Source organism: Diadema setosum, chromosome 5 (genome assembly GCF_964275005.1).
Source record: "Diadema setosum chromosome 5, eeDiaSeto1, whole genome shotgun sequence".
NCBI classification, from domain to species: domain Eukaryota; kingdom Metazoa; phylum Echinodermata; class Echinoidea; order Diadematoida; family Diadematidae; genus Diadema; species Diadema setosum.
Window position 1 is genome coordinate 44,143,855 of NC_092689.1, and position 138,096 is coordinate 44,281,950.

Below are 138,096 nucleotides of genomic sequence, written 5' to 3' on the forward strand. Positions count from 1 at the left end.
GACCATAGATTCTACGCATATTAGTTGAGCATTCATGGGCAAATTCCAAATTCCAAATGATGTTGCAAAGACACGGCCACGCCGCACGGTCCACACGAGAACGCCCCAACTCTGCATGCGGCATCAGGACATTCCCACTCAAACCACACCACTCGACAGCCGCCCGCACCGTTGGGGCGTGGCTATTCAACGTAAAAAGAAAGGGGGATAAAAGCAGGTGAAAGAAAGAAATAAAACAGAAAGAAGAAAGAAAGGAATCCACACGACCTCAGTCATTGCAATCGGTTCACCCTGAGACAGTGGTTACAAGCGTGAATTGGTCCACACGCCCTACGAATCAGGATCAGCCCCACATGATCAAAGGCCACTTTGCAAAATTAATTCGGTGAACAGACGCGATCACAAGCAGTCCCAGTAGGTGGTGCAGCTCTACAAAGTGAAGACCAATTTCAGATCTTCGTTCCATATCATACCTCGCAATGTCTCGTGTACTGAATGACAACCCTGGCGGCGAAAGGGGAGGCCGTGTGATTCTCTGGATGATACCCAGATCGATCTCGACGGCGTTCTCGAAATGCATGTCGGGGATTCCAGGCTGCGAGGTGTGGATGGAACCGTTCGCCTTCTGCCAGTTTGCCTTGACGGAACTAGAGAAGATTGGGATTAAAGACAAACCAATGAGCTATGCTGGCCACGAGGAGTTGTTCAAGACAGCTGCCGAGGCTATGGAGAAATATTTTCCACAGGCAAACGTCTTTCCAGACAGACTTCCGTAAGTTTACTATAGAGTCTTTAGACTCTTCGTCCGCAGGAAAACGAGGACTTTTGAATTACGATAAATTGTTGACTTTGGGCCTAAAAATCAGTTCATTTGCATCACGTCAAATACATCTTTATAGTTGTTACAATTAACACTTTAATATGTACAAGTTGTATCTACATAAACTGGTATGATAGAAACAATAATATTGATGGTGCGCTTCTTTTGTTTTTGGGTAATTTCTAATTGTGGTAGGTTAAACAGTAATCACAGTAACAATTGTAGTGATGGTAAATATTATTATAGTGTAATGATAATAGTTGTAAAAATAATAACAACAGTAATAACAAAACGATAATGACAATGGTTTTATTCACAAAGAGTATAGCCTCTCTGATGTCTTCAAGAAGACCCTGCAAATGTTATCATTACTTTAGCATTTCCAGGCAGGTGCGAATTTTTACACCTGTGATGGTGGACCGGGGATTTGGTTTTGAGAGGGACATCATGGGTACAAACATCTCGTCCAAGGACGTCGGTACGCGGCACTACTCGAACACGACGTCAAGAATATCTTCAAACCACAGTGAACCTGAAAATCGACAATATTTTCTATACTAAAGGGAATATGAATAATGCACAATTTTTTAGAAAAGACAGTAATGATTTTGGGTAAAATCATGATTTATAATTGTTTTATTTGTGTCCTCCTATATAATGAAGGTTTGCCACAATCAAGAAGGAGTTGGAGGAATCAATCAGTAAATATGTTTTCGTTAAAGATGAAAGCATAGCTATGCCAACCGATCAAAAACGACAATTCATCCCAAAAGGATACAAACACGCCTTCCTTACCCGGCATCCTCTGCTCGTGTACAAGTCTATGAGAAAGGGGTGGTTCGCACAGCTCCAAAAAGCCGGTGGGCTGAAGTTCAACGAAACGGATGAAAGTTCCTTCGACTTCCGCCTCTATGCCAAGGAGCTGGCGCTCGATGCCGTCTTCCAGCAGCATCACAATCTCTGGACCTACATACGAGATCATGTCAACCCCTCACCCTTGGTCATCGATTCGTCTGCTCTTCTCACCAACCCCGCACCGGTAATTCAAGCGTTCTGTGAAGCCGTGGGTTTCCCCTACTCAGAGTCGCTCCTACAATGGTCCGGGTCGCCTGAGGTAGCCAAGTCATGGAAATGGGCAGGTGATAACATTTATAAGAATGTAGCCTTCTTGGGCGTGTCCATAAACAGCACCCATTTCACTCCACCAGCAGCGGCCCCGCCCTGGGAGGAGGTAACAGACGATGTGCGGGAGCTCGCCAAGAAAGCGATGCCGTACTACGAGGACATGCTTCAGCAACGGCCTATCGAGTAGTCGTAAATTGTATTTACCATGATTCTTCATTAAGCAAACATATCCCTTTGCCATAGCTGGTATTGAAGTAATATCAAATTAATATGGTGAGTGCATCATTTGAGAAAGTAAGAAACAAATGCACTTCTGGTATAGTATTTCAATCGTAGGCCAGAATTTCGTGTACAGTATATAAATCTAACATGATGGAGATTATCAGATGACATGATACTAAAAACATATTACTAATAAATCAAGAACCATATGAGGTGTAACTACGAGTGCAGCTTTGAGTGTGTAGAACGGCTCCTACATTCATCTTTTTATTTTCTTAAATCTGGAACAAGTCATGTCATCTATGACTTTCTGTAGTACTGAGATGAATCATCAATACTAATAGATTACTGATTCTGTACAGGGGCCATATTTGTGTTATTTCATCGCAGTTCAACCATTGTAGGTCACTGGCACATTTTGGCAGTTTGTCAAATGTCTCACCTCTGAGGACATTGCGCTATTACGATTATCTAATTGTTCAGAGTCTCAAATATACTAATATACTTGGTACCTACAATATATATACGTTGTCCTTTATGGAAGCTAGTTTGGAGTAATAGAATGTGTCTGTTTACCTGAATATAAACTAATCTGAACAATGCTGAAATACAATAACAATTATGTATCCTTACACATGTACTTTGATCTGTCAGCTCTCCCTCCTATAATGCCTGCTTTCCATGCAACGAGGGATGACGTGTCACAGTGCATACACTTGCAATCCAATTGACATTATAATACAAGAACGACGACAGTCACATATATTATGTTTCTTGTTTGTAAACAGACTCAGGGCTACGTTTGGAGTCTATGGAGTGTAGTGCCTTCAGAGATTGTTTGTATACACTGCTTGAAACCCTGTCCTAGTGTGTCCATGCAATTTGTTTGATCACAGGTTGATCTACAGAAATGACAGAACATAAAATTGATATACGGCTATAATACTGGTCAACGATAATGTTGTTCCTGCTATATGCAATGACAAAATAGTTGACACTTTCAAATGTGGTAAAACGTCAAAGGGCAGATCACCACTACCATAATACTCTTGTTTCCACCAAACCGTCTGATCTCAACTTCAAGATGTCATTACTTTAATAATTGTACATATCGGTAGCCTTGATGATTACACGCGGTTTTTTTTTTTTTTTAAGTTTACAGTAATGTGCGTGAAATATGTGTTCGTCCTTTATGCACCTTATCCCGTTACAGAACTTTATGTGTCGGCATTGCCGTGTTTAATACTGTCTTTTAAATACGTTTAAAATCGAATGTTTAACTTGAACAGATAAATTTTATTGGACGAATAAAGAAGAAAAGAATAAAACGATCCACTTTCCAATCCGGACCATGTTTTTTTTTTTTTTTTTTTTTTAATGCAGCAAGCACTATAACATCTGATTGCAGTACAGGGATGCTCCGTCTCTTTTGTGTCTTTGATGTATTCAAACTCTTTAAAACCTAGCCTCAAAAATTATTTTAAGAATTACATTCCTCCATAAAATCTCTGTACTTTTTATAACATAAGGATAAACTTGAGACATGACCTATAAACCCTGCATGGCTTGTTAGTTTCTCAATAATATACAATACCACCATGATACCTAGAACCAGCCTAAGAATTATAATGCAGCCATTATGTGATGGTGCACTCCTGCAATTTGATGATTTGTTCAACAATGATCAGTTGAGTTCAGCTTATTCTATTCATACGCGAATCCTCTTCCAGTCACACGCTGTTCTACACCTTGTGAGCAACGGCGTAAATCCATACTGAGGAGTGGGGGGGATGATCGGCGATAGTCACCATCACCACGATTACAAGCCCATAACCGAACCGGCGCAGCCTTGAGGGGGACGGGGGGTGAGAGAAGCTTGGTAACCCCCCCCCCCCCCACACACACACACACACATACACACTTTACAGGGATCGGATGTCTCACTCTTTTGCATGAAATATAAAGTGGGAGGAGAGTGATATATTTCTGACAAACTGTTACAAGCGAGCTTGAAAATTGTGACATTTTACAGTCCCAAAACTGCAGTTTGTGACTGTATTTTGTCCGCTTTGGAAATTAAGGGGGGGCACCGGGTGAAACTGCTGGCAATTACTACTGACAGCAACATCAAGAGAATGGCATAACAATTAAATGCGAGCGAGCGAAGCGAGCGAGCTTGAAAATTTTGACATTTTACAGTAAAAAAAAAACTGCCGTTTTGGGCTGTATTTTTTCGCTTTGGAAATTAAGGGGGCGCACAGGGCGCAACTGCTGGCAGTTCGTACTGGCAGCAACATCAGGAGAATGGCATAACGATTAAATGCGAGCGAGCGAAGCGAGTGAGCTTGAAAATTTTGACATTTTACAGTCCCAAACCTGCCGTTTGTAGCTTTATTTTTAGCTTTGGAAATTAAGGGGGAGCACCGGGCGAAAACTGGTGGCAATTACTGGCAGCAACATCATGAGAATGGCATAATGATTAAATGCGAGTGTGCGAAGCGAGCGAGCTTGAAAATTTTGACATCTTACAGTCCCCAAAACTGCCATTTGTAGTTAAATTTTTCGCTTTGGAAATTAAAGGGGACGCACCGGGCACAACTGCTGTCAATCACCGGCAGCAACATCAGGAGAATGCCATAGCGATTAAATGCGAGCGAGCGGAGCAAGCGAGCCTTAAAATTTTGACATTTTCCAATCCCAGACAATGTCGTTTGTAGCTGCATTTTTTCACTTTGGAAATTAAGGGGAGGCACACCGGGCGAAAACTGCTGGCAATTACTGGCAGCAACATCAGGAGAATGGCATAATGATTGAGCGAGTGAGCGGAGCGAGCGAGCTTCAAAATTTTTGACTTATTACAGTCCCCAAACTGCCGTTTGTAGCTTTATTTTTAGCTTTGGAAATTAAGGGGGGGGGGCACCGGGTGAAACTGCTGTCAATTACTGACAGCAACATCAAGAGAATGGCATAACAATAAAATGCGAGCGAGCGAAGCGAGCGAGTTTGAAAATTTTGGCATTTTACAGTAAAAAAAAAAACCTGCCGTTTTGGGCTGTATTTTTTCGCTTTGGAAATTAAGGGGGCGCACAGGGCGCAACTGCTGGCAGTTCGTACTGGCAGCAACATCAGGAGAATGGCATAACGATTAAATGCGAGCGAGCGAAGCGAGTGAGCTTGAAAATTTTGACTTATTACAGTCCCAAAACTGCCGTTTGTAGCTATATTTTTCGCTTTGGAAATTAAGGGGGGAGCACCGGGCGAAAACTGCTGGCAATTACTGGCAGCAACATCAGGAGAATGGCATAATGATTAAATGCGAGCGAGCGAAGCGAGCGAGCTTCAAAATGTTGACTTATTACAGTCCCAAAACTGCCGTTTGTAGCTATATTTTTCGCTTTGGAAATTAAGGGGAGGCACACCGGGCGAAAACTGCTGGCAATTACTGGCAGCAACATCAGGAGAATGGCATAATAATTAAATCCGAGCGAGCGGAGCGAGCGAGCTTCAAAATTTCGACTTATACAGTCCCAAAACTGCCGTTTGTAGCTTTATTTTTAGCTTTGGAAATTAAGGGGGAGCACCGGGCGAAAACTGGTGGCAATTTATGGCAGCAACATCATGAGAATGGCATAATGATTAAATGCGAGTGTGCTAAGCGAGCGAGCTTGAAAAATTTTGACATGTTACAGTCCCCCAAACTGCCATTTGTAGCTATATTTTTTGCTTTGGAGATTAGGGGGGGGGGGTGCACCGGGCGCAACTGCTGTCAATCACTGGTAGCAACATCAGGGGAATCATAGCGCTTAAATGCGAGCGAGCGGAGCGAGCGAGCTTTAAAATTTTGACATTTTACACCCCAAAAACTGCCGTTTTTAGCTATATTTTTGCGATTTGGTTTGTCCCACTTTTATGGGGAAACCATTCCCCCCCCCCCATCGACGCCTCTGCATATGAGGGAGCTTTTGTTAAGTGAAAGATATGCTGCACACTCTTTGACAAATTAGGGAAATATACGTCAATATCAACAGTGTACTTATCGAAAGGGATCCAGTATAGCGGAGCTTTTGCATGTTTATGATTGCAATTCAACGATTTGGTGAATAGTTCTGGCGGTATTTGGACAATAATTCCATTAAGAAAGTTCGAAATTTGTCCTCATCTCGGAAATTGCTTGGGGGATAAATGATTTGCCTGCCTAAACACTTTCGTAGGGGCGGGGCAAATGCCCTTTGCCCCCCCCCCCCCCGAGATATTTTCGACGCCCCTGATCTTCCCTGGGTATACCCATAGATGTATCTTGACTGAATTATCAGTCACTGTCGTTCCTCATGAATGATTCAGGAAATGGAGGGGGTTCAATTATGGCAATATAGTTTTGTTATTGTTTGTTTGTTTGTTTGTTTTCGTACATATTTTGCAGATGGTCCCAAGTTACTTAGCATGTTTACATGTAGGCCTACACTATTTGACGTTGTCAACGTCTGAGCCATACCTTACAGTGTATGTCCATGTCCGCGAGCGAGCGAAGCGCGCGAGCGAGCGAAGCGAGCGAGCGCTTGAGAAAATTATGCATTCGATTTCCTACAAGATAGAATACTGTTCAGCTCTGTTACCTGTCTGAAGGCCGGCGTACAAACGTCATGCAATATGCCAAAATTGATACAATCACATTTCTGCTTCCTCCATTTTTTTTTCTTCAAAATTCAGGGGGGGATGATTGTACAGGCCATCCCCCCCTCCTCCATTTCAGGGGGGGATATACCCCCCCCCCCCCATCCCCCCGGGATTTACGCCCTTGCTTGTGAGTACAGGCTCTACCGATAAAACAATTAGGGATTACATCAACACGAATACACTTAAAACATGATTATATACATATAACATAAGCATGCTAAAATGAATAAAGCTGAACGTGTTTAATCATATAATGTATAAAATGTATATATGATATATATGTATATATATATATATATATATATATATATATATATATATATACATGTATACATACATACATGCAATGTAAGAACTCGTAAAGATAATATGGTCAAGCATAATCGTATTCATGTTATGACAATAATTGTAAGCATATTAAACGTTCAGTGTGCCTTGTCCGCCCTGGACTACTCAATATTATAACAATGTCGGAATTTCGGAGCTTGGGTATCTGTTCCATGCTCAATGTGTCACTGCCGTCTATCAGGGACAGCCTGCTGGTAGAGTCGTTGCCCGGAAAGCAGTACATAACAGGTTCGAGTCCCACTGGTTCTTTTTTCCGACATGTTTGTTAATTTACAAATCAGCAGTTGCGATCTTAACAAATATAATTTGTAGAGGGAGACAAATTGAAGAAACTTACACCGAAACTTCAGGTAAGCATGTTGTGAATGTTTTGTGTGTGTGTGTGTGTGTGTGTGTGTCAGAGTCCTTCTTATTCTTCGGACCCTGAAACCCTTGACGCAGAAAAGCCCATTATTGATTTTTTTTAAAAATGATCCTGTGTAGATATACGAAACTTGTCTAGCGATCGGACCACTTGAGGAAAGTCCCCTTTGGACTTCTACTTGCTCTTTGTATTACAACAACCGTACACTATCAAGATTATTGTCAAGACATTCGATTGGCAGTGCTATCACGAATATGATATCATAGCACATTAAGTTGAAGGGTTTTTTCTTCTTTTTTTTTTCTTCTTTTTTTTTTTTTTTTTTTTGGATAAAAGGGCGTAGAAATGATTCAGCATTTACCTGGATTCGTCTATACAGAAATGCGTAAGACGTAGAACTACAAGAACAAAATAGTTGTCCAGTGAATGACATCAGTGTTTTCTCGTCTCTTCGTGTGTGTTTGGGTTTGTGGAGTTACCGATATGGTTTGTGTATGCAAGCGACCGTGACGTGGCAAGAAAAGAAAGAAAAAAAAAGGCATGCATGGTCGTCCTCACAAAAAGAAAATCACTGCCTGTACGGCATGTGGATTGAACGTAACATATGTCTGCAGGAGAATAAAATGCGTGAGTACTCATATGGAAAGGATAAAAGTTATTCAGAATTGAAGATGGAAGCCGAAGGTCAAATTAACAATATTTCGACCAATCTCCTCCAGAGTTTATTCAATATTCTATCAGGACTGGCGAAGAATGTGAAATAGTGTAAATACTTCAGGCGACGATTGTATGATTTGAGCCAAAGTCATGATACACGGAAAAAAAAAAAAAAATGTTGCATTTATACCACTACTGAAGGAGTGCACGTCACGAGACCGACACCCCACCCACGAGTCCTAGACCCTGTTTACAGTGAGTGAAAGAGCCCGGCCTTCATTTCACTGTTAGTCCCCAGTCACATAATGCCCTGCGTCCGGCGTTACGTCCAAAAAAGTCATTTTTTTTTTCTGCCGACTCCCGCGGATCCCATGCCGTCACCAGAAAATTTTTACAAAACATTCGGGAAAAAAATGCGGGTGATACGGACAGATACGACCAAATGCGAATACTTGTGTCCACTTGCGAATATTCTTACGAATTGGCACGTAATTTGTTCTTTCAACTTGCGTAAACTTCCGAATAGTTCACTTGCGGACAGTTGCGAATATTTACGGAGAGTTGCGGATATTTTCGGATAGTTACGGATAGTTACAGATTGTTATACATTACTATGGACAATATGGTTTTCTTCTGACGATCCCTGCCAAGTCAGTGTATTATGACAGCAAGTTTATCACATATTGGACTGTCTTATGTTGTACACTGTGGAAAACTGAAATTGAATTACGAATAAGTTGTGAAAAATTTTCGTATTTCTTTAATTTGCTTTACAGTAATAAAAGATGAGATTTTGCACTTGAAGTTTGAATTTTATTTGTGCAACTCAAATATGAAGTAACATCATAAATGTAAAGAATACATAACATAATTATACCACAGATAAAATACAATATAGATCGATAAAGTTAAACATTAGAGTAAGAACATATTACTTACAGCCATGGAATAGACAAACTGTGGTTACGCTGTCATTGTGCAGTGACATTCATGAGTTACTGGATTGTGTTAAGGAGATTGTTATAATAAAGCAATGCTTATCAAATTTCAAAAAAAAAAGAAAGACATTAGGACTTTCGAACACCCCTCCCACACCCAAATACAATTAATACAAATACAATCGAGCGTAAAGTGGGTAAGACTATAGAGAAATATTAGATTTGTTCTCATTTTTTATCGTTTATCGCTTTCCAACACCTTCCCCGACCAGAAAAGTGAATAAAATGCTGTCACCCCATCCCCTACCAAAAAAAATAGCCTTTTTCAAAAAATATACATTCAAAGAGTGCAAGAAAAGAAAGTTCAGCACCATGCAAAAGCATGCCCGATTCTGAAACGATTCTTTCATGCCCTTTTTCACCTTCCGCTCCCCGGCAACTAATGAAGAGAGCCGTTTTGGGACTAACCTGTTTCGATTTCAGTTTTTGGCTAACTCCTGACGGGGGTGTCGCCGTTTATTTTTGCCAATGTTTTGGTATTTCATATATATACTGTATTGTAGAAAAAATTAATGTCTCCGCTGTCAATGCCAATACTATTTCATGGAAATTAAAGTGTATTTGCCAGACGGCCAGATGACTTCAAAAAAATAATAATCATTAGTACGCTTAGCTTAATACGCTTAGAACAGCGGAAATCGCGTTGGTTGATGCATGTTGTTGCCGATCATATGTATGTATATATGTATATATATATGTATATATGTATATACATATACATATATATATGTATATATATATATATATATACAACGTGTATTATGTATATTATATAGTATATTATGTTTACAAAAGTTTCATAATGCTCATGTCATGACAATAGCCTTTTGCCTTTTATCATTATTTTGTTTTCTATATTTTGGTTCTATGTTGCGTCTGTGCTCCTCATCTGTGTGTTTGTTTGTTTTTTTGTTTGTTTGTTTGTTTGTTTTTTACACTCTTCAGAATTGGGACCTACGCATAACAGGCTTGCTTTTAAATAGGTTCCATCATATTTCTTTAGCATTTATACATAATGTCAAACTTACAAAGATTGTCCACCATGCTCTTTTTACAATAATTTATTGTGCATCCTAGCCGTATATTGTGTTTCACTTTAATTTACTGTATGTGATGTATCTTTCTTCATTGAGAAATATGAAAATAAATTGAATTGAATAGCTGTAAAAATGTGTACTTGTGTTTTTCGCGTGTGTTGTGTGTATGTGTGTGTGTGGGTGGGTGTGTGCTGACTAATATGATTTGTGCATGCAAGCCACTGCGATATGGTAAGAAAAAGAAATGAAAGATGGGTTGAAAACAGCTATCCTCTGACTCTGACGTGATGTTAGACGTCCTCAAAAAAAAAAAAAAAAAAAAGTCGCTGCCTGTGGATTGAACCTAACATACTGCATTCGGAAAGCTCAATTAGCATGAAAATAAAATGCAAAATACTACGGAACAACCTATTGATTACATAACTGAGATACAGTTATTTTTATTGAAGATTGGAGCCAAAGATCAAATTCATAAAAGCCTTTCTACCAAACGTTTTGACAGAGCAGTTGGATCAATCGTGAGTCACACGTTTATTGTTGGTATCAAATTTATGCATGATTTGTAGTTAGTCATTATGTATGATTGTAGTTAGTGCATAAACACTAGAGCCGCCATACTGGTTCAGTGGTGCAAACGTGATAATTCAGCTGAAAAAAAAACCTGTCTCACCCTTTGGAAACCATACTATAATCAAGAAATGCAAAGAATCGTTGAGTCTTTTGACATTAATGTGGAAAGTTTTGGCTGTTTCCCGTATATACAAACTGTTACAAACTAGGGAAATATGATATATTTCTTTAGTTTGTTATATGTATAGTTGATATATTTCCTTATATTATAAGCAACGTCAAATCTATGAAACTTATTGAAAGATTCGGGAAGTATGCTAATCTCAAGGAGGAAGGAGAAGCACATCGGGGCACGCACTTTCCATCATGACCACCCAGGGGGTAGTGGGCAGTCGTTAAGACAACATAGCGTGTAGTCTAGTGGTCAGCCTGGTGCTCATTTCTGAACACGTATGACCATGGCCAAAAGTCATGTAACCGGTATTTGACAGGATACCACTGGATGATGGTTTGCACGGATTATCAAGGACTGAAGCATGCAAATGTTCTTTCATTCGTTATTTTGCTGTATGGTGGTGTATTGCAAAATTTTCCACAGCACCATGTGCTGCTCCCTCAGAATACTATGAACAAAATGATTTCTTTCTTTGAAGGCAGACGACACGAGCATTCATTTATTCATTAGATTGTCATCATTGAGCGAAAGATACGCTGTTAATCATCTGGGTATCAAGACAATAAACTACCATCTTTGTACATATTGTACAACAGTGTCTGCCGTGAAACTCTCCAAAATTGTCAGATTGTGTGGTAGTTGAGCGTGAAAGGTACGCCAGTGTGTTAAGAATTCGGCATCGCTGAAAACCACACAGTTGCACCTTATACTAGCAATACTTGACAGGACTGGCAATATTGTTAATACCTCAGCCGACGACTGTGTGATTTGAGCCAAAGCAAAATGATACATGGAAAGAAACGCTTCATGTAGAAATGCCACTATTGAAACATGGAGACAACATGCTCTCATTCAAGGACTTTGTAGAGTCTAACATCTTCATATTCATGTAGGTGCAAGTGATTGAAGTATGCTCTTGTAATAACGTGGAGAAAAGCTTGTCAAAATGTCCTCATGTAAGACCAGTCAAGTCCAGAAACTATCGTAATATAATATTAATTATGATATAATTAATATAATTGTGAAAATGACATCAAAATCTTTGCCAAATTCTTCCTCATCCTTTGAAAATCATTTGAATCGTAAAGCACTGAATCAAATTATCTTTAAACAAAGGGCCCATCACAGTAGGTCTACCTGAACTTTCGACCACTGACACAAAAAGTCCAGGTAGTGAATGACGACATTCATGTTTACGTATTGAAAAAATAATATTCTTTATTGTGGTACCCTCATAATATGTACGGAATTTGATTAAAGTCTTTATCAACCGTTTGCAGATGATCCAAAATCCCAGCCTAGCGCTTCAAAATGGTTCTATAATGTGAGTTTGGGATAGAAACATGCGATGTAAAAATGTTGATCAGTATAATCAATATTAGGTATAGCTGAATAATTGTACAAAATGTGAACAATAGTTTTAATGAAATAGTTTCTAGATTAAACTGTTTGCAGTTATGGTTTCTTGAGAAAACTAGTAACATTAACATCAGCAGCATTATGATAAATTTGATCTGATGAATACGCTATTAAAAGGTTCCGTCATTGCCATTTTGTTCAATGTTCAGATCTGAGCAAGAAAAGGAGGTTTGATAAAACAATACATGGCATGAGTGAGAAACATATGGGCCTAAATGTGTAATGACAGAAGAAAACATAGAAAGGGGTGCAGCTGCAGCTGATCTGCAATAATAAAAAGAAACAACAGAATACGAGAAAACGCAGTAATACTGCTGCATACTTGAATTGCAGATATTATGCTTATGAAATTGCTATCGACTCAGACTACCAAATACAAAAACGAAAGGCAGTTAATGTTTTAGCGGCGTGTGTCTTAGAAGACTGGGAGTTGATACATAAAACATCGAAATTATTGAAGCTGCTTAATTAATTGGATGAAAATTGCACCAGGCGTAGAAATGTACACAGGAAGTATCATGAAAAGAGATTGAAGATTACTTTGCTTAACCATGATTCTGTAGCTAACTGAGGCGAAACATAATTGCTAAACTCGCCTTCGGAACAACACACGGCCACGCCTCAACTGTGCACATCAACACTATGCGGCATCAGGACATCCTCACGCAAAAAAAAACAACAAGCAAACAAACAAACAAACAAACAAAACAAAACAAAACACCACGCGACCGCCCCGCCCCACAAGGGGCGTGGCTATGCAATCTAAAAGAAAGGAGAAAAAGAAAGAAAAAGAAAGAAACAGAACATAAGAAGAAAAGAAATGAATCCAAACGACCTCTGTCATTGCAATCGTTTCACTTTGCGACAGTAGTTACAAGCGTGAATTGGCCGCACAGGCGACAGGCACAGTCTAGCTGTGTTGCATCAGCTGCTATATATAGGAATTACTTCATCAAAACTCAACACTCAAGAGGCTTGAAGAATCAACATCATGCCATCACAATGCATAAGTACGTGCATTATACAATGATTAATAAGTGCGGTACTACGTTGAAAAAAAAAATGGACGTTTACAGGGGGTATTGAAATACATGACCATAGATTCTCTGCACATTAGTTAAGCATTCATGGGCAAATTCCAAATTCCAAATTCCAAATGATGTTGCAAAGACACGCCCACGCCGCACGGTCCACACGATAATGCCCCAACTCTGCATATCAACTATGCGGAGGACATCCCCACGCAAACCACACCACTCGACAGCCGTCCGCACCGTGGGGGCGTGGCTATTCAAGGTAAAAAGAAAGGAGGATAAAAGCAGGTAAAAGAAAGGAATAAAACAGAAAGAAGAAAGAAAGGAATCCACACGACCTCAGTCATTGCAATCGGTTCACCTTGAGACAGTGGTTACAAGCTTGAATTGGTCCACAGGCCCTACGAATCAGGATCAGCCCCACATGATCAAATGATTAACAGACGCGATCACAGGCAGTCCCAGTAGGTGGTGCAGCTCTACAAAGTGAAGACCAATTTCAGATCTTCGTTCCATATCATACCTCGCAATGTCTCATGTACCGAATGACAACCCTGTTGGCAAAAACGGAGGCCGTGTGATTCTCTGGATGATACCCAGATCGATCTCGACGGCGTTCACGAAATGCATGTCGGGGATTCCAGGCTGCGAGGTGTGGATGGAACCGTTCGCCTTCTGCCAGTTTGCCTTGACGGAACTAGAGAAGATTGGGATTAAAGACGAACAATTGAGCTATGATGGCCACGAGAAGGAGTTTCAGACAGCTGCTGAGGCTATGGAGAAATATTTTCCACAGTCAAACATCTTTCCAGACAGACTTCAGTAAGTTTACTAAAGCGTCTTTAAACTCTTCGTCCACGGGAAAACGAGGAATCTTGAATTACGACAAATTGTTGACTTTGGGCCTAATTAAAAATCAGTTCATTTGCATCTCGTCATATACATCTTTATAGTTGTTACAATTCACACTTTATGTACAAATTGTATCTACGTCGAAACTGGTGTGATTGAACAATACTGTAATATTTATGGTGCGCTTCTTTTGTTTTTCGATAATTTCTAATTGCGGTAGGTTATAGATTTTAAGTAACCACAGTAACAGTTGTAGTAATAATAAAAAATGATACACTGTGGTCTTATTCACAAAGAGTATAGCCTCTCTGATGTCCTCAAGAAGACCTTGCAAATGTCATCATTACTTTATCATTTCCAGGTGCCAATTTTTTACACCTTTGATGGTGGGCCGGGGTTTGGGGTTGAGAGGGATATCATGGGTACAAACATCTCGTCCAAGGACGGCAGTACTCGGCAGTACTCGAACACGACGTCAAGAATATCATCAAACCACAGTGAACCTGAAAATCGACAATATTTACTATTCTACAGGGAACATGAATAATCCACAATATCATAAAAAAAGACCTCACAGTAATGATTTTGGATAAATTATTTATAATTGTCTTATTTGTGTCTTCCTATATGATGAAGGTTTGCCACAATCAAGAAGGAGTTGGAGGAATCAACCAGTAAATATGTTTTTGTCAAAGATGAAAGCATAGCTATGCCAACCGATCAGGGAAGACAATTCATCCCAAAAGGATACCAACACGCCTTCCTTATCCGGCATCCTCTACTCGTGTACAAGTCGATGAGAAAGGCGTTTTTCGTCCAGTACCAAGAAAATGGCAAGCTGAAGTCCAACGAAACTGATGAAAGTTCCTTCGACTTCCGCCCCTATGCCAAGGAGGATGGCGTCGATGCTGTCTTCCAGCAGCATCACGATCTCTGGACCTACATACGAAATCATGCCAACTCGTCACCGTTGGTCATCGATTCGTCTGCTCTTCTCACCAACCCCGCACCGGTACTTCGAGAGTTCTGTGAAGCCGTGGGTTTCCCCTACTCAGAGTCGCTCCTACACTGGTCCGGGTCGCCTGAGGTAGCCAAGTCATGGAAATGGGCAGGTGATAACATGTATAAGAATGAAGCCTTCTTGGGCGTGGCCAAGTACAGCACCCATTTCACTCCACCAGCAGCGGTCCCGGCCTGGGAAGAGGTAACAGACGATGTGCGGGAGCTCGCTGAGAAAGCGATGCCGTACTACGAGGACATGCTTCAGCAACGGCCTATTGAGTAGTCAGTAAATTGTATTTATTTACCATTCTTCATTAAGCAAACACACCCCTTTCCCGTAACTGGTATTGAAGTATTGAGTGCGTCAGTTGAGAAAGTATAATAATATACAGATGCACTTCTGGTGGTATGATAGTCACATAGTATTTCAATCGTAGGCCAGAATTTTACGTGCAGTATATAAATCTACCGTGATAGAGAATGTCAGATTACATAATACATGTACTAATTAATCAACAACCTTATGAGGTGTAACTACGAATGCAGTTTTGAGTGTGTAGAACGGCTCCTACATTCATCTCTTTTGTTTTACACCATGTCATGTGATCTATGACTTTCTGTAGTAATTAGATGAATCATCAATATTAATAGATTACTGATTCTGTACAGGGGCCATATTGTGTTATACCATCGCAATTCAACCATTGCAGGTCACTGGCAATGACTGGCACATTTTGGAAGTTTGTCAAATTTCTCACCTCAGAGGACATTGCACTATCCACCACATTACGATTATCTAATTGTTCAGAGTCTCAAATATACTAACATACTTGTTTCCTACAATGACAATATATACGTTGTCCTTTTTGAAAGCTATATTTGGAGTAATAAAATATGTCTGTTTACCTGAATACAAAGTAATCTGAACAATGTCGAAGTACAATAATAATAATAATGTATCCTTACACATGTACTTTGATCTGTCAGCTCTCCCTCCTATAGGGCCTAATGCCTGCATTCCATGCTACAAGGGATGATGTGTCACAATGCATACACTTGCAATCCAATTGACGTTAGAGTACAAGAATGACGACAGTCACATTTAGATTATGTTTCTTGTTTGTAAACAGACTTAAGACTAGGTTTGTTTATATACACTGTTTGTAAACCCGTCCTGGTGTGTTCATACATTCTGTTTGATCACAGGTTGATCTACAGACATGAAAGAAAACAAAATTGATATATGGCTTTACTTATGGTCTACGATAATGATGTTCCTGCTATATGCAATGCCAAAATGGTTGACACTTTCGAGTGTGGCGAAACGTCAAAGGGCGGATCACCACTATCATAATACCCTCGTTTTCACCAAACCGTCTGATCTCAACTTAAATATGTCATTACTTTGATAATTGTACAAATCGTTAGCTTTGATGATTACACGCGTTTTGTTTTCTACACATATTTAGTTTTTAAATTTACAGTAATGTACGTGAAATATGTGTTTTGTCCTTTATGCACCTTATCCCGTTTTAATTGACATAGCTTTAAGTGTCGGCATTGCCATGTTTGCTGTCTTTTAAATACGTTTAAAATCGAATGTATAACTTGAATAGATATATTTTATTGGACGAATAAAGAAGAAAGGAAGAAAACATCCACTTACCAATCACGATCATTTCCTTTTATTGCAACAAGCACTATAACATCTGATTGCAGTACAGGGATGCCCCATCTCTTTTTGTCTTTGATGGACTTAAACTCTTTAAAACCTAGCCTCAGAAAGTATTTTAAGAATTGCTTTTCTCCATTAAATCTCTGTATTTTTATACTCACATAAGGATAAACTTGAGACATAACCTATAAACCCTGCATGGCTTGTATGATAAGTTTCTCAATAATATAAAATACCACCATGATACCTATAGTACCAGCCTAAGCCGGCAGCCATTATGGGATGGTGCACTCCTGCAATTTGATGATTTGTTCAACAATGATCAGTTGAGTTCAGCTTATTCTATTCATGCGCGAATCCTTCTCCAGCCACAAGCTGTTCTTCACCTTGTGAGTAGCCCTGCCGATAAAACAATTAGGGACTACATCATCACGATTACACTTAAAACATAATTATACATATAACATAATCATGCTAAAATGAATAAAGCTGAAAGCGTTTAATTATATAATGCATATAATGTACATATTATATATATGTTTATATACTTACGTATATTATATACATGTCATATAAAAACTCGTAAAGATATGGTCAAGCATAATCTTATTCACCAAAAATGTTAGAAACCTAAAGTTCTGTCTCAACTAAAAGTGTTATATCAATTTAAAACAAACATCCTCTTATGACATGGTCGTCCTCCCAAAAACTACCTGTGGCATATGGATTGAACGTAACATACTGTATGTCTGAGGCTTGTTCGTTTGCAGGAGAATAAAATGCATATGAGTATACTCATATGGAAAGGATAAAAGTAATTCTTCTAGAAGATGGAATTAGCAAAAGGTCAAATTGGCAATATTTCGTCCAATCTCCATCAAAGCTTATGTTATTTTAACAGGACTGGAAAAGAATGTTAAGTATTGTATTCGAATACTTCAAGCGACGACTGTATGATTTGAGCCGAAGTATACGATACACGGAAAGAATTGTTGCATTTAGATATACCATTACTGAAGTACAGAGGCACCAAACTGTAATTCATGATATTCATAGAGTTTGATATCTTCATAATCTTAAAGTGATAGCAGTCGATTCTCTCGTCATACAACATTTAGAAAAAAATCTTCGTAATATTTTGTTAATACAAAGCTGATTTAAGTTTATTTAAATGATGCAAACATTCAGGAACTGAACGTAGACAAAACTTGTGTTAGTTTTTTTTTTTTCTAACCGTACAGGGATAATGGGATTAGTACAGTTGTATAATTTGTCGCAGATTCGAAGGTTAAAGGGATGGTATAGTGTTGGTACAATCTTAACAGTTATTCATATTTTAGAGAGAAACTAATTCTCGGAGGAATTTAACGTTTATTTGATTGAAAATCTCTTTTGAAATGGTTGGGATATCCAGAATCAAAGAGATACTTATTTTATTAGGACCTCTTTGTTTCACTTTGTTTTTCGATATCTCAGCCATTTCAAAATTTCAATTGAATAGTTTTAGAGTAATAATTCTAGGAATTGCATGCTCTTTAAATGTCATTTAGGTGGTTCTAATGACATTATATCTCGTACAAATTAAAACCCGAATCCCCACCTCAACAAAAACTATATCATCCCTTTAACTGAAATTGAACAGGCACCTGAAGGAAAATTCCTATATGGAGATACACCTCCTAAATTCTACCGATTTCAATCGCGAGACTCACGCCCCAAATATACCTCTTTCTTCTCTGTCGCTCTCTCCATCTCTCTCTCTCTCTCTCTCTCTCTCTCTCTTTATCATTTTATTTTGATAGTATAGCCTAAGTCAAAATAAGTCCTGCTCTATCTAGGATGTAGGCCTACATGTAATCTGAACTGAAGACTTATCTTTTCCAGCAACTTTGTGAATGATGTGTTACTCATTTGTGGGAGCCGGGTGCCTTTGAATGTTTCTACAGATAAATGGCGCTATCCAAATGCTGTAACTTTCATCATCATCATAATCATCATCACTATCATCATCACGCATCAGCTTAAAATGCTAAAGCTCTTTAACAGTGGGGAAGGGGGTATATACCCCCGGAGGAATTGCCCCAGACCCTTTTCCTGAAAACTTATCATGCAATAAGTCGTTAATTCAAAAATGTAAAGACAGTGCGTGCTAAGAAACCTTCGGAATAAAGAATCTTATTTTATTTTTCGGATGAACGAACATTCTCAACAACGAACCTTATTTCATTTTCTGATGACCGAACCTTCTGAACAACGAAACCTTTTTTCAATTTTGAATTAACCAACCTTCGGAATGAGAAACCATCTTTAATGTCGGATAAATAAACCTCTGGAATGACGAACCTTAATTGTTTTTCTTTCTGATTAACGAACTTTAGCAATAACGGAACTTTGAAATAACGAACTGTGGCCACCTGTCTAATCACACAGTATACATTAAAAGCGTATGAAACATTTTCAGACCAGAATTATGCTCAGTATAATACAAGAAATCCCACAAAAGTCAGTAATGGGTAAATTCCCTCCTCATTCTTTGGTTTACAATCATAATCTACAATATTATGATTGCAATCCTTAGTTTCTTATGAAAATTTAGTATAATACGCAATCATTTATCAATTTCAGATCATAATATTCATAATCTAATATTTTGTGACAACAAAACAGATTCAAGTGCATTTGAATGAGTCAAACATTCAGGAACTGACCGATGGCATTAATATGGTTGGATAACATTTGTCGCACATTTGAAGGTTAAAGGGATGGTATAGTTTTGGTTGAGATGGTTATTCATATTTCAACTTTGTGCTTGATAATTAAAAGCCACTTAGATAAAACATAAAAGAGCATATAATTCTCGGAGGAATTTACAGTTTATTTGATGAAAATCTCTTTTGAAATGGTTGAGATATCCAAAAACAAAGAGATACTTGTAAAAGGTGGGACCCATCTTTTATTACTACCACTTTGCTTTATGTGTTTTTGGATATCACAGACACTTAAAAACCGATTTTCATCGAATAATTTTTGACTACTCTAAGAATTACATGCTCTTTGGTATGTCATATAGGTGGCTTCTAACGATATTTCGTAAAAAATAAAACCTGAATCCCCCTCTCAACAAAAACTATAACATCCCTTTAACCGAAATTGAACAAGCACCTGAAGCAAAATTCCTATGGAGGCACACCTTAATTCCACCGATTTCAATCGCGAGACTCACGCCCCATACATATCTCTCTCTTCTCTCTCCTTCACTCCCTCTCTATCCCTCTCTCAATCTCTCTCTTTATATACATGTATATATATTTTTTGATAGTAGACTAAGTTAAAAAAAAAGTCATATACTCTATGTAGTATGTATAGACCTACATGTAAATCTGAACTGAAGACTTATCTTTTCCAGCAACTTTTTGAATGATGTGTTATACACATTGTGGGAGCCGGGCGCCTTTGAATTTTTCTACTGACAGATGGCGCTATGCAAATGCTGTTTCATCATCATCATCATCACGTATCAGCTTAAAATGCTAAAGCTCTTTAACAGTGGGGAAAGGGGTAGGACAGTGATACCCCCTGAGGAATTACCCAAGACCCTTTCCCTGGAACTAATAGTAATCCTAGACCTAATCATATTGTATTATAACCCTAACCCTAATTAGTGATATAGCCATATCACTAGCAATTATTCAGCAGGGGATGGGCTGTAACTGTGGAGGGGGGGGGGGGGGGGGTGGGAGTTGTCCTGGTACGTGAGGGTGAAATCCCTTTCCAACAGCCGGTTACAGATCGTTATTCTAAAGATTCCTTATTCCAAAGGTGTGATAGTCCCAAAATGATAAACAAGCTTTAAAAAAATACTGAAATGATCGCTGTGTCTGAAACAGACAAGAACATGGCCAGTCGTTAGCTAAACTTGCCATACATGAAACAATCACATTGTTATGGCGATCTTTAGCACTACGTCATCCAAAAGGGTGTACTAAGCAAACACCATTATTCCCAAAGTGACGTAATCAAGGTGTTCAAAGGCCTCTCTGCAAACAATTCGGTGAAGAGACGCGATCACAAGACAGTCTCACTTGGATGGGGGCAACACTACAAAGTGAAAATCCGTTTCATAACTTCGTTTCCCATATACCTTGCAATGTCTGATGTACCGAATAACAACCCTTGCGGACAAAGTGGAGGTCGGGCGATTCTCTGGATGATACCCAGATCGATCTCGACGGCATTCACGAAATGTATGTCGGGGATTCCAGGCTGCGAGGTGTGGATGGAACCTTTCGGCTTCTGCCACTTTGCCTTGCAGGAACTAGAGAAGCTTGGGATTACAGAGCAACCAATGAGCTATGATGGCCACGAGAAGGAGTTCAAGTTAGCTGCCGAGGCACTCGAGAAATACATGGAAGATATCATCTTCTTTCCAGACAGATTGCCGTAAGTTTGTCAAGCGATATGATTCTCTTATTTCATTAGTTTGGGCAATGAATTATACCTTCTTGGTTTGAGCTATAAAATCAATTCATTTGCGTGTCATATTTCATTATGTAGGCCCAAGTGTTTCCAGGGTGGTCGCTGGTGGTGGAAGAGAGAAATTGTGGTTACCATGGTGACGCTCTCTTCCACCTGGTGTTACAGTCGTTATCAATACTATCGAGTGCCATTAAAGTCTCCCCCTTCCTCTCTCTCTCTCTCTCTTTCTCTCTCTCGACAAAGAGTAATGTGAGAAGATAACGCATGTACACGTATCAGAGTTGAACAAATTTAGATTAATTTGCATTAAGGACAGTTTCGGTATGTACAGCTAAAAGGAAATAAACAATATTATTTCCTATAAACACGATACAGACAATGTTGTATTGCTACTAAGCAATACAAAGGGCATTGACATTGGGCCTATAAGTAACTGAGTTGTTGTTGACATTCATGTAACATTATCATCAGTCTTTTATTTGTATCTTTCTATGTGGTAAAGGTTTGCAACAATCAAGAAAAAATTGGAGGAATCAGCCAGTAAATATGTTTTCGTCAAAGATGAAAGCATTGCCATACCAAACGATCAGAGACGACAATTCATTCCAAAAGGATACCAACACGCCTTCATCATCCGACATCCTCTGCTCGTGTACAAGTCTATGAGGAAGGCGACCTTCGCTCAGTACCAAGAAGTTGGCATGCTGAAGTTCAACGAAACTGATGAAAGTTCCTTCGATTTCCGTCCCTATGCCAAGGAGGATGGCGTCGATGCCGTCTTCCAGCAGCATCACGATCTCTGGACCTACATACGAGATCATGTCAACCCGTCACCGTTGGTCATCGATTCGTCTGCTCTTCTCACCAACCCCGCCCCGGTACTTCGACAGTTCTGTGATGCCGTGGGTTTCCCCTACTCAGAGTCGCTTCTACAATGGTCCGGGTCGCCTGAGGTAGCCAAATCGTGGAAATGGGCAGGTGATAACATCTATAAGAATGGAAATTTCTTGGGTGCGGCCATGTACAGCACCCATTTCACTCCACCAGCAGTGGTCCCGGCATGGGAGGAGGTACCAGACGATGTGCGGGAGCTCGCTGAGAAAGCGATGCCCTACTACGAGGACATGCTTAAACATTCGCTTGATCAATAGCCGACGATAATAATGTCCGTTTAGTGTTGATTTCTGGATATAGGTGATCCACTGTCTCACGTCTCATGTGGCCAGTCGCTTTTTCGTTTGACTCTTTATCCCGTCTGTTGGTGACCCTCTTTCAATCAATGACACTCTCAAAACTCCAGCCTCTTGAGCGATAAAAACATCTCCTTTGTGTACAACGATTTGTAGATGATGAGTCCTCATGTTTTGCTTCGGTGACCTCGTAGTCTCTCGTTGTGGTTTACTAAAACAGGTAACCATGGGTCATGTATAAGACTTCACTATGCTGTAGGCAATTACGCATCGATTAATATTACTTGCATGTGAACATATTTATTGTACTACTAACAGAGAGAGAGAGACGTGTTTCCATGTGAAGGCTGCATGTGTGCATACTTACACTGTAAAACCATTACGTAACTTGATCCTTGTTGACAGTCTTACTTCGTATTTGACTGTACGAATGCACCACCTCTTTCCACCTCCCCGAAGCACCGATTGGACAAGAATAGAATGTTTGAGCAGGGAGGTGGGAAGAGTCCCACTTCCCTGGTTTGAGTCATGTGTAAAGATATATACAATGTAAGTGTTTCTGGAAAGAGAATCTATGCCATTAATTTACTCAACCATATTTTGTTAGAATATTTTTGTATTTTCTTTTATGACACACGCTGGGTATCTAATACGATGTACGTATGTATCAAGAGTGGCGTTCCTCATCAATTATTTTGTATTCCGTTTTTAATCATTATGGTTTAGGCATTGATAGGATTATCATAGATTTCTGTTTGTAATTGTCGTATGTAATAGCATATACTGCATCTTCAATCATTTTATAAACCAAATATCCTGTCTTTTTTACCTAGAATGACTAAGAGACTTAAATAAAATCGAAATATGATATCAAATCAAACTGAACTGAGGTGAAACTGAACAATAAGCTCTAATTTACATAATTTATGCAAATTGGTGCGTAAAATGTTTACAGATATACATTCATATTCATCCCATAGAAATATTTGATTTGGTCTAGTTTTTATATGGAACATCTTAAAAAGAAAAACTAATGCAGTGTTATTTTATATCCATGCAAGTATACATTAAATTTTCATAATAAATTGCATGTAAAAATGGTATTTTTAAAAGGATTTTTATAATTTTTCGAGCGCTGCATTTTGCAGCACAAAGTTTTTACCTATAGGTTGTATGCTGCCAGCTCCCTGGTTTAAAAAAGCAAAACAAAACTGATTTATCTTGAGAGACAAATTGTCTCTATGCAAAAACAAAACAAAAAAAACAAAAAAAAACACATACAACTTGCATTTACATTTATATCATACACACACCTATACATAGATCATCAGGAACACCAAAAAAAAAAAAAAAAACTGACAAAATTGAATGTCTTAATTGTTATATCCAAAAGAGCCAATGTAATCATAAAAACACTTATGATTCTGGCGACAAATAAATTTCTTAAATACAAATCTGTAGCAAGTTTGATTTATAAACAAGTTTGAGGTATAAACAAATTCTCTTTAAAAAAAAAGAAAGAAGAATATAAATATCCTCAGTATCTAGAACATCCATGGCATGGAAATCATGTGTAAGAGCTAATGCACCCAATTACATTGTGATAAGGCAGTATACATATACTAATGCGATGTTAAGCTGTCATTGGACTGGTGTGATATCCATGCGGTTAAAGCTAAAATGCTTTTCCATTTTTTGATATTCAAAACATAGAAAACGTATAAACTCGCAAACGCAGGAGCCAATATATGAATTGTATATGATAAAGAGAAGTTTGCTTAGTTGACTTGTATTATACGCTTTATGTATATATTAACAACGATGTAATCGCATCTACTTCTCATTTTCATATTTATGTACCTTGTCAAATTATGTTCTGCAAGTATTACAAATATCCTGTCCATATGCAATGTATACAATTTCTTTGTTTATTTGATCGAAGTGAAAATAAAGTTGAATTGAATTGAATTGAATTGATCAGAAATGTAAACAATATGTGTATGCCTGTCTTGTGCATGTGTGTGTGTGTGCGCGCGCACGTGTGTGTGTGTGTGTGTGTGTGTACTTGTGTCTGTCTGTCTGTCTGTCTGTCTTCCTGTATATGCGTTCTGGCTTATGACGTTTGCGTAGTAGCTATAATGACTTTGGACGGATCACAAAATTAACCACATGAAAGATTGGTTGGAAGGTTTATCACAACGTAGAGATCTGGAAATAGCTAAGATTACAATGAGTCTAAAAATAAACTGATAGCTGGTTTGAGAAACTTACAAACTGTATACAAGCTATTCTAAGAACGTGGGGACCGATTTTGAATAAACAGTACAATTATCGCTCTCAACCTGACAGCTATCAATTTGATGTCTTATATAGGCCCTATGCTTTTTTTCACTGGTATAAGATCAAAGAGAATCAATATCTACTACAGGCGACTAGGAAGGCTTGCAACGAAAGTGATTTCACTCATCGAAGAGCTTGCTTCCAAAAGACGCTAAATCCATTGAAAAATGATGGATTTTTTGGAAGCAAGCTCTTCCACATTCACAGAAAATGTTGACAGCATATAGGCCCTATTCGTAATCACCATTACTCGATACTCTGTATAGGATATACAGAGGCGAAGCATGCTCTCATATATAAGAATTAGATGTAATCAACCATTAACTTCGTGCGTGAAAAAAATCAGAAGTGGTTGAAACATGTCCGTGTAAGAACTTCAAGAAAAGATTGCCAAATGTGACTGCATGCACAAGTCTAAAAATGAATTGGTAAACCAACATTTAGAATGTTACTTGATACTTGTGACAACTTTAGTCGATTTAAATTAAACACTCATAATCTTAAATCTAACACTCAAAATTTGCCATCTTTCATATATTTAGCTTAAAAGGGAAAGGGTAAATGAAACATTTTGAGTGTTGAATCTAACTCTTACAAAAGATTCGAAGAGTGACAACATCATGATATGTTGGATTTACAATTTCAATTTTTAGAGTTACAGGCCCTTTGACCGTCTAGACACAGATTTGTTGTACAAAATGATCCATTAAGACGAGTTAAATGACTCCACAGTTAGTACAATCGGGATGGCGCTGAGAGTGATATAGATCCGTTCATGCAACCTTTCTCGAGAACGTTAATTTATACTAACACCCGTATATGCATTACAACTGCGACGAAGACATTGGCACTCAATATGAAATAATTTTATAGGATTTAATGAATCAAGAGTCTCTATCAATAAATTGCAGACAACAGCGTGTAAATTACGAAAGGAAGGTGTGTAGTATAAATTCTTTAACCCTAAAGGGGCCGGGCTTTTTTGGCTATGCTCAGACCGGGGGGGGGGGGGGGCGGATTCCGCCCCCCCCCCCCTGAGATCTCGGCCATCGGTGGTGCGATCGCGATGAAATTTTGCATGCGTGAGACCCGCGTCATAATCTACAAGATTGTGTTATAAGATTTTTTGAAACAATCAATTTCTAATTTTAACTAATTAATTATGCAAATTAAGCTCAAGGTGATATTTTAGCTTAATTAAAAGCATTGAGAGTCTAATTTTTGATCTGTAAATCTGTTTTAGCATATTCAACAATTGTACATCACAAAAACTTCCAAAACTCATTTCAATTCTTATGTATTTTATTGTTTTCAGAATTTCTTATGTATTTCTTTGTTTTTCAACTTTTGTTTTTTCTTTGTTTTTTCATTGGAAATTGTCACTGACCACTTTTCTACCATAATTAGCACAAAATTAATCAATGAAAGTGATTAAATGTAAAAATAATCAGGTTTTTATGCCTTTCATGACAGAGCACTGTTTTCCATAGGAAATGTACACAAAATCACAAAATTGTGCCCGTTTTGGAGCGACATTCCGTTACAAAAATGGGCGTGGCTTCGCAAAAGTATGCGCGGACGTTGCAAATTTGGTCTCAAAAGTTCCGCGAGACTTGAACGAAGAAAGTCAAGAAGCCTCGCGATGAGGCCTTCTCGCGTTACAGAATTATAGCGCGAAACGTCGAGGGGGGGGGGGGCGGATTCCGCCCCCCCCCCCCGGCCCTTTTAGGGTTAAAGAAAACAGATAACTCTTAAAGGGGGTGGCTAGTAACTGATCAGTGGGAATCAGTTGGAATGCCAGGGGATGATTGTTCCAATTTTTGTGGGATTCATTTAAGAGTACATAATATTTCTATTGTGTGAAAATTATTTGCTTCAGAATGGTCTCATATTCATGTAATGTGCAGTTTAATGCTTCAGGTTAGCATGCCTGTACAGTGACGGGCCGATCGTTAACGATTAGCTGCACATTACTTGAATGTAAGGCCATTCTGAAGCAAATAATTTTCACACAACAATATAATGTACAGTGTACTCCTAAATGAATTCCACAAGGATTGGAACAATCATCCCCCAGCATTTCCACTGATTTCCATTGATCAGTTACTAGCCAACCCCTTTGATCCTTTCTCTATTACCGCAATCGAGCTCATTCCTTGATTGAACTGGAGCTGTAACACTGTCATTTACGATGGCAACCGACGTCACGAGCGAGGCCGATACCCACGAGTCATACAGCCCATGAGTTCGACACTAAGTGAGCTGTGCTTTACGATGGGCTGTATGACCCATGGGTGTCGGTCTTGTAAGATGACCCCCAGAGAAGAGTATCATTATAATGACAATGATGATGATGATGATTCATAGCATTTGTATCTGAGGCGCCATATGCAAGAGAGTTTATAACTGAATGCCTGGGGAAAAATGTGAGTCTTGAGTGAATGAAGCTATATTAAAGCACATGTACATGTAGTACTGAATATTCGCTCTTTCTCATATCATACAGCTTTGAAATATTCTGCGGACATGAGTCACGGTCAAAGTTTGATGATGATGATGATGATGATGATGATGATGATGATGATGATGATGATGATGAGTTGATAATGATGATGATGATGACGGTGATGATGATGATGATGATGATCGATGACGCAAGATCTAGGGCCTAATCTAAATCGATCTGGTAACGGATAACTGTGGTAAGACAGAGACCGCGAAACCAAGGACGAGAAGCTAGGCTACAGTCCCAGCCGCCTTCATTAACGCTCTTCGTTTAGAAAAGCGAGAGAGGGGGAGAGAAATGCAAAACCTATGACTCTGTTCATTCCAGAGATTCTTCCAAAGCGGGGCTCCAAGGGCAAGCAATTGATTACCCCGGTGACCCAACCACACGCACCTATATCATACCCACCCTTGACTATCCCCAGTGGTATCCCCCCCCCCTTAAAAAATAAAAACAAACAAACAAACAAACAAACAAATAAACAACAAAAACAAATTCAAAAACCTCCACCTCCTGTTAAATAAACGAACACAAAACTGTTGCTCTCATCAGGGACGTGGACCTTCCTGTTCTCATTCATGATCCAGCCAGTCTGTCAGTTTTGTATCCATCGACAAATCAATGAAATGTTATCTAATTATGGAAATTGATTTCACACTACTCATCCTGGCCCAAACCATGCACCATAGTCATGCATACAAAAAGTAACATATCATATGGGTGTTACAAAGCCATTTAGTCATCAGATTTATTTTTATAATCAAATTGTGACACGAAAATTTATAGAATTCCAACAGCGATCTGGAAGTAATCAAAACTTAAAAACTAATAACTTTAAACGTATTCTCAGATCAGGGAGGTGGCTGTCCCTGACTTTTCACTAAAAGATTTTTTTTTTTTTTTTTTTTTTTTTTTTTTTTTTTTTTTTTTTTACCATATTGAATCAGGGAGGTGGGAAATAACCACATGGCCACGTACCTGATTGAATTCTGCATACTGAATTCGTGCATATTCTGACGTCATAATATCATATTTATTCATGCTCGTACTGGGCCAGGGTTGCACGTGTGTTTCATGCATACACGTACACGTACCGTGGACACCGGCGCTAGTTCTCTGATCCGCTGCATGCACGTACTGCATGCTTGCCAGCGCAGGGGATCCCCGTTCGTGTTTGTAGTTGACCTACGATAAAAAGTCATATTCAATTCCACAATGGATACAGGAAAGAAACCCAAAGTCTATGTAACAAGGAGAATTCCTCAAGAAGGACTTGACCTACTGTCCAAAGAGTAAGTAATGATCATACAATATATTTTACAATATGAAGGTCCGAAAGCTCCACCCGTTTCTCCTGTCATCTATCTGCCCGTAACCGCAGCAGCGATCCTGTTTCTGTCGCTGGTGCGGTTATTCTAACTGCACTAGTGACCCCAACATGCTGTTACTTGTTACTAACCCGGTTATTTAGATCTAACATTGTTAGTTACAGAGCCCGCGCCGGGATTAGTGGCCTTCCTGAATACAGTCATGTAATAATACATTGTACTCCAGTATCTGAATCTAGACACTTTATGGGCCTATAACGTGAGAGTGATTGCAGCCCCATTTGAAAATCCATGCACCGGCCTGACATTGATGTAGCTGTGCTGTGCACTGTAAATAACTATTTAACAAATAGTATAACAGCCTATAAATGTTAAACTGCGACCAGTGTGTGACCTGGATTGTAATTCAATGTAAAGAAGCAGCCCGGGCGCCTTGTCAATGTACACAAAGTGTAGCTTTGCATGGCATCTGTTCGTTCTAGGCTAGCCTTCTTCAACAACAGTAGACCATAGGCACTACATTTCATGCACCTTGTTTAAAGGGACTGTACAGTACTGGTTGAGGTGGGGATTCATGTTTTGAACATTCTTAGGTGAGATAGTGAGAAACATCTCATGAAATATGAAAGAGCATGTAATTTTAAAAAGGATTCAACGTTTATTTGATGAAAATTGGTGTTCAAATGGCCGAGATATCCAAAAAAGTGATAATAATAAAAGGCGACATGCCCCACCTTTATTAAGATCTCTTTGTTTCACCTTGTTTTTGGATATCTCAGCCATTTCAAAACCGATTTTCATCAAATAAACTTTTGATACCCCTTAGAATTGCATGATCTTTGACATCTCATAGAGTGCTTTCTGAATATCTCGCAAAACGTTCAAAGCAAAATTCTCACCTCGACCAGAACTGTACATACCCTTTAACACGTGTCAACACTTAAACAGCTGCCTCTCCCATCCCAGTAGTATAGCTTCCTGTGAAAAGCTGCACATGCACAGGGATTACTTCTTCAACTTTAAAGTTTCTCATTCTGGTCAGAAAGTTCAAACTGGCTGGGTGACAAATCACCTACCGTTATACCTCCATAATAACATGCCATTCTAACTCCTGAGGCTAGTGAATGCACACCTAAGATTGGTAGGCACAGCAGTATCGGTATATTCCCACAAACCTTAAAATGTCCATCGTATTTAGTCCCTTTTTTCTCGCTCTAATTTAGCAGGTTTGCAAAAAATTTGGGCCGGGCTATGGGGCAGGGCCTGCTGCCTGAAGTACACATGTTTAGTTGTGAGGAAAATCTGGGTGTATGTCGATGTACTTTATGATATACTTACTTGTGTATGAGCCCTATTGATGTAATACACTCTCTTGAGTTCTGGGATGTAGTACCGGTACAAAAGTATGTACATGTACAAAAAAACATGTATCTAACGTTACCTCTTCTACGTGGTAATGCATGTCCTAAGCTGTTTCTAGACTAGTTTCACAAGCTCCTAATAAAAATACAGCATACCAGCATATTTTATCTGTATACAAGGATAAATACCTTATATGACGGGACATTAATTCTGGATCATCTGTTATACTACACTCGGTACATTATGCATGATTAATAAGCTTGTTCACTTGTTGCAATTTTATCGCAAGTACATTGTAGCTCCAGGCAAAAAGAAAACTAGTTTGCTTGATTAGTGACAATGCAAGCAGTGCTCATGAATGTATTCTCCTAGTCTCAAGAGGTGAATTTATTTTGCAGTAAATACATGTAGATGCATATAACTTGCATTTTTTCCCTTTCTGTTTGACAAGGGCTGGTATAACCACTCTGCAGGATTGCTGTTTTTGTTAATTCTTGTTGTTCCACTTTTCCTTGAGCGGAGTGTCTTAGTTTACTATTCTTGAATAGATTGTCAAACTTTATGTTTGTATTTACATGAGCCAACAGCAAATGAAATACTTTAAGACCAGACACATTCCTGGCATTAAACTTTCATGAATTGGAGCCAACAGCCTTCTTCCGGGCATAAAATTATCCTGAATTGCCACTGGAATTCAAATCAATGTGTATAGACAAAAAAAAAAAACACTTTCCCATGCATTTTTACTTTCATGAATCCTGGCTCGCAGATTTTGAAAAAAATTCATGTTCACCCAAAGAAAAGAAAAAGAAAAATTTTGTTTTTACAGTACTGGTAGTGAATGGTAACTTGTGGCTAAATGCATGGTTGCATGGATGAGTTACACAACTATAATAATCAAACGTCTCATCTTGTATTGTCCATCTTGTAGCTGTGAGGTGTCCATGTGGGACTCGGATGATGCGGTACCCAAGGAAGAGCTTTTGAAGGGGGTCGTCGGGGCCAGCGGGCTCTTTTGCCTCCTCTCCGATCGTATTGATGTGGGCGTGTTGGATGCGGCTGGACCACAGCTGAAAGTGATCAGTACTCTGTCGGTTGGCTTTGACCACATCGATGTCAATGAATGCAAGAAGAGGTGAGATGTAGAACATCACCAGACAAATACATAGCTCATACCATATGGTAATACTGTCATTTTGACCTCTCTCTTTGATTAGTACTAATGGACACTTACTGTTGCTGAGTGGATTGTTGATTGTGGAGTACCTTCTGCCTGTTACACTATGATGTCATGTTTTGGAGAGAAACAAACAAAAATATTGTAACATAATGTTTGTGTAAGTTGCCTGTTTCGATCATAAGAGAGATTTGATGTGCATTATTTCATGTTTTAATCGTGGACTGTCATTCCTGACTTCTATTTCATTTTCTATCAGGAAGTGCATCTTCTTGAAAGATAGATTGCCTTGTTTCATATGGCAACCTGGATGTGCCTTTTTGACTGCATTTATAAGTTTCTGTATTACAATTGTGTTGTTTTATGATGCTTAAGAAATAGCATTTGCACAGGTCATATCTTTGGACATCCAACATTATGACATGGTATTTTTAAAAAAAATGCATTTTAGAAATATTGATGTGCTGATAAATTGACAAACAACATTTTTTTTTTCAATATCCTAAGTGAAAATTGGCACTGCTAATAAGTGACAGAAAGATCATGTTGGTTTACATTCCAAGCACTTCATCCATTGTCTTCATGTGTTTACTCCGTGTTGCAGAGGTATACGCATTGGCTACACTCCAGATGTCTTAACAGATGCTACAGCAGAGCTGACTGTTGGGCTCCTTTTAACTACATCAAGAAGACTTGCAGAAGGGGTGGCTAATGTCAAAAAGTAGGTTGATATTTCTTCTAGGCGCACTGTTTACAACTTATCAATATCTGAACTGTGTGGGAATTATAGAATGCAGAAACTGTTAAAGATTTCATTCGGTATATATTATATACATATTTGTTCATTTGTATCAAGATCAGCAACCAAAGACTATAGTATAATAATTGTACTCTGCAACCATGTTCTCTCATCTATTTGAGTATCGACCCAACCTCACCTCACACATTTCTCAGAATTGGTGTTTCTCAGTGTAAGACAAGTATTACCACTAGTTTGCAACCTTTCCTTGTTCATGGGTGGATCTAGTTGCAGTCGATTCAGTATTTTTTAAACATTTAAAAAAAAACATATGTTCATCATAGATGGAGAATATCCTATAATTCTAAATCACTTGAGCTAATCATTTGTAACAATGCTTATTGGTGTTCTTCTTGTTTTCCTTGAACCCAGTGGAGGTTGGGGTACTTGGAAACCGATGTGGCTGACTGGTCCTGGCTTGCTGAACAGCACTGTTGGCATAGTGGGGCTGGGACGGATCGGAATGGGTGTAGCACAGCGGCTCAAGCCCTTTGGGGTGAAAAGATTTCTCTACAGTGGAAACAGAGAAAAGCCGGAAGCAGCAAGTCTACCAGCAGAGTTTGGTAAAGTACAATCCATTTTCTTTCTTTTGTCTTGATTTATTTCTCTGTATATTTATATATATATATATTTTAAGTAATTAATTTTTCTTTGGGGGGGGGGGGCCTTAGGATAGTATTACTGAAGTTTGAATTTTTAGTTTGTGAATCAAGTCAGTGTTATCACGGATGGAGCAAGATTAGTTTTTGAAGTTTACATTCTTGTTATTAATATCATTATTTACCTTCACTACATATTCAAAAAGCTGCATTACTTGGGTGATCCCTTGTATTTATTCCCAAGTTCATTCTCATCATGATTGAAATTGCAGTAGAATATTTTGCTTTTCTTTTATTAACTACTTAGCATATAGCAGTTTAAACATCGTTCTGACAATTGAATCTTCCATTGTGAAACAAAAATGAAAAAGTGTCAAACATCGTCATATTTTATTCTGCCTGCAACTTTTTTTTTTTCCCCAGAAGGAGGCAATCAATCACAACTATGTTTTGATTTAGTGATCCAGGCTCATTACAGTGTGGTTTGTGTGTACCAGAATTCAGATCAAGTTAGTACAACCTCAGTAGTTTTAGTGTCTACTTGTATTGCTAGCTACGGTTTCTATCTCAGCATGGACCTACGTTGTAGGTCCATGATCTCAGTAAGTCATCACAACATAACCTAGATATGTTTTAGTGTTTGTGTTTCATTTATTCATTATTGTTATCATTTTCACTTTTTGATGCAGTTCCGTTTGAGACCCTTATCAGGGAGTCTGGCTTTGTGGTGGTATGTTGTGCCCTGACACCAAGCACTAAGGGTCTTTTCAACAAGCAGGTGTTTGAAAAGATGAGCTCTAATGCCATCTTCATCAACATAAGCAGGTTAGTACGAGCATGGATTTATTCAGCTGAGAATAACTGACATTTTTGTGAGCAACATTAAGGAATATTCACCTAGTGCTTTGAATACCTAGATACCAACCTTGGTATTTTCTTTTTAACTGTAAGAACAAATAGTTTGTTTTGTATTTCTCTCTCTCTCTTCCAAGGAAGTATTACCAAATTTGCCTGGTTATCATTGATGACTCTAGACTTCTTGCATTAAAATTCAAACCACTTTATAAAGAACATCAAGGTCTGTTTATTCATATAAGTATACTGCTTTGTCTTTTTCAATCCTGCCTCGGCTGGTAGAGGAGCAGTGGTGAATCAAGATGACCTTTACGATGCCTTGACCACAGGTCAAATCCGAGCAGCTGGTCTGGACGTGACGACCCCTGAACCTCTCCCAACAGACAGCCCTCTGCTGAAGCTTAGTAACTGTGGTAAGCATGCCTTATGTGTTACATGCGACTGATAGATGTTGTTGTTGTTTTTGTTGTTGTTGTTGTTGTTGTTATTATTATTATTATTGTTATTATTATTATTGATGTTGTTATTATTATAATCTTTTGGAGGGTTGTAGTCACCTTGACTGCCACAAAAAAAACAAAACAAAACAAAACAAAACTGTTCATTGATTTCCTCGTTCTACCAGGAAAATCCCATGAGACTGGTACTTGTATTGTTTACCAAGATGTGACTCACTGCAGTCAGTGTACACTGTATGTGACCTTATGAAATCATGCTGTCTGTCCAGGTCAAGTTCACTGAATAAATAAAAAGAAAAAATCCTGTATGACACATATTTTCAAAATGTTTTGGGAAGTTGCTTCAGTTTAACCAGATCTTTTCACATACATACATTATATAAAAACTCTGGAGCAAAGAAATACGCCAAACAAAAATAGGCTGTGTCAGTTTAACCAGATGGTTTCAGATACATGGATCATCTACTAAGACAAGACAACATACTTTGGGCCCAGTCACGACTGGTTGAAGTGAACCCTACGTTCTATCAAGCTTGACTTGAGTTGATGACAAGTTGTAATTGGACACATCACATGTTTTTGATGGATTTGATAAATCCCCCCCCCCCCAAACTTCTTGTCTGTTCCTGTGCAGTTGTGTTTCCTCACATTGGGAGTGCAGCGGAAGAGACAAGGATAGCCATGACGGTCCTAGCGTCCAGAAACATGCTGGCCGGACTCATCGGGGAGGAGATGCCCGAAGAGGTCAAACTCTGACCTGGTCCCAAGTCATCCTGTTGACCAACATGGCACATGTCCACTCTTGGTCCACTCTTGGTCCACTGTCATAAATATCTTGTCAGTATTTTATCCCAAAGAATTATTTCCAAAGTATACAAGTAAATAGGCCTAGAATTAAAAAAGTACTGAAACTTTCCTGGTTTTGAATAATTTGTCCATGATCTCTATGGTATGGAAATTGTATGTGTACATTTTTGGACAGAATTAGTGTGCAGTGTTGCATACAATGTAAGTACTGTGACAAGGAAATTTGTGATGAAATGTAAAAAAAAAAGTTCTGATATTTGAGTTTGCCATATTAGCATGATAAAAACTAATATGCAGTGTAATAACCAAGGCCTTCAGTTGTTGATTGTCTATGATGTGGACTGCAGTATTTATTATGTTCATTTATTCATAATCTATGGTGAATATGATAAATGGTAACTCACCATAAACTACCATATTCTTTTCATCATCAATCAATGAAGGTGCATCATATTGGTCTGGACTGTTAACAACAGTGCCATCAGCCAATCCAATCTCCTCTTCTGTGTTTGTGTAAATGAGTATTGCTGCTATTGGATGTGCAATCCTTTGTGATTGGTTGTTACCATCTCTGAAAATCACTCTTTGTGCTTTTATTATGTATTTTTAGTGGATTGACGCAATGTTCCAACTTTTCTTCTTGTTTCGTGTGTCATACAGAAAATGATTACCTCAGTAGAGTTTTGTAGTTGTGAGCAGACTTTAGGTTAACTACACATTTTTTTTTTTTGTCACACATAACTATAAGGCCTTATCCAAATCTCTATATTCTTTACATCAAAGTTTTAGTGTGCAAAATTTTTGCCCTGTCCATACTACGGTATTCACAGTGTTGCATTCAAAGTCATTTGCAGGTTATGATGCCAACAATTTTAAGTTCGAACCCTTGTATACTTGTACTTGTTTACTAGATGTGAAGATAGTGTTGTACATAGAACATGAGTAATGTTCTTGGGGTCTTGTCACAACCCTATCTTTGAGAGCAACATAGTTATTTAAGCAAGACATTTCTGTTGCACAAGCTGGGTCTTTCTAACTAACATGTCTATGAAAGAGAAGGAATGCTGCTGACAACATGACATAATGAGGGAACCACTTAGACCCAGAAGCCACTGAAACACACATCTGCCACAATATGAGCCCAGTGCTGTTTGAGGGTTGTTTCTTGCATGGTGAGATGGTGTTAATGCAGGTACTTTAAAAGTGGAAATCTTCGTGTGAGTAATTTTTTTTTTATGCTTGGGTAAGATGAATGGAGAAGCACTCTAAATCATTCAGTGCTGCCCCAGAGGCTAAGGATTTCAGCAGTGCACAATACAGTAAATGGTAATGGCCCTCATTGCGACAGCATTGTCACTCATGCTACAGGACTAGCAAATGTGAGGAAGACTAAAAATAACATAACAGTTATACCTCTACAATGTACCTACCATGAAATTAAAGATACTGTATAGAGTAATGTTACACATAAGTAAAATTTTGCACACCTTTATTTCACACCATATTTATGTTGTGCAAAATGCATGCAAAGTGGTGAACTGGATATTCTTTTACTGTGATAAGATTGAGACTAGTGTTCTAGGCTCAGTGGTTTGGAGAAGGTGACTGCTCTTCAAATTCACTTTTCTTTCTCAGGGATACATTCTGTGACACTAATTCAGAGGTCTGTCTTTTCAAATAATTTATTTAATTATTGCTATTGTTTCTATCCCGAAACTTGTGTACATTGAAGTATCTTATTGAAAGACTGTGTGAACTGCTGTGATAGTTAAGCGTCTGATGGTTTTCATTCGTTGTGCATTGTGCGTTAACCTCTCAATGCTTTTATCTAAAAAAAAAAAAAAAAAAAAAAAAAAAAAAAAAAAAAAAAAAGTGTACAGGTAGCTACTTGGCAAATTTGGTGAGAAACTCTGGGAAAGGAGAATGGATCTTGAGTTTCTTCACTGATTATGGCACAACCCTCAAGGTTTGTGAGATTGACGAGTACTACCCTTTTTCATATTGCCCCTTGTTTGTTCTCCATTGAGATCCAGAATTTCTTGTGTCCCAAGTTGTTCACGATTTACTATAGGGGCTGGTATTGTCTGACAAAATACCAACCTTTCATTTGGCAGGGGACAGGGAAGGAATATAGGATCTCCTTTACTGAATTCATGTCTCATCTTTGCTCATTATCAGTTAACTCTCCACAAAAGTCTAGAGATGTTCTAATTCAGTATGTTACGTCTATCAATGGCAGAGCCTAAAATATCTGCAGCCTGTGTGCTTTTGTGGTAGTATGGAAGTTTAGGGCATAAATTATGCACAAAATTGAATGCATGCATATGTAAATCCTTCATTAAATGTTTGTCCTGGGTTGATCAACAACACATCTTACACCACCATACTTCATTGACGTTAAATTTATGTTTCATTGTGAGGTCAATTTGTAGCTTTCCAAGTCCAAAGATTGTGTAAAAGTGATTGTGACAACGGCATATTTTCAATCCTTTTACTGCACATGTAATGCAGGGGAATCTTGTTAAAGCCAGCTACTTATGACCACAGAAATTTGCTCATTAGCTCGTTAGAGCGCTCATCTCGTTATATCAGGGACAAAAGCACAAAAATATCAAATGAATGAGACCTACAAAATCACCTTTTTATATCAGGTATCCTGCAATATCTGACTTCATAGTAACAAGGCTCAACTGTATAGACAAAGTTCTTCAAATCAAAAAGGATCAAATTTGGTCATTGTTTGAAATGAGGTTATCGAGAACCTTCATGCTGTCAAGGATTGCTTCTTGTCATGCTGGTGGAGAGATCTGGCATCACCTTGCGCGTCATCTCTGATGATTAACTTTGTAAAGTAGTTCCAGAGCAATTAATGGATGTTAGATACAGGGTAATGCTTTTATGTATGTTTATATGCACAAAAATGACACTGTAAACCCTTTCTTTTTCACTTAGTTTGCTTTTTAATAGTAAGAGAATGACACAGCATGTGTATAGGATTCAGCCAGGCGCTTGTGTAAGTAGATAAACCTTTCAAAACAGGTTTGTTTTCTTTGTTTGTATTTTTCCTTAGCAGTAGCATTTCCCCTTTTCGAGTTAAAGAACATACACTCCCCCCCCCCCCCACACAAAAGTAATATCTCAGAAATGTGGCATTATTACCTCCACAAAGGAAGAAGTTTATTTATCATGTTTTGTCAGTTTGTAAAATAACCAAAAGTCGTGAACAGATTTGAATGAAACTTGCAGGAAAAGTTAATAATGACACAAGGAACCGATTATTAAATTTTTGCAGTGATTCAGGATTTTTAATGGACTTTTGAAGGTATTTTGATCTCTTGGCATATGAGGTCATTACTGAACTTGTGAGTTCAAGCTGCATGTGCTGGACGTTTACATACGCACACTAAAGCGCGTGCTCTGCTCGGGCAAGGCACCGCGCAGCTGGAAGCTGATGATGTAAACAAAAGGCTTCTACATGTATATTGGGAAATTGCATGCATGTATGGGTGGAAATGAGTTTCTTGCTTAGCAGACGTCTGCCCTTTCCGAGTGCTTTTCTAGTTGTATTAGCAAGGATACATGTTAATAATGTTACAAAATCTGGAGCTTAGTTGTTTATAATTTGCCAAGAGGAATAAAAGTCAGGGGAGCAGACTGCATCCATTACCCATGTACTGGACATGAATTAATCATGTGTTGCCCTCAGTACTCTTCTCTCTCTTTTTAGGGAGTGGCATCGTAGAAACTTGACCAAAGATCGGTCTGTATCTGGTCGTCGGGGATATGTACCGCGGAGACTGCGTCTGGCTTCACGGATCCCCTCCGGAGGAGAGCGATAACATCAAAAAAAAAAATAAGACTCCTCCGAACAGACGGATCTTTCTGTCCAAGTAGAAACTTGCCAAATTTGATATTATCGTAAACTTGGACCAATACCTGTATTCATGACAGTTACGTGATGCTCTTAATTGTCAAAAATTATGCTGTTTTTTGTTTTGTTTCTCATTGAAAAAGTTACCAGTTTTTGCTGTGAATAGTGCCTTAGTCCCCTATCCCCTCCCCCCTGCATCATAGGACTGAGAAGTGGCACTGTTCTTGCAGAATTAGGGTATTGATGTGCAGCAAGAAGTCATTGTAAGGGTCCAGATTTAATGATCGAGTATGCATCATATTTATGGGTATATACAAAGCAACTAATGGAAAGGTTGTGAGGTTTGGTTATTTTGCTGCATTGTCTATTTTATGAACATTCATATCTTCTGTTATAATAAATTTTGCCTAAATTTTGATAATCATGAGAAGAAGATGTCAATAAAGAAGTCACCGATACTTGACAAGTATTGCTTCTAATTTCAGTATTGTCTGCATGTCATGTTTTCAGTACAAATTCTGAGAGATGTTGGACTTACAGACACAAAAATAAAGAGATATTATCATGAAGGCTGATTTGTTGTTGTTTGCGTCTTTTTTATTGAAATTGCACTCCATTTCTAGGACCCTGTACAATAAAAATAATAAATATATATTTCACAAACAGCTTGTGGAGTAAATCTCATCATTGAAATGAAGCATTTCTGCCCAATTCCACTTCTGCATTCACTTTTCATCATAAAATAGATACACCTGATATTCTCGGCTCGAAATTCATCTTACAAACCAAGCTTTTCAGACATGGTGGCATGAAGTCTCCTCAAGCTCATCAACACAATGCCTTATAAAACTTACACATATTCACCTTCAACTTTTTAAATGCAGAGTTGCTCATTTTAAAGCTTTACACCACAAATTCTCTGTACATGTGTAATATAAGCTCGTCTGTCAAATCACACATACTTGCTATTTATGTTACAATTGATTAATCTGGAAAAACAGAAAGAAACAAATTGCTATGAAAGGATATCTATCAAAATTGTAAGAATTCAAAGTCAGTGTACTCCTCTCTTAGACACTGAAAAAGAATATAAAAGAAAACCCAGTAAATAGCCCTCAAATTAAATAAATACATATCTGTGCATTCTTGCTTCCTTTAAGCTCGCTCTCAAACATATGACAGCACGTGCCAACAATACAGACATTTTCAAACAAAACAGTTGATTTTACGTGATTACACTGCAGTCTGTATATGAGTAGTGTTTGCTTGAGTTGAAAGCAACAAAGGCAGCAGTGACAGTGTGGGCTTTTTCAGTTTCACAATATATATACATATATATACTAAAGTATCACATTTGCACTGCATGTTTGTTACCCTTAACAATGGTAGGTGAGGAAATTAACATCAACAATGATTACCGAGTTTAACTACCCTGTGCTAAACTTTTTTGCCCTGTTAAACTTGAGTGAGGTAAAAATTAATATACATGTATATGACAGAAAAGATACATTAGCCACTGAGATACTATGTGGTATGTGTTTTTAGCCACCGACATGAAAGGGAAGCGTACCATGTGTGTACTACCCTGTGTTTAGTTCCTGGGAGCTGTAAACCTTGCTTCAGAGGGTAAGTTCTGTCAATAGTGCAACACTAACATGCTCCAGTTCTATCTGTACACGGCATACGAGCTTGGTAATTGGTCGTATGTGTATGCATGGATTAACCCATGGCACTGATCTGATTGGAATATTATACTACACAGTTAACTCCTTTTCCATTGCTTTGAAAGAAATGAGGTAATACTGTAAGACCAGAAACATTCATAGCATGAAACTTTTGTGATTTGCCGACCATGAAAAACATTTGAGTATACAGTACAATGTGTATTGGATTGTGTTGACCAAAAAATTTGCTTGCATTTTACCTTCCTAAATCATGGCTCCTCTCAAAAAATTTATGGTTTCACAGTCCACGACACCATAAAGTTCAATCTTTTTTCCATTGCTTAACAGAACTCCCTCCCCCCCCCCAAAAAAAAAAGATCAAATAAATAAATACATAAATGCTAAGTACCGCACTTACACATGCCTACACCATTCACAAGAAGGCTACCCAATAAAATTAACATCACACATTTGCGGTCAATTTACTTGGTCGCCCATTACAAAAAAAAAAAAGGAAAAAAGATGATTTTAACTTTTCTGTTGAGAGGCGAGGTCATATTTCAATCTACTTTACATACCTTATTTAATACCTGTGGTATGTATGTACAACCTGACCACAATAAACTGCTTGAAATGCAGGAGTTTAAAACAATCTTCAGTTATAAATGTACCTGAAAGGACAGATCAGATTAAACCATATAGCATATATCATACACATATTTTGAGTTGTCATTTTTTGCAAAAGGTGACTAATACAAACGAGCCGTTGGCATGATCTAAAAACAGAGAAATGTATGAGTAAGTCAGCATGCTAATTCCACTTTCAGTTGAAAGGCACAAACGGTGCACACATATTGAATTATATATTCAGCGTGAGAGTGATTCCTGATGAGTGATGTATACATTTATGAGACTTATGAAGCCAGGTGCTGATATGTCTTATGAATAAGACACAAAAATCAAAGAAAGTGCACTAGACATGTAATAACGAAATACATGTACTTCACTGTCTTTTACAGAACAACAGGCACTTTGACATGTACATCTTCTGCAAAATTTGCACATTTTTTTTTCAGACACAACAAACATAGAATGCGATTCCTAACGACTATTTAACTCCCAACTTGTTATGAAGTAAAGTTCACATCCAGAATCATTTTGAATAAGTCATGTCAGTATAAAGTAAAGTTGATACAATGTACATGTACACGATAGACATTGTAATGGTGAAAATAGAAATTTGCACACATATATCGAAGTGCAGAGTTGAAGTTTTCTTCAGCGAAAGTGACAGTTAATGCTTCCATTTTCATTTATATCTACATTGAATGTCATTGCTATTTCTACCACACAAACTGCCTTACTTAAGGCCGTGTCACACCTTTCCGGGCAAGCCTTGCGTGCGACTTGCAAAGAAGAATTTTTACTACCCGAAGGTCCCCGGAATGAGCCGCACATGACAGTACCTAGCACGTATCTCACCCGTAGTCACCCGGAGGTGTGCACGCAAATATTCTTACCCGCAACCACGTTTGGGCCCTGTCACACCTTTTCGGGCAAGCTATGCATTCTGTTGCGTGTAGGGATTTTCCAGCATACCGGGAATTTCTGAGGGCGAACAAGGATTTGGGCAAGTCAGTGCATGTGTCTTACTTGCTGGATGCGTTCTACTTAAATTTTACTTGCGGGTATACTGTGTGACCTTTGTACCAGTCGCGTGGGGGCTGACAACTCAGTGAAGGAATTCCTCTGAAGGAATGACCGAAGTCCCACGGAATGTCATTATCTTGGCTGCATACGGGGACTGGGAAGTACCTGCATGGGAGTTGCCTGCCAAGTGCTGCCACTAAGGGCCTCCTACTGGCGTTCTGCGTGGACCTCTCCGGGCATCCCCGCGACTCACCCGGAAAAAGTTTTGGTCACGCTCAAAACTTGGCTGCAGTTAAATTGGACTTGCGTGAGCACCTTCGGGCAAGTACAGGCGAGATACGCGCTAGGTACTGTCAGGTGCGGACCAACTGCGGAGAGTTCCAGGGAGCAAATTTGTTTCCCCGCAAGTCAAGCCGCAAAACTTCCCCAGATACGGTATAACAAGGCCTTGAGCATGCTCAAAACTTGTTCTGAGTGAGTCGTGGGATTCGCTCGCAGAGGTACACGCAGAACACCAGTAGGAGACTCTTACCGTCAGCACCTCGCAGGAGTTGGCTCTCACGCAGGTCACACTGAATGCACGCAAGTAGAAGCTAAGTAGCACGCGTCTAGTAGGTAAGAAACAAATGTGAAAATTGCAAACATTCTTGTTCGCCCACGGAAAATCTTCTACGTGCTGGAAACTACCTCCTCGCCACAAGCCCGCGTAGCTTGCCCGGAAAGGTGTGACACGGCCTTTAAACAGGACTAATGCAGATGCTGTTGTACGTGCATCGCATGTGTGCATCAGCTGAGGTAAACAAAAGTTTCTTAGTGTCCTTCCAGTTAATTTCTTTATCTGGAATTCCCAAGCGAACAATGCAACTCTTTTCCCCTTGATACTAGCAGACTTTCCACAATGAAGTAAATATGAGGACATTCGGCACAGAGCAGAAAATATTACCTGTACTTCCACTGTGCCTCAATAATACACATTACCTACTCTCATGCAGGCGTATACAAATCTACGGTATATACATTCTGTGGTATTAAACTAAGGCCAGATTGCTTTTCGTAATGAGCAAGATTTTGAAAGACATACCAAATGACTGGAATCAGTCAATTTTACAAATTTTGTAGATTCTGAGACATATTAAGCATTTCACCTAATTGATTTACATATTAGGTTAACAGGCTTTAGTACTCGGGTCCCTACAGCCAATGTTTACATTGGCCTGTTACAAACTTGCTATGCATACAACAGAGTGTGGCACACACCATTATGTCTTGATTCCTTGATTCTCATTCATTTTTGTGCATTTATTTTGGTGAAAATGACAGACTTCTCGGATATGCAACTTGCACAAAATTAGAATTGAATCTCACATAGGTTGACACAAAGTCTGAATGCACATCCACCTCTTTTCTTGTGGTTTTAATGTGTATTTCAGACACTTGAAAAGCGACACAGTAACGAGCACACAGCAACTAAAGTCAATCCACCAAAGTTTGAAATATCACCTACACACCTAGTAGACTGTAGCCACCTGTAGAAATGTACATATTCGTTTCTGTAAACATAAACGTACATTATTAAACTTCATGCATGAAGTGTAGGCCCGATTTCATAAGAGAAATGAGTCTTAAAGCGTATCTTCCTCAGGAATAACTGCATGGTTCCCTTGGTTGCACTTGGAATTCAACTCATTGCCTTGGAGTTTTTGTATGTTACTATTTAAAGAAAATCCCTTTTGTGAAAGAGCCTTCACTGGTCTGCCTTGAAATAACTTACCATTAGATATCGGGAAATACCCAACTGAAGCTTCATTCAAATTCAGACTTAAAATATCTCTTCTTTCACTGTTCACTATTCTTAAGCCTATCAGGAGCTCTTGCAGCACAAAAGAATATATGTACATATATATTTTACGTTTTACAAATTGATATTATTATTATCAAAAATTTAATTTGACTTTTGTACAGATATAACTTCCACTGGCCAACAATGGAATAGAAACATGCAGCAGAAACCCACACTGTTTGCCAAACTGTTTGCACACTGTTTGCACTGTTTGCCAAACAAAAGTTTGGCAAACAGAACAGTTCATGCAATCATTCCGGCCTGTTTTGGTGTGTGAGAAAGTGCTTCTAACCATACTGTGTGTTAAAAAAGATTTGTATAATATCACTCTACATGAAAGGCAAGCTAGGGCTTTATGATTCTGACTGCAGGTATTTTATGTTTACTGTGACTTAATTAGCAATCAAACATATCTACAGAGTACAACATTTTTAACATGATTCTACAGTAAAAGAGGAGTCTCCTTGAAGAAAGAAAATGTGCAAACTCAGAATGCACATAATTTCTGCTGGGAATGATTTCATAAATTATATCAGAGATGTATGGCAACCAAATACACATGAAAGAAACTGTAATGTGGCATGCTGTTGGCATATACACATACATTTCTCAGAAATATTATGTGAGGTAACTACACATGTACAGGATAGAGAATGATGTCATAATCCCAATCAATAACAATTAGTAATGCTGATCCATAATATGCTTTTTCACAAAATATATCCTTTAGGAGTTGAACTAGCCATTCTATATTTCATACAAAAGTGGCTTGCACTGTAAGTGTGAGTATCAGCCCTCAAGGCTAGATAAATACACTACAACAAAAAGTCCAGCAAACAGTCAGAATATCTGTTATAAGAATTTACCAACACCATAAACATATTATGTACATCCAAGAGTTGATCCAAGAGGGTATGAAGAGATAAAAGTGTGATACATATATTAATTGATATTGCACATCATTTGGGATGACAGCTGATTTTAGAATCTTTACAAAAGCAGATCAAAATGACACAACTCTTATCATCTTAACAGTGCCTGGATATGTAAAGTGTAATCAGCTTACATGCATGTTTATTGTGAGTCATAGCTTACACTGAAGGAGACACTTCGGTTACTAGATCTTTGCTAGTCTGGATGTAAAAGAGCACTTTTATTATCATTAAGTAAACACGTGCACATTTGCATTGGCCACCAGACACACATACACACACACACTTAGGACTTGTCTTTATATTACATGGTATGACACATCTATCGTTCCAGCCAAAGCATAAGATTTCATTGATCCATGGCAACATCTGTGCGCTTAACCTAATCATTATGCCACTGATTATTCAGGATTATGTCAGCACTGTGCCAGAAGCTACTGGATGAATTTTTTGAAGAATGACTGCAAGAATTGTCCAGTGTGCAGTGCAAAGGGAATAGAATATTTACCAAACTACGGGTTGTATTTTTCACTTCTATGCAATCTCTCTGCAGCACAGTCTGAAATCCGAAGAAATGGCTTAACATAATCAACAGAAAAGACTTCCTTGAGTTGAAATTTCATGAAAAATTGATAATATTTCTAGTTTGTTTATGGTTACTTCTTGTATCTTTAATATCATTTCTGTCTAAGTCAGACTTCTCTATGAAGTGACACACCCCTCCATCTGACATGGGGAAAACCCTGTTGTGATGGGTGTTATTTTTGTAGCTTTAGGTAATTGGTGGACCCATTAAGGTACAACCTTGTACTTGAATGAAGGAGTGCGTACTACAATAGAGCTTTTCACACATAACTGGCATGAGGCTGACAGAGCTGGCATAAAAGCATTATCCCTGGTGACCAAAATCAAACCAACATCTGATGGCATAAGTCACATGACCTCTCTAGAGAAAGGTTGTCATGACATCCTGAGCCTCCCAGGGGTTAGAGGAGAGATTGTTCTCTGTCTGGCTTCCCTCCCCTACCATACCCGCCACATGGATGTCTTCTGGATGAATGTCATAGCTGCCCAGTGTTGGGGCAGGGCGCTTGGGGTTGGGTGGGGTGCTGGAAGGCGAGATGGTGTAGGAGTAGGAGGAGATCTCGGAGACCGGGGCCGGAGGATTGGACTTCAACCCTTCCGACAGCTCGTTAAGAATCCTGTCGCTGGCATTGTCTTCATCCGAGTTGGGTTGGTTGAAGCCCATATTGTCTGCGCCACCCTCGTGTGGCAGAGTGCTTTTTGGGACGATTGGAGGTGGAACCTTGATGGGCGTGCCATACCCAGCCTTGTCACCTTTCTCCAGGGATTGGTGCCCACTGTCCGAGGAGCCTGGACGGGAGTCGGCCGGATTCATCTTCAGAAGGTGGACATTGTCGTATGTTGACATGTCGGGTAGGTGACTATCGTAAGGTGTGTTGGGGTCAAAGGTGCCTGTTGGGGACGTAGACTTGGAAGGGTAGGATGGGGTGGAGGATTCCGAGAAGGTGTAGGATTGGTCCTGACGAGAAAAGGGAGAGATCATACTTAATCAATGTGGTCAAAGCAAGATCTTTTTTTTATGCTGTGTTGACATCTTAAAAGCTGTTATGCATGTTAGTGCTTGTAAGAAATGCAAGAAATAACCATAAATTAACATCTACAGCCCACATTAACATCAGGAAGAGTGCACAAAATAGATATGATGATGAAATATGCCAGATGATTGTAGAAGAAATGCATTAATGAAGCAAGTTGGCTTTGTTGTTAGTTTGATTGAAGGAAGTGAGAAAATGTTTGCTTTCACACAATCTTAATATTTCAAGTGGAAGGACAGAATATACGAAAGAAATATGAATTTGTCAAAAAAAAAATGCATTTGGTTTGTTAATATGTGAAATTGCCATATCAATGGAAAGAGTACCATAATTATCTCAACAGACAGAGTATCTCTGAGAAATATGCACTGTTACATTAGGCATGTTTGGAATGGCATTTGTTACTTGCTACGTATCACTGGACTCGTTCAGAGAAACACGTTTTTCTATGACAAAATAAATTTTTGGACAGTCTTACAACATTCGAAAAATCGATACAGCATCAACTTACAAGACACGGTAAGCTGCAGAGGAAAATGGAGATCAGTTGATTGAGAGACAAGATGGCTAGAGCTGAAAGGTGATTTTATCCCAGGTTGAGTAATGTAAGGTCAAAGGTCAGAGGTCAGAGTTCACGGTGATTGCATCCAGATTGAAAAGAGGAAGGTCGTAAGTCAGGGACAGCATTTTAGGTTAGAAGAGATTGCAAAGGGGCATATTTAATCCAGGATTTCAGGAGAAAATGACGTGTTGTCGACATAGTTGCATTTGTGAAATTGCAGATGATTTTAGATTACAGAAAAAGATATCAATGAAAAGTAGATATATATATATATTCAAATAAAAGGTATGAAGTAGTGAATGTAGTTAACCAAGGTGCAGGTCACAGGAGGAAATGGCATGGAGAGAAATGAATATGAAAAAATACATTAAGTAGATATTGACATAAGAGTGCAGTTAAGAAAGTTTGCAAGAAAATGAAAAGTAAAATCCAAGGATATCAAATAAGTTGTGTTTCAGCAGTTTCTCCATCTGAATTTACTGAAGCAGTGGTTGTTTTTTTTTCCAGTTGTGCATATCCTGATCTGTATTTTATTGATAATCAGTAACACAAAAGTTTTGGGAAATATAATTTTACATTCAAGGATTTATCTGAGTATTGTAAAGCATATATTTTCTTTGATTGTCCAAGGCATTTCAAGTAGATGATAAAATCAAGATACCATGCCATTGCTTTTCCTTGTTAGAATCAAAACTATTTTGCAAAGAGACAACAGTAAGTCTTTACTTCTGAAAATGTTATTAGGACTCTATTTAAAACATCTTGGACGTCTTGCCGATTTTCTTTAAAACATAAATTTGCTCTCTTCCAAATTCTAAGTACCATAATCATTCTGAAACACTAAACATAAGAACATAACAAAAAGTATGAAATCATAGAGAAGCATCAGAAAATCACAATGAGAATATACTGGGATATCAGAACAGCAAAATGGAACTTTGAAATATTGCAAGAGTGAGAAAAGGCACATACGATAGATAACATTCATGTCAATACTATCCACAAAACTTTCAGCCACTTGTCATATTTTTTTTTCTCTCAAAAAAATGACAAATGAGTTACCATGTTTGTTCTGCTCATATTCAAATTAGTTTAATGCACACCAATCAAAAAGTCCAGTGGATGTCAAACAACAATTAACTTTTGTGATATGCTTTCTCACATGGCGATAAGAGGAAAATTAACTTAGGGTATGGTTTGTACCAACTTATTCCCATATGTCATACTAACTACAACCATGTTGTGATTTTTACACCACAGTAGTGTGAAATCATCAAAATTTATGAAGGATCAATGAAAGAATGGACTTTGAGCTTTGAAGCTCATAACCTGTAAATCAGAGCAATTTGTTTGTATGTGTTTATAGTAATTTCTTGAATCTCTATAACGATGCAGAGCGACGTAAATGCAGGTAGGTCATATTGTCCCATTACGAAGAAATAGATCTAACTCTTTATGTGCCACGTTTGCACGCCTGACTTGGTCAACGGCATGCCAACTTCGCATATTCTGCTCAAATGCACAAATTCGCTAACACCGACTGATAATTCACCAAATGTCGCGGATCAGTACAATGAAAGTGTTTCTTTCTTGGCCTTTTCTCTACAACTTTGCTCATTACATGTGTAGGGTAACAAAAATCTATAAATATTACATAGATTTGAAAAACAACATCTTCCCACAGCATGACCCCACTGTTGTCTCAGAATAATGTGGCACACCCGGGGGCTTATGCCATGGCACATAAAGAGTTAATGTCCCACAGCCAGGGCAAGGAAAGTGTTCGCTTTGGTGCAGAAGTTTGATGTAGGGTTTTGGGTGTCTCACAGTACCGACAGCGAATTATTTTCCACGCGAACATTCAGGAATATTTCCAAATATTCGCGAATTGCACATTCGCGAATATTCACGAATATTCAGGAATATTTGGAAATAATTGGTGCTTGATATCTGAAGTGAAATATAGTACATAGCGCATTGCAAGCGCGGATGCGCGAATATGTGCGCACATGCGCGCAATCCGCAAAAATGCGCAAACACTCGCGAATATGTGGAAAATAATTCACTGTCGGTATTGTATTTCATTTTTTTTTTTTTTTTTTTTTTTGCTTTGCTGTTTTCTTTTTGCTGGGAATGCAAGGAAGAAGGAGGATGAGAGCCCATCACCATACCTCATCTTTTACCATGTGAGGATTGGTCTTGGAATGGTAGGATGATGACGGTGAAGCAACGTCCTTCTTGAGGTCCGGTTCATCATCCATTGACAGGGCGGGATTGGTGTACCCCGATCCAGGGCTAAAGAAGCTTGATGGGGGATCATCACTACGGGTGTAGGCTGGGAGAGTCATATCGTTGCTGTAAGATGGCGACTCCAGCTCAGCACTACCTGGAATAGTGGCCATGGTGGCCCTATGGAATGAAAAAAAAAAAAAAGTTGCAACCAGCACATGAAGTCCAACAAAATATGAGGTATACACTTGAAGAAATATCTTCCACATTATCTAATCATTTCAAAGCTGTCCTACAAACATATCTTACCATTCCTTCTATCACTTCACTTTCTAAGAACTGGTACATAAGGCACATGACATTAAAGAGAGCAGGTTTTAGACTCTATGAATTATATCTCAAATTTCATTAGGATAATAGGTCTTGTGTGGCAAGTCCACTAAATGATGCTTACATGCTGTGCATCAAATATTTTAAATACAGGTGCAAAGTGAGTGCAAATGAAATGTTCAACAAAAACCCACTTTCGTGTGGGTACTCCTGAACATTTATCAGCAGTAAAACAATATGGATGAAAAGGGTTGCCTGTGTTTAGAAACTATCACATATTTTTGTTTGTACTTGATTGTATCCATGTTTAAGACATGATTGTTTGCCTGAAACCAATAGAGAGGTTCTTGAAAATGAGATCAATTACTTCATGAGTTGGTCCTCCGGCATGGTGCTGGTTCCAGCTAGGATACCATTAGCCAATGCAGTCGCCTCCTCATCCTCCGGTCCAAATTCAAGGGTTCTCTCCTGTAGGTGTCACACAAACACACTCATTACAAGATGCACACAGTGAATTGATGGTGGAGAAAGGACACATCACCATAGCAACATTGAACATGCATTTTTCAATAGATGCAAGCCTGAATTTGGGGCATATCAGCATGATGAATCAATGATCATAAATATCATTGTCTTTGTAATCCATGCAGTAGAGTTTTATTCATTCTAGAAAACTTGTAAGCTCATCCAAAATGGATTAGTAAGCCACCACAATATTAGTTCAAGAACCAAATAATATTCTCTTAATATAAATTGTAGATTATATGTGTGCAATGGTAAAAACAGAGGTAAAAACTCTTTCTCCTAGATATACTTGAGTTCACTTCTGTTTGTGGGTATATCAGTATTTTTCACATTCACAGCATTTTCATTGCAAGACATAAATTCTTGCATATATTGGATGAACTGGAATGCATTTACAATACCCATTATTGTCTGATGTAATCACTGGTACAGGCAAACAACATATTTCCTTTTTTAAGTTCTTTTGCTTATTTCATCATCAAAAACAACTTTAGACATAACCAAAGAGAAAAAAAGCATCCCCCTCTAGTATATACCTGTGTTTCTCCATCAAGTTGGTCATGATCCAAAAAGTTAGGTGTGCCACTGTGAGTTAATAGCAAATGGGATAAGGTAACGTTTATTAGTATATGATAGTAAATACTAAGCAGTTATATTCAGCATCATTATTTGGGTTACCTTAACATGCAATATAACTCATGGATCATGAAATGGTAGGGATATTTGAATGAGGGAAAGCGCATGCATTATCATAACCTGTAGTTAAATCATTCAAGTGATCCTATCACATATCACCACCGCTGGGGTGACATTTATTAATGGTCAGACAATCGGTACTAAAAAAATGAAGCCACCACAGCATGTCAAAGGAAAGTCTATCCCATTTGTTATAGTGCTTTGTCTGCCATGTTTTTTTAGCTCTCCAGAATGGTTTACATTTTCAGATATGAGGTCTTGTCACCCCAGCGATGATAACTATATCCATGCTTCTCTCTCCCTCTCACATATACATATGTCATCCTTCTATCTCTTCCTTCTCTCTCTCTCTCTCTCTCTCTCTCTTCCCCTTTTTGTTTCCCTAGGTTTTACCCTTCCTTTTCTTCCCCTTGTTTTGATATAATGAAAATAAAGTTATGAGCACTTCTCTTCCATGATATGTCAATGATATGTCTGAGATATGGAATAGATATTCATATTATGATATAAGATAGATATTCATAAAAACATATAGGATAGATAATCATATAAAGATATAGGACATATGTTCATATGAAGATATAGGATAGATATTCCCATAATGATATGAAATACATGTTCATATAATATAATGACTGTGTGAATACTGATGAGTACATATGGATTAATATATTGTGATCACAGCACTCAAACAAATTTCTGCTTACTTTGGGAAGATTTCATCTCCTCTGCAGCAAAAAATGAAAACAATGCAAGGAAAACAAATAAGCTCAAGGATCTTCACGGTCATTATATAGACAGTTTACAGCTTCATAATTTTTAACTCAAATGAATTAAAAACAATTCTTATACACCAACTGTCTTAAATTCTCTCACTACCTGTGTTTATGTTTGCAAGGTTTCTGAGTCTTCTAAAAAGTAGATAAGATCAAAGGCAAGTGTGCGAATGCATAATGGGATTTTGCTTGATTATGATCTTATAATGATGCAAAGCATTTTAATCAATTGACACCATCAAGGCAAATCAAAGCTGACACGTCACCAGCCTCCCATGGATACTACCAGGCTCCCTTCATCACGAGTATCTAGCAACTCCCCAAAGAAATCGCGACAGCATGGTTACACATGATCATGCAATAATGTATCAACTGTCAAACACATCTTAAGCAGCCTTGCAGTTGTCTTTTTTTTTCTTTTTTTTTTGAGAAGTGGATTTTTAAGGAGTGAGATTGCTAGAGCAACATTTGCAAGCTAGTAGTACAAATAGTATTTGAGTCCACAGTCTGCACATGCTATATATGGAACAGTTAGAAAGCAGAGCATTTAGAAATTTTGTTGTCAAAAAGTGAAAAAAAAAATCACTGTGAGGTGAGCAAATATTTGACAGTGTGATTGGGATGAAGGGTTGGTTTTCTTTTTCCCCTTGAGGAATGCTAGAACATAAACAGCACTATATACTTCTGTACAAGAAAAACTCTGCCAAACTGTGCCCAACATGCAGGAATGTATTCAGGATGTAATCAAATCACCATGTAATTAGATAATATTATTTCTAATTTAGTTTACCGGTAGTTCATAAGACTAGACTGCAGCTGCAAATTGAGTTTGATTCCTTTGTCGCATGCTACACAAAAACCCTTCCAATTTACTGACCTTTTTTTCTTTTTGAATCTCCCTTCTGTTTTTGTGGTTCTTTGAGAAATCAATAAAAGTTCCAAACTCCATTACCTTTCATCATATATGAATACTACTGACATTCAACATCAGAAGGTTGGAGGTGATATTTTGTGTGTGTGTGTGTGTGTGTCTTGATATTGTTACGAAATCAAACTTGATCTCAAAAGAAAATATGCTATTACAACATCTGAAAATGGAGATGATTCAAAAAATTCACTACAGAAACAATAAAGTCCACATCCTCTCCCTATTATGAATTAACAATGTATACTTCCAAGTCCTGCAGCAATTTGAAAATTGTCAGACCTGAAGTGCATTTTACTATTCTTTACAGAAACAATTATTAAAGTACACTGAAATCAATTTGAAGATCAATAATTCTAAGGTACTGTTCCTTGTCTTTGGGATGAGAAAGTTTCATGACGACAGAATAAAGACTTAGTCTGAAATAGCAAAGAAGATGTTGTAAAGGGAGAACATTCTTCCTACTCACGGCTGAATAGACAGGTCGTCTTGATAGTACACAGGGTTTGATCTGTAGAATGATGCAGAATACCAGTTTACCTGTAAATATTTCACTCTCTTTCTAAGCTTTCACTCATCTAAAACAGTTATCAACATGTTTTAATCATAGAAGTTGGGAGATGTGCATTTTCTCACAAATCAGGCCAAAAACTGTCTATCGTGTTTGCTTATTCATTTATAGTATATCACATCTGGTTTGCTGTATTTTCAATAAACTACTCATCATTAAAAAGAGAAAAATAACTGTAAAATGACAGTCCTCTTTCTGGACTGATAACTGTATGTTAAGCACCATGTCATAGCAGGAGCTCATCAGCCTGTTCAAACACTATTGCCAAAAAGCATTGGTCAGGGAAATAAAAGTGACTTTATGTGATGTATCAATGATTTTGACGCTCTACAATCAAGGAACTTTAACCCATCTGATCCAACCATTGTGAACATAAGTATAAAGCAAAACATATTCAAAGCACACAGCGCAGGCTATGAAAAACTAATAAGATAATAGCACATCAATACATAAGTTAAAATCAACATACATGACAAATGGACAATAAAGAAGCCATAGCACATTGGAACAATGCCAACACATGTAGGCCACGTTGAAGAATATAAAATGCATGCAATTGATAACTCTGTATGTGCAAAGCTGAAAATAAATCACAATGTGTGACACATAATAACATGCACAATTAGACAGGGGAACTGGGAGCAATGGTCTACAAAATAAAATAAATGAAAGGCAAACGTTCTGCTGTGCATGGTAAGAGCAAAATACACTTTAATGAAACAGGGTGAAGTCCTAAAAGGGACAAAGAAATATTTAATATTTGATGGCAGTTAATTCAATGAACACCTGACTTCAAGGGATTGCTTTCTCCACACATAAGTTGTAGTTTTGAGTGGTCCCTTAGGTAACAAGAGACCCGCGGGTCTAGCGCTCACCTGAGTATCGCAAGTTCACCTTTCACGCAGTCACTAATCTAAATTATTCACAGCTCTACTAAAATTTGACCAGGCTTCTCAAGTAGAAGATGAAAATGTACAATAAGGGCCGAAATTTTTAAAGATTCCTTAATTTGGGGGGATTGGGGGCCCCCTGGGGCCCGCTGGGTGGGGCATGGTGCCCATTTGATAAATTGAGATCCTGACCCCCTAGGGATGCTACCTGCCAAGTTTGACGAAAATCCATCATGAGGTTTTCAGGAAGAAGATGAAAATGTACAATTCAGGCCCCCATTTGGACCTTCCCAACCCCCCCCCCCCTGCCCCCTCTTGGATTTGCTATGAACAAACTTGAAACTACAGTCATTAATGTACTCACTCATAGTATTATCTTAGCTCTATAACTTCTGATTCTAGAGAAGATTTTTAAAGATTCCTTCATTTTGGGGGGTTTGCCCCCCCCCCCCCCCCCCCCCCCCCCCCCCGGGCCCCTGGGTGGGGCATGGTGCCCATTTTAACAAATTGAGATCCTAACCCCCTAGGGATGCTACCTGCCAAGTTTGGTGAAAATTGGTCATGGGGTTTTCAAGAAGAAGATGAAAATGTATAATTTAGGCCCCATTAGGACCCCTCCCCACCCCCCTCCCCTGGGTCCCAAGGGGGGCACCCCTGATTCTGCCATGAACAAACTTGAAACTACAGTCATCAATGTACTAACTCATAGTACTAACTTAGCTCTATCACTTCTGGTTCTAGAGAAGAAGATTTTTACAGATTCCTTAATTTTGGGGGGTTTGGGCCCCCCTGGGGGCCCCCTGGGTGGGGCATGGTGCCCATTTTAACAAATTGAGTTTCTAACCCCCTAGGGATGCTACCTGCCAAGTTTGATGAAAATCGGTCTTGGGGTTTTCAAGAAGAAGATAAAAATGTAAAAGTTTACGCACAACGGACGACGGACGGACGCCGGACGACGGACGCCGGACGAAGGGCGATCGCAATAGCTCACTTGAGCCTTTGGCTCAGGTGAGCTAACAAGGGATATTGCACTATTTGGCACTTCTTGCATGAATTCATATGAATTTAATATACAAGCGAATACAAAGAAAACAAATGGTGTAATCACATTATGTCACCAGTTTAAGAATGAATATGTCAGCATGGGTAGCTGAATTTGTCACTACACTGCAATATGTTCATGATCCTTGTAAGAGTCTTAGTCAGTAGGCAAATACGGCTGACGTAAACATAAGGTGATTCATGCAAATGATGTATGATGTAATATCAAGCAAGATTTTAAAACACAAGAAACAAACACAACAAAACAATCATATCATAAATCAAATAACATCAATCTCAAATGGTATACAAAGTGAAGTTTAAGTAGTGAGTAAAGCATGTGTTACATACAAACATCAAATTGTGAATGTGAGTCTTTAGGTTCTATTCATTTTACAGATTATAGAAGCAGATACATTAGCAGTACAATCCGCTAATATACTATTGTTTTTTGTTAGTAATAATGTTATATGCCTTCTAAATGATATATCATTTTAAAGGCAGGTAACACAACAGTTCAGATGCAAAATAATTTAAGTACGAATCACTACAGCATGAGTAAAGTATAGCAAATAAAGGAAGCAGAAACAAGATGGGATGACAGAGTAGTTCTGAACTAGTTAGGGCAACAAAGAGCGACAAAAATGATACCAGAATGATAAGACAAAGAAAGATTGGCAGGCTGAATGTCTATGCAAACCATTTATCATTTCACCCATCGGGTATTTCAGATATACAAAACTCTACTATCAAATAGTCATTCACATTCAATTCAAAGAGACAATGGCTTTTATACCTTGATCCAAGAGTAACTCATTTAAACGAAATTATGGCTAGCCTTAGAGTCATTCTGTCTCAAATTTGATATCTAACCATGATTATTACAAATGACCCTCACCAGCTCTTGGCCAAAATCTGTCCAAAATTTCTGTATATTCTCCACAACTGTAAATGTTTTGATAAAATGACATCAAATACAGCTTCCCTTCAACAATACAAAAATACTGAAATTCTGGGCTAGAATATATCTTGATATTCAACCTTGGCAGTGACAGTAGTTTGGCAAAACTCTGATCGGTAAATAAACTTGGCTCACCACTCTAGTTTACTATGCATGATGAATCCTGTCAATTGTAGGTCTGTGCCATTTTAGTGAAAGTTCAGCATTCTCTCCCAACCATTGACCCACAACCATTGTTGGATTACACAAAATCTAATAAGACTATAATTCTCAGACTTGCTTTACCCTGTGCTATTTGTGCTGAAATATTCTTCTATTATTACAATATACTTCTGAAAAATTAGTTGGAATTGAACAAACTGAAGTCAAGACGGACAGATGAACATGCAAATAAGTGCAAACACATGTTGCCCCTGGCAACCACTGATGCAGAGGTATACATCTTTCAATATGATTCTCTACAAATGATGTAGTCAAAAAGAAAAAGGAGTACAAGCAGATAGGGACTACAGAAGGGAACTTACGTGGAAGGCAAGAAAGCTTTGTCAGGACACTGGGCCCTGGACGCAGAGGAGATAGTGAAGAGATGCAGAAAGCAGCATGAAATGACTAAAAGGCAAGTTTTATTTTACCCCTGTACAGGCCATAACATACAGAAATGTTTCCCTCTCTGAAACACAGAATGTCTCATGATGTCTCCTTTTAAACCATATCAGCCAACTATTACTGACGACTGATTAGTACAAGAATTGCATCAGCAGCAACGATGGTACTGTATAGCTTCTATTACGTTGATTTCAAAATTATGAGAGAGCTAGTTTCGTAAGCACAAGGCAGGTTATATTCACTGTCACTACAGTTACCATCAGACAGAAGTGCTTGGTTACTTGTAATGATAGGACTAAGTTCACTTTCACCTATTCCTCTACTTAACATATGACATTCAACTTTGAGTATTTTTCAAATTCATGAACGAGCTTGGTGGTCCAGTGGAGATGACGCCTGTCTGAAGATCAGGAGGTTGTAGGTTCGAATTCTGCTCGAGAATATACTACGCCATGATTTCTTTTATTATGGCTACTACTAAAACACTGATCAATTCAGCGCTTATTTACGTCAATGTAGGGCAATTTGTCAATAAGTTGCAATTTCATATTTTTGTTCCCAAAACCACTGCTACATGTACTTTTAATATCTGGAAGCTTTTCATTCATCCCTGTTGTACACTCTATGCCTAAAAGTATATCAAAAATCCAAACATAGAAGTCAAGGTGAGTGCAAAAATGTAAGGAAAGCTGGAGTGCCAACTGAGGTAAATTAGTGTGAAATGAAGTAGGAAGGATGAACAGTTTTGATCTCAGGAAGATTAGGTTAAATTGATTGAAAATAACATAAGTATATAAAAGCAGTAGATAGAAATGCACTGCACGTGTCAAAAGAATAACAACAAAAAGCAATCTACTCAAAATTAAAGTATCATCAAAAACATGATGTCTTAATTGATGAAAATGTAATTAAAAAAAAATATCAGTTGAAATGGAAGAGAGTATTCGAATTTGCATCACGTTGCAAGAGGGGTTATTTTTACATTACACCACATGATACTAGCAAATATTGAGTCACTGGGCAAACGTTGACGCAAGCAAGCATGGTCCACTGTATAGCAAATATCCACAAAGTTTTTTTTTTTTTTTTTTTTTTGTTGAGTCCTTTCATCTCTAACATCCAGGCAAAAAATCTGTTGTAAAAGTATATCTTGATCAAGTAATAGCTATGATTCCATTTTTAATCCTTCATCAAATAAATGTGACACTATTTTGCATGTTTTGTTCCAGGATAAATAAATAAAAAAAAAAAAAAAACCCACAAAGAAACCCAAAACACGAGATAACTGTTCACAGAGTCTGTCTTCATGCAATTCACATTCTTGCACTTACATTTCCATGTCATCTCCATTCCCGTAAGGATTGAAGGAGTTGTAGAGAGCAGGCAGGTACATCCTACCGGCCTTCTCTTTTTCCATCTCCCGTCTGAAGATTACGTGCGAGTGAGAGAAAAGTGAAGTCACACAAGAGATGAGTCATGAGACTTCAGTGCAAGAAATACGCCACAGAAAGTAAGAAACTGTTCGTGAATTGAAGGACATTACCAATTCACAAAGAAATCTATGAAGATATACCATGAGATATTTATTGAAACAAAGGGGACTGATCACAGAATTCCAAGTCACCAAGTTTTTAGGCAACCTTCGATCTTTTTCTGTTTTAGTATTATTACATTTACTTTGATATGGCCTGAAAGGTGCAAGTGAAGGAGTTAAGTCTTTGTGCAAGTCTAATATAAGTAAGGATTTAGTAAAACTTTGCATTGTTTTCCTGCAAAAGGAAAACAATATACCACCAGGTACATTTACATGTATGAAAATGTTTATAATATTAGCGGCACTTGTCCCAGTGATTGAACAGTGTTAACTTGTGGTGCACTTGATATCACAAACATGGGTTACTAAAAATATGAGAGTTAGGTCTGTGTTGAAGATGGAGAGGTCAAAGGTCAATTGACATTGCTCACTTCTTCCATGAAACGATGATGACACTGATGGCGATGACTGCACAGATGAAGAGGACACAGGCAAGGCAGATCAGGGCAATGGCTTCCACAGAGGGCCCCTCTCCGGGTGTTAGGACAGGGGTAGTCGCTGGGGGCAGTGGAGAGCGAATGCTGGTCACTGTTGTGTTGGGCACGATGTTTGAGTAGGCTGCACTGACAGTGCTGTTTTGGGAGAGAAGCAGTCTGCAGACATTCGACAGATGAGAAAAATAAAAGCCAGATGTTATCATTACTGCATCATCATTATTTTTATGTTTGCAGTATTACCATTGCTAGTAACATTTGCACATGAAAATTAAGGAAGTTTCAAAGAGCATTAGGGAAAATATCAATGCATTACAGGCAGCAAAACAGATGAAAGTAATTCCAGAATCATGGACACTTTCATATTACCTTGTCAGAAGAAAATATGAATAAAAAATTACAGGTTTGCTTTTTCTAATATACAAATTACTCAGTCAGACTGTAATATACAGGCACACAACAGTACATTTGAAGGAATTGCAAATATTCTGAAATTTCCCAATTTGACATTACTGTGAAAAGAGAGTAAAACCTTACATCAAAAGCAAAATATAGGAATTGGCCCAGCAAATGTCAGTTACAACCAACTGCCCTCTTATGAATTGTCAAATACATTGTTGAGTTTGAGTGAAGAATGCAAACGTAGCACATCATCCAACAAGTCCTGAAGTATTAACCCGTTGAGGACTAGTCCTGAGTATACTCGGGCAGGTGTCTGTGGGAAATGTGTGCTGTAGCAAAATCAGCCTGTCCTCAACGGGTTAAATGCAATCATAACAATTTGATCTTATTCACCCAGGGTAGCCTCTCCAGTGTTAACAATGCTCTCTGTGAAAAGGGCTCTAACCATACCATTACCCCGTCATTGCTAGGCACCCACATATAAACACTGGGTCAAGAGGTACATTGTGGGCAAAACATCTTATCTAAGGATGAATGCACTACGCAGGATTCAAACTCAATCATGAGACTCACTCTACGATGCTGGAGCCAGTCAAGGGGTTCCCCTCATCGTTGATAGCGTAGAAGAGGACGTCCGATCCCGTGGGGTCCAGCCCGTTGCCCACCTCGCGTTGACCGACATCCTCAATGTGGACCACTGCCCCTAGGACTGTGGAGAGCTCCTGGGCAAGGATGTCCTCATGGAGGCGCATAGTGTCTGGGTCGATGTCCCCTCCGAGGATGGCACGGTGTGAGTTGTCAATCATGGAAATCTAGGGTAGTGAAAATTGGATCTCCAGGATAACTAGCAGGTCAATCTCATCTTACTTAACGCATCTACAACCTCACTGTACCATATTGGCACCCACAGCTGTAACTTGTGAAGGGACTTTATGAGCACATATATAATAAATAATGACCCAAACATTGTCATGATAGTGAGTTAAGTGAATTCATGTAATTGTAAAACGTAATAATCCCACATTGAGGCAATTGTGATCAGAGTCATGACATCGAAAATATCAGTATGCCTTTTTCACCAGCAGTTAGTTTCAGGACATGGCAACATATTAGACTTAAAATCACGTATGTTTCTGGGCAATATACACTATGTGTTTTATCACAATTTACATCGGGAATGTGTTACACACTGTAGACAAACATGAAGCAAGCATTACGTTATTTCTTTCACTTACACGCACTATCTCTTCAAATTTTATTTGATAAGAACACTTTTAAAAATAAAATGCTTGATGTGATAGTAATTTGTAGGATGGAATATAAAATCATTACCTTACATCAATGTGACAGATTGAAGGACTCCCCCCCCCCCCAAAAAAAAAAAAAAAAAGTGAACTTAAAGAATAACCATGTACAATGTAGTTCACTTGGGAAAAAAAAGAAAAAAAAAAGATTCATTGTCATATCATCAATATAGTATTGTGCTTTTTGGAGGATAAACAAACTATTTATCATATACATGAAAAGTTAATGTTAAGAAACTATCCTTTGCCAAACCTTTTCAGACTCTCTCAATACAGACATACCTATGGTCTCACAGAGGGTAGAAAATGAGCTCTCACCTTCAAGGAGGTCTCCTCCGTCTCAAAGAGCCCCTCGGGACCATTCGCCATGACGATGTACTCAAACTGGCTGCCCGCCTCCTCATCCTCCAGACTCCTGGTAGTGGTGATCTGTCCCGTGGAGGGATTGATCCTGAAGGGCGCCATTGCCTGGTTAACCTGGTACAGTGAGTAGGTCACCAGGCTGTTTGCACCAACATCGGCATCAATGGCCTATAGTGGAGTATCACACAAAAATTAAACACACCAGTAGTAACTATTGTCATCATCAATTAGTATCGGTAAATCTCATTGTTTGAAAGTAACTACCAAAAAATGTCTAATTGAAGGCAAGGTAAACTGAACTAAAAAATGCATAATCCACTTCATGAGACATTAAACATTGAATTTGATGACCCCCCATTTTTGACTGTTTCTGATGTGAAATAAAAGGATGTGACATGGTACAATAACCATCAACTCCTTCCTTTCTTCATTGTTTGTTAAATCCATCATGAATCAGCTGGCACAGCAATTGCTATTAAACCAAAATTGACACACATACAGTGCTAGCACAAACACTACTTGCTAGGAAACATAATCATCTTTGTGATAAATGAATAGCTCAAATGGGATAGCAAAACTCAGATAAGGTTTAGTAAAAGGGACACAATATAAATCAAAATGGCGATTGATTGTTATCCACATATGGCAACTGATGTTTTTGATGAGGTGAACTCAAATTTTCTTTCCATCCATCCATCCATCCATCCAGGAGTCAAATCTTCTCTTGATCCCTAAGCTCATCCTTCAACAAATCTATGCATGCTGCTACCTTAAAGTGCACGTGTACTATGGAAGTAAGAAAAACGATAAAAAAAGTATGTATATGTTCATTTTTCTAGCACAATGAAAAAACAGGTAGTTCACCCGTTTCAGAAAGCAGGGGAATAATTTCCCTTAACATATGTTAAAAACAATTTGAGGAAATTCAACTTCGTGGAATTCTATCTATATCCTAATTCTTAATATCCTTATAATGCTACGTTCACTCAATCCATATGCATATTCGGGTCTCATTTCCTTTCGATATTTTTGCTAGGATGTCAGTCTTAGTAGAGGAGACTGAGATCAGAGAGGAGAGATAAAATTGAAGAAAATAAAGAAGCTCCTAACCTCCACAATGATAATATCAGTTCCCACTCCAGCCACAGATGACACCCCAGCATAGTAGGACTCCCTCGGAAACACGGGAGCATTATCATTGATGTCTTGGAGAAACACATAGATGTAGAGAATGCTAGGGTCGCTCGGCTCTGTGTGATGACGAAAGAGCAGGGAGAGATGGGGAAGACAGACATGGGTTAAATATGCAGAATTCTGCTTGGACATTCTGTAAATTACTTCCTGAAACTATGGATCATCAATTCATTTTTTCATAAATGGTCCACTGTCTTATTGGAAGTGGTCTTAGACAGACAATACTGACCCCCCCCCAAAAAAAAAAAAAAAAAAAATCAGTAAATAAAATCAGATTACCCTGTCAAACTTTTAAACAAAGACATAGAGATTTTATGGCACTTTTTGATAACAGCAAGTCAGGGAATAATGCAGGAGAGCATTGCTTTCTCTATTCAATAAGAATGACATTGACATCTTTTTCTTCTTTGCCTTTCATGGGAGTAAATAAGAAGAAATACTGTCATATTATCCAAAACTTCTCAACTAAAATTGCACGCTCTACAATGACAGCGTGCAACAGTACTTTTCACCATGTCACATGATTAGCAGTCGACCAATCAGATAGCAAGAATCTTGGCAGATCTATAAACCTACCCGTTGCACGCTTCTTCCTCCTCTGTGATACAGCTGGCTGGTCATCAGAGGCCGTCTGGTCAACAATGGATGCCTGTATGACCACTGAGTAGTTACTGACCACTTCCCTGTCCAGCGTCTTGTTGGTGTAAACTGTCGCCTCGTTGTCAGTCTGATTCAGCATGAAAGCAGCTTATTGTCAAACAGAGGTTAAAAAAAAAGAAATCAGATTTAGCATATGATAAAAAGCTATTCACAGCAGAATCTTGATAAGAGTAAATCACATCACAAAATAAAGGGTGTTCGCCCTTACTTTCAGAGTGCAAAAATAGAGAGGCATTTTTTGTGTCCTTTATTTTGGGGCCCACAGTATACTCAATAACAAATAAAGGTTGGTGCAACCCATTTGCACTGCTCTAATGTCCAGTCATTTCCTGATAGAAAAGAATAGACACATGCTGCCTGAGAAATTTGACTTGTCTATTTATTCAGTTTTCCAGTGCAATTGCAGAGAAGCATATAAAGTATGTCATGCATATGTTTGACTAAAACACTTTCCAGGTCCGAATTAAACAAGTTTATATTTACTCATATCAGTGGCATCGATAATCTGGTATTCCACGATGTCCCCCTCGTTGGCGAAAGCCTGGACGACAACGACCTCGATCCCTGGCGCCTGTTCCTCCATGATGTCATTTACACTGCAGTCACAGAGATAGATGAGGGATTTACACTAAATTCCCCTTGGTAAGTAGATATTGTCTCAATGTTCCTTTACCCTACACATTTTACTCACTGGTAAGTTAAACATGCTCTTTGATGGACACTATATTCATTTAAGGCACTGGGGGGGGGGGGGGGGGCCTAAAGGGCCCCCCCTTAAGATCTCGGCCGTGGATCGCGCGATCGCCGCGAAAATTTGCACAATGGTAGTGTGCGATGTAATCTACAAGATCGTATATTCAAATTTTACAAAATAGTCTTCTTTTATTTTATTTTGATTAATTATGCTAATTTATGCGAGAAATCAGACTCTTTGATCTAAATCAGTAAATAAAGCTCCAAAAGTGCTCATTTTAGGTCTAATTATTCTTAGTGGCATTCTTAGCAAATGTACTTGAAAAAAAATTTGGTATCAAAATTAATTTCTTATCTATTTTATTGTTTTATGAATTTCTTATGTATTTCTTTGTTTTTTCGACCTTTTGTTTTTGTTGTTTTTTTAACAAAATTTGTGGCAGACACTTTTTGAAGCATAACACTCCTAAAACAAATTAATTTTAGCCATTGTTTAAGCATATTTATATGAGCCATGTGAAAAAACTCAATTTGCATTGACTTTGTACACAAAATCACATTTTTGAGCCATTTTTGGCCTCACGTGCATGTACAAAAAGTTATGTAACTTCAGAACCGTACCCCCGGGCGTCACAAATTTGGTGTCAAAATGTGCGGGAAACTCGAAAGAAAAAAGTCATAGAGCATCGCGGCAAGAGCATTGCGTGTTGCAGAGTAATCGCGCGAAATGTCGAGGGGGGGGGCCTTTTAGGCCCCCCCCCCCCAGTCTTTTTAGGGTTAAGATCGCAAAGACTTCGCAGCCAAACTTGGATCCAGAAGTTTGGGTCATTGGTACATGCATGCAAGACAAAAGAAAGAGCGCGCCATTTGATGGCTAGTGATTGTGACATAACAATTACATCTGTACATGAAAATGGCCTCGCGCTTCGGAGACACTGCCAGCAAACAGATCGAGAAGTTTGGCGAGGGTGGGGGAAATATTCCCAGTTGGAGTGGGAAGTTTCACGAGAAATTTTGTGAGAAGTTTCGCGGGAAGTTTGCTGTCACACTGGCAAAACTTGGAGATCTTAACCCTAACTAGGCCGGGCTATTTAGGTAGATCATAGAGCCGGGGGGGGGGGGGGGGGGGGGCCTCCCAGGCCCCCCCTCCAGATCTCGGCCATCAACCGCGCGATCGCGACGAAAATTGGCACACACATTGCCTATGATGTAATCTAAAGTACTACGAAGTTAGATTTTTAAAAGATTATCATTTATGCTAAATTATGCTAATTTATGCATAATGATGCATGAAATCAGACAATTTGGTATAAATCACTAAATAAAGCTCAAAATGGGCACATTTTTTTTGTGTAAATATTCTTTTTAGTGTCCTAAGCAAATATAAGAGAAAAAAATTGAGCCATCCAAAAAAATTTCTGAAGTATTTTATTGTTTTTTGAATTTCTTATGTATTTCTTTGTTTTTTCGACTTTATGTTTTTCATTGTTTTTTCGATGAAACTTGTCCACGACATTGTTCCGAACAAGAAAATATGTTATTGATTGATTTTAATCAATAAAACCCCAAAATAATCATGCTTTTATGAAATTTGACTGTAAGCACAGTTTCCATTGAAATTGTACACGAATTCACATTTTTGAGCAATTTTTGGTCTGACATGCATGTACATATTTATGCGAAACTTCGGAACCGTGCGCCCGGGCATCGCAAATTTGGTGTCAAAAGATGCGGGAGACTCAACAGAAAAAAGTAATGAAACGTCGCGGCGATAGCTTTTCGCGTTAGCGAGACATCGTGCGGAACGTCGAGGGGGGGGCCTCGGAGGCCCCCCCCCCGGCCTAGTTAGGGTTAAAGATCGCGAACTTAATCTTCTCAATCTTTTGCCAGTCTGACCGCGCCTATAGTCTCTCAAGCAAAGCATATCAATATCAAGAGATTGCATTTTCAACCATGATACACACACCATGTATATACCTAACTCAATCTGCTAGGTTAGTGTCTCATTTAAGAACCTCTCACCACATACATTTAAATCCCACTTTGACACTATTTTCACTCATGGCTCAAGTTTGGTGAAAGACACCTCTCCATACATATAACAGTGACAGCTTTTTATTTCATGTGATGTTATACACTGACCTAAATAAGTGGAAATTAGAAATAAGCAAACCAATGCTAATACTCCTTTCACGCACTCTTTCACTCCAGTACAAACAGACTAAATCTGCACATGATGTGGTTGTGCCAGAGCCTTCGCTGGTCAAAATAGCTATGAAGTACAATTTATCATAAAGCTTACCAGAAAATATCAAGAGGTGACCCCTATATACTTACGTTATGACATTTTCTGGGAAGACTGGGTTCTCCACTTGTAGTAGGATGGTGAGAGGAACAGCCCTAAAATTAGCTGGGTCTCCTCCATCAGTAGCCACCACTGTCAGCTAGAAGTGGCAGAAGAGATGATGAGAAACGAGGAAAAAGATCAGCACTACTCATAACCAGGACAAATATCCTACACACTACATTAGATGGTCAACTCTCAGTCGAAAAGTGAAACACTGCCACTTCGAATTGTGGGATTTTTAAGAAGTGCGCCAACTAGCGTTGAACGGGGAAAGTTTCCCAGTGAGCTGTACTTTCCCGATATGTTTGTGGAGGACCAAGACGGGCTGAGACAAGAAAGAAGGAATTTTCTGTAAAGAATCATGAGTAAACCTAAGAATTGGTGCAGTGCATTAAACTGCATCAATAGCTACACAAAACCATCAGCAGGTTTATCATTATTTCAATTCCAAAAGACTGTGCACAGTGAGTTTTTGTTTCACCTTTCCAGTCACAGCGAGCGATAGACTTGCACACAGCTCGCACAGCTCCACTCGCAGGTCGCTAACCTACACTCGCTGTGACTGTGCACATCTACAAACTATTGCGAGCTGCCTTTGCAAAAGGCTCACACTTGTTCGATCTATACTCGCTCAATGCTAGCGAGTGGCAGCCACTTCCATTTCACCAGCGGCCGTGTAAAATCAGGAGAGTTGATTATCTTATGGAGTATAGGATCTTTGCTCATACCCTGGACAAAAATCGCATAGACTCCCACAGAAATCCAAGAAGAAGCTCTTTTTTGGTTTCTGTTGGTTTTGTTGGTTCATGCTGGTTTCTTTTTGGACCCAGTATAGAAACTCCATCCAGAAGTACAGCTGTTAATTGCTTACATATAAAGACCATAAGAAATTCAGTAGAAACCCATAGACTTCAAGCCAACAGGATGTCTAATAGCTAGGCCTAAATGGTCCTATTTGTTTTGTTGGTTTCTGTTGGTTTCAAGGTGCATGCAGCATTGGAGCCATATACAGGGTCTTCTATGGGTCCTATTGGTTCCTGTTGATTCTGCTGGTTTCTATTGGTTTCCTATTGGAACTAATCAAAGCTAACCTATAAATGCAGTCAACTATACAGCTCATTATACAAACATAATTCTACTTCTTTTTTCCTTGCCATTGCTGGAATGCAACTGCAAAGACATGCCAACAGTGTTTGTTCTGAGTATTTTGCTTCATTCCGTGTCTGTAAAGCAAAGTTTCTTCACTATCATACAAATTATTTGGTGTCAAATCCTTTTCTCATTTGAACAGACTGTGGATTCAGTCATCATAACTGCAGCCTGGTGTACTGATCACCAATGGCTAGATTGAAAGGAATTCAAGGAGCTAAAATGTAAAGATAGAAGTAGATTTAGGGAAACACACCTTTTGAAGTGATACCAAAACATTAGTTAAATTGGTGCATAAATAGGTACATATTTGAATTCATATAGGTATATATACACTGTGTACTTACATTTTGCCACATGGATGCATTATAAAGGCTGGCTGCTGTGTAGACATCCCCTTGGGTGGGGTCTGGGAATTCAAACAGCTCTGAGGGTGGGACAAAACTGTACGTCACGTGACCATTTGGAGTATCCTGGATTAAAATGAATAATACTCCACTGAGTTTACACTGATTGGCAAACTGAACTCAGTCTGAATAAAGTGTGAAAGAGTTTCAATTTCTTCTCGAAAGGTAGATGAAACTGCTAACACCGCCACAAGTGCCACTTGATAAATCTTTCTTCTTTTTTTCAAAATTATGCACATTCAACTCTTTGCTTCCCATGTTCAATGCACACTCCCGACTCGGTCAATGGCTTGCCAACTTTGCATATTTCACTCAAACACACAACCACACAAAAATCAATGGATAAATTGTAATAGGCCACAGTACAATGAAAGCATCATATAGTCATAGATTGGTCATAACATTTTACCATACATCATTGCTAAGCTTGCAATTTTCTTTACAACTTTGCTGTGCTGAATTTCTAACACAAACACTTATTCAAAAGTTGCATGGCTTTGAAAAACTTTTTTTTCCCAAAAATTGCTCATGAGTAGTGGTCTCAAAATAATGTGGCTCACACCTAGTGGCAGGCACACAAAGAGTTATATCAAATGGGTTAGTCAAATAACGGTTAGTGATTGGCTAAACACAGTCACGTGATGGAGGCAAATTCATTATGTTCGCCCATGGGCGAACATTTTTGTTATGTTCTCCCATGGGAAAACATTTTCACGTAACAAATGACAGAAGGCCTAGGACCACAGTGAATTTGGCTCTGCAGCTCTGCAACACGCAAGCGAGCGATCGAGTGCGTTGTGCTGGTGGTTGACGTTGACGTATTTGACTAACCCATACAATATAACAGATGATGACTTTTGTAGTCAGGAACATGTACCAAACGTTCCACCCTCAGGGTTTGAAATGCTATTTCGGGAGGCTATATGTGACCGTGCACCTCAAAACGAACATAAAGTCGCACACACTGATTTTGCGTGAGGACTGAAAATAAGTGAAATGGGTCAACCTAGCCGAACTTGACTTTTTCATATTTTCTGAAAGAGCGGGTCTTCTTTTAAATTATGCTAAAATTTGGTATCATAAAACGGGCAGGAAAGTGTGTTTTTTAGCAGTTTATCCGATTACCGTTTTTTGGCAGAATAGTGTGATTAGGTGCGTCTTTCGAATCCCTTTTTCATTTCTGAAAAACCTTGTCCACACTCTTCACTTTCAACTCTAATAACTTTTGAAAAAATAGTGCCACTGCTTTAAAAGTTGGCATTAATTATGGACAGAATGTGTTAATGAGGCATGCTTAATTTCAGTTTAATCTGATAATCTCTTCATTGTTGTTACTCTGGTGGTTTACTTCCTGTTTTTTGTCCCATTCATCGCACAGCCAGCACGGTTTGGTAAAGATTAAGCGCTTGAATAGACACTGTACTTCAGAGCCTCTTTTCTCAGTTCACACTTTTCCTGAGTTTGTGCTTTCTTTCCAATATTTGGATAGGTTAGGAGAGTCCATTTGATTTGAGTTATACATCATTTTAAAGCTTAAAGTCTGGTCTTTCAGAATATGGTCTTAACTAAAAATTCATATCTGGCGACTTTTTGTTTGTTTTGAGGTGCACTGTCACATATACTATATACTTATAACCTCCCTCAATAGCATTTCAAACCCTTCGGGTGGAACATGCGGTATATTCCCTCCCCCGCCAGTCATCATTTATATAATGTACAGGAGTACTGAGTATCAAATCTGTTCAAAATGTATCATTTACATCATAGCCTACATATATATCACAGACGTAGAAGTATGAAATGCAACCTGGGTAGAGTACTTACTGAAAAATCACCATCAAGTGCCGTGATGTTTGCTATGATCAGGGTTCCGACTTCTGACTCTCGTGAAGCAACCACAAAATAACTTTCCTCCTCAAATTCAGGAACATTGTCATTTTCATCCTGAGGAAAGAAGAAAACAAGAACCACAGAGTCACAGTTTATAAGCATTTGCATTCATATAGCACTACATACGTCTACAGTTTTTGTTTTTCAATGCAGAGGTCATTGATCTTTTCATCACAGTGCTCTCAACTACTGAAAAACAGCTGTGGTATGGTGTACTTGCCAAACATTAGGATCCAGTGTGTCATCAATTTCATTGTAGGACAAAAGGGTGAGGAGTTGTAGCAGAAGTACAGAAGTAGTGTAAGTAGTGCAATGGTAATAGTGGAGGTATCAGTATTATCACCTTAATTAGCAGCAGCAGTGGTAATAAGAGTCATAGTAGAAAGAGCAGTAGTAGTACTTAGTAGTAGTGACACACACCATGCCCATGAGTTATTCAGAAAGAGATACACTGTATACACTCATAATGCTCTTACATTCATATGTCCATACCTATTGCATATGATAAATGAGTTGAATTTATGTATTAAACTTCAAATTGCATTTCATATGAAAAATTGTCAATATCAATCAGGCATACAGTATTAATCAGTGTGATTTTAAATGATTAAACTCACCATGACTACAACAGTAACATTGGCTATGGCGGTCAGATTAGATCCATCCACATCCACATCAGTGACTGTTACCTCCAGATAGTACATCCTCGGTCCCATCTCATAGTCCAGTGGGACGAGGAGGGAGAGGTTTCCTGACAACGGGTCGATGCTAAATATGTCGTTATCGCCAGCAGTGATGCTGTACCTCAGACCAGCAATGGAATCCCGATCAAATGCCTTTAAACAAAGATTCAACAACAACAACAGAAAAGTTATGGTTGAGTAAAGCATTTCAAATGCTGGCATACTTTCAACAAACTGAACAGTAAATTTTACAAGAAATTGCCATTTTTTTTTTATTGGAGTGCACCAAGAGAGGGTGGAAAATATTTCCCCACTTTTTGATACCACTTGGGCCAGTACCATTTGGTTGATGGGAAAATGAAAGAAGCAGTTCCTATACACACTATTTTTTTCTCTTTGTAATGAAAAACAAGGACTCTCTAGGGTCAAAAGAATATAGCTATTTCATATAAACCAACCTGTATGCACACAGAGACTGAATAAAACGGGTGTGATTAATATCAAAATACTTTTTGATGCTGATTTCCACATCAGTTTCAGAATAATAACCTTAAAGTGGCTAGTTTTGATGATATGTAGTTTGTTATTTAAAGTGTCACAGTCATCTATACGCCCTGGTATACGTGTGTGTGATATCTGAGTGCATTATTACATGCTGGGAAAAATTCTTCATCCAGTTAAAGGACAAGTTCATCTTCATATACATGTTTATTGAGATAATGCAGCAATTTAAGTGGAACACATCAGTGAAAGTTTGAGGAAAATTGGACAATCAGTTCAAAAGTTATGAATTTTTTAAGTTTCTGTGCAGTCACTGCTGGATGAGAAGACTACTTCAGTTGATGATGTCACATGCGCACAACAATATAAAGAAAATATAAAGAGAATTCAACAAAATTCTATTTTTTGAAAAAAGTATGCATTCCCTCAAATTGTTACAGACATATGTTAAGGGTAATATTACTCCCCCTGCCTTCTGAAAGAGGCAAGTCATGTGCTCTTCTATTATGCGAGAAAAGTGAAAATATGTTGAATTTTCTTTATAGTTTCTTCATATTGTTGTACACATATGACATCACAAGCTGCAGTAGTCTTCACAGCCAGCTTCCAAAATTCATAACTTTTGAAAGGATTGTCCAATTTTCCTCAAACTTTCACCTATGTGTTCTACTATCATTGCTGCATTATCTCAATCGACAGGTTTATGAAGGTGGACTTGTCCTTTAATAACTTAAAAACTTAAAAAAAAATAATATGCAGAGAGTACCATGCATTCCAAACCTATTAATGTGTCAATTAGCCATGTTTAGATAGATAAATAGATAGATAGATAGAAAGATGGATGGATAGAGATGTAGATAGACAGATAGATAAATAGATAGATGGATAAATGATAGATATTGGTTTATTTTATCAAAACAAGACAAGAATAGCTCATCATTAATTTCAACTACATTTTTTTTTCTTTTCTGACATTCTAAGTAGTTTGAAAGTTTTACTTCAGTCTACATGCACTGGAGCTCACCTGAAGAGCCAGGAAGTTTTCAATAGGCATGTCTTCAGGCAAGTCGACTTCGTACTCCTCAGGATCAAAGATGGGCCGGTTGTCGTTGATGTCCTGTACGATGACGGTGACGGTCAGTGTTGAGCTCAGGGAAGGGAAGCCAGCATCACTGGCAACGACGTCCAGCTCATAGCGGTCCTGCTGCTCCCGGTCCAGAGGGAAGTTGGCGAATATGTAGCCAGTGATGGCGTTAATGCGAAATGTGTCCGACTCCAAAGAGTACTGGATGCGGGAATTTCCTGTGAAAGGCTGGTCTCCATCTGTTGCCTGTATAAATCCAAGTATGGAGTTGATTTGATGATAAATATTTACACCTCGTACTGTAAAACCTGATGTCTCTTCTTGCATGAAACTTTCCTGACTTTAGCCAGGAGCTAAGATTCGCGAAAGTAAAATGCACCATAAAGTGTTTGTCTACACAACACATTGCATGCCAGTGGCAATTCGCAAAAAAAGGCCATCAGCTTCAATTCACAAAGTTTCATGCCGCAAATGTGTCAGGTTTTACAGTTAGTAAATAAAGTGCTCCCATAAATACGCATATCTTGCACACCCCTGGAGTTTGTTTCATGCAATGCTGCGTATCTGTAAACTGTCCACTTCACTGAACTCATTTCATCACTGCCTCAAAAAAAGAATGTCATATAGCAAGCATATGAGGCTGTATAAACTGTACCACATTGACATTGGTTATACCAAAGCATTCTAGCATCATAATTACTCAATGTGGTATGGTGAAAGTGCAACTGACTTTACATCCTCATGCAATCTACATAAGTAAGCCAGGGCAGGACCTCTGACTTTTGTTTTTGTTTTTCAGTTATTGCTCAACCTGTAGTACAAATCTCAAATGTTATGATACTTCTTTCCTATATTCCCATGCAAACTGGACTTTTCCATCAACTTACCACCACTTGTCCAACTTCGACATTACTTATTTGCTCTGCCACGAGGAAGGTGGTAGGATAGGAGGTGTTGAATTCAGGACGCTCATCGTTGACGTCGTTGATGACGATCTGCACAGTGACTTCTGAGGTCTGCATGAGAGGAGGGTTAAAAAGAACATCAGCAGATTAAATATAATTTGGTCATCCTACATGAATGCAGCAAACAGATTTCAATTGTAATCAATCTCACTTCATTTGATAAGAGTGCAGTGATTTCATAAGTAGGGCTGTAATTTTTTTTTTTCTGTTTGAACACCAACTCACAACCAAATTCTCCAGTGTTAGAGTAATTGTGACCCGCTACAACAAAAGGATCCTAAAGTCGCTGACGGCTGAGCCGAGAAAATTGAGTTTGAAGTCAGATCATCAAAATTGGTCAAAACAATCGCATTTCTGTTTTGGGCATAATTTTGTAGTCTAATGTTTTGTCTATCATCTGCCGAAATCTCGAAGCTAAATGATCAAAGGAAAGGCAAAAAATCAGCGTTTTTCTATGCCATGATTTTCTGACTTTCAACATAACAGAAACGTGTCCGAAGATTTGGATTTAGCGCCGCAGCTAGACTCCGCCCCTAGCAACGCGGGAGTGATCTTATTTGTCGGTGCGTGGCATCCTGATTACTGATTGGTCGTGCGTAGACAGCTGGCGCTAAGCTTGAATGAACATTGCGGAGGTTGTTAGAAGCATACCTTCTATTGTCAAGCAGTGAAAACTGTCTCGCCTCCCCTTGATCACGATAGAATCGGAAGGAAAACTTTGAAGGCGTTTTCCTCGAAACTCTGATTTCCTCAACCACTTGACATGCGCTAATAAAATCATCGACATCTCCACAACGGAGTACTTTTATGAGTTGTGCTATATATGAAATTAAAGTGGAAGAGTAAGGGAATAATGTCATGTCATTTTCAGAAAATTGTCCTCCCCCGACTTTCGGATCCTTTTGTTGTAGCGGGTCACAATTTGTGTGACTATGGTTCCATAGAAGGAATTCAAGATTATTTTAATCCACACACAACAATTCTACACCTGTGGAATATTCACAGAGTGCAAAACTGGACTTTCAAAAAATACAACAAAGGGATAGAATAATCTGTCTGAAAGGTCATGCAAAGCTACCAATTGAAGGTTGAATAAATTTGATTCAGAAACAATTCAAAATATCTGGCTTTGTTCCCAAGCAACTAAAGTGACACCATTACCATAACATGAATTCAAATCACAGTGGCCCAGTTCCATACAATTTCAAAATTCCCCAATTATTCAGAGCATGAAAATGTAAAATATCAACAGCAAACTTCTTTACCAGATTCCCATCAGAGGCAGCTACAATCAGGTCATATGATGATGTGACTTCTCTGTCCAGGGTGCCTCGAACACGAATTTCACCACTGGTGATTTAAAAGACATGCAGAAAGAAGGGAGAGAGATGGTACAACAATGCTATTTGATTGCAACTGATGGACAAAAATGCCCTTCATCATTGTATAAGCATTGATTTTTCTGTGTTTCCGTAGTACCCATGATAAAAAAAAGAAACCATAGGCATACATACTGAACAAAAACATTGAATAATACATCCACTGCTTCATCTTGAATGAATTTTCATCTGAATTTGTGGGAACAATTTGTCACCAAGCATAAGAATATCCATTGTACTAATTTTTGAAACCTCTTCAATGATTCGAGGCTCTGTGAGTCCAGTTTTGATCATCTGTATGACAAAAATTCTTACAGCAATTAGATAATGCTGTTAAAATGATTATAAAGAAGACGGGGTCATCATTACTTCATTGAAGACTAGTCCCAAGTATACTCAGGCAGGCGTCTATGGGAAATGCATGTTATAGTACAATCAGCTTGTTCTCGATGGGATAAAAACATCTTTCGATGATGGTCAATACTTACGTGGTATCGTCTTCAATCATGAAGGTATCACCTGTGTTGCCTGCCACGATGCTGTATCTTACCAGGTCCAAGTCAGGGTCGCTGGCCTGCCAAGTGAAGGCAGATAATATAACAATGATGATGATTAGCCATCCATGAAATACCACAGTATTTTCATTAAAGGTTCCACAGTAGTTCAATTATGATGATAATCTTGTTCAGAATGACTCTAGAAATACCTGTGTCACAGTCAACGTATCAAATAAGTTATTTTGCTTTCAATAAGGTGAAATTTGGGTTCAGCCACACTCAAATTTTTCTATTATGTTCTCTAACAACATAAGTTGATATTGCAGATTGATATAAATCTATACAATGCATCTTCTTTGACCCACAGATTTTACTTTCATATTTTAAAAAGGCATCTAGCAACATGCCTTACTCAATGTACTTTGTCAGAGTTAAGATTATGCTGCCAAAATTCTGTGTAACAGCAAGCTTCTTTTCAACACTGATGTAATATAATTTGAAAAATATAGTGTCACAAGCCTTATATTCACTCTAATCCCCTAAACTCAATAGAACACCATAAGCTGTGTTTACTTAAGTTATGTATGCCACCTTGGTACTTTGTAAGCTCTCCATGACACATAAAACATACCACAACGGATATGACAAGGGCGTCAGCAGGTAGATTCTCAAAAGCGGTGGTGGAGTAGCCTCCCGGTGAAGAGAACTCTGGAGGACTGTTGTCCATTGCTGGTACGACTATGATGTCCACATAGACCAGAGGAGTTCTGTGGGCCGACAAAGAGGGCAGCAAACTTTAATCCACTGCAAGAGAGGCTCAAGCATTAGCTATGAATCAAGTGGATCTTCACATATGTCATATTATATTTTGCATCATTATCATTAGTTCATTTCTTGAAGAAGAGAGGTTTTCAGCAACACCACGTGAATGTAATCCTTGAAAGGACTGTTGTCTGGCAAAAGAAGACCCTAGAATGAGGGGAGTGGAGGAGGGAAGCGACACAGGAAGTCATTAAGTGTAAAGATGAAAAATACTGACACTCAAAGGGCAGCGGAGAGCTGAAAGGTGAGGATGCGCTAATGGAGACAAGAGAATGGGAGACGGGGACAGTTGTAAGGGAAAAATAGAGTGAGAATCAGGGGGGTGTTTCATCAACGCTTGTCCGCGCCGACAACTGTCGCCGCTGACCAATTTCAGCAAAATCCTTGGTTTTGATTGGCTGAGATGCTCTGGTCACTGACTGTTACTATGGAGATTCAAGTTGTCAGCGCCGACAAACGTTGATGAAACATCCCCCAGGTAAAGGGTTTGGAAGTCGGTGGGAGGACAGAGAAGAACCACAAAGGAGGAAGGAGAGGGAGTAGAAAGTTGGACAATCATGGAGGTAAGAGAGTGACGTGATGAAGATGTGAAATTCTCTTTATCATCTTCTTTACAATGGTGATCTTCAGAAGGGTCGCCACGGTTACCTCCTGTTTGGGTCATCCGCATCCGTTGCTTGGAGAGAGATGATGAAAAAATCGGAATTCACAATCGTCCCAGCATTAATGAGACGGATGACCACATCATCACCCTCTCTGATCACTGAGAAGATGGCGCTGGCTTCACTGGTGACAAACTCATACTCTACGACTGGTGGATTAGATGAAATGTCTGCATCAAGAACAGTAATCTAATAATGGCCAAAAAGAAAGAAGCACACAACTCTGGTGAAACATTTCATTGGTTGGATAGATAGATCGATAGATAGATTGATTAGATTTAAAAAAAAAAACGCATCTATTTATCTATCTGTCTGTAGATCCATCTTTCTGTGTATCCATCATCTGTGTATCAGTATTTTCACCATTTTGAATGTTTGTCTCATCTGTCTGTCCATCTGTCAATCTATTAATTTATCCAATATGCCTATCTATCAATCTAATGTATCAATTTCTTTATCTGTGGTAAATTGAGCAAAGAAAATGGGATTCCATCGAGATACGAACCTGAGACCTCCGGATGCTAGTTCTGAATGCTATCCCGATGGAATCCCATTTTCTTTGCTCAATTTTCCACCAATAGATAGTATTAATTCTGATCAGTTTTTCTGTTTTGCATTTGTTACATACTCAAAAAGCTGCATCACTTCGGTGATCCCTCGCATTTATCCCCAAATTGAATTATCCTTCAGGTTTATGCCAGGTTCAAGTGTGTACGTGTGTGTCACACACAAACACACTGCTACAGCTTCTGACCATTCGAGCATTGAGAATTTAGGGTTTCTTGGACGGACACTGAACTAGGGCTTTCTATAGCTCAGTCGGTAGAGCATCGGGCTAGCATCAGGAGGTCTCGGGTTCGTATCCTGATGGAATCCCATTTTCTTTGCTCAATTTTCCACAGATTAAAAAATTAATACATTAGATTGATAGATAGGTAAATCAGATAAATTAACAGATAGAAAAGATGAGATAAACATTCAAAAAGGTGAAAAAACTGATACACAACTCTAGACAGAAAGATGGATCTACAGACAGATAGATAAATAGACAGATAGATAGATGCATCATACATACATACACACATACATAGATGGACATTCGTTTATTTGTCAATTCTTTTGTGACAGAAATAAATGAATATCGACTTCATCATACACCTACACCTCATAAGAACTACATGAAACCACAAAAAATATTAAATTCATTAATAGGCCTACTGTACTGTATGCAGAATGTATCAAAATTGCAAATACAAGACATCAATCACCCCACTGCTGAAGAGACAAGGGGCCGGATGCATAAATGCTAGCAATTGCTTGTGCTAGCCTTTTACTCGAATCCGTATGCATAAAAACAAGCAATTGCTTGCGAGTAGAAGATTTTGGTGGCAAGCACAAGCAATTGCTTGCTGCCCACAAGCAATTGCTTAGAGACCAAGCATTTGTTTAAAAAAGTATGCATAATACATTTCGCTAGTTCTTGCTAGCAATTGCTTATGATTTTCCAAGCCCTGTAAAATGAGCTTGAGCTTTTGCTTAAATGGGACGTTCCCTTTTAAGTATCATTTTCATATTCATGAAAAAAAGACCACACTTGTGCAGGAGTGGTATAAATCTACAAGAAATTACTCCTAAGTAGTGTAAGAAACTTTTTTGTTTCAACAACGGGAATGTCCAGTGGTTAGCATGCAAAATGTGATGAAAAACAGGTAGGATGTCTGACTTCGGTGGAGAGCAAGGAGACCTCTCTCCACGTGCAATCTGGCAGATCCGGGCAACTGTAAACAGTGATGGAAATCAGTCAGTACGTGTGTGTGTATAGCTATGTATGCGCTTCTGTGTGTGCATTTATGAGCAGGAAATGTTTCCGCACACACATGCCCTTTCAAATACATGTTGTCACACTCGCCTTTGTTCTTGTGTTTGCACATGCGTGACGTCCTTTTTGTTAAAAACGCAAGCAATTGCTTGTGCGGGATAAGTAAAAGGTATAAGCACAAGCAAAAGGTTATGCATATGGATTTAAGCAATATTGCTTGAGCTAGACCTTTTGCTAGACGAGCTTGTGCTTTTGCTTAAAGCAATTGCTTGTTTTATGCATTCGGCCCAAGGTATTTGACTTAGATACCAGTCAGATGTGGTAGGATGTCTTTGAGATCTTTTATTTTCAAGGTGATAACTGATTTAGTATTTGAGGGTAATAAACTGGAATGCACATGCATTTAACACTTTCATGAATAAAATGCTGAGATATGTCTTCCTGATATATTATCATGATTTGTGAAGTCATCACTCTGCTATACACACCGCAATCACAGTGAAGTTACTCTCAGCATTCTCCCTCAGAGCAACTTTGTAGCGATTCACGTCGTCTCCAGAAGTGAACTGGTTGGGCACAAACTGCGGGGTATTTTCATTCCTGTCCAAGATGGTGATGTAGATGGACAGACTCTCACTGACCAGTCCCAGCACGGTATTGTTCTCCTTAGCAACAACCTACACAGGTGGGACCACACACAGATTAAGGAGATTAGCTGTGTCATTACTATTGGCAACCTGGTTACATGCAATGCCAATGAGGAGCTCATCCTGTGTTCATTACACAGATAATACACATTAGTGAAGACATTAAGTAAGAGTCATATAACAAAGCTACCTTGGAACAGTCGTTTGGTCTGTTTCGAAGATGCCTAGTGCGGGAAATTATCAAACCCAAAACTTGAAGAACTTGTCATTAAACATAAATCACATATGACCTGTTTCTATGGAAGCTTGCTGAAACTGCTTACATTAATTCTCTGATTATATATTTGTTCAAAATTTTGGACTCTAAGCTTTCCAACTATGGAAAACTTGCCTCACTTAAATTTAGATACTGCAGACATGTAATTTTGATATATTCTACCATGATGGTGAAGCTAATAACCTCTGTCACATTGTTTCAGACAGGGTGCTAAAAAAATAGTTGTGTTCTAAAGCCTAATTCGCAGTCATTCCCACACAACATCCAAAACTGTTACTTATTTCAAGAGTTCACCATTCTTTACTTCATTGAGGCCCACGCTCAATGATTTAAAAAGATTTCAATTTAGAAGTATCAATGACCTTGTGAGAAAATATGCTGTTTTGAGAAGCTCAGTCAAAAGACATTCGACATCCAATCCACTCTCTATGTGTGAGTTTGTTTGCTTGTTTTGAAGAGGTACAGAGAGATTCCTTACAGATATTGTGTAGTTGCTTCTCTCTTCAGCATCAAGAGGTAGAGTTGCCCCATTACTGAGAACGAGATACCCTCTGTCTTCTCCGATGCTTTCCAGGACAAAGGTATTGGTGGTGTCTGATGTGTAGTACTGGAGCTGGGGAGTTTCATCCTGCATTAGCATGGAAAGAAGGATACAACGTTATGATAATGATTTCAATATACAACTCCTGGAGATTATTGATTCATCATCAATTATTTATCATTTTCAAAAGCATTTCATCACTGGGCTGTCAAGACCATGTATCTCAAATTTTGGTGAAAATGACTCTTTTTTGCATTAATGGTCAGATAATCAGTTAAGTGATGTCCTGTCTGAATCCTAGCTGTCTTACCAAAAAAAATGAAGCCACAGCGGCATATCAAAGGAAAGGCTCTTCCATTTGATATAGTGCTTTGGCTGCTATGTTTTTTTGCTCTCCTGAGCATTTGACATTTTGTAGATATGAGGTCTTGTCGCCCATGCGACAATTTTTCAAGACCGGTGACGTGGCTCAGTCGGTAGAGTGTCTGCCTCCAGGGGGGTGTTTCATCAACGTTTGTCGGCGCTGACAACTTGAATCACCATAGTAACAGTCAGTGACCAGAGCATCTCAGCCAATCAAAACCAAGTATTTTGCTGAAATTGGTCAGCGCCAACAACTGTCGGCACTGACAAGCGTTGATGAAACACCCCCCAGATCTGAAGGACCCCGGTTCGATTTGCAAGTCTCATTGAGGAATGTTGTGTGTACCAGTAATCATTCCATCCTGTCTAGTAAAGACGCAAAATGCTCTGTACCTCACAAAGGACTTACAAATAAAAATGGAGGTCCCGTGTGTGAAAGAGTCACAACTCATGCAAGTTAAAGATCCCACTTCATTCATTCATCACAAAGAGCAGGGTGCCCCTCCCGGTGAAATGGTCCCCTTTCCCACCCACACAAAAAAATGAGCAAGAGATTCCCGCCCTTCATGGTTCGCCGCAAGTGGCTAGCAATAGTCAGCAAATGGTATAGACCAGGCACATTGTGCCATATGCTTGAATGAATAAATCATTTTCGATAATAAAACCAATTACATACACAGCTAACAGAAAACAAACCTTCAGCTCTAGCTTGCCTCTTTTGTGCAGAGCTTCTAACAAGTAGGATTTGACCAAACTATTGTTTATGATGACTTGTGATTATCAAATAGTAACAAGAATCAGCAGCTGGCTTGACAGGAGAAAAAATGCAACATTTTAATCACATCTTACTTTATCATATATGTGAGATTAAAATGGACAACATCCTAATGTCTTTGTGAGATTAGATGTGAAGTGATTTGTTTCTGTTTCATTTTTTTATAAAATAAATTTGTATTTATTGTATTATATAGACCTCTTGCACAGAAAGTTGTTGTCACCATCATATCATACAAAGTATTGAAGAGGAGCAAATTGCATAGGTTCAAGTGGAACTGACATCAGCTAATTAAGTTATCACTTGCAACAATTATTTGGCATTTAAAATACCAATGGATTGTTTAATCTCTTTGAATATGATAACAAGATGATTTCTGCAAACAGAATTGAGTCAGAAAATAATTAGGGAATCTCTTCATCATCTCAAGTGCTTGGAATGGTATATATAGAAGAGACAACACTGGATTACTTACAGGTTCCAAATCAGGATCGGTAGCTTGAATAACGAGAGGTACTGTTTGAGCGACATCCGCAAAGACTTGAGTGCCAACGGGCGAGTTTTCGTAAATGTAGCCATACATGGCGATGACGGGAAGGAATGTGGGAGGCTGGGAGTTGATTTCTAAGATGTCAATGATGACTGTTGCCCTGGCAACACTGGCACCTTTGCTTGCCTTGAGGGAGACAAAGAGCAGAGAATACCATGAATCATGATGAAAAAGAAAGATTTGTTTCATGAAAGACGAGTAAACTTTTACAGAACGAGAGTATCAAAAAGAGCCAACCAATATTACTACACCTACAATATGTATCTCACAAAGGCTAATAAAAAAAAAAATCTTCCAAAGAAGAAACAAAATATTACAGAAAAAATTTGCATGTTCTTTCATCATGCACACCATTTCTTGTCATGTACCTACAAAGAAAGCAGACTCTTGAGGCATTGTAGAAAAACATCTGTAAGACCATCTGCCTATTGGGTGATACACAGAAACAGCCCTGTATTATAAACATAATTATTATGAACCTGAATTCTACTCCAATGTGAGCATTGCATGTGAATAAAGCCAATAATGTAAGGCAAGAAATGTGCACAATTAAACTTGTGAACCAGTCTAGTTAATTCTGAAATAATGATATGTACTGCACTATGCATTTTTTTCTATAACACGAAAGAAATTTGACACAGTCCTAACTCAAGAGATTCAACAACAGATCAACTAACAGTGCTGATGGTATACAAACACAGTTCAAACACATTTTATCATTTCAAACTGATAAAGGCACCATACATGTGCACTACATCACCATTTCAATCTAGAACTTACGGTGACTTCCATAACAAAGAGATCATATTCTGAGTGACGAACAGGTTGAAGGAGCGTAACTAAAGCATTCACTGGGTCTATCGCAAAGTACGACATATAGTTTGTAGGAGATCCTGGAATGAAATATAAGAAAGTAGACAGTTAATAATCACAAAATCTGTACACCAAAATACAAGCTTGGATATACTGCTGTCTTCTTGGCTAAATTAGAGACTGATAAAAGAGAGATACATAAGAATATTGAAGTAGTGTCACTCACTAGGTTTGTTCTTCTTCTATCTAACACTCACAGGGATGCACTTATTTTTATTCACAGTAATGTTTCTGTTTTATTATTCTTCATCCCAACCACAATACTGACATAATATATTCTACTTCTATTCTTTGGCTTTAGCTCTTTCTGCACTTAACAAAATAAACATGAATCTTAGAAATCTTCAATAAAATACTTAAATGTCTAATAAGAGCTGAATGTATCTGTCAAACATGGCATATGATACTTTGTAGAGTGAAATTAATCCCCCTATCTGAATTACATACAACATGTTCAAAATCATGTATTTATCTATATCAAGATGGGTCTTTCATAACAAAAACTTCTTTCATTATCAAAGCCTTTTTAACACATACAGTCATAAAGTACTGGGTAATGTAGCTCCATCTAAACCAGTGTCAATGAAAAAACTATTATTGTTTTTCCTCATTTCTGCTGCAAAAGTGTAATGGTGTGGCACATACTTGCAAGTATCTTATGGGCAAGTTCACTGAGAATCTGGCTATACTATAATAGGACTCACATAGCTAAAAGAAATCTTAAAGACAGACACACAGGGGCAAGTAGCATCAAAATAAGTGTGATTTGTACCTGCTGTAAAGGAGTAGACTATAGGCTGTGGGTTTTCCCCTCCACCTGCTACATTTACTGCTTGGATTGGTCCTGGGTCAAAATCTATCGGTTCAGATCTCGGCTGTTGGCACAAAAGGGAAAAAATGGCAAATCAGGATTTATGACAAAAATATCTCAGATTAACTCTAACACTAATATCTGTTCAGAGCAGATTTATAGACATGCCACTGTAATCTCAACGCATGGAACAATGCATCTATTTGTGTGAATGATTGAAAAAAAAAAAGGAGGCAGCATGCATGAACGACATTAAAATCTATTTAGCATCATTTTCCACTTGAAATCTAAAGGCGTAAAGCATGAGAATAAAGTTGAGTTTACAAAATTCTGATTGGCATGTCTGCATTAATATGCGAAGGGTTGATATAATATATCAAAATCACAACATTACTGTAGAAATGACCCAAGTCTAAGCATTTTTTTTTTATTTTCATTTGCACTAACTTCCACAAATAACTTCATGACCAAATATAAGCTTGACTTAAGTTAAGTAGTCAAATAGCTTTTCTTCATTAATACAAAAAATTACTTTACATTCATTGAAAATTTCAAATTTTACACAGTTTAAAAGGCTACTGACCGTCTTTTCTTGTATGGTGGCTTGATATTGCACATCATTGCATGTAGTGACATTGCAGGGCCTGAACTGAGGAGCACCGTCATCGATGTTTACTACATTGATTGTCAGTGTCGTCGTCGTCGATCTCGGAGATTGTCCATTGTCCTGGGATGAGAGAGTCAATGAAAAGAGGAAAATCTGTTCGCTTGGTTTTTTGTTTTTTGTTTTTTGTTTTTGTTTTATTTATTTTTTTTTTTAAGAGTGTAGAAGCTTGTACGTGTATGTCTGCATTGAAGGTCTGTGACACAATCTATCACTCATTAGTATCACTACATACACACTCATTCAGTGATTAAAAGAGAAAACTGACAATAAGAACAAGGAATGTGAGAGACACAAACATGATATATTTCAGTTTTGCTCTTACATTGTATAAGTTGTGCCTTATTCCGATAGTCATATCCTCATTTTATCTTTATTTTTTTTTCTGAACAGCACTGAGCATGCTTATTGAATTCATATCAATGAAACTGTCAAATGAACATGTGAATTAACTCAATGAATATAACTGAAACCAGCTTTGTTTTTCGGTACTGTATTTACAGCACTGGATCGTCATTTAACTACACTGTACATCAATTAATGACTGATTTTCCATGTGATATTGCTCTATATTTTGAAAGCAATTACTGAAACCTAATCCTCCACCTGCTGTTCAGCATCTTTTTCATTATACATGTAAAGACTGCAAGAAATTAGGGTAAGTGCAAAATCCTCTAAAATTTTATCAGTTGTGTTTCCTGAAAATGTGTTGCACGTTTGCAACAGCCACCCGAAAAAGAAAAAAATGAATAAATAAATAATATAAACTGTGATTTTGGTTCCACAAACTCTGTGTCATTATTCTACATGTCATCACTCAATCATGCATGACTCAGGAGTAGCCCATTTGGTCTTGGAATAAAAACACAGTTGCTTTCATTATTTTTATCATACGAACATCATTGACTGGGTTATAGAAAGTTGCTATTCAACTTACGACAAACATGAAATAGAATAGCAGCTACATTGTAAGCAGGCCATCACGATGTATGATGAAAAATGTATAAAGAAGAAATCCTCTACTGTTTGAGCACTAAATATAATGGAAAAGAAGCAACGCATTTGGCATCTAAGCACATCCTGCATTATAACACTGAGAACCATTGCATTGGATTGTAAATAGAATTACACATTACAACGTTTCCAAGGCAAAGACGTGCTTTATCTTACCCTCGCTTCAAGACCAAGGACAAACTGCGTTCTTGTTTCATAATCGAGACTCTGCAGTAACCACACTTCTCCTCTTCCTGAACTTGGTATTCCAAAAAAGGTGCTTGCTTCCTGCATGACGGTACAAATTTGTAACAAAAAGGAATGGAAATAAAGACATTAAGGAGAGAAATTACATATCTTGTAACAATAGACTCCACCAGAAGGAAACTGAATCAATTTAGGTTAAGATGAGACTTCAAAATGCTATTCAATATTCTCTTGCAATACCGTGACAAGACCTTGCAAACAAACTGCAGAAAGAATATTTTCAAAGTTATCTAAATTCAAATGCAATAAAGACATGTTAAAGACACACTCGTAATATTTCAACAGGATGCAATTTGCCTAACAGTTCACAAATCTCAGCTTACAACTGAAAACTACTACAACAATATCTCAACGGGTTACAATTTGCCTTATTCTATGTACAGTTCACAAATCTCAGCTTACAACTGAAAACTACTATGTAGGAAAGGTTACTTGCAGGAATGAAAAATGATAAAACAAACCAAAAACAGAGCACAAAATCTCACCGGATCATTAGGATTTTCGATGACTCGGAAGAGTATCTGACCATTGCGACCATCACCGTCGTTATCATCAGCTCTGATGTCAGAAAACACTATTGAGTCTACAGGGGCATTCTGCAATAAAGAAACATTTCAGCTGTGCTGTTACTCGTGGCAGATCCTCATGTTAACTCTTTATGTGCCTTGAATAATGATTGGCACAGAACACCCCATAGCACTGTCACACTGTTAGCATGGGAAGGGTTAATCCGTTACATGCTTTGAGTGCTGATTGGCACGTAAAACCTCTACTGTTGTACACAATGTCCAAAGTCCCTGGCACAAAACGGGTTAACACTTATTTTTTTCTTCCTCAGGAGAGTTCTTTTAGGTTAATTATCATTTTGATTAGCTGAACATTTACTGAGGAAAGATTTTATTTCTAACTTCAGTAATCATACGAAATTAGAAAGAAAAAATGTCAAGAAGTATAGAAACTAGAAAATTTCATTGCTATTATATATTACAGCTCTTTTGACAAAAGTCCTGATTTGTCTATGTTCTAACTGCATACTGCTTGATTTAAAGTACTATTATTACGAAAAGAAAACATGCTAATCTGAACTGAACTGGTCTGAGCAACTGCTGTAAATGAAAAGCATTTGTTGCATGGAAAATAATCTTATTTGCTAGATAGACCTGACCGGTCTGATTCTGTACTTGCCTCTGGTACAGAAACGGTGTATGGCGCGCCAATGAAATATGGCGTGTTGTCATTTGCATCCACTATCGTAATGAATATATCATAAGACCACACGATCTGGGGGAAAACCAATGGAGACATAGAAAAATTGCACATATTTACATCACAGCTAAGATCGAGTTTTCACTGTACTCACAATTTGAATAAAGATCATGTGATCAAATCACATCTTATTTTGTATGAAGGCTTTCATGAATGCACAATACAATATCAAATTTCATCAACACGGTCAATTCTCTATAACTTAGACCTATGAATAAATGGACAACTTATAACTACATTGTAAGTGACTATATATACTACTCACTGATGAAATACATAGTGGTGTTAAACTAAACTTTTAACAGGAAAACTGCTTAAAAGAATGCGGAGAAGATTCAGTAGCGTAACATCACAATATATTATATTTCTCATGTCACATTGTATGTCTGTAAAACGGTACTTTCATCACTCTCAAAGAAAAATACAATTATATGATAAGTTACTTTGTTTCCAAATATTTTTTCATAACTACAACTGAAAAAGACGAAACTTATTCTAGTTATGGTTTTTTTATGTTTCCATAAACTTTCATTTTGTTCTTCAGAACAATACAGAGTGAAGATTTACTTACATCTGTGTGTTGGCAAGTAATGGACATCTCAATTGTATTTGAGCCAGACTGGAAGAAAAAAAAAAAGGAAGAACATTTGAATTCACTTCTACATCAATTGCCAGAGGCACGATTGGCAGAAACACATCAATCTAAACAATTAATCTGATCTGATCTGATCCAAGAAAGAATATGTGGTGCACCGTGAAGCCTTCTACTACTAAACGTTCTACAGCCATGGAAACTTTCCTGGATTTTAATCTCATCTGATATCATACGCTGTGACATTATACCCCATGATACAACAGAATCATATGCAATAAGAAATCAATACAGTAGAACCTGTGTGTTGTGAATACACACAACTAAAGAAAGGTTGCTCAGACAGGTGATTTAACTGTATCACACATCTTTATGCAGAACTCTCACATACAGTGCAACATAACAAAATGTGCATCCATAAGGCTGTGGGATTTTATGCATTGCAATATATCTGAAATAAATTCCTGCAAATGAAAATGAGCTATTTGCAGTTGCCCTTATTCTGGGTTAACAATATTGTGCTTCCTTGAATAAAACAGGGCCACAATGAGAGATGCAGAACTCTGGCAGAAATTTCATTTCAGATACTAGTACAGCTCAGCATTGTAGGCATACTTATGGACACACAATACACAGTATGCACTTGTGTTTAATCAAGGAGGTTCGAGAAATGGAGTCACAACAGTCTTATTCGCTTTGATCCCATGCTCGAAGCCGCCACTCAAAAATATTTGAAGTATGTGTCAAACTGGATCTGCCGCTCAGATGCGAAGACAACTGACTCGTGTCTCATTGCATAATCACCAGCCACTTTCCAAGGAAGATATTCATGTCTTTGTGATGGTAATCACTTTTCGCTATCCCTACTTACAAACGATGGGTGGTAGACAATGGTAAAGGCACGGGGGTGCGCGAATAGAAATTGCTCAAATATTGCTGAAACAGATATCAAAATTACTCGACTATACGAGTCTGTATGCTAATCTGACATATTAATTTATAAAGAACTATACTTGAAGATGATACCATATCAGTTTCATTTGGCGGAAATAAGGAGAAAAGTGATAAAACCGGCTTTCCATGAGGGTAAAATTTCAAACACTTTCACAAAATACAGCTCAGATTTACACTTTTGCACATAGTTTCGAACGGAATTGACTTTTGTTTTATATGCTTTATCATTAGGTGAAATTTCATTGCATTTGATATACAATGAGCAGCATATACCCGATATTATGTTAGCGTTAACAATGAATCTTCAGATTGCTCAGAAAGATGCCGGCTTCAAACATCGAACATCAAAGGCACAAATGCACCTGTGGAATTCTTTTGTCCATCCATAGAAAACTGACAGCTGATTGAATAATTATAGTCAGTTGTAACTCCATCTCTCGAACCTCCTTGGTTTAATACTGAAGATTGTATGTCACAGCAAAGTGACAGATATCCATTTCTATGTGTGAATAAAATAATGAATATTTCTACTAAATATGTTGTTTATCATCTCATCCATTTAAAGCGGGGTTCCCACTATCACGATTGGCGCCACGATTGAAACCGTGGTCTTAATCGTGCAGCAATCGTGGTGATCTTATCAGATCGCATTAGCTTGTATCAGATCTTGAGGTCAATCGTGGCCATCGCGTTAATCGTAGAAAATTTTTGGATGGTTCAAAAATTTTCTACGATTAACACAATTAATTTTTGATCATGATCATCGCAACAGATTGTCTTGGATCGTATCAAAACGCAACAAATCTTATCTAATCGTGCTTCTTAATCGTGTTGATCGAGATCGACTTTTTCACTTTCTTTCTGCTTATTTTGCACATTTGCCCTTATTTTACTCGCAAATCGTATATATTTTGTATTCCGCGAGGTTGAATAAGGGAGGGGTGGCACAATGAAATACAAAATAACAACACCACTGAAACATCCATCAGAAGCAGAATGTTTCACATACCCCACAAAGTAACTTTTACGACTTTTGAAAAGTGACCATTGTCGTGGATGTACGGTCACTCGTGCATAACTATGAAGATCACTGTCATTATTTTTCCCAAGTTAGTCAATAAGTGTAGCAATACCCCTGCGAAATAATTTTGCTTATAAGATAAGACTTTTTTTTTTTGGTTAAAAAGAGACATTATTTTAGGGGAGTTACCTTTCTTTTGTGTGATAAACATGGCGGCTTTGTATAGTGTCCTGCACGCTCTTTCTACCCCGACAAATTGCTGAATTTCTGCTGTTGATGACATCCTTGCGATCTTGGGAGTGTTCACATACCGGTAAAAAAGGTGACATTTTTCATTTGTTCAGTCTGTAATTTTACGAATCCCTATTAACTGACGAATTCACTAGAGTTGTTGTTACGCGACAAATGTGTCTTCGGTGAAAACAGCTCGCCCAGTCCGACGTATTGCGTCTTGTGTTACTGTGGGAGCCAGTATTCGGGTCCAGTATGGAGCTGCGTGATCGCTCCGCCGGCGGCGCTGGCGGCAGTAGGGATAAAGCAAAGCCACGACATATGAGCGCAGGCAATGTAGCGGACGATTCTGACTTCGAATCATATGTCAGACAGGCACTTAGATCCATTTTAGATGGCCAGGAATCAATGAAGCAGTGTATCCAGGAACTTAAAACTACACAAGCTGAGCTGAAAGACTCGATTAACTTCGAAGCAGCAAGAACCGATGAAGTTGAGAAAAAAGTAAAGGCTCTCACAAAGAACATGTCTGCATGCATGAAAAAAATTGACAATCTGCAGGTCGTCAATAACAACCTAGAGCGTCACTCTCGCAGATGTAACCTGCTTCTCTGCAACCATGGCCCAGAGAAAAAGGATGAGATCCCTGCCGCAATAGTCAACAGTGTCTTGAAAGGCGAGCTAGGCATTGATGCAAAGGTGGAAGTAGCCCACAGAGTTGGAAAAAGAAGGAGTGATGGGGCTGCCAGACCTATCATCTTCAAAGTCGGCTCAATCGAGGTGAGAGATAGGATCCTACGGGCCAAAGGCAAACTTCGTGAGGCAAAGTCTCAGTTGTACATCAAGCAGGATGAGACCTTGGCTGATCGTAAAGCGAAGCAGCAACTGAAGTCTGTAGCTTCTGAGGCCTTCAAAGCAGGAAAGAAAACGTTCTTCCGGCACGACAAACTTTTCATTGACGGAGTAGAATACAAGAAGCCAAACGCTGGCCCCCAAGCGGAAGTGGAAGGAGCCACCAAGGAGATAGCGTAGGATAGCGATGGCTCTTGTCAGTTAAACATCGGCTGCTGGAATGTTGGTGGTTGGTCTGATTCATGTTCTTTGAGAAAAACTATTGTAGCGAAGTGTGATTTTGATATTATTTGTTTGGTGGAAACTCATCTTGTTGAAAGTCAAACAATTCAAGTCAGCAACTACATTTGGTTTGGGCATAACCGGTTACAATTGCACAAAAATGCAAGGAAAGGATCTGGAGGAGTCGGCTGCTTGATACATCGTCGTGTGCTTCAGTATTACTCTGTTAAATGTTTGGAGAAATTATATGAGGGGATATTATGGCTGCAGCTGAAAGACAAGCAAGGAAAGGATATGTTTTATATATGCGTCTGTTACTTACCCCCAGAAAACTCAAGCAGAGGGGGACATGGTGAAGAATTTTTTGATAAGCTACTTTCTGGAGTATACAAATATAAAGATTGCGGTAAAATTCAAATCTGTGGAGATTTTAATGCGAGAACTGGAGATTTATCAGATATTATTGAAGGCATAGATTGCATTAGACAAAGAAAGACTATTGACTTTGAAACAAACTCTCAAGGAAGATCATTTATGGATTTTTGTGTTTCGTCAAATTTGTGCTGCCTAAATGGTAGATATACAAATGATAATTTTACTTGTGTATCTTATAAAGGAAGGTCAGTTGTGGATTACTGTATCGTACCCTACCATGATTTGAACCTATACTCCAATTTTTATGTTCTGCTCGTTGCAGAGTTAATTGACAAACATTCTATTCCAGTGTTAAGTTCAATTCCTGACCATTCTATTCTATGCTGGTCACTCGACAGAAATCCTTCAGGTGATAGAGCCAAATCCACAGAGCCTGTTAATTTTAGTCCTCAAAATCTGTCTAAACTGTATCATTTAAATGATATAAATGATAGATTTATGTGTGATGAGGAAAGTAAAAATGCAATAGATTCTCTTTTTAGAAGATTAGCAGATGGTGCACCATCACAAGAGCATTTGGATGAAGTATATGGCGAATTTGAAAAAGTTCTGCAAAATGCAGTACACAGGCATTGTAGGAAAAAGAAAACCAATAGACCTGTAAAAGGTCTCCCTCACACTCCTAAAGCATGGTGGGATGAAAATCTCCAATCCTTGTGGAATAGAGTGAAATGTAAACAAAGAGAATGGTTGAAATGTAAAAATGCTTATGATAGAAAGATGAAGTCTGATGATTATAAAGTTGTACATAGAATTTTTGATAAAGCTGTACGTCAAGCAAAAAGAGCATATCAGCATAGAAAAATTAATGCACTGGATGCTATGGTTAATAAAGACTCTAGTAGTTTTTGGAAGGAGATAGGGAAGATTGGCTCAGATGAAAGTAACAGGTGTCATAAAATTCCTATGGAGGTAGTCAATAGTGATGGAGAAATAACTGAGAATTTTGATATTGTATTGAGTAAATGGCAAAATGATTTCTCCTCTCTTTTTACGGATAATGATGCTGGTTTTGACGATGTTTTTCTGTTTGGTATAAAAAAGAAATTATTGGAGTTGGAATTAAATGTTCAGGAAATTGATTCACGGGGAGATGATCTGAATCATCCTATTGGTTTATCAGAGGTAACTTCAGCAGTAAACAGAGCAAAATTAGATAAAGCAGCAGGAATAGATGGCTTTATTGCTGAGGTAGTAAAAAATAAAGTTTCTATTCAGTTCCTGCATGCTTTATACTCTTTTTGTTTTGAACATGGTATTTCCCCTCAGATATGGCAAAAAGGTATTATTCATCCAATTCTTAAACCTGGTATGGATGAACGTGAACCTTTAAGTTACAGAGGTATCACATTGATATCTGTGATTTGTAAGATTTATTGTGATATCTTAAAAGAAAGATTGATTAATTTCCTTGAAAAAGAATGTGTTATTAATGAGGAACAGAACGGGTTCCGAAAGAAAAGGAGTTGTCTTGAGCATTTATATAGCCTTTATTCTATCATTGAAAACAGAAAGCTGTGTAAAAAAGATACTTTTGTTTGCTTTATTGATGCAAAAAAAGCATTTGACCGTGTTAACAGGATTTTGTTATGGTACAAGCTGAGGTCTATTGGTGTTCATGGCAAGTTGTATAACTCCATAAAGGCTCTTTATCAAGATACCAAATGTACTGTAAATGTGAATGGTAACTTTACTGATTTTTTTAATGTAGATCTAGGGGTAAAACAAGGTTGTCTTTTGTCCCCAGTCCTGTTTAATATTTTCATTAATGATATAGTTGATTGTGTGAGGCTGTGTAACAGAGGTATCCAGGTGTTAGATACAAACATTGATATGCTTATGTATGCAGATGACATTGTGGTAATTGCTGACAATGAAAGTGATCTTCAGTTGAAGCTTGAAGTATATGTCTGTGGGCTCAGAAGTGGAGGATCGAATTTAATACTTTAAAAACTCAAATTGTACATTTCAGGAGAAAAGCCCAAGCGAAAACCACATCTTTATTTCATTGTAATGGTCAAAAGCTTGATATTGTTGACTCATATAAATATCTTGGATTGTGGTTTCATGATGAATTTTTAAGTTTACAAAAAGGAACCAAGATATTGGCTCAATCTGCAACTAGAGCCCTTGGAGTGGTTATTAGTAAATTTAAATTGATCGGTGGTTCTCTGTTTATGACGTATAAAAAATTGTATGATGCTATGATTTTGCCCATATTGCAATATGCAAGCGGTATTTGGGGCTTAGAAGAATATTCAGCCATTAATAGTGTTTTTTATAGAGCATGTCGTTTCTACCTTGGAGTGGGGAAATATACCCCTAATGATGCAGTTATGGGTGATATGGGTTGGGATCCCCCTTTTTATTATCAGTGTCAATCAATTGCTAGGCTTTGGTGTAACCTGAGTAAGTATACTAGTGACCGTTACCCTGGAAAAATTTTCTTGTGGTCAAAGTCCCTGGCAAATAATGGTATTAAGAATTGGTGTTATAAGGTTAAACAATTATTTGCAAAATTGCAGTGTATGCATGTTGAACCATTGGCTGAGCTTGTTAGTACACATAATTTTGTGAGCACCGTATCCAAAGCATGTAAATTATTTGTTGAAAATAAGTGGAAATGTTCACTGTTTGATGATAAAAGGAGAGTTCCCCAATCCAGAAACAAACTCAGAACATATCGTAATTTTAAACATTCTATGAATACTTCTAATTATGTTATGCAGTGTCAGAATAGATCTAACAGGCGAGCATTAGCTCTGTTTAGAAGTGGTTGTGCCCCTATTGCCCTTGAAACCGGACGTTATAAAAATGTCCCACACGATGAAAGATTTTGTATAATCTGTAATTCTGGGGATGTAGAAGACGAGTTTCATTGTTTTATGATTTGTTCGGCATATGATGATTTCAGATCACAATTATTCAGTATTATATCAGAAAGAGATCCCACCTTCCCTCAGCTACCTATTTACCAACAATTCCTTTTTTTAATGTCATCAGAGTCACTGTGCTGTCAAGTAGCCAGTTTTGCCAACCTTATTTTAACGTGCCGTAACAATTTATTATATTCCCACAGCTGAATATCTCTTTTATGTATTATTTAGCCCACCATATTCTCTCTTTTGTTATGTTAAATTATTTTTTATTGTCTGTATGTCCTACATGACTCATTTGTATATTTTGTATTATATATAATGTTTGATGTACACATGTATCACTCATAGGCCTTTTTAGGCCGGCCGTCCGTGTGACGGGTGTGATTTTTAAAGAATAAACTACTACTACTACTACTACTACTTTGTGTATGTATGTCGGTTTTGTTAAACACTGTTAAATAAAACAATAAATCAACCCAAACCAACCAAACTTTCAATACCTCATGAGATAATGACATTTTGAAATAGAAATGCATATGATACATACTATGCGAACATGAAATCAAACACACAAGCTATGCTATCAGTTCGGTCAATGAGCGTATATAACACATTGTGTAAGCATTCAAAAAGATCCCATCCTCTTTTTTAGCTTCAATTTCATCATGTTTTCTTCATGTATTTCAAAGGAAGGGAAAACATTTGTCTTGATTTTTTTTTATCTGGAGAAGATGGGGCAATGTGTATTCGGTTTTTGTTTTGCTTTGTTTTGTTTTTTTTTGGGGGGGAAGGGTGAGCACGTCGATTCAATGATCTATTAATTTCTTTAGGTTAACTTAGAGGAGGGACTATCTGAGGCTGTGGCTGGCCTAGGTGATGCTTTCTATCTGATGATAACGTAATCGTCATTCGCAATACTGCAAAGGTCACGTTCTCATCATCCTCAATCTGTCATCCCTTGCCATCATCAATGGTTGTGGATAGTAGCCTAATCACTCTGCAGAAGTTGAGGAAACAATGAAATCCATCGTCAGCCGGACTATAATATTCCCATTCGGGTCCAATCGCACCTTAAATGGGGGTCGCTTTTGATCCCGATCGTGAAAGATATCGTATCTTATCTCAACAGCCCGCATTGGTTCGCGGTATTCGTATTGGAACGTATCAGAGCATAGCTGAACGCACCAAATCGGGGATCCCGATCGTAATGATGGTGGTAGATCGGAACCAATCATGGACTAAATCGGGACAATCCTATTGGATCGTATTTGAACGGGAGACCACATCGTGACAGATCGTATTGCTTGAAATAGACCAATCGTGACCATATCGCATCTAAGCGAACAAACACGCATTGACTCGCATAACCTCGTATCCAAACGTGAAATTTCAGACGAGTTCAATGAAACTTCCACGATCAGTTACGAATGTCCAATCGTGGCGTTCGTAATAGATCGCGCGATAGTGGGAACCCCGCTTAGTGGATCAAAACATTTGATTATGTTTATGTGCACCCAGTACATGCCTGCATTGTGCTTGCTTTGTTGATATGATATCATTGAAATAGAAGTTACATCACCAATGTGGTTTACACTCACAGACTGGGTATGAGAGAGCGAGAAAGAAATATATCGTTGCTGGGGCGACAAAACCTCATATCTGAAATTTTGGTGAAAATGACTTTTTTTGATTAATGGTCAGATAATCAGATAAGTGATGTTTTGTCCACATCCTAGCTGTTTTACCCCAAAAATAAAGCCATCACGGCATGTCAAAGGAAAGACTCTCCCATTTGTTATAGTGCTTTAGCTGCCATGTTTTTTTGCTCTCCTGAACATTTGACAACTTGCAGATACAAGGTCTTGTCGCCCCAGCGATGATATATATATAGAGAGATAGAAATATACATGGATAGATTAGATTGATAGATAGATAGATAGATAGATAGATAGATAGATAGGTAGATAGATAGACAGATAGATAGACAGCTAGATAGAGAAAAAATCATAGATGCAGAGAGAGATACAGACATAGAAAGAAACTAGAAATATCGCTTTGGCGACTGGTATGCCTCCGCCATAATGCATGATTTTCCCAATAGGTCTAGATACAATGTAGTACATGTGGACACTGTGTGATTACATTTTCACAAAATTGGCAAAATATTGGAATGACAAGTTTGTCACAAATGTGTTGAATGTTCACCTTCCTTGACGTAGGTTTAATTGGATGAATAGGAGAGCATGTATCTAGGGATTTAAGGACTTTAACTTGACTTTGACCCATTCATACATTTAGGCATTGAGTAATTTTCAAGGTACAGGTGTGGAGAAAAAGTGCAATTTCTGAATTGAATAGTAAATTGTTACCATTTTCATCTGGCCCTTGACCCTAAAATTCATAAGATAATTACTTTCAGGTAGAACATGCATAATATGTACTAAGTTTCAAGGTAACTTGAGTCACTTCCGAGATATGGAGGAAAAAGTTAGTTCAGCACTTTCACTTGATCTTTGACCTTTGACCTTTGAGGCAAAAAGAGAAAAAAAAAACTTTCCAGAGAATTTCTATTAGGTTACACATGCATACACCAAGTGTAAAAAAATAACCCTGCTGGCATTGCATAAATATGAGGGTAATAGTAAAATTTTGAAGTCTTGCACTTGACCTTTGACCCCTGGCCTTTGACCCCATGAACCCTACATTCTCTAGATAATCACTTCCAGTCAGTACATGTATATACTATGTTCCATGAAGATACCTTGAACAATTTTCCAAGGTACGGAGAAAAAAAAGAAGTTTTAATATTTTACTTGACCTTCTGACCTTTGACCTTTGACCTCATGACCCAAACTTTCACCAGAGAATCTTAATTGGGTAATACATGTATACACTAAGTTTCAAGAAAATATCTTCAGGCATTCAATAGATATGGTGGAAATAGTGAAATTTTATGTATTTGACCCTGACCTTTTGACCTTTGACCTTTGACCTCATGATCCAAACTTTCACCAGAGCATCTTAATTGGGTAATACATGTATACACTAAGTTTCAAGAAAATCTCTTCAGGCATTCAATAGATATGGTGGAAATAGTGAAATTTTATGTATTTGACCCTGACCTTTTGACCTTTGACCTCATGACCCAAACTTTCACCAGAGAATCTTAATTGGGTAATACATGTATACACTAAGTTTCAAGAAAATATCTTCAGGCATTCAATAGATATGGTGGAAAATAGTGAAATTTTATGTATTTGACCTTGACCTTTTGACCTTTGACCTTGAGCATGTGCACCCAAAAGTTGACAGGCACAACTTCACCCCCTAATACACATACATGCCAAGTTTCATGAGGATACCTCATACACATACATGCCAAGTTTCATGAGGATACCTCAACAGATTTCGATAGTTACCTTGTCCACAAAATTCATTACGGACGGACGGAAGGACGGACGGACGGACGGAAGGACGGACGGACGGACAACCCGAAAACATAATGCCTCCGGCACCACTTCGTGGCGGAGGCATAAAAAGACCAAAGAAGACAGACAATAATTAAATCAACTGCTACGTTATGATCTATTTATTCACTATAGCCCCTTCAGTGTTTGCACTGCTGTTCAACGGCCCTGCCATTTTCATGCAATTCCAGGTTGAAATAGCAAAAAAATAAATGAACAAAAACAGAACAAAACAAAGTTGTACAAACTCACATCAGCATTAACAGGTTGGGCCAGGGATAGTCTGAGTGTTGAAGGGTCAAAGGTCACAAAGCTGCTAGGCTGTGTGACAATCAGTGTGAGAGGTGTGGGATCTGACGCTGGGGCTGGCCGAATGGGAAGGAAACCAATCACACCACCTGAAATTAAACGAATACAAACAAACAAAATAAATTAGTGTATGAGGCTCATGCTAACTGGTAGATCCATGTGAGAGGTAGATTACATGATATTATTTGCTTGTTTCATTTTCATTCTCTATCTGGCAAGATGTCTGGGTAGCCCATACACAGCTGCACTAGTGGTCTTCCGAAGTACATGTGTCCAGCCATGTACTTGGGATAGAGCATTTCACCACATAATGCACCCTGATCTTAGCGATCAATTGATGAAGCAAGATCTTTTATATATATGTGGGTTGCACTCTTTCACACATGGAACCTTCATTATTATGTCCTACTCAAGTGATAAGAGTTTTTTTCCGTACATAGAGCAAACAGCATAACACACAGCAATGCTAAATAAAACTCACTGGGATTTGAACCACCAAGACCTACGAAACTTTGTTACCACTCACCTTGTTCATGTACTGTGTATTGCATTCCAATTCATATGTTATATCCGTGAAGGTTGCTTCATATTGTAATCAGAGGAAAGATATCTTTACATGATATGAAACTTGCAAACAGCACAAGACTTGCAAAATTCATGAGTAGTTAAAAAAAACAGACACATAAGGCATAAACAGGTAATAAAACAACAACTGGGCTTTGAAGATGTGTCAACCAATCAGTCACATGTTCAGTATTGATATCATCAAGTGAATTTCAGAATGGAACTTTCAATGTAGTGAATACAGCCAGAAATTCCATTTTCTTTTACGACTGAACTTCATGTACACAATGCTTTAGACTTACCTACTGATGCAGTTTCATTGATTTCAAATGACATGGATCCACTTAAATCTCCATCTGTTCTCTGACAATCTGTAATAAGAAATATCACATGAAATTATGTTTAATGCCCGAGAATGTCATAATCTGAAGAGACACATGACAATTTCTGAACAAACTATTGCAATATAACACATACTGGAAAATTTGTTGTGAGCTATTAATCACCTTCCTTGTGATATTTTATGATTTGTATCACATCAATATATTGAGTCACTTCATGTAACAAGGCAAGTGCCAAAATGTGTCTCGCCCATTCGCGTACAAGAAATTGTGCGCGAATGGGATATAACAGATTTTAAAAAAAGAGATATAACAGATAAAAAGAGATACGGTAAAAATTTATGGCAAAAAAAAAAAACGTGCCATAAAAACTTAACATTGGGCCCTTAAAATTCGTTGACCCCTGCCTGTGACCTTTGACCTTGTGGTGACCATTGATTCCCCAAGGGACATCTACCATCCAAGTTTGGTCACAAACGGACCCATGGATCAAAAGTTATGACACATAATAGAAACGCACCATAAAAACTTAACATTGGGCCGTAAAGTTCATTGACTCCTGCCTGTGAGCTTTGACCTTGAGGTGACCTTCATATATGGTAATATGTGAAACTTTGTATGACCCCTCTTCCCTCGAAGTCTGATTACAATTGAAGCCCAGGGTAAAGAGTTATTGAAGTTTTTGTAGCGTTACGGACAGACGACGGACGGACTTCGGACGGACAGACGCCGCAGGCGATCCCATAGTCTCCCCTCACCTCCGGTGGGCTCGACAAAATTGGCGCAGTACTAGCAGCAGGCATTTCATCACATGTAACCCTTTCATAGACTTTGTGTAAAAACAGAAAAATACTTCTAGGAAGCCTGTTGCTGGCTTTTCACTTCATGTTCTCCAGCAAACTACACAGCATGTACTCTGGTTTTGATAAGTCTTACTGTAAACTTTGAAATAATGAAGACAGCTCTCATTATCTTATAATCAAGCCAACCATTTTCAAAACCGGAAGATGATTTATCAGTTTCATCTATTACTCACATAGTATTTCATTAGATTGCTCATGCATAAAATGGATTTACATGATGACTTGCATGCATTCTATATAGTTTACATAAGTACTTGTTATTTCATTCGAACATATATACATCATATTCAAATCAATGGCTGACATGATAAAACAAGATACTTACATGGAGCTAGTTCAGGGATGTCAGTTGATGGTTAAGGAATGAAAGATTAAAGGACAAGGTTAACAGTCAGGTTACATGTTGTAAAGACTTGGACATTAAATCACAATTAATGACATATGTTATCCTCCATACAGACAAATGACTTTATGAGAACTCACAATTTTCTCACACATGTCAACCTTTGGCAAATTTCATATAGGGAAATGGTTCACGAATTTGAAGCAACATAATAATAGACAGCAAGTTTCAAAATGTAGAGTAAGCTGTTTCAAAAGAGTAAGCTGTTTGTTATACTTGAAAAGTTTTGGGTCACGCAATACTGATATTTACAGGCAACATAACAACTCTGTATGAGTCTGACCCTGACCTCTAACCCCTAAATTTTTTTCACAGCTGGCAAAGATCATGTCAGTTAATTGGTCTGTTACAAGAGCTTACATGTGATGTTTGGGAATAAATACCAGTATGCAATTCATTAAATTATTATTTTTTTTTAAGAGCAAAACAGAGCTGAAATGTTCTATTTCTTTAAAACAAAAAATGTCAATCTTTATGACTATGTGATATGAAAGGTTAAAGGATTAAACTACGTAAAGCCTACACTTTGCAATAAAAGACAAGCAGTGGCACATTAAGACATTGCTGTTTGAAACCAGGCAAGCAGGGTACAAAACCAATGGGAATATTAACTTATCTTGGGGGCAACATGCTCGGATTGCGTATTACTTAGTATGTAGAATAGAGATATACAGGATACTTGGAGCAGTAATATTAACATGTTGTAGACTAGTCCCAAGTACACTTGGGCAGGTGTCTATGGGAAGTGCATATTATAGGAAAATCTACTCTTCTTCATTGAGTTAAGCTGGTTTGCCAAAATCAGTTTTAGGTCTTTATAGGAATGGGAACTGATTAAAAGGATGGTATAGTATTGGTGGAGATGAGGACTGGGCTAATAACTTTTTACAAGATACCAAGAAACCACTAATGAAATAATGCAGAGCATACCATTCTAAGAGGAATTCAAAGTCTATTTAATGAAAATTGGTTTTTAAATGGCTGAGACATCCAAAAACACAGTGATCCCAATAAAAGGTGGTTTGTACTATTTATTGGGATCGCTTTGTTTTGGATATATCTGCTATTTCATAACCAATTTCCATCAAATTAATGTTGAATCCCTTCTGGAATTACATGCTCTTTCATATTTCATTAGAGGTTTCTCATCACCTCACAAAAAAAGAAATTTTAGAAACCTGAAATGGGGTCTCAACCAAAACTAAAGAATCCCTTTAACCTCAATCTAAGTTTTGACAAGCCAATAATAAAGGTTAGAAAATGAAAATCAATTAATGGTAATTCTAATTGTTACTAGGGACCAATGGATACTTACACAATCCTGGTACCTGTCTCTTTTCACGAACTACAAATGGCAGGAAACGACATGTGTAGACAAACATCACAAAATGTTAATAAGACACATAACATAGATTACATTTTGACTCATGTTCATGCAATGTGATACCATCATAAATTTGTAACCAGTTACCTGTAGTTATAGTTTATATCCACACAAAAGGCACTTGTATTCACATGCATAAATAGAACTTTACACACCATTCAATAATTGCTTAGAGAATCAACAGAACAATATTTCTATTAGATGTACTATCGAATCAAGTCCATCCTTGGTCGATGCTTTGTATACATATTTTCTTGCAGTTTTGGATTCATTTTAGTTTGGGGTAAAAAGTGAACTATATTGAAAAGATCACAAAAACATATTTGATAATCTACATTTGAATGTCTTGGCTACTGCAACACAATAACTTTGCATCATCACATTCTTCTATTTGTCATCGGTGAGCTATGAAACATTGCTATGTAAACAACTGCATTGCTGCAAAAATTTTTCAACATTATATGGTGTAAAATCCAGTGAACATTGTCTTCAAAAATACTACGATTACAAAACAGAGGATTTTTAAAATAAAAAATGGTTATTTTATAATGAAAATATGATCCTGTCATTACACAATCTATCAAAAGAATAAAACATTTTAATAATAAAAATCTTTTCTTCCAGTTCTAGTTCAGATCTGGTGGTTGTTGTTTTTTTTTTCACAGCACTTAACTTATTTCTGAACAGAATGAAGTTAAACTATAGGCCTGACCATATTAAACAATGTATTAGATAGCACCAGTATCAAAAAGGGTAATATGCAAATTTATACAAACATATCATATGTTAAGACCACATAATCAATGAAAACATGAACTGTCACTGGTATGTAATGACAAAAGTTAAACATCACACACATACGTGTACAAGAACTTTGCGTGCTGCAAGTTGAGTACATTTTATCACATTAGGTCAGGACTATGTCAAAAGGTTTCATCGACTACAAGAAAAAGTTAGATCTCATACTTACAAAATGGCTCTCCATCTAAAGTGGCACAAATGTTGACCATGAAATAGAGGATAGGGAGAGAGAAAAAGAGAGACATGGTTAGAAAATGCATAAATGTGAACTGCAGGTCACTTTGTACATTTACACATACAGGGTGCCAAGTGTGGAGAAGACCATTTTATATGTACTATACTTCTCTTCCTTTTAAAAGAGGGAGGTCATGATGGATGAAGTATTCTAATCTATTTTCTCTTCTTCTTTTAGCCGTGATTACAGGTATATGATGTGCATTGTTTCTCTTTTTTTTTAATAATATCATTCGTGCATATATTTTTTATTGTATGTGACAAACTGTAATATCAGATGAATGAAAGTCAAACTGACAATTTGTATCGCTTTGCATCATTTTTTTTTTTTCTTCTTGGACGGAAATAAATAAACTATTTAATTGAATGATCATAGCCTTCGTATGGCAGGCTTCAAGATATACCAAAGGCAAAATAAATTTTCAGACAAGGTGGTCTACTGAGTTTTCCATAAATATGACTGCATAAGCACTTATATTCCAAATTTACATTTTATATAATTTGCTAAGTTGATCTACTGTGGTGAAAATATTTTTTTCAATGTCATAGACAAGAAGCTACGTGAAAGTCTGTTTGATAACAATGATGATGTATAATTTAGTAAATGATACAAAGTACATGTCAGCATAATTACAACCACAGAGGCATCATGTACAGGTGATGCACACAAAATGTCTCCCAGCTTCTTAACCCATTGAGGATGAATTGATTTAGCTATATAACACACATTTCCCATAGACACTTGCCTGAGTATACTCAGATTAGTTTTCAATGGGTTAAGGGGAGACTTTCATCTTTCCCACATCTAAGTTGGTATCTAAAATTCACATCAAATTTCTTTGGTTTAAAATCTTAACACTGGAATTCTTGTAATCATAATTGACAGTGAAACAATATCGTGCTTTTGTTGCACAGTGACTATCAGAGGTAGATGTAAAGTCATCTGCAGCATACTGGTACTGGCAACTACACCATCACTTCCAAGTTACGGCAAAACACTGCATCCATAAAACACACATCGCCATGGTCCCCTGAGGAAGTGTTTTATGGAATGCACTCATCCAGCTGTGATTGGTTGACATTGATCCATCCAGTTGCTGAGAATTTAATCAATATTCAAATTAGACCTGTGCAAATGCTGCAATCCAAACTGGGGTAGGAGGAAGGCATCTATCACAGAGCACAACTGAGATTAACTTCTGAAATATATACCCAGTACACTTTGAATCAATATGTTCCATACGTTATCTTTATAGAATGGTTGGCTTCAGTAAATCTCTATACTCGGGAAAGCAAGAGTTGGGTTTTAGTGCTTTGAGAGTGAATACACATCTGATCCATATGACATGGAGATTAGGTACTGATAATGCATTTGGTACAAGAAATCGATAGTGTATTTGGCAATGTGATGCAATTATCAATATATTATGTGATGCAATTATCAATACATTACATAAATGAAAGAGAGCCGATTCTACAATTCACTTCTGTGGTTGACAATGCCATCAATTTCATCAGCACCTCACTGTGTATCTCTGTGATTGCAGAGGGCAAAGTTTGTAGAGAATCAATCAATTCTGTTGCGTTGATAGAAATCCATCTCCTACAGCCACACTGCTAACAAGACTCATGTGCAAATTGACATAACAATGCAGGGGACTAGTATGTACTAAATGCAGCACTGTAATAGCAGCACTATGACAGCAGTACAATGTACTGTTACTGGCATGCTGTGCTCATTCTTTTTGGAGGTCAACTAGTAAATGTCAGGGCTTCCCAACAAAAGCTGGGATTTCTAGATGGGTTTTATTTGCAATGCACATGTTTTGTTTTGATCTGTATTGAGCAAGATGTATCGTAGGCCTACAATAGTACTACACACATCATACATTGCACAATCTTTTCATTAGCATTTTTGGTTTCATCTAACATTTGCAACGGGTCGTTATAAGGAAGCCCTAACAGTACATACTTTTATGGCTTCAAAATGCCTTTTTTTAGAAATTTGCATCTGATTGCAGGTTAAATTATTCCGATCAAACAGGAAGAAAAGTACTGGGTTTCTCATGTTTATAGCACTACCAAAAAACAAAAAACAAAAAAATGGCTGAAATTGTTCTTCATTTTTAATTCATGGCATGTGTACCATCACTCGGTATGACTCATCAGCCACTTTCAGAGAATTACCCTTGCCTCATGCAGAGTTTTGATGCAAAAAGTCCCTTATCTAATCAAATTTCACAGAAAAAAAAAAACAGCATAGGAAAGGAAGACCTTCAATTGTATTGAGTCAATAGTGTTCTGTTGTGAGTCTCATGTCTGAGAAGTAACAAAGCACACTATACTGACTTGAGTCATTGTATTGCTCTAATGGCAACGAAATGAGGAATTGAAATGAAACAAGTTAGACATGAAATCACTCATTTGATATGATTGTAATACAATGTAGATCTTCATGTTCTCTCTTTGACTATCTTATCACTGAAAGGCTTGAAACTAAGACCATTTACGAAGCCCTGCTTTCAGAAAGTCAGCCTAGGTTGCTATGGAAATCAACTTGTAGAGGAAGGTGTAAACAAGTTTTCTTTTCCCACATGATTTGGAAATGTAAGATTGTGTTCAAATTTCAGAGTACAATCAGAAGCTATGAGGTATTAGCACGTCTTCTTTCCAAACAAATTTACATTGCTTTCTATTTAAATCAAACCTTTAATAAGCACAAGGCGAAGTATATTTGCAATGAAATCAAGCATTTTATTAGGGATTAAAAAAGTCCATTACCTAAGCGAGCTGAGTTTAATAACAAGCAGCTAACACAGCCTACAGGAGATTTCTTGCATTTGATGTGTATTTTCTGTGAACACTGTCGAGACAGGCCAGGGGGAGGTACATGCTAATGAAAGATGCAACATTTTTTAGCATAACTACTAAGCATGTACCAACATATTGATTCCAGCTTTCATACACTGCAGTAAAAAATGAGGACATATGAGCAGTATGTTGGGAGGAATGAGCCCTAATGATTGCAATGTCAGTAAGAGAATAAAGGGGTGTAACCGCCCATCATTATAGCACAGACGCTCTGGCGGCATACAAAGGGAAAGCCTCCTGTCTGAAATGCTAGGGCTGGCATCCTTTACGATCATTCATCAGCATTATTGACCCGATATGGCTCCACCATAATATGACATGACAGCCATAATACAGAAACCTTAATTGACCACAAACCTGTCTCATTGATGTTAAACAAACATAGGGGTGGCGTCATGGGGGAAATAATGTTACAGCAGCAGCATGATATCTGATCTTGATCTTTCTTCCATTCCATTAATCTTCTTTATTTTGAGGATTATCTCTGACATCTGTAAATTGGTTTATTTCTTTGTGAAATGATTGCATCTTGATGGCAAATATTATACTACAAGTATTTGCAAATATAGACATCTTCAAAATACTGTAAAACGAGGAATTTTCGCGTGCATTTTAATTTCGCGAATTTCGCGAGCGCCAAAATTCGCGAAACTAAAATGCACGCGAAAGTTTTTGTCTACACTACATGCATTGAACGCCAGTGGCAATTCGCGAAAATTTCATGCCACGAAAAAAGGCTGTCGGCTCCAATTCGCGAAAATTTCATGCCGCGAATATATCATGTTTTACAGTATGGTCAATACCCATGTTTTGTTTTGTTTAAGGCTTTTTTTTTTTCCATGGGGTGGTTAGAATATCTTATTCTAGCTAAAGATGTGATACCATGAATATCTTGACCATTCTGACTATGGGGAGATTTCGGTGTGTAGAATAGCTTTTGTGTTCATTCAGTTTTACTATAAACCGGAAATTTTCCCAAGCATGAAACTTTCGCAAATTATATGGGGGGGGGGTATGAAGGATTCATGATTTGCGAGTAAAATGCACAAGAAAGGTTTTGTCTACAAAAAGCATTGGACGCCAATGACAATCTGGGAATCTTTCGTGCTGTGATAAAGGCTCCAAGTCACAATATTGGTTTTATAGTATATTGCACAAAGTTTCTTGACCCATCATAGTAACTACTGTAGCTAATATTTTATGCCTCTATAAAATGTTTAGGAGATGCTCGCATAAGTATTTGCTTGACATCATTAAAAAAAAAAAGCCAAATGAGGGCAAGCTAGTCATAAACTTTGACAGGATGGCAATCTGGTGACAGCCTTTATGGGAAGGGTTGATGGCCTACTCTCTTGACTGTGATTATAGAAATTCATAATTTCTGTTAATCTTGGGAAATGACCAAAATCAATACGCACACTAATTAGGGAAAAAGGAAAAATATTACTGTCAGCATACATAATCATAGAGAGGGGTGCGTAACTTTCAGACAATAGAATTGATTAACCTTAATTAGACTTTATGCAAATGAGGTTTGTCAGGTCATTAAACCTTGATGATGATTATGTAATATCACAATCAAGACTGGGAGAGAACAATGGATATGTTATCTGAATCTTCATTAAGAAGTGCATGCTAATCAAGATGGGCTCATTATACTGGCAAACAACGCGCCTTTTGCTGGCCTCGAAAGATGTGTTGGTCCCCCAGGCATTCAGCAGCAATGCCCCCAGGTAACCTCAGACAGTGTCTGATCAAAACAGATGTAAACAAGGAAAGCTAAGTACTGTAAAAACCATAATCCTTCTGAACTCCATAGCAGAAGTTGTGTGTACTTCCACATCTCTTCTGTGAGTTACTGTAAAACGAGGAATGTTCGTGTGCATTTTAATTTTGCGACTTTCACGAGAGCCAAGATTCGCAACATTAAAATGCATAAGTATGTGAAAGTTCTTGTCTACTCTATACGCATTGAATGTTAAAGGCAACTCGTGAAAACTTCATGCCTCGAAAAAGGCCGTCGGCTCCAATTCGCAAAAATTTCATGCTGCGAAAATATCGTGTTTTAAAGTACCATACAACAACCAGGTCCACTTCATCAATTAGCAGAGGTCATATAATGGGCAATTCCATAAATTTGTCAACCAGAGGGTCAATTTTTCAAAATGAAATTATCAGCACAAATTATATATCATTTTGATGGGAATTGTTTAAACTGTTCAAAAATGTAAATTAGAAATGCACTTAACCAAGGTCAAGGTCACAGGAGTGATTTCAATGAAGCCATTTAACAACTGCTCTGGAACCACTTTTATAATCCACTATTTCATTTGATATTTTTTGTGAAGGAAAAGAAAACTTTTCAACTCACTACATCATTAAATATGAAGGTAATGAATCACTTTTTTCATATCCATAGGGTAGAGAATGTGAAAGTGACAATTTATGTTGTCTTCTTTACTCTTACTTTATGCATTATTTCAATGTATGTCCGAAACAAAAAAAACACCTTTTTTTAATCTTACATAAAAACTTGAATGCTAGTAAACTACAAAATCTCAGTGCAAAGTAAGTTTTTGTTGCTTTTCAAATGTGTAACTTTAGAATTTTGTAATTATCTCTAATTAATGAAAAAATATGTGTTCGGACGTACACTTTTTTATGTACGTCCGAAACAACTTTTATGTACGTCCGAAACACTTTTCATGTTGACTTCTTACTGTGCTCTGGAACCCATTGAAAACAATCCTATTGAGCTTAAATGTTTAAGGAATACATTTCTGTGTCTAATCCTCTTGTATAAGTAGGTTTATAATTAATATTCAATAGAATTTTAATTATTTATTAAATAAACAAATTTTGTCCATGTATGTGTGCACACAAACAAGTTAGGCTGAACGGAAAGCGTGGTTTGAAGTTGATACTGTGGAATGTACGAAAACCACCAACAGTAGGGAATGGTCATATATCAAAATTCTGAGAACATTGTTTAGGCAATGTGTCTTTACAAGGACAGATATTGATTACTTGCTTACTTGTGGGACATGGAGCAGAGAAGGTGGCTTGTTGTATGAAATACCCTCCTATTTTGGCCAAGAGTATTTCAGCTTCTTATCACCTTTCGTTCACATTGCAATACTACAATGTAGTTTCCTACCATTTTTGTCAGCTGGTGTTTACAGTCCTAATCTTGTAATTTAAAGTTATCATCTGCATCTTCATGCATTTTGATTACAGATTAATGGACACACAGCCTGCAATTTAGACAACAATATGATCGTTATGACCTAAGACCTCATAGACATACAATGTTCAATTCACTTCGGTTAGTTCCTAAACCTTTTGTCAATTTTCTTGACAAAGCTATGATGTATATCCTGTCTTCTTTCAAAATCGGTTTCATGGTCGGTTTTCACTGAATGTTGTGTTTAATACATAAATCACTCATAAATTGAATGTGACCATGCAATTTTTACTTTGCTCATTTCATTGTAAGTTCAGAGAGTCTTGAGAACAGAGTAAAAATTCATGTAAAATGTTCTGGTCCAATACATGTACTTACTGTTGAATCAACATAAAGTAATCAGCAAATGGTTTCTTTTGATTATTTTTTTTCCATATTTGTAAAGGTCGTTGTTTACTAACTGCAATATGCTTTAATATAGACTAGGGTTTAATTCTAATATTGGCAAAACAGGCCTATTTTTTACTCTTATTTCCCATTTAAGATGGCAAAATCAAATAGCTTTGACTTGCCCATGAACAATATCCATTGTGTTAGGATTACTCTACTGTTGCAACTGATTGACAAATTGCCCTACATCGACGTAAATTTACGTCGATGTAGGGCAATTTGTCAATCAGTTGCAATGAAAACATCTCGACGGAAGAAAATCATGAATTTGAATACTCTACTGTTGTCTGTAAAAAATGTATTGTTTTGCCACCATGGTATACATAGGACATGTAACAGATATCTAGTCAGTATGTTACAAACAGTTATTGGCTACTTCATGTAAATCTTTTGATTTTCCACAAATTTTATTTTTCTTTCTGTTTGTAAATGAATGCATCTGGTACAGTACTTCGTTGACCGTACATTATTTTGTACCTTTATCACATTGTGAAAAAAAATAAATAAACAGAAATATAATGTGTCTATAGTTAATATAGTAATTGGTTACCTACAGATTGCAACACATATGTTTCTGTTGTTCTGGCCAGTAAGTTTTTAGGCTTTATTTTGTGTTATAATCACAAAATTTGATATTAGAATTCTGGTTCTGTAATACAAGTACAGCTGTACATACATGATGTACTTATCATGCCTGAATATTGTTACATGTATTAAGGCAGCTGATAATGCACAGACCCTATGTATACAGTATCTTTCATGTTCTGAAGAGGTTTTATTCATTTACACTGGTAATGCTGACATGATAGACAAGTGCTATCATCTGAGAAGGGCATAGGATGAATAATAGTTATGTAACAAATTTCTTTTTGCATTTATTATAAGTGTTGTTGAGGGTGTACATAGTGTACGTCCGAAACGGCGGTCGTGTACGTCCGAAACTGTACGTCCGAAACAAAAAACAAACATAATAATTTCCATGTTAATTGTTTAAATTGCTAATTCTTTTTACATTTCTACATCATTTCACATCTACTTTAACTGATATAATGTGAATTTTTAGAAAAATATTGCATACTTCACAGAACTTTGTGACTGAACTTATGAAGTCAGAAAATTCACTTTTTCTGTGTACGTCCGAACACAGTATGCTATTTTTTTATCATTCCAAGGTCACTGAGGTCTTGACATAATTTTTTCATAGTTAATTGTCTTCTACTAACTACTTGTCATATCATGGCCAGAAAAAAGTTTCATATTCTCAATCTTTGTATCTTTGGCAGCTTATTAATGTGTTCAAAATGTATGTCCGAATTCATGGAATTGCCCCCATGTCATTTGTGTCTAACTTGGAGCAGTCTGTATCTGATCTGCACTGTCAGATTGTTTGCTGGATAATTCATTTATTGTATGAAATTAACTCTGCGGGAAAATATGAAGGTTTGATATCCAGACAAAAGAAATTATTCCTATTGACAAATATTACACTGAATTTTGCTGATGTAGTTGAAAAATGTGCATTTAATCTAGTATATGAATCAGGTTAAAATATGAAACATGGTAGACAGGGATGGATACAAAAATGGTCTTATTCCACAAGGGAATATGTACCTTTAGATCTCTTTTTTAATGAGATAACAGGACAATTCTGTATCAAAACTTGCTTAACCTCAAACAAATTTTGGAGAACTGAATCCTAAATTGAAGCATAAAACATTGTAACAAAATATGATTTGATAATTCTTTTAGATTCACTGAATGTCAAAGGTGATGGTCATATAGTGATTGCTTGATCCTTTCTGATTGGTTGGAATATTATAATTGCCCGATTACTGTAGATGTACTAATCCATGTCTGCTGTGTAGCAATGATTGTCCCTAATGATCAACAAATAAATTTAAAATACTCAATTCTCCATCAACAACCAGGAAGTAATTTTCTGAGCTAAAATTTGATTGTTGGACCCCAATCACACATGCTATTATAGTCGTTTCAAAAGGGTCATTCATCACACAGGCAGATGTTTCTATGTTTGTGGACTGTCGCATTGTGGGTGGGGTCATTGAATACATAAAAATCCAATGAATATTGCAGAATTCTGCTCGGTAGCCTCCTGCTCAATGATGAGTTCCACATCTTTGCACTGCCCATCAAATATTCAGTACGCAGGTGACCGAATCTGTGGAACGAATCTTGTCATGTATACTGCAAGTCTTTTTTCTTAAGTCATTATATGCCAATAAGACACACAACAAAAGCTATTGAGCAATATCTCTATGGCATTATAATAAGTCTTGCTGCAACTAAAGATCAACATTTCGTTATACACCTTCTTTCAAAAGGTACTGAGTTTCCAGTGTAAAATAGCACAAGAAATAAATTGTTACAATGAAATGCACATTAATCTACATCAGGTAAAGAACTCAAAGAAAAGATTGACTATTTTGCAATTTTTACAGAAAATGATTGAGAATTATAAGCATTACAAATACACAATATACTATGATAGAAGGTGTGTCACATTTAGTCTATTTTTCAAAATTGTGTGTGTGCTACATGTATGTGTATGTGCTACTGTAAAAGTGTAAATTTTCACGGTGTTGAAATTTTCTTACATTTTCGCATGAAAATAAAAGCGAGCGAATATTTTTGCTTCGCATAATATTCCAGTAAATGATGTCTTGATTCCATGGAAATAAAAACATGTGAAACCCTTCTTACCCGGCTGAGCGCAAAAAATCAGTTGCGAGAGCGAAAATATCCACTTTTACAGTATGTGTGTATTATGCAAGAGCTGTGTAACCATGTGTGCTTGTGAGTACATGAGCAAGTTAGGTTTGCATGTGCGCATGTGAGTAACTTTGTGTATATGTATGTATGTTGTGTGTGTTTTTTGTGTATATAGTTTTATGAATGTTGTACACATAAGTGTACATGTCTTGTGGTATGTTTGTTTTGTGCATTGTAGTCTATTCATGATTGTGTGTGTGTGTTTGGGTACGAGTCTGTATCCTCTTGGACCAGACAGTGGGATTTATGAAATATTGTCCTTATGTAATCTCATCACCATGGCAACAAGCCTGTCTGCATGCTTGTACAACTGTTGAAATATTATTAGTGTGCATAAGATGGTGACTGCCACTGGTACCAGGGAGGTGCGAGAGAAGGAGAGGCAACTACTGCTCTCCTTTGAAGTCATGCGCGGCACCGCCGAGAAGTTATAATGCGTTCAACTACAGGTGTTACCCATGTGCTTTGACAAAAGAGAGCATCAATAATCGGGACTAGCGCTCTCACATCTAGAAATATTTGCTCCTACTGCAATTCGCTCTCTCTTTCAAAGTAATGGCAACAATGAATTTGTGTACCTTGAATTGGAGCAGCGAATCAAAATGCAGTGTAAAACTCACGATTTTAACAGCAAATAGTTTAAAAACACGCTGGAACACGCTTTAACGGAGTACTTTATTTGAAAGATCAAAATATCCCTTATTAAAAGATAGAAAATTAACATGCGGAAATGTGCGCATTATGGAAAAATATTAGGTTTTTAAGAGGGCCTAATTTTCATTTCATTTCGATTTGCGAATTAGGAAGAAACTAGAAATACATGTTAATAATATTGAATTCCTTCCTAAACTATTCTAAATCAATTCGAGTATTTCATTTGAAATTTTGCTGTGAAATAAACTTGTAATTCAACGAAAGGTGAAATGCGTTCTTCGTCTCCGAACTCCGTCTTGCAACTAGAGCGGTGCCGAGCATGACTTCAAAGCGTAGTGGAATGCTAGATATCCCATTGTAACGCCTTGAACCCAAACATGTGTTTGCATGAATTACGAAGAGTTGCCACTCCATCTCTGTAACACCTCCCTGCTGGTACGGAACCCTTCAGGCATTCAACAATTGTTGCCTTCATCATCTCTCTACTCTTCGACGCCCACAGAGCATGAAGGCCGACATCTCTAAAATTACACTGCACATTCATAGTGGATGACTCCTTGCTCATGCACACTCAGATGTTATACAAATGAAGAGTTTGTTCACAAAAATCGGTATGTCCATATTTGCCAAATGGAGATATTTGCGATTAAAGGTCAAGAAAAATAAAGAGAATAATAAGAAATTTTTTGCTTCTTTTGATCATAACTTAGAAAATGTACCTTTATATGTAGTGACCAATATATCATTTAAAAGATATTATTTTGTACTTTATGACAGAGACCGTACAATATGTACTTCAAAATCTTCAAAAATGGACTTGTCGGTTTTTGCGAACAAAACTCTTCAAATATTGAATCACATTACAGTGTAGATAGTCGATATTGGGCTTACGAATTTGCATTCAGATGAGTGCATGGGTACAAGGAAAGTGTAAATCATTTATTCAGGTTTTCATATAGGACCCATGGAATAAGTTTCCTGGTATCGCATCATAATTTGCTATGCATTTTGTATATGACTGCTGCACAATATTTCTTGTGTGTGGCAGGTTGTTCACATCGGACATTATATACATAACTTTGTTGAAAGAATTCAAATTGATCAAAACTGCTATTTTAAATCAAAGTAAAGTTATTCCCATTCCCTGATGACCTAGCATGTGAAAGATATGTGACATTTATACAAGTCCATGCAGATTTTATTGGAACAGGTCGCTATCTGATAACCCCCTTCATGTTGAACTCATCAGTCCATCAACTCATCACATCACAACCTTGTTTACTCTTGAAAAGGAAACCATTGTTTTTATTATAATGAAACCATACAGCTCAACTTTTGGATGAATGTGCTCAGTTTAGTTATCACGCAAGCAATGCACTCAGTGGGCAATTTATATCTCCTTGAAAAGATAGATCAGTAATGCTACATGGCTATAAACATGAACCCAGATGAGATGTGTTTGGTTGCATGTTTCATTAAGACACAAGGCAATTTCATTTGTTTCTTGGTTAACTGATCGATATTTGCACAAAGTTCGAAATATACAATATGCTTCCATTTTCAAACGCAAAATAAGTTTCTCTATGACGGTCTGAATGCAATGCATAAGCGCTGCAATTCTCCAAAACAATGATCTGTGACCCTAAAACAAAATTGTGGTGCAAGCAGAACATAACATGCCATAGCATTCTAAAAGAAAACTAAAACATCTCATATTGTAAGTTGGAAAAGTCCCCTTAGAACAAGATTCTGGTCCTGCTCACTCTTTGAGCATTCTTAAATTAACATTAAAACAGGTGATTGTAAGATTAATGGGCCATTATCACCAAACTTCAAAGAGATAGTGTGCAATATATTTTGTAGCTTCACACAGAGCTTGATTAAATACTTCACTAATAAAACATCCATCACATATGCTTGCAGGTCGTCCCATAGACAAATCCAGGAAACTTGTGGAATCTTACAGTTTTTACAACAAACGCACGTCTACATACTGTACCTCAATAAAGGGCCAAGTGAATTGATAAAGAGAAAACTGTCATGTTTCTTCCACTTTGCTCAATCATTTTGTGAAAGAATATTTCTATTACAGTAATGTAATCTAAATCTCATAATGTGTTGACAATTGCTTTGTAAGAAATTCTCTCCACATACATCTGCTTCATGATGTGCTTTTATTTGCAGCTCCATTATGATGGGGGGAAAGACATGAGTACCTGTTCCTTTGTTCCTAAGCTTTCAGGAAACGTGTCATCTCTCAACGATTAACATTTTCACCATCTTTTAAAGTATTTACAGATGACATTTTATGAGATTGCATCAATCACTGCTTACCTTGTGATTGGGTTGGTCCAACCAAGAGGGAAAAGAGCACTGCCAGCAGTGCTAGTGATGAAATGATATTTCTTTCTCGCCTCCGATGGGCGGCCATTTTGTTTTGTATCCTCAGAGAGCTGTAGTGGCCCAAGCCTAGGTGTCCATGTTTCGTAATCCTGCCATGTGTTACTCTTTGTTTGTGCACAAAGCTGTTTGGTTCGTGGCATTGGTGGCAGCCACAGCTGTGTGTCCAATCTCCAATTATTTCACACCTTGTCATTGTTCGTGTTTTGCTGTTTTTAAAGCGCCCTCCCTGTTCCGCTTCTCCTCAGCTTTCTCTCAGCGATGTGGCCATTCACACGCCTGAGATGAAGATCTGTGAGAACATAGAAAGGGAAAAACAATCAGAGCATAAATAGAACTCTTTCAGATGAGGTACGTGGAGCATGATACATTCATGAATGACAATCAACAGATTCCCGTCAAGAACACAAAATATCACAACTGTTAACTACTATGTTTGTAGAACACTGTCAGTGTGTTCCTCTTCTTTCTCCTAATATCACTAAAATTGTCTTTCCTCTGTTCTTTGAAATACTGAATTTCCATTTCCACAAATCTATTCTATCAAGACAGACAAAAATAAGGGGAGTGTTTCATCAATTTAGTCAGCACTGACAAGTTCGAGTCTCTGACAATTTCAGCAAAAGAAGCTCTGGTCACTGACTGTTACCATGGAGATTGTCAGACTAGACTGACAAATTGTCAGGGCTGACAACTTTCATGAAACGGTCCCCAGATGTTACCATTACATCATCAAATGATCAGTATTAGCGCAACTTGTGCAAAGACTTCAAAAGCCAAATATCTCTCTCCTTCGCTCTCAAGTCACCAATTCTCAATTATACTTCCTGAGATGAAACAAGGCTGTTGAAAAATGTATCTGCATCTTGATCCTCTATGGCCCAAATTCAAGAAGGTGGTACAAATGAAACCATGGACAAAAACTATGGAGCGCCAAGTGTCACACGGAAGATTTCGTTATGAAACCTTGGATTTCGTCGATGAAATGATTATTTTGTAACAAAATGACAACATTTTGTAACTAAATGAACATTTCGTCTATGAAATGATAATTTCATTAACGAAACGGTCATTTTGTCGACAAAATTACCAATTTTGTAATGAAATATTCAGTGCGACACTTGGCGCTCCATGGTTTTTGTCCATGGTTTAAACCATGGTTTCATTTGTACCACCTTCGTGAATTCGGGTCTACGTGTATTGTATGACGTTGGACCTCTTCTTACATGATATAATACACATTCATTTGTATGGCTTCATTTCTCATTCACTTGTAATACAGGGACCCTTAATAGATGCAGTTTCATTTTTATCTACATTATTTTTTTTTTTTCAGTGGAATGTCTACTATATTTTTTCTGCACATGAATATATATCTTCTTTTTTTTCATTTTTACTATAGCAAGGTCCATGCAAAGAATATACTTTATTTTCAAGAGGGTATAACTGACAGATGAATTATGTTTGTGCAGGCTGTTCTATATTTCCATTGCATCATGACCTCTCTGTCCATTGCACATTATTATACATCACTGCTGACACGCCGCTGTTGGTTTAACTGTGAGTGTATAGTGAGACACTGCACTGTCGAATAAAGTATCAATATGTATGCTGGAGAGAACATAGTGCTCCAATGCAGGCAACATCTCAAATGGTATGGTAGCGAAGCATTAGCAAATGAAACACACCTTTCACACGCTACAGTTTACACTGTGTATCATCCAGTCTAAGTTTTGTCTCACCTCCCTGGTTCAATTATATCTTCATGCATGGATGCAACATTATTTGATCTGGCCATTTGAAAGCACCTCAAGGCCCAGTTCCACATACATCACATCACATTGAAGGTACATTTGTATACATCTACGTACACAGCATACATTTACATTCATCTACATAACCTGTTCATGCGAGATTTTTGATATCTTCATATACTTTTTTCCAAGACAGGGAATGTTTTCCTAGGCAATGAATTCTAAAAATGGCCCAAACATGTTACATGATTTATAAAGGTGCAGATGGTGACTAAAAGTACTTAGTATAATGGTGATGTTACATATTGCACAGTGTACCTGTGGATAATGTCATACCTGTGCCATAGATCAATAACAGTTAGTGTGAGCATTCAGCTCATTTAGTATACTGCTACTGAAGTGGGGAGGTACATGGGTTTGGAGTAGGAAAGGAAGAGAGAGAGAGAGAGAGAAAGAAATTAGCTGATGATCACTGAGAGTCATACATATTGAGCCCCACCTTTATTGCATCTAAAAATAGACACCATACAAATGAAAAGCTGAGTGAGCGCATGAGTGCATTCCCTACTCTTCTTCACATCATTTGTCATACAACTTTAGCACGTTGCAACCTGCAAGACACACTTTTTCAAAAGCAATGAAGCATCGTGGGAAAATCTGATTAACAGAACAACTTTTTGGATTCAGTTTTTTGCCTTTGTGTACTCTTTTTTCCTTCTTTTTTTTTTTCTTGGCTGCATGAGCTGTCATTCTGAAGAATCCTCCTTTGACAAGCAGAGAAGTGTTAAGTTAATGGTTCTCATGTTCAATATTTTTAAACACTATAAACATGTACAATTTACCATTACTGTCATATTTTCTTGTCATTTTTATTTTTGTGACATCCACTGTCAAACAAGCTTTGCTTTCAAGCTGATTTCTTTTTCCTTAAATAATTTACCATCTCATGAATGGTATAGCAAACAACATAGAATTTGTAAATAGTTCTACTATGAAGTGAGTGTGTAATTGATCAATATACTGTATCATCATAGAACTATTAATATTTCAGCTGGCCATGAACACTGTTACTTTTTGTGCATAATAGTGATTATCTGTAGGTTCAATGGAAACAAAATGAATGAAATTAAATGTCTACACTTGAGTGAACACCTTTCTGCCTTTCAATGAAGGAAAAACAAAACAAACAATATGCTCAGGAGGTGAACTGGTTGCTTTCATCTCAACAATCTAACATGGCTTTTGTTTTACCATGCATCAGTATCAGCACTGGTGGCATATAAAAGAAAAGACCTGGTTTGGCACACCCTCAGTCACCCCCTGGGGAGATTTGGATTACCAACTCATCACTGTCATTGTGATTTTTCTGCTGATGGAGCATTCATATGCCCCAGACAGTGACAATGGATTTCAAAAGTACTTCAGCCCTGTCTTATAAATGCATCATTCACAACTAGTATTCATCCTTTTCAGCTTTTGAAGACATTAAACAGCCCCCCTATGAGCTCCCGGTACCTTCAGAATAAATGATCTTTTTCTTTCCCTTCTTCTTCTCCTATAGTTCTTATCTTCTTCTGCCATATGCTATGGGAGTGAGCACTCCCAGCTTTATTGCACTCTGTTGTTATATATCTATGCATGGTATATATGCCACACACAACTATAATATTTCTATAATATATAATTCAGACATCATTGTTCACTGGGTGGATCCTGCATATGGTGTAATACAATGCTGCAAGAAGTTATCAACATTCTGCCACATCACAGGTATCAACAACAAAAAAGCACAGGGAAGTATTATACCATATCTTAAAGGACAAGTTCACCTTCATTAACATAAGGATTGAGAGAATGCAGCAATATTAGTAGAACACATCAGTGAAAGTTTGAGGAAAATTGGACAATCGATGCAAAAGTTATGAATTTTTAAAACTTTTGTGTTGGAACCCCTGGATGAGGAGACTGCTAAGGCTCGTGATGTCATATGAGTACAACAGTATAAAGAAAATGTAAAGAAAATTCAACATATTTTCACTTTTTTCGCATAATAAAAGAGCACTTGACTTGCCTCTTTCTACAGGCAATGGGATATAATATTACCCATAACATATGTCAGTAACGAGTCAAGGGAATGTGTACTTTTTTCAAAAGATGAAATTTTGTGAAATTCTCTTTATATTTTCCTTATATTGTTGTACGCATGTGACATCATACACTGCAGTAGTCTTCTCATCCAGCGGTGACTGCACAAAAACTTTAAAAATTCATAACTTTTGAACGGATTGTCCGATTTTCCTCAAACTTTCAATGATGTGTTCTACTAATATTGCTACATTCTCTCAATCCTTATGTTAATGAAGGTGAACTTGTTCTTTAAATACCAGTGTATAAAGCACACTTTTACTGACCCTCACAGTTTTAAGATTTAGAGTCGCCTTCAGGTTCCCACCAAGAACCAGATGAGCACTAATGATGCACTGATTAACACTCACCTAATTCAACACTGTACTAAACTAAGCATGTTATGAAGACAAGACATTTAGATTTTGATTGTAAGTGTCATACCAAAGATGTTAGACCATCATCATCCTTACCATTACTCAACCAGTCAGATTTAAGAAAAAAAAAAAAAGAAGAAGTAAGAAATCCTTTGCTCAACATGGCAGAATTTAATGGTTCTTCCAAGCTAAAGTTCTAATATGGACTTGCTTTCTGAGTTTAACTGAACCTTATACATAGTCCATGGGCCAAGACCCGAAAAATGGGTTATTGGTACCACCTGAGGTGGCAAAACCTTTTTGGTGTCATTTTGTTTGTCGGACATAGATATGCTCATCAAGCTATGATAGCATCTCCAAATGAGTAGCTTAGTCATAATAAATGAATTTTAACCAATTTGGTCTCGTTTTTATATCCCTATACTTCTGAATCGAAACTAACCGCTATACAAAGAAGAGCACTGTCTTCTGTATGTCCACAGGTTTTCTGTTGTAAACGCGGTGCGCTTAGTCTTTATTCAAGGCAGTGAAGGGAATATCCAAAGGGTTATGATGTCAACAGCTGTCACGCGGTGCACTTAGTCTTTATCTAGAACAATGTACCGTTATCATATCTAAAGTTCCTAATAAAAGGGATTATCTATACTGTTTTATACTACCCTCTCAACAAATACATCAGTTTTTAACAAAAATCACTCTGTTCATTAACAACATTATTTATTATAATGTATTGTAGTGTACCGGTACATTGTTTTTGCATTATCTTTCATTGTTGGATGGAAATAAAGCGACATTGGCGTGGTAATAGCGTTTTCACAGTAGCGTTTTCACCGGAAAATAATAAATAATTGAAAAACACGGTAAAATTCACAAGGAATTGCTTTTTTGTTGTTGTTGTTTTTAGATAAAGGGATATACACTGTATTATAAGCTTTGGATTCCCTTCGCCGTCTTGAATATTAGACTAAGCGCTGTGGACATCATAACCTTTGGATATTCCCTTCGCTGCCTTGAATAAAGACTAAGGGCACAGCGTTGTGAACATACAGAAGACAGTGCTATGCTTTGTATAGCGGTTAGTTTCGATTCAGAAGTATAGGAATATAACAAAGAGACCAAATTGGTTAAAAATTCATTTATTATGACTAAGCTACTCATTGGAAATGCTATCATAGCTTGATAAACATATCTATACCCGACAGACAAAATGACACCAAAAAGGTTTTGCCACCTCAGGTGGTACCAATATCTGCCTGGCCCATGGACTAACACTTCACAAGGTACATCATGGCCATCAACTGCCTTGCAAATAAATGAGGACAAATCAATCATACTGAATGTTTGCTAAATTGTAATTAGTTCACATAAATGTGCAGCTGGCACAGACACAGAAAACTGTATGATTACTGGTAAAGGCTATACATGTGTGTGTTTAATATTTTGTTCAATTTATCAAAATTACAATCAAGCCACATGTGTAGCTATGCAAAGTATAGGAGTTTTACGTTCTTGTGCGGAGAAGAAATAATAGCAAACAAAAAAAGAGTAACCACATCTTCTACAACACTATAAACATCATTAAAGGTCTTCGGAGAAGACTAGTCACCAAGCTTTGCCAATTGCAATATTGATAAATACATAATAATCATAAAAGTAAATAATAATAATAATAATAATAATAATAATAATAATAATAACTAGAAATGTTGCTGCAGCGACTGTTTATACCCCCGCCAAACAACATTTCATAAGCTTTGGTCAAAAAACTGAGGAAGTAGTTAAATCCGCAAGATCTTTCCTTGATCTTCTGCCATTAATATGCCGTTACCATGGCAACGTACTTTCGGGTACTGTCGAAAAATGCGTCTTGCACATCTACAACCAAAGGCACACATCTGTACCAAGTTTCATGGAAATTGGGCAAAAACTGAGGAAGTAGTTTGCAACACAAAATTTTCCATCATTTTGGCTCATAATATGTGAGCTGTTACCATGGCAACATACTTTTTGTCACTGTCAAGAAATGTGTCATGCTGACCTATATCCTAAGACAAACATTCAATATGAATTCCATGAGAATTGGAAGAACACTGATGAAGCAGTTTTGCCATGAAGCATTTTGCCCTATATTTTACAAATAACATGCCGTTACCATGGCAACGCACTTTTTGCCACTGCGGAAATATGTGTCTTGCACATTAACATATTCAGATGAACATCTGTACCTAATTTCATAAAAATTTATCAAAAACTGTGGGAGAAGTTCGCGACGCAAGATTTGTACCCATTTTTGCCCATAATATGCCGTTACCATGGCAACGTACTTTTGGGTACTGTCAAAAAATATGTCTTGCACATCTACAACCCAAGGCACACATCTGTGCCAAGTTTTATGGGAATCGGTTGAAAACTGAGGAAGTAGTTCGCGACGCAAGATTTGCAACGGACCGACCGACCGCCCGACCGCCCGACCGTCCGCTCATTCCTATATACCCCCTTCAAACTTCGTTTGGCGGGGGTATAATAATAATAATAATAATAATAATAACAATAATAATAATAATAATAATAATAATAATAATAATAATAACAATAATAATAATAATAATAATAATAATAATAACAATAATAATAATAATAATAATAATAATAATAACAATAATAATAATAATAACAATAATAATAATAATAATGATAATAATAACAATAATAATAATAATAATGATAATAATAATAACTATAATAATAATAATAATAATAATAAAAATAATAATAATAATAATAATAACAATAATAATAATAATAATAATAATAATAACAATAATACTAATAATATTCAGTTGTTACAACGCATAATACCATATGTATCTATGCGTATGTCTGACATTCTTGCTCTGTACAATGGTTTACACATTCCATCAAATTAATATGGGGGTGGAATATATAGAAGCAATTCTACACATTTGCAGGCCTGTAGAATTGGTTTAGGGCAGATGTTGATAAGAGAAACAAGCACATGCCTATCTATAGGCCTACGATTTGTTTACTGACACACTGTAATATTGCTTCACACTGAGCACAGAAATTGTTCGAAGTATAATGCAGTCTAGCTAGTGTGCTTTTTCAACCCCTGAATTCAATATGTGTTTAAGAATCTCTTTAAATTAAAAAAAATAAAATAAACACAATCATGAGCTCTAAAGCAGGTCAGAAGTGGTTCTAAGGGAGTAGCCTCTAACTTTGCATGAGAAATGCACCCACCCAGCAGATGAATCACAAACAATTTGAATGCATTCTTCATACCTACATCTATGGGTGGCATGCCAAACTGTATTGATTTACATTAGGTGTAACCTGCAGACTTTAGGTATGGCCATGAAGAGCAAATCTCTGCAATCAATATCATCACATCACGGCCCATATGAAACCAGTGGGTATACTTCTGTGGGCCAGCTTTCTAATACAAACATGCACACAGTTCCTGGGTCTATAGATACAATGTTGGATGCATCCCTCATTATTTGAACTCTGTCATGACAACTACAGTGGACTTCCCGTTATAATGACGTCTGCGGGACTTGCAGTTTTCTTTTGTTTTACCAAAATTTCGTTATAACCGAACAAATAGACAGCAAAAAACATAGAGAGGATATCGTTGCGGCCGTAATTTTTATTTTGTTGTAACCGTGTTCGTTATAACAGGAGTGCACTGTAGGCCTATAGCAGCCACACTGAATACTGTAAAACGAGGAATGTTTGTGTGCATTTTCATTTTGCGAATTTTGCGAGCCAAGATTCACGAAATTAAAATGCATGTGAAAGTTCTTGTCTACGCTATGTGTACTGAATGTTCAAAGCAACTCACAAAAATTTCATGCCGTGAAAAAGGCCATCGGCTCCAATTCACAGAAATTTCATGCCGCATAAATATTGTGTTTTACAGTATGATTTCACTGATGCCGTTAGGATAGCAATTAAGAAGATACAGAGAGAAGGAGAGAGAGAGAGAAAGAGGGAGAGATGATCAATGTGAGAGAATTGGTGAAGAAGCATTTTCCATGCATCCATGCGTCAACATCTTGCATAGATACGACAGAAAATTGTTTTTGATCAAGAAAACATACTAGTATCACCCATTCTGTAATACTCTGCCCATGCCTTTCAATGATACGGTCATTTCAACCTATTATTAAAGCTGGGAAATAATTTGATACCTTTTACATGTTGTTCCACATGATAATGTACAGGTTTACAGCCTAAATCCAGGGTATATGTGGCTAGGCTTCTAGATTTTTCTTTCACATTTCTCCAAATGCCAACAGAAAATGTTCCATTGTCCTGAAATGGAGACTACAGGTATGTTCCTTGCATCCAGCAGAAGAAGCCATAGTGATACCATTACTGATGATAATACTTGCTCTTATCACTCTAGTCTACTGTATATCTGTGATGAATAAACTAGGTCTAGATATTAACTAGGTCTAGAAATTAGACCATTCTCATCGCTCACCCAGCTGGTATTAAGCAAACATGTATGACAAGTGACAAAGATGAATCATTCTTTAAATAGCAGATATCATTACATTATTCTGATCAATTACGATGCAGGGGTAACTTGTTAGTGAGAAGTATATATGCCATGTATGCTACCGAGTGAGATATCAATCCTGTAACTACATGTTAATGATATCCATTTCTGAGCACAATTCAGTCTTTAGGTGCTGATATGACAAAAAAAAAGTAGGCAAATTGAGTACATATGAAAAAGAAATGGTTGAGCATTTCATGTGTTTCCTCACAAGTAGGTCAGATTGCCACCAGACAATTCCTTGTAGGGTAATGGAAAGGGAATTCCACAGCCAAACTGATACCACTACCTTTCCAAATGCTAAATGCATCTTGGTTTTAAACTAATATTATGCTGCATACTTGCCAACATTTTGAAATCCTGAAGAGGTAGATTTTGAGAGGGAGCGAAGCGACCAAGCCCGAGCGCGTGTGCGCGAGGGGGGGGGGGGGGGGAGAGGGTGTGGGAGGGGGATACGCGGTGTGGACTTTTTTTATTTTTCAATATCAAAATATGAGATTTGGTGCATCCTTTTTAACCTTTTTAAAGGGTTCTTGGTAATGGTATTGATAAAAAAAACATATAATCCTTGTAAATCTATGAACTATTTTGTAAACTATGCATATAAAAATAAAATCAGACATATTGGTAAATAATTTTTGTAGGCTAAGCATATGTGAAAAAGTAATCAAACATATTGTTATCACAAGTTAGATATGAAAATACATGTACGTTTAATACAATCACGTACGTACACGGCCGGCTGGGATCATGCCCACCGAACTAATGCCACACCGTATGCCGCATCGGCCGCACCACGCACACGTGAGCTACCAAAACATTACTATTATGCGTGGTTCGAGCTACACGTACACGTGTACGGTAAAACTTGCACGCACGTAGATATGATCAAAGAGTGCGCCACTGCAGTGTGCATACCGTCTGTTGAGAATGAAAAGGGCTTTAAGTCTTCTCGAACACTATGGGTTTTGTGGTCACTTAACGCCCTTATCATTCTCAACCGACGCATATTAGAAGGCTGAATACGGTGTTTTTGAGGAACGAGTTCCTTGAAATTATTATAAATATTCTTACTAGCCTTTTTTAGAGAATTGACGCACAATGAAGGGAAAATATGACTTCTATTTCATTTTATGGTTGGTTTGCAACAAAATCGGTAGATCAGAAGAGAAAATCGGTAGCCGGTCAAAACCTCTAAAAAGCGGTAGTCTACCGCCCAAAGCGGTAGAGTTGGCAAGTATGATGCTGTTTGAATATGACAGTAATAATGATTTTCTAGTAATGTCCCAGGAAAAGGAATGAGTGCAAGCCTGCTTTATTCTGACAGCTGTCACTTCAAAGGGATTCATGAGCTATTGCTTACTAGTACTTTTACTTCAAAATCTGTATTTGAAATTGCATCATGAAGTATGCCAGCAAATTCTTTATGTGCATTTGTGTTGATGTTGTTTTTTCTAAAGCTAAGATTGGGAAGCCCAATTTGCTGGAAAAACAACAACCTCAACATTTGAATCACCATGGTAACAGTGACCTCAGGGCCTAATTATCTGCTTTGATTCCCAGTGCAACCAGATATTGTTGAATAATATATACCTCACAAATCTGTAATCACCTACAGAATTTGAAAGAAGGCACTACTATGGTGCAATGCAGTACAGAAATTAATTTTGTTTCAAGGTTATTATTATTATTATTATTATTATTATTATTATTATTATTATTATTATTATTATTATTATTATTATTATTATTATTATTATTATTATTATTGTTATTATTGTTATTATTATTATTATTATTATTATTATTATTATTATTATTATTATTATTATTATTATTATTATTATTATTATTATTATTTATTCGGCAATCCAACATACAATACAAGCAGATATAGAAACCAAACAGAAAATCGTATTACATGATATAAAAATTGTGGTGATTCCTGGTTGCCAGGGGAGGAAAAGGCAAACTTAAGGTTGTTAGGGGAAGATTTCTTTTGTATGCTTCAATGTAATGCCCCTCAGCAGCTAAAATCACATCTAAGAATATATCAGGTCCCTAACTGTATTTCCTTCTTTCCAAAGCTGTCATTCTCTTTGTGGATGGCAGAAAATATCAAAAAGAAAGGAGTTTGAAAGTTAATATATGGTCAAGTATTTATCATTTAATAGAGAAATTTTTATTTCATTTTAGTTTCAATATATTACAGATTTTATAGCCTAGAAAAATGACATGACAAATATTCAAAAAGAATAAACAAAGACTCACAGACAAAAAGAAAGTATTTTTGAACAATTATAGTTACTACAATAATTGATTATTAAGGCAGACACATAGCAGAAAGCATAGTAGAAAGCTAGACTCTGTAATATGTGACCATTAATTCAACACCACACTTTTTGTAAATGTACGTAAACACGGTCAAGAAACTGAAGAGGTTTTAGCTGACTTTGAATTTAAATTGCTACAATGAATGAAACCTAAAGACAGCAATATGTAAACATCAGCAAATCTAATCAGTCATTGTATGAGAAATGCAAAGTTTTTGCCTGCAATATCAGCCATGGCTCCATATTTTGATATAACACTGCTACTAACATACGAAATCTGGAAATTGCAAATAATGATAATACTCATTGATACTAATAATGATAAATAATCAAAGAAATAGGAGATTATTGGTAATGCTCTTCAAAGATTTATTATCATATAAGTTTATTTCAGCCTTCACTTCCAGTGAATGTTGTTCACTTTCTAAAATTGACATAAATGTTCAATGTCATCACGAGGCAAGAATGAAATTTGTTCATTCAATTATGACCAGCAATGACACTCATCTGATTCCGCATCGATAAACCTGCCCTTCAAAATCAAAATGCTCCCACAGTCCAAAACTGATCACAAATTACACTCAGGACTCACTCATGCATGGAGCAAAAATAAGAAAAGATATCCATATTCTTGTCCAGCTTTATAGTGAAAAATCTGAGAGAATAGACAACACTTGTGGGCAAACCCAGCATGTCTTGGAGGATCAGATCACTATGAATGTGTGAGCATGTTGTGTCGCACACCTAACAATGCCTCCTCTGAATCAATACTGCATGGTTCACAAGCATTGGTTGGTAATCAACACAGGATAACGTGATAGCATTGTAGACGAAAAGCATGGCAGGGACCAATCAATGAACTTCCCGTGTGTGCCCACAATCATAATGGGATTCGGGGGAAAAAATCTTAGGCCACCAGCTCGAGACCAAGACTGCCCTTGGGGTTCTCAGGAATCCAGTCATGAGGAAGTACGATGTCATCCTGGAAGGCTGGTGTCTCCAGACAAATCAATATATTTGTTTACTCAGGGTTTTTGTCAAGCGGGACAAGAAGAATGTCTTCCACATACTTACAATACACTGCAGATACTCAAGGGTTTGATTTTTGTTTAAAGTGCAATATTAGCTTAGCTTTCTTTTAAGTTGTGAAGCACTGCTTGCAAATAAGACATTGTTCACCTCTGGTAGAAAATAAAAAGGGTTACTCTTAAAGTGAAAGTGATGAAAGTCGCAATCACATGACCAGAAGAGCTTAATTGTCATCTTATTTTCTTGTCATTATGTCAGATACTCACTAATCTGATGATTTCATGTGATGGTATACAACCACAAGACATCTCCTTGTCAAGTTTAATCTCCTTGGAAAGCATCACCACATGCTACATTCATTTCAGTTCCATTTAAATTTTGTGGGTATATAATTGAGCTTTTTTCTTTTTTGTGCTTGCTGTTTTGGGTAGACCTACTATCACATAATACTTATCATTTGTTACTATCACGGCTACAGCTATGATTATGCATACTATGCACTGGATGATATGATGCATCACGCGTTATCCTGGGGTACTGTAGTACCCCGGGGTACCACGTTGTGTAGCGCCATCTCATGTCCACTCGAGGACAGCCGCAGAGAAATGCTGCACTGTGTGAGCGTGTACATAGTCATGCCCATGCCACTGCATGTTATACTATGCATGCATGGTACGCTGTGCTATCAATAGCGTGTTCTTCAGTGCAGTGCAGTGTAGTTTAGTGTAGTGTAGTGCGCACTAGCTCCAGCACCAAAATAATTTCCACTCTTTGGCAACCCAGGGTACAACCTTTAAAAAAAAAAAGTAATTCAACAAAATGGCTGATTTTTATTTGGTACCCCGGGATACCATTATGTCATCATATGACCCGTGTTCAATCTTCAGATTGGCCACACACTGAAGACACTCTCATTTCAATTCCTTTCAATGAGCTAGTTGAGAATTTAATCAGACATGGAAAAAGGGAAGGGATGTTCGTGTACAAAAGCAATGCTCTATAGAGCTTATGCCGTAGCAGGTTTTGACTGAACATAATTTCCACATCACCCACATAAATTGTCATAATAAAACGTAAATGAATGGAGGTGAGATGAAACGGCAGCCTTACTCACAAATTTATTACGCTGTCTTTTCCTACAGTAATTTTAAGTATTTGATAGCTACCTACAACTGCCTGCCTGCACTGTCATAAAACTGCAGTCTAAAGCAAGGCAAAAGTCATTAGTTGAAATCATGAAATCCACAGGAGCATGCTGCCTTCATGGCTATGAGAGAAGGACTACTAAGTAATCATTGTTGCTTTTGATTTACTTCAGGAGTGATCACGATCCATCCTTCCATCAGATTAATGGCATGTCTTTGTCTTGTTACCCCCTCTGCCCCTGAGTCTTTTATTGCATATTTCCTCTTTTTAGCTTCCCCAGCACACCTTTGAACCATAAAGCTTATGGCCAGTCTCCCTTCATCCCTAAGTTTTTCATAATCTCTCTTTCTCTGAGCTCTGCCTTTTCTTCCCCCCCCCCCCCCTTCCAATGAATCCCATGCCTCTCTTGCCCTTGCTCTCTCTCTCTCTTTCAGTATTACATCATGTGTTTTCATGTATTACTGGCAGCTGCCATTATTTAACGTAAATCCAAGGACTCCTGAAATAACATTTGTCTTTCAGTTCCATTATTTTGGCTTTTACTCTCTCATATCTATTACAATGCCTGATCCATCTACATGCCTGATCATGACAAAGATGGCTTTTAATCTCTCATATCTATTACAATGCCTGATCCATCTACATGCCTGATCATGACAAAGTAGGGATCTATTTCTCCCTTTTAAAGGTCCAGTTTACCTTTGGGAGCAGTGATTTCAAAAATGTTCAAGATATCACATTTGATGCATATGTGTAGGTCTGTTGTATCATAAAACATCCTACCATATGAAATATTTGCCATAAAACCTAAAATATAAGGAGATATCAGGGTTTTTCTCAATAAACCGTAACTGTACACGGTTTAGTCTGGAAACATTTTTATTATAACTATTGTTCACATTTTGTGTATTTAACAACACTTAACATCGATTATACGGATTCAAATTTCGACAGTGGCTGTTTCTATCCCTAACTCACATTTTAGAACTATTTTAAAGTACTAATGCTTTCATCTGCAAATGGTAAATTATGCCTTTAAAAAGGCTTATTATGTCTGTGACACCTAACTGTTGTTAAAACACACCTCAGCTAGATCTTATTTTCCCCTCATGCTGCCTACAGTTTTCTCACTTCTTCTCTCAGTTTCGACCATTTGTGTATTCACCCTTTCCACTGCAGTCATATAATAATGCTTACTGATATTGCAATTACTTTCCATGCAAGCATGAAATATTATACAAATAGTGAATGGTCACGAGTGCAATGGTACGAGATTTCGCACGAGGTGAAAGATTGAGGCGCTCTATTCAACGAGGCGAAGCCGAGTTGAATAGTGCGCCTCATCTTTCACCGAGTGCGAAATCTCGTTCCATTGCACGAGTAAAGACCATACACTATTTGATTTATGCAACGTCCAAGTAGATCTTTTTGGTCTAAGTAGGCCTAGAAGTCTATATATGTATGAAAAATATAGCCATACTTGCATGTGGATCCACTGCGATTCTCTTTCTGGCTTGTGCAATCAGTGTATAGATACAGGTCACAGCTATACTAGCGCTCATACACGTACACTAGCACTACGTAGGCCTACGTACGCGCATGCATGTACCGCACACGTACTTGCCCTAGCTGCATGCGATCCTCAATATGCAACACACAGTACACGCAGTACCGTCCAATTTCTCGAACCGTGGAATAGAACGAAAAAATCGAACCAAGTTGCACGCAAAAATAGAACCAAAATTGCACGGCGCGTTGAATGGAGTACTTATTTAATATCACGTCACCAACAATCCTCCAATCAAATTACAAGGATCTACTTGGACGTTGTATAAAATTTATTAATTGTGAGATAACCTCTTGGTCCAATGCATCATTCAGCCAACATTACCTCACCTTTGATACCACCACTACAGCCACCCATCTCCTAGCGCAACCGTCAGTCGGCAAATCTTCCACTCACTGCTGTGTTTGCATTGCCCCTAACCCCTTCAATAGTTATCCACACAACCAGTGGAAGAGGTAGAACTGGATGAGAGGCCTTCTATTCAGTGATATTTGCTCTCAGTTCTATTACAGACAAACTGCTCTCACCGTAGGACAATAGTAGGCAAACAATCATTATTTGACAGCGTTAGATGATAAAGAGTTTTTCATTAACAGCCTCATTAATAGCTCAGCCATGCACTATACTCTTTCAGTATGTGAAGAATAGACAGTCAAAATATCTAGCAATCACAAACTATATACAGTACCTATTACTGTCTCAATCCCTGACCACAGGACATTAATTCATAAATTTGATCTAATTTGTGTAATTCATACATTATTGTTCATCTTGTCAATTTATTCAAATCATCTTTCACTGCATACTGTAATCATAGCAATTAAAATCACTGTAAGACAACTGAATAGTTTGAGCAGCAATATTGAAGGATAAAAACAATACAAGTTCACAGCTTTGAGTGTAAGACCCCCCCCCCCAAAAAAAAAAAAAAAGAAGAAACAAAAACACAAATGACATACTCATGAAAAGCTATCATAGATTGTTTACTCACTTTAATTGATATTCTTCAATAAGATACTTAGAGGAGACATTTATTCTTCAGAAAAAACAGTACTGGTAATCAACTCTTGATCTCTTAAATGATTTATTCTATACTGTGACAAACTGGATAAATATTCCAATTATTTTTCTGTTGTCAGTATGATGTCAGTACACAGGGCTAATATTGTCATAACAGAGCAAACAAATACTTTAATTTGCAGAGGCAAACAAATTTTCTTTATCAAGTAAAATATTCTAACCTCTTTTCAGCACTAGAAAAGGTAGAATTTATATACCTATCTCACAAGGCTATAGGAGACGAATGACATGCACAATGGATGGTTTATTGGGGAGGAGGAATTGAACAACTGAATACAATGCCCTTTCCTGTAATAACTAATGCACCTGAGGGAACTCTATCAATGACACAATGCATTTGTTCCTATACAGTGCATGCCCTAACCAAATGGGCTTTACTGACCAAAATGGCTTCACTGACCAAAATGGCTTTACTGACCACAAAGGATGGACGTTCCCCTCCACGAGCGTTCGTTGGATTCTGTTGCCATGACGACCCTTCCTCTCGGATGAATTCAATGCCACTATAGCTGAGAGCAGGCAGCTTGCATAAAGGCCGCACCATGCATTAATTTGCTCTTCACTGTCAACACCAAGCATTAAGCTGGGATGGTTATATCTGGCACTCACAGTGCACAGAAATTGAGGATATTAGCATTTTATCTGCGGGATGGAGCACTACCAAAATGGAGTGATAATAAGCTCACCACTCCTCTCTTCCACATCTCTTATCTGTGATCCAATGCATTTGTCCAATTCAATTAGGATGGGAAATTGAAATTGACTCACTCGGGATCTACATTCAATTGGGGTAGTCAAGAGTTTTGCTATTTGTTCCTGATCGCAAACTGTTTTTCAGTTAGACTAAGTTACAGCTAAACGTAGGAAGACTATCAAATGTAGAGATAATAGAATGATGTCCGCACAGGAGTTGTATAAGGTTTGTACTATTCAAACTCTAAAATGATGCCATACATCCTAATATGAATGCAAAGTGGCTTAGAGGAAGAAAAATCATTCCAAAATATGTGTACGTATGAATAGCATGGATGCTTTGTTGTATCTAGATGAGCTGTGTAACATGTTTTGACAAGACTGTTTGAATCCATTACTTATCGTACAGCTGGTAGGCATTCAGAGAAAAAACTGTGGTTGCTTTTAAATAACCTTTGTATTTATACAATGCATACACTCAACACGCAGAGCTGTACATGTAGGTACACATAAAAAGCTGCATGTACAGTATACTAGTAATCAACAGGTACATGTAGGTACAATGAAATCAGTTCACAGAATGTGCCATTTTCATTCCACACACACACACACACACACACACACCACTCCCATTTGCGCAATGCATTTGAAGCATCCATACACAGATGAAAACACAGCAATCAAACTGATGAGGTGGAAGACACAGGCACGATGTCGGCAAAAGTCACGAACGCGAAGCTCAGAGCACAATGCATCATGGAGCATCCATTCCACACAAGATGCGGTGAGACATGAGTGAGATGTGAAAGTGCCTATCAAATGTGCTTCATTAAACACAGTTACACTGTCGTGTGATAGAGGCTGAAAGTGCAGCACATATATGTAGCTATTATCATAGAGTAACGGTAGATGTTTGAATCATTAACAAGTATCCTGATATTTCACTATTTCAGTTGTTTCACTGAAAATCAAATCATTATTCAGCAGAACTTGGCAAACAGAATTTTAATGGGCTGGCAGAAGACAAAACCCTTTTCAATTAACCCGTTGAAGACGGACTGATTTTGCTACAACACGCAATTCCCATAGACACCTGCCCGAGTATACTCGGGACTCATCCTCAACAGGTTAATTGACACTTACAATGTATTTGTGTGTATTTTTTTCGGCTTTCATCTCACATTATCTATTTACCACATTAGAGAATAACAAACAAAACAAGTATGACTACTTTAAACAACAATTACTGTACGAGCTGAAATTTTTGCGTACAGATATTTTCGCGAATTGGTCCTTCGAGGACACTTTCGCATGTTGTTAATTTCGCGGTTGCGAGGGTCTAACTGAACCTAGTTATTTGCGCGTTGTTATTTTCGCGTGTTGTTATTTTCGCGATTCAAAGGCGATTCGCGAAATTCGCGAAAATAAAACCACCGCGAAAATTTCAGCTCGTACAGTAAATAACACTGTCACATATAATGAAAATAATGTTTGAGATTTAGGCACAGATACTGTATATTGCAATCTGATTTGTCTTCATAGGGTTCATAACATGCAAGTCAGGACTGCAATAAAATAGTTATATGACATCAATGTATGAAGTCATTTGGAGTATAGTTACCAGCAGAAGCAGATCTAATGTTATTAAGACGTGCAGTAGTACCAATGCAGTTTATCTATATCTGGGTAAATGTGATAAAAATGTATTTAAGGGAATATATTAGATTTGAAAACTGACATGATGATATGGTGAGAGCTTTCACACACTAACTGCTCAAGTTCCTTGTTGTCATAACCCAGTTGGAAAATGCATTACATGGTAGAATTCAACAGGGGCAGTTCGTAAGCAAAGTCTGACAGCAAACATACTGTATGTGTGCCTGCTGACTTGGCAAATAATGCTCTGCTACCATGACAACAGGGAGTTATTCAAATTCCTGTGTGTCCTTTAATGCAAGCTTTTTCAAAGTATGACATTATATGCAAAAATAATCTGCACGCTGAACATTTACAAAATTCATATTTGAAAGACATCATCAAGCATTATAATTTGTACCATATGGCTTGTGTGTAAATGGCATCCTGGGATATGCTACACTGGCAAAATTCCAACTTCATATGATTGTACTGACAGTGAGTTGTGTCAGCTTGATAACCAGCATAAAATATGAGGAAAACTACTTCATAACATGTTTGTTTGACCAAAATGATACACAAATATATAACAATCTTCCTTCAAAGAAAAACTGATTTTAGAGTCAGTGATACACTGTTATAGAAGCTGTCTGAGTGACTTGATCTATATTGTCATATTAGCCATTTCTTTTTAATTCTTAATTCATGATTCTTTGACCGGAGGTAACTGAGACCACACAAATAAGCACATGTGTATAGACTGGGTTTTGATCGAAACATTCTCTTGATCAGCAAAGTGTAACAATTTACTGTGAGGCATTTTGAAAGAATAAATCTTCTTCAATGTGTTGAATACTGCAACTTGCTATTTATGTGTTATCTTTTAAGCCATTTCACATCTCACTTGTTTTGCCAGCAGTTTCATATCTCACTAAGATACACATTCATTGCAACATTTTCTAGTAAAATACTAAGCTTTTTATTACCATACATGCACATATTTCCTTATTTGCTGGTGTCCTTCACTGGGTGTATTATACACATCTTATTGTGATCGGTATTACTAGATAACAAGCCTATACAAGTTTTATTTATAGTACTTACGTACATCCCCAGAATAAATGCAGTAGATTCGGCATTTGTTCAACTACATTATTAACCACAGACCAGGGGATTTTTCAACATCTTAGGAATGACTGACCTTTTCAGTGACATTTACCTTGAAAAGGGTGGCACTGATGGAAACCAACACTGTTATATATTTCTCACCTTGTTCTATGTAATTAAAGCTCCAGCACGGCAAAATGGGTTTCAGTGGTCACAGAAGCTAGCTTTTTGCTCTAAGAGGTATTGATTTGTGCAGCTGCCAGAGTCAAGGGCAGATGGTGAGTGCAGTCTAGAGCTGATATTATGCACACACTCAGGAATGATACTCTCGGTGGCCCATGTCTAATGAAGACAGGAATGGACAGTGATCAATACTGTAGTTTGCAGGTCATATTATCTGATGTAATGCTCTATGGTGCAGTGGTGCATGAGTAAGTGAACTTTACCCTCAAGATTCTGCCATCCATTCACATCATCACATTGATAAAAAAATTATCTGTTTGTAAATATTAAAGTAATTATGTCATATGTTTAAACCATTACCAATAAAATCATCATGAAATCAGCTGCCTGTCTTCAAGAATCAGTTCAAAGAGCCTGGCACATCTTGATTGCACAGCTTCACATAGATCGTTTTTCAAAACAACACTCTTCATTTCTGAAATCAATGTTGTTGTATCATCATTGGTGTAGATAATCATTTGTGTGTGTGTGTGTGTGTGTGGCCAGTCATACTGTCATTTTGAAAGACTACTCAGCTAATTCACATCTTATACAACAAACCAGCATTAGGTCAGTTGCTAGACTTCAGAAATTGATCCAAATATTGATAAAAAAAGAGCCCCCATTACTCAGTGATATTCCATCATCACTGGTAGAGTTCTGTTTCTAGTGGTTGGTTTGTTGAACAGCCCACACATAATATCATTCAGATAATTTACACTTGATAACACCGACTACAAAACGATTGGCAGAAGCCTTTGCTCACTCATGGAATACTATCAAGTAAGATATTTTCGTGACATTAAATTTTTGTGAATTAGTGCTGATGGCCACTTTCGCACCATGGAATTTCACTAATTGTCACTGACATTCAATCAGGGTTCGAAATTGGCGATGGTCTGCTGGCCATTGGCCACCCAAAATCACGTCGGACTAGCTAAAAATCATAAAATTCTGAAGTTACTAGTCCGTCTGGCTAGCCAAAAAATCGCTTCAGTATCAAAATTGATTCTAAGTAGTCCGCCTGGCTAGTTAAAAAAAAAAAGTTAAGTGCGACCCCTGTCAATGCTTATAGTGTAGACAAGATATTCTGCGAGCATTTGAATTTTGCAAGTCTTGGCCCTTGTGGAATTAACGAAATTAAAATGCACATGAACATACCTGGTTTTACAGTTCATGATGGCTTTGAAGGTATAGAGACTCTTGTCAGATAATGATGTTGAAGAGGATAATAATGTATGATAACTTTGGAATGAAAGCTTGATACAAAACTCAAATGCAACATTTTTCAAAAAACAAATCGTCACATGGCATGCATGTAAATGCTATCAGACGTGATAAAAAGACGGAAAATACATTATGTCTGCTTAGAATTATGCATTGGTGTATACAATTGAAGTTACACTTGTTCCTTGATATAAAATGTACCGACGGTATGCAACTTCTAAAGAAAAGTGTTTAAGGATCACTTCACCAATATCTATCATTTGGGATGGATTTATGATTTATCACAATTCAAGAAATTTACATGAATGCTAGTTTTTCACTCTGGTGTCATATAAAGGTCATAATATTGACGCAATTATAATTTTCACCATGGCATGACTTAGGTTTGGAGAAAGAGAGAGAGAGAGAGAGAGAAAAAAAAAAAAGGTGATTTGCTTTGTGGATATTAGCAGCTTAGGAACCAACCCTGAAACAGACAAATGACGGTCACTCCAGCTGCTTTTTTCACACTGTTTCATGGAAGAGATCCACACCCATTCACATCAATTCAATGGGTGACAAATTTTGGAAAGCTGACCTATTAGAGCTGATGCTACTACACAGCTGACCTTGATTCACTCAGTTAACCCGTTCAGGACGAGTCCCAAGTATACTCGCGCAAGTGTCTATGGGAAATGCATGTTGTAGCAAAATCAGTCCATCCTCAATGGGTTAAGGAACAATTTCACAAGTAGTCGTCTAGATTGTGCTACCAATATCTGATAGTAAACACGGTTGGCGAATTATTGAGTAAGGTTATGCCAATCAGATCAGAGAGGACTTAATGCTATTAAATGTTTACTCACATCTACAACTTCTGATAAAAAAATTGAAATTAATGAAATGAAGAGCTGATGTAAAACATAGATCACACAAAAGTTCTGGGTATGCTCAAATACCACAGATAAAAACACAGAGACATTATATGCAAGTTCATGCATTTTTATAGATTAAATTGTAGTTGTGCATACAGTATGTGTGTGTGTGTGTGTGTGTGTGTGCGTGTGCATGTGTGTGCGTGTGTGTCTATCTGTTTGTCTGTCTGTATATAATGTTTCAGTGTATGTAATGTTCTAAAGAGATCGTGAATCCATGGAAACAAAGGCGGGGCAAATAATGTGTGCCACACCCTATACTCTTCCAAATCTATGAGTTTTAGCCCTGAGACGCTGCACCTGGTTCAAGTTTGAGGTGTCTCAACACCCACCCACTTTGATCGATACAGCCCCAGGGCATGTGTTTTGTTCAGTGTCAACCACAGCCCCCAATGAACCTTTTGTGATGTGAGATGAATTTTCATTGTTGAGAGCCGGCAGCACACATGCACAATTGATGTCCCTTTGTGTCAGGGCCTGGGCATGATTTGTGAGTGCAGCGTTTATGAGCGCTCGATCAAAGAACCATTCTTCAAATATCTAATCAGGGTGAAGGGATAACATCTGATGTCTGACTCACACAGAAAAGGTAAAATAATCTAATTGTATGCCTAACTGAAAGAGGCAAATACAAGTTTGATGCTCAATTCAACACAACTTTCACACTCTTGGACATATAACTCAAAATTTGGTCAATAATCATTCCCATGGAATTCATTTTAAAGTATTTAGTTGAAGAAACACAAAAATCATAAATCATAAAGTTGATTCTTCCAATGCAAAATCCTATTTCAGTGGATGCAAGGTTCATAATAATAAAAAGAACCAAATTTCAAAATAATACCATCTGAATTAGAATAAAAGAGTAAACATTTTAGCAAACAAAAGAGGTTACATAATGCAAGGAAAGTCCCCAAATCAGAAGGCCTATCACAACTTTCATTAAGTTTCCAAAATTTCTTTAGATTAAGTACTGAATACCCCCATCTTATTTTATCAATTAATTGAAGTTGAACAAAAATTCATAAAACTGGCATCTGATGCACATGGCTGAAAGATTACTGCTAAGAAAAAGAATCTTCTCTACACAAATGCTTGTTTTATATAGTCTAGGCAATAACCAACTGGCACCTTTTGTATGGGCTTGATTATAAATCATGCAATCCCACATTGAAGCAAATGAATCATATACCAGAGACATGGAATATGACAGTTCTGATAGTTAAAATGGAAGAACAATCAAGAAGTAACTAAATAAGCCTTCTTCTGGGTATCTAAAAATAGCCATACTTTCAAGCCATGTTACTTCAGTATTGATTCCCGAAATGATTCTTTCACTCCCATTAACTACAAAAAGAAAACAAAATTAACAGAATAATTAACAAACTCAATATTGGTAAGTCTCTTCAAATCATTTTCACAGAATATATTTACTCCAGTTTAGGCCCTGCTAGAACTCACTTTCTTGTTAGTGTTATGAACATTCAAAAGAAAATGATGCATTTCATTAAGTTCTGACACCGACTTCTTATGAAACAAACAAGTAGGTCTATAGGCTAGAGCGATTAGACAATATATTTCTTCTGCCCTGGATGTCCTACTGACACTGATCTGAGTTAAAGGTTATGATATCTTGTAATCTGTTTGAGTATCGGTATTTGGTTCTCATCTTATTCTTAGGTTTCCTCATACTTGATAGTGAAGTGATACTTATAGTTTCAACTACATGAGATGTCTGGTTTTCTGCCAACTATACACAGCCCAGTCGCTGTTAAAAAGCGACAGGTTTTTACAGCGACTGGGCGGTGTATATAATTTTATAATAGTTTTCTGCATACTTTTTTTTTTCATTTTACTCTTTTAACTTGGTTTGTTTAGGTGGTTGATTAAAAGTAAATCATCATGACTGGGCCCAGTTAATACCATCAATATTTTCACTACACAGGTTCAGAGACTCCAACCCCAAGCACCTTCTGATCTGGAGAGTCTCCCGCCTGAAACCCCTAGCAAACGGGAGACTCCAAGTTGATGTGCGTGAAGCGCACTAAAGTTCCTTGCGGCCTCTTGGGTTCTAGATCCTCTCTCGTGCTATCAAAGGCTTATTTTTCAACACACGATGGCAATAAGTAAGAAATCCTTTCCAACGGGAGACACAGAGCCAGGGTGGGAGAAATAAAATCTCAAGCGGGAGAACAGGAGATTTTGCAAAAATGGGCTTTCGGTGGGAGATCTCCCGTCGAAAGTGGGAGAGTTGAAGTCTGCAGGTTCCTAAGTTTTGGCAACATACAGCATGGGCAGGTATAGAATGTCTAATTATCAAGCTTTCTACAAACTCTTGACGTTGTACATTATGGATCAGTTCTAGACTAGCTTACGTACCTATCATCAGTCTTACTATACTGTATACTATCAGGCATGCCAATTAATGGAGAGCATAATTTATTCGATACAGAAATTTATGGAGGCACACATCCATCTCAACCTGTGCAGCTGCAGGCATTCATGCCTGGTTCTTTTGACTTGTGCGGCGCTTTAGAGCCTATTCATGTGCCGACAATGGCTGGTTCTCTGCAACGCGGTTGTGATGAGATGATGCCTTGTCCTGTTAAAAAAAAAAAAAAAAAAAAAAAAAAAAAAGCCATGCTCCACTCGATGCATCATCTTTTTAATTCAGAGGAACTGCAATAGGTTCTAACCGACTTACCACTACCAGATAAGGATGCTCCAAGTGGCAGTGGCTGTTTGTTGCAACGAAAATGTGACCATCAGTGACCAATATAAATATACGGTAGATTCGTGTCCAATGAAACAGGAGTGATCAAATTTCAGTCCGCCGCCGCTTGTTGCTCATACATCTGATGCATTCCGTTTGTCGATCCGATGTCGATCCGGCCGCCTGCCCCACTAGTACTGCACTACTCCAAGCAATATGAGCTCCTCCCTCTCGCATCTCACTCACGTTTTTC

At 37.7% G+C, this 138,096-nt stretch overlaps 5 protein-coding genes across 5 annotated transcripts; 4 read left to right on the top strand and 1 right to left on the bottom strand.

Annotated features, from left to right (window-relative positions):
• The first annotated feature begins 479 nt into the window (after positions 1-479).
• On the top strand, positions 480-2,132 carry LOC140228344 (uncharacterized). The gene is made up of 2 exons (XM_072308570.1): positions 480-772; positions 1,484-2,132. Exons 1-2 carry the CDS (start codon positions 480-482, stop codon positions 2,130-2,132), a joined length of 942 nt encoding a protein of 313 aa, XP_072164671.1.
• An 11,840-nt stretch (positions 2,133-13,972) lies between these two features.
• LOC140228345 (uncharacterized) lies at positions 13,973-15,580 on the top strand. The gene is made up of 2 exons (XM_072308571.1): positions 13,973-14,265; positions 14,932-15,580. Exons 1-2 carry the CDS (start codon positions 13,973-13,975, stop codon positions 15,578-15,580), a joined length of 942 nt encoding a protein of 313 aa, XP_072164672.1.
• A 5,539-nt stretch (positions 15,581-21,119) lies between these two features.
• Positions 21,120-22,599, top strand: LOC140228346 (uncharacterized). Its single transcript, XM_072308573.1, has 2 exons — positions 21,120-21,412; positions 21,951-22,599. Exons 1-2 carry the CDS (start codon positions 21,120-21,122, stop codon positions 22,597-22,599), a joined length of 942 nt encoding a protein of 313 aa, XP_072164674.1.
• Positions 22,600-28,632: 6,033 nt separating this feature from the next.
• LOC140228735 (glyoxylate reductase/hydroxypyruvate reductase-like) lies at positions 28,633-39,315 on the top strand. The gene is made up of 7 exons (XM_072309016.1): positions 28,633-28,776; positions 31,106-31,309; positions 31,956-32,072; positions 32,523-32,713; positions 33,439-33,574; positions 33,887-34,017; positions 34,697-39,315. The coding sequence occupies exons 1-7, from the start codon at positions 28,700-28,702 to the stop codon at positions 34,816-34,818; spliced, it is 978 nt and encodes a 325-aa protein (XP_072165117.1). The 5' UTR covers positions 28,633-28,699; the 3' UTR covers positions 34,819-39,315.
• A 5,950-nt stretch (positions 39,316-45,265) lies between these two features.
• Positions 45,266-96,478, bottom strand: LOC140228940 (protocadherin-15-like). Its single transcript, XM_072309204.1, has 35 exons — positions 96,339-96,478; positions 86,005-86,052; positions 85,353-85,448; positions 84,653-84,763; positions 84,078-84,188; positions 82,827-82,970; positions 82,205-82,307; positions 81,340-81,452; positions 80,485-80,685; positions 78,809-78,958; positions 77,895-78,083; positions 75,574-75,776; positions 74,735-74,870; positions 74,095-74,180; positions 73,493-73,577; positions 72,150-72,278; positions 71,203-71,508; positions 69,612-69,830; positions 68,929-69,048; positions 67,045-67,170; positions 65,539-65,645; positions 62,992-63,104; positions 62,424-62,595; positions 61,765-61,924; positions 60,610-60,822; positions 59,561-59,799; positions 58,523-58,744; positions 57,889-57,981; positions 56,476-56,511; positions 52,958-52,999; positions 51,495-51,515; positions 50,628-50,676; positions 49,934-50,034; positions 49,179-49,416; positions 45,266-46,369 (listed from the first exon to the last, which is right to left on the bottom strand). The coding sequence occupies exons 2-35, from the start codon at positions 86,029-86,031 to the stop codon at positions 45,773-45,775; spliced, it is 5,058 nt and encodes a 1,685-aa protein (XP_072165305.1). The 5' UTR covers positions 86,032-86,052; positions 96,339-96,478; the 3' UTR covers positions 45,266-45,772.
• Positions 96,479-138,096: the final 41,618 nt, after the last annotated feature.

Coding starts and splice junctions, on each gene's coding strand:
- LOC140228344 (XM_072308570.1), top strand. CDS start 480: ATGTCTCGTGTACTGAATGACAACCCTGGCGGCGAAAGGGGAGGCCGT. Junction 773..1,483: donor GTCTTTCCAGACAGACTTCC/GTAAGTTTACTA, acceptor TATATAATGAAG/GTTTGCCACAATCAAGAAGG.
- LOC140228735 (XM_072309016.1), top strand. CDS start 28,700: ATGGATACAGGAAAGAAACCCAAAGTCTATGTAACAAGGAGAATTCCT. Junction 32,714..33,438: donor AAGTCTACCAGCAGAGTTTG/GTAAAGTACAAT, acceptor TTTTTGATGCAG/TTCCGTTTGAGACCCTTATC. Junction 34,018..34,696: donor GCTGAAGCTTAGTAACTGTG/GTAAGCATGCCT, acceptor GTTCCTGTGCAG/TTGTGTTTCCTCACATTGGG.
- LOC140228345 (XM_072308571.1), top strand. CDS start 13,973: ATGTCTCATGTACCGAATGACAACCCTGTTGGCAAAAACGGAGGCCGT. Junction 14,266..14,931: donor ATCTTTCCAGACAGACTTCA/GTAAGTTTACTA, acceptor TATATGATGAAG/GTTTGCCACAATCAAGAAGG.
- LOC140228940 (XM_072309204.1), bottom strand. CDS start 86,031: ATGTCCATTACTTGCCAACACACAGAT. Junction 84,764..85,352: donor ACACCGTTTCTGTACCAGAG/GCAAGTACAGAA, acceptor TCTTTATTGCAG/AATGCCCCTGTAGACTCAAT. Junction 78,084..78,808: donor GAAGCAACTACACAATATCT/GTAAGGAATCTC, acceptor CCACCTGTGTAG/GTTGTTGCTAAGGAGAACAA.
- LOC140228346 (XM_072308573.1), top strand. CDS start 21,120: ATGTCTGATGTACCGAATAACAACCCTTGCGGACAAAGTGGAGGTCGG. Junction 21,413..21,950: donor TTCTTTCCAGACAGATTGCC/GTAAGTTTGTCA, acceptor TATGTGGTAAAG/GTTTGCAACAATCAAGAAAA.